The sequence below is a fragment of the Micromys minutus genome, assembly GCF_963924665.1.
Source record: "Micromys minutus genome assembly, chromosome: 5".
Classification (NCBI taxonomy): Eukaryota; Metazoa; Chordata; class Mammalia; order Rodentia; family Muridae; genus Micromys; species Micromys minutus.
The window spans coordinates 79791937-79936115 of record NC_137974.1 but is presented as its reverse complement, the minus strand read 5'-3'; the positions used below and the strand labels follow the sequence as shown (position 1 = coordinate 79936115).

The 144179-nt window shown below is 41.5% G+C and overlaps 3 protein-coding genes and 1 pseudogene across 10 annotated transcripts; 3 read left to right on the top strand and 1 right to left on the bottom strand.

Moving 5' to 3' along the window:
- The first annotated feature begins 23107 nt into the window (after positions 1-23107).
- REV1 (REV1 DNA directed polymerase) lies at positions 23108-84639 on the top strand. Of its 6 annotated transcripts, XM_080917195.1 has the most exons (24): positions 23253-23436; positions 24551-24617; positions 39079-39142; positions 39887-40013; positions 48174-48342; positions 51050-51202; positions 53863-54578; positions 56864-56971; positions 58415-58531; positions 62893-63001; positions 67574-67702; positions 70125-70279; positions 73044-73163; positions 76351-76571; positions 77530-77702; positions 79492-79594; positions 80342-80507; positions 80755-80954; positions 81495-81731; positions 82160-82280; positions 82721-82899; positions 82987-83143; positions 83337-83439; positions 83829-84639. In XM_080917195.1, exons 3-24 carry the CDS (start codon positions 39089-39091, stop codon positions 83938-83940), a joined length of 3729 nt encoding a protein of 1242 aa, XP_080773321.1. In that variant the 5' UTR covers positions 23253-23436; positions 24551-24617; positions 39079-39088; the 3' UTR covers positions 83941-84639. The 6 variants fall into 6 exon arrangements, with proteins under 6 accessions (XP_080773322.1, XP_080773321.1, XP_080773323.1 ...); XM_080917196.1 differs by lacking the exons at positions 23253-23436; positions 24551-24617 and adding an exon at positions 23108-23145; XM_080917197.1 differs by lacking the exon at positions 24551-24617 and having other exon boundaries at positions 62896-63001.
- Positions 84640-84881: 242 nt separating this feature from the next.
- EIF5B (eukaryotic translation initiation factor 5B) lies at positions 84882-129587 on the bottom strand. Its single transcript, XM_080917200.1, has 24 exons — positions 129374-129587; positions 121945-122070; positions 121768-121852; positions 120335-120998; positions 118233-118450; positions 117730-117880; positions 110709-110807; positions 109934-110023; positions 108995-109069; positions 102558-102838; positions 101510-101617; positions 101176-101286; positions 98086-98153; positions 96926-97067; positions 92579-92710; positions 91949-92131; positions 91682-91843; positions 90719-90850; positions 87873-88004; positions 87710-87786; positions 87455-87619; positions 86382-86520; positions 85592-85753; positions 84882-85307 (listed from the first exon to the last, which is right to left on the bottom strand). The coding sequence occupies exons 1-24, from the start codon at positions 129406-129408 to the stop codon at positions 85200-85202; spliced, it is 3645 nt and encodes a 1214-aa protein (XP_080773326.1). The 5' UTR covers positions 129409-129587; the 3' UTR covers positions 84882-85199.
- LOC308420860 (TBC1 domain family member 10B-like) lies at positions 105627-107582 on the top strand (annotated as a pseudogene). The gene is made up of 2 exons: positions 105627-106162; positions 106246-107582. The product of its transcript is annotated as a TBC1 domain family member 10B-like (transcript).
- A 913-nt stretch (positions 129588-130500) lies between the features above and the next one.
- Positions 130501-136890, top strand: TXNDC9 (thioredoxin domain containing 9). Of its 2 annotated transcripts, none has more exons than XM_080917348.1 (5): positions 130501-130610; positions 131583-131791; positions 133413-133531; positions 134786-135040; positions 136391-136890. In XM_080917348.1, the coding sequence occupies exons 2-5, from the start codon at positions 131603-131605 to the stop codon at positions 136506-136508; spliced, it is 681 nt and encodes a 226-aa protein (XP_080773474.1). In that variant the 5' UTR covers positions 130501-130610; positions 131583-131602; the 3' UTR covers positions 136509-136890. The 2 variants fall into 2 exon arrangements, with proteins under 2 accessions (XP_080773474.1, XP_080773475.1); XM_080917349.1 differs by lacking the exon at positions 130501-130610 and adding an exon at positions 130761-130820.
- Positions 136891-144179: the final 7289 nt, after the last annotated feature.

Genomic DNA, 144179 nt, shown 5'->3' with positions numbered 1-144179 from the left:
CTGTAGATGCTACACACTGGACTTTCCAAAACACTGCTTTGTACCTACTATGCTCCTAGCAGTCTGTGACCATGTAAGAACCTATTAGCGATGGGCCACCACCGTCAGAGCTCCCCCTCCCCCATTCCCTCTCCTGACACCAGACTTGTGCTTTGCTCTCAGACTGTCATTTCTTCACTGCCCTCCGTCTCCATCAGTTAAGTGGATGCTACTTCGACAGGGTAGACCTTTCTTTCCTATGCCTGCACAGCATCCCCATGGGGAAGGGAGCTGTTCACAATGCTCCAATGCTCCTGGGAAAACTGAACAGAACAGGAAAGAGATAACCCCCTGCCTTCCTATAGGATGTGAAGTAGTGTAAGGACACAGGGATGGGACTCAGGGGTATAGTGTTTGCCTAGTGTGCATAAGGCCCTGGGTGTGATCCTCAACATCACAAAAAATAATAGACAACGAGGGTACAGAAAATCAACAATGCATTAAATATCATCATCCTCCCATTCTGCATCCACCACTCAGCCAACCATGAATCAAAAACAATTTATATGACGCAGTGGTAAGAATATTTGGTGCACAGACATGAGGACCCAAGTTCAGGTCCCACGTGGAAGCCAAGTATGGCTTTGTATGCTTGTAACCTCAGCACTGGGGTGAGGTAGAGCAGCAGAGACCAATAAGGTTTCCTGGTTGGCCAGCCTAGCCAAACAGTAGCAAGATGCAGGTTCGGAGTCTAGGGGACAAGACAGAGAATGACAGGGCAGGGCACTCAACATTTTCCTCTGTCCTCCATTGTGCGGATGGACACTCACTAGCAAGAGTAACAGTAGGGTATTTATGGGAAACAATCACTTCTACCAGAGACTGAAAAGTATCCTAGGTTGGTTTAGGAAGAAAAAAAAAAAAGAGTGTCTATGATGGTTTGTATATACTTGACCCAGGGAGTGGCACTATTAGATGATGTGGTCCTGTTGGAGTAGGCATGGCATTATTGGAGTAAGTGAATCACTGTGGGTGTGGGCCTTAAGGCACCCATCTTAGCAGCCTGGAAGTCAGTATTCTGCTAGCAGCCTTCAGATGAAGACGTAGAACTCTCGGCTCCGCCTGCACCATGCCTGCCTGGATGCTGCCATGTTCCCACCTTGGTGATAGTGGACTGAACATCTGAAACTGTAAGCCAGCCCCAATGAAATGTTGTCCTTATAAGAGTTGCCTTGGTCATGGTGTCTGTTCACAGCAGTAAAACCCTAACTAAGACAGTGTCTTTAAGTTCTAGAGAGTGAGCCATGCAATCAGCTGCAGATCAGAGGCTCCCACCCACATGCAGCCTCAGACAAGTGTGTAGGTGCCCAGAGCAGGCAGTGGCTATTCCCTCCTCTTGAGCATCAAACCTGTAGCAGAAAGACATACGAGTATCCAGACCTAGCAATGACTCGGATATAGAAGAGGCCAGACTGAATACTGACCAAATCAGACTGAATGAAGAGGTGCTTTCAGGACCACTGAAGTGCCTGGGACTCAGTGATGGCCCCAAGATGAAATTTCTCTCATCTCGGGAACAAGGTGGCAATAAGACAAAAGCTAGCTAGGAAACTGTTTTGACTGGTGGATGGATCAGATGCAGAATTACTACTACTCCATCAAGAAGGAGGTCTGTTTCTCTCCTGTAAATGCTCAGAGGTAGCTTGACCCAGGTCCCAGATATCTTGTGATCTTCCACCCTCAACATCTCATCAGTCAGAATAACCACAAAGGAAGCGCACACTCTGCCCCTTTCTCAGAAGACAGACTCGAGCCATGCCTACCTGCAAGGAAGGCTGGGAGATGTGGTCCTCCAAGATGACCTGTAGCTCAGCGTTTCTCAACCTCTCTAATGCTGAGGTTCTTGACAGTTTCTTATACTGTGGTGACCCCCACCATAAAATTGACTTTTCTAAATCCTCACCCGTTCCTGTTCCATCCCCTTGTAAACACCGATTTCAGAAAGGGTTGCAGCCTGCTGTGGATTTCATGCCGGGGACTCGTTATTCCTGGCACCAGCCATTTCAATACTCTGGTGTTGCCCGGGGGAAAAAAGTCTTATGGGCATTGGTACTGATTCATGCAAAACCACAGACAATAAATGAAGTTGTGATTCCTTTTTCCCCAATGATCCTTAATCCAAATTCCATTTTCTCTTCAATACTGCCCAAAGCCGCCCTTTCTACTAGGATGTGTTTACATCCATTAGATCCAGGTAGTCGATATTTATTTCCCTTCTCGAAGGAAAACCAACAATGCACCTGGCCTGTTTTGCTCTGGCATTTATTAAAGTTCCTCTGACGGTGTATTTCTCTCCAGTTCTTAATTGGGAACTTAAGAAGTTGGGATTCCTCATGAGTCTATTCTAATATGTGGAGATGTTTTGGTATTTTAAAACAATGAGTAAAGGTTTAAGAGTGCTTTTTGCATATTTATTAAAGACCTAAGCTCTGGAGAGACATAAACCCTTCAAAGAGGAATTACAATCAGCTACAAAAACAAAAGTCCCCTTGCTTGTGGAATACTGTGCCACACAAAGAGGCAAATCTCATGCTGTTAAAAGGAGAAATACCCAGAATTCCCCCAGACTGACAAAATGACTTTGAGCATTCCCGGGGTGGGGCTCTATGCCACAAGAAATTGGTACTAACCTTTCTCACATCAAATCACCTTTCCGTGAATTATGTCCTAGGTTTCTGGACCTCTACCCTAGGAAAATAAACATGAAGCCTTCTGGGACCTAAATACAGCGCTAATGTGGCACCTGAACAGGGGCACCTAATTAACATAAGCCTTTCTCCCTGGTTGTTCATCAACCATCTGAATTCGGGGAGTATTGATCAATTACACAAGACTCATCTGAGGCCCGTTTGCTTTCCTCTCAGCTTGTTTTTAATTGGCACAATCATAGGCATTAATGATGTGCAGAGTAACGTTTGTACATACACACACACACACACACACACACACACACACACAATGTAAAAATGGTCAAGAACAAGTATTTAGCATTTGCGGCACCGTTATCATCTCCTCTGTAAAATTTTGACTTACTTTTAATTACATGTTGGTGTGTGGCTGCAGGTATTATAGGAAACCGGAAGAAGGTATCACTCCTCCTGGGGCAGGAGTTACAGGCAGCCATGAGCTGCCCAGTGTGGGTGCTGGGAAGCTTGCTCTTAACTGCTCGGGCATCTCTCCACCCCCCATTTATTGTTACTCAGTGACAGGGACATTGGAAATCCACCCTTCTAATTGTTTTGAAATTCAGAATTGAGAGCTGTTAATTCAGTCCAGTGTGTGACTGTAATAGAACCCCAGAACTTACTTCTCTGAGCTCCTAGTCTCCCTCCCCTGCCCCCATGTCCTTCCTAGCATCTAGAAAGCTCCATCCTACTTCTGTGAAATCAGCTTTATCTCAAAGGGCTTTCTTTTGGTTCAGCCATGTTTAGGCTTTCCTTGGGTGACTAAAACACAGTCACCTCCTGTAAGAGCTAAGCACAGTGGGTCCACATCTAAGTTCTGGAAGCCTCAGCTGGCTGGTCCCAGGTTCTCCAGTCAGTTCTTGTGTACAGAATTTTAAAAAAGATTATATATATATATATATACACACACACACATATATATATAATGTATATATATATATATATATATATATATATATATATATATATATATATATATTCATTCAGTGCAGCTCAGACTGGCCTGGAATTTAGCAGCAATCCTGCCTCAGCCTTCTGAGTACTGGAATTACAGGCATGAGTCACCACACCCAACCTTTGATGAACTTCCATAAAGTTCATGATGCTGGAATAGATTTTCCTTCTTTCTCCTTCCTTCCTCCCTCCCTTCCTTCCTCCCTCCCTCTCTTGACTTTTTGAGACAGTTTCTCTCTATAGCCCTGGCTGTCCTGGAACTCAGAGATCTGCCTGATCCTCCTGAGTGCTGGGAGTCAAGGCGTGTTCCACCTCCTGACTTCAAAGAGGTTTTTCTACATAAGTTGTATCCTTTATTTAGCAAGAGATGGCAAACTAAGATCTTGTATGTTTGGTGTGCATATGTGGGAGTGGGGGTAAGTATGTGTCCCAAAGACAATCTTGGGTGTTACTCCTGAAACCCCATCTATTCTTTTTTTTGTGAAACAGTCTCTCACTGGCCTGGAATTGGCCAAGTAGCTTAGGTTGACTGGCCAGTGGGCATCTCCCTGGTGCTGGGATTACAAAACAGGTACCAACGTGTGTGTTCTGGAGATCCACTTCAGGCAGGTCCTTGGGTTTATAAGCCAAGTGCTTACTGAGCCCTCAAGCTCAGCACACCAAGCTCACTAGTCTTACCAATCTCACCATTTCATTGCCTGGTTTTTACCAAAGGGAAAAAGTCTACCGTAAGGAGCTGGAGATGGCTCAGCAGTTAGAGCATTTGCTTAGCTTGCAGAGGACCAGAGTTCAGTTCCCAGCACCCATGCCAGGTGGCTCCCAGCTGCCTGTGACCCAGCTGCAAGGGTCCAGCACCTTCTTCTGGACTTTTTGGGCACCTGCTCTAGCAAGTGAATACCCCCACCCACCCACCCACCCACACACACATAAACACACAAACACACATATACACACATCACTAAAAAAAATTTAAAAAGATATTTTAAGTGGGTGTAGTGGCTATTCCTGGGTTTCAACTTGACTATATCTGGAATGAACCACAATCCAGAATTGGAAGGCTCACTTGTGATTCTTACCTTGATCTGGATCTTGGCATGGAGATCTTGAGGCATAGTAGCTATGAATCCCAGGACACTAAGGAAAGGAGATCTCTGAGCTCAAGGTCATCTGGGACAAAGCAAGTCCCAGATCCAGGTGTGGTGGTAGACTCCTTTAATCTGGGCCACACCTTCTGTTGGAGACCTACATAAGGACATTAGATATCTCTCTCTCTCTCTCTCTCTCTCTCTCTCTCTCTCTCTCTCTCTCTCTCTCTCTCTCTCTCTTCACCTGCTTGTCTTGTGGGACTTAGCAACTGCTAGATCCTTGGACTTCTAAATTCACAGCTGCTGCTGACCATTGTTGGGGAGTTGGACTACAGACTGTAAGTCACCAACAAATTCCCTTACTATATAGAGACTACCCATAAGTTCTGTGACTCTAGAGAACCCTGACTAATACAGTGGGGGAACCACCATAAAAGTGGGAGGTTAGACCAGTAAGATGGCTCAGCAGGTAAAGGCCACTTGCTGCCAATCCACCAACCTGAGTTCAAACCCCAGGGCACACATGGTTAGAAAAGAGAACCAGTTCCACAAGTTGTCCTCTGGCCTCTACACACCCATTCTGGCACCTGTACGTGCTCACTTCACCCTCCAACCCCCATCTCTCCACTCTGTCTCTCTCTCCTTCTCTATCTCCCTGCCTCTCTCACACACACATTCACATACACAAGTATAATTTTTAAGCATTTTAAATGGAAGGGCGTTCAAAGGCAAAACCCCTGAACCAAGACAAGGATCCTTATAATAGCCCAGAGAAAACAATAGAGACAAGCTCCTGATCCGAAATACAATAAAAGCAAGTGGGGGAAATTGGGATTCTCACTGCAGATGAACATTTGGGTCTTTTGGAGATGCCTGACTACTGATGTCAAATGTCGAATACAGGTTTAGCAAAAATGCTTCTCTTGACGTGGTCGCAGAAACCAACCGGCAATAGTACAAGATTAACAAATGCAGGCTAATCTCAGGAGGGTTTGCTGAGGATGCTTCTAAAGCCTGTCATTCCTGCCAGTGACACAATCCTGGCAGGAACCATTTAAGCCAAACGTGAATGAGCATCAAACCTCAAGGGCCCTCTGAATACCAGATGGCCTATATATGAGGGCTCCTTCACTAGGTTGTGAATGCACTCTGGTTACTGTCCACATATTGTCGGAGAAGACTGAAGCCCCTCGTTAACAGAGAACTACCAGTCTAATAATAATAATAATATAACAATAATAGTAGTAGTAGTAGTAGTAGTAATAATAATGTAAAATGAAAACATAAATCCTTTTACGTGTGTGTGTGTGTGTGTGTGTGTGTGTGTGTGTGTGTGTGCAGGCACATGCATGCTTATGTCTCTGTATGTGGGAAGGCCAGATTAGGACATTAGTATTCCGTGTATCACTTTCTGTCTTTGTCCCTTAAGACATGGCCTCGTCAGAACCCAAAGCTAGGCTGGGGCCCAGCCAGCAGGTCCCAGAGCTCATCCTGTCTTCTTCTCCCTCAGTGCTAGGACAGGCTTGTGGACAACTGAGCCCAGCTCTCTTATGTGGCTTCTAGAGATTCGGGTCCAGGTACTCCTGTATGAGTGGCAAATATTCTTACCCACTGAGACATCTCCTGAAGTCTTGCTCTTTTTAGCTTTGAAAATTTCAAACTGAAGGGGACATTCATTTTACTAGTAATTTTAACGAAGAGCTTAAAACTTTTACTCAGAAATGCCTCATTTACGGTCCTCAGGGGGCAGCAGGACAAACAACAGAACCCCAAGATGCAGTCATCAAAGCTGTCTTCTACACCCTACAGTATTCCCACCACCTCTAATGTCTGTGAGCACTCTGAATCCCCTCAGAGCACCTTTTTATTAGTAACACATTGTTACATGTTTGGAAACTTATCCCTAACCTTATATTCTACCTATTTCGTACTGAATTGTTTCTCCTAAGACGATACATTCAAGTCCCTACCTGACAATGTGACCTTATTAGAAACAGGAATTTTGCAGATGCAATCAGGTTAATATTAGGTCACACTGGGCTGTGGTTGGCCCCAAACTCAACCACATGTGTCCTTATAAATGTATACCCCAAGGCCCACAAAGGAAGTAAGGAAGCCATGTGTCAGGCAGGAGACTGAGAAATATCAATGTCTGCTAGGAACCACTGAAGTTAGGGAGAGGCGAGGGCAGAACCTTCCTTAGAACCTTTAGATCGGCACATGGCTCTGGGGCATTGTCATTTCAGACTTTGTCGTAAAAAGAAAAAAAATAAACTTTTGTGGTTTTATGCCACTCAGTCTGTGGCATTTTGTCATGGCAACCCTAAGAAGGTAATGGCTACCTTCTTGCAAGCAGATATACTGTGAGTACCTCACTTATGAAAGCATTGTGTGGTAGCTTCAGTAGAACACACAGACACTCTTAAAGGCAGAGAGAAAGGATCTGACTAGTGTAGTTAATGAACATCACAGCAGTCAAACCCTGAAGTGATGGTTCTTATATTCTTCCTTCCTCTGAGAAAGGAAGGAAGATAGAGGTCACCTCCTCCTGACTACCGAGCTTCCATTCCATCAGAAGACCTGAAACTGGGGGTGGGGGTGAGGTTCAGAAGTCTGCCCCAAATTTTGAACTTCAGAGATGGACAGCCACTTCCCAAGACAGTGGGACAACAGAGACCACTTGGAGTGGACAAGTTTTATCCATGGTGATTAAATGAGATACACTTTCCAATTCTTCAATCATTTTCTGACATCTCTTTTGTTGGCAATGTTTCTCCATCAATACTAGGCCTCTGAATACTAGTCTCTCTTATCTTCCTTCTTTTCATTCAGATACCCCTTGTCTCCTGTCCCTCATGAGGTGTTTTTCCCAGACTGGACCTGCTGCTCTGCCACCAGAGGACCTGTGGCTCTGTCATTCCTTAATTGATGCTGTTAGAAATGACAAAAGAATCAAACTGGTCAAAACCTGCTCCTTTAAATACTTCAGAAAGAAAATTCTTTTTAAAACCCTTTTCTGAGCATTCAAGTTTCCTTCACATCCTTACTCGAAACTGATTCACAGAGACAGTTTGATCAGCCCAGCCTATTGAGTCAGGACTAAGACCCCAGGCAGGGGACAGCTTTCACAGATGCCCTAAACCGGTTTCCAGGGGCCTGTGTGAGTCCACTTGTGCCATCTGGCCATCTGTAGGACTTTGGCTCTTACTTCTCCACCATATACTCATGGATCCTGTGTGTTTGGAGGACTATTAGGACCTTCGGTATCTAATCTGACATTCTTTCACACTTAGTCTGTCATCCAGAATATCCCGAAGCAACCCCCACTCCCACCCCCACCCCCAGTTAAGGTCAGTTAGAACTTGCTGATGGGAAAACTTGAGGAGGAATACAGAGCTTTCCTCTTCAGACAGATTCTGTCAGCAATGTTCCCACCACAGGAAAAGAGCAATGGGAAAAGGACATTGAGGTGAAACCTGCTGGATTTTTAACAGAAGTCACGAAGGACACACAGCTCCGCAAACCCAAAAAACTAGTCTAAATTCATGGGCCATGGCTGTCACTGGCGCCTGAGTGGTCCTTGATCTTGTTTTCTTAAGAAGTCAAGCAGGACACTTGGGCAGTAGCAGGAAGTAAAGTGGGACCCTTGGGACATAGCAGACTCTCCCATCCCCCACATGAGCACAGCCGTGAGCTAACTGTGTCTCTTAGGTGGATATGGCACATGTTTTTATTGCCTGGGTTTAGTAATCTAGACAGATGGCTTCTAGCTCTAGTCTAAAGACTAACTGCCATTTTATCCTGATCATCGCGCTGCAGTTGGCTGGTGTGTACTTAAGTCTTAAAGGCTTCTTTGCGGCCATTGTCACATCAGCGCTCCAACAACTGATGTCACAAAGGAGGGAAATGGATACTGGATCAACACAGGTTTCGGGGAGGACTCTATTCCCATCCTGTTAATCACTAGATCTTAGCTTTTTGTTTGTTTGGGAGACAGAGGCAGAAGAACCATGACATCCAGACCAGCCTGGGGCTATATAGAAAGATCTTATGTTAAAACAACAACAACAAAACCCTCAGAAGCAGAACTTTAAAAAAAAATCAATGAAGTGGGAAAATATGTATATTATGATTAATTTCCTGTGGCCTGAGAAAAATGGAGGAAACAAGAAAGAATGGGAACTGGGGAGAACCAGTTCCTGGCAGTCAGAAGGAGGGCAGACAGGGAGGTGTGCCATTCTTCTGTTAGACTAAACCATCTCTCAGAACCCAGGCACTCTAAGTCAACAATAAAATGTGTGAGAAATTAAGGACATTTCATAATGCCATCTGTCTTAGTCAGGGTTTCTATGGCTGCATAAAACGTGACTAAGAAGCAAGCTGGAAAGGAAAGGGTTTGTTCAGCTTACACTTCCATATTGCTGTTCATCAAAGGAAGTCAAGGAAGGAACTCACACAGGGTGGGACCTGAAGGCAGGAGCTGATGCAGAGGCCATGGAGGGATGCTACTTACTGGCTTGCTTCCCCTGACTTGCTCAGCTTGCTTTCTTATAGAACCCAGGTCTACCAGCCCAGGGATGGCTCCACCCACAATGGGCCCTCCCACCCTTGATCACTAGTTGAGAAAATGCCTTATAACTGGATCTCATGGAGGCATTTCCTGGAGGGAAGCTCCTCTTTCTCTGATGACTGCAACTTGTATCAAGTTGACACACAAACAGCCAGCACACTATTTGAGCACAGAAACAAAGTTGCTCTATCACTCACAAACTATCCAACACTTTCTTTAGAAGCCAAAGTGGGGGTGTGATGGTTCTTTACTGATTAGACCCGGATCTTCTCTCTGGCTTCCTCTTCCTGTGTATGAATGAATAGTCACAGAAGCTCATGGTTTGTGAGAACATCCAGTCTGGAGTGTAACTCGGTTCCTTAGGCTCTCCCCTGAAACTACCCAAAGACAAAACTATGTAACAGGTTTTCTCTCTCCTTGGCTGAGACAACACAAGATTCTCCACAGCTGTGCTGTTCCTCACTGCAGTGAGTTTTAAACCCAGATGGCTTATCTACAGACATGTTCATGGTGGTCTCTGGACAGGAGGCATCAACAAAGCCATTGACAAGTGTGTAGCAAATAGTGTGTGAGGACAAATCACCTGGAAATAAGCATGTGGAATTGAGCAGAGAAAAGGACCTGATGACTTTAAGAAACAATGTGTTTATCTATGAAGAGGAAAGTGTGCTAAGAACAACAGATTTCTCAGGGATGTTATATTCCAAAGAGAGACAATGGTGTGGCCATTATGTGTAAGTATGAGAAGAGATCCCACAGATGACAATGGGATAGAAGGCAAACAACTGTAGACATGGTGGTCAAGCCTGGTGGTTTGAGTGAGATGTCCCCAACAGTCTTGGGCATTTGAATACTTGGTCCCTACTCAGTACCTCTGTTTGGATAGTTTGTGAGGGATGTGGCCTTGCTGGAGGAAGTGTGCCACTAGGAGGGTGCTTTGAAAGTTTAAAGACTCCTGTTTGCCATCTCTGCTTCCTGCTTTCTAGTTAAGATGTGAGCATTCAGCTTACAGTTGCAGCCACCCAAGACTTGAATGAGAAGCCCAAACAGGCCAGAGCAAAAGGCAAGGTTAATTATTTTGGAAACCATTGTGGCTGGATAGGAACAGAGCCCTAAGGCCAAGTCACAAAAGGCACAAAGCTTGATTACAAGCAAGGGGCTGAAGGGGAGTGTACACAGGGGATGATGGGAAGGGAACCAGGAGGTACCACAGGACCATAGATGCCAAGAAAAAGACTTGGCTAAGGAAACACTATGACTCCTGATGTCATAGTGATTCATGTTAGAACTTTCATTACTTCTCCTTTCTCTTTTAGTAGTCTTTCTGAAGCCGCCTTCTTGGTACTGAGAGGCTTTCTGAGGTGTAGCACCTCCACCCTCCTCTTCCTCCTCCTTCTAGAATCTTGGATGGGCTCTGATATCAGATCTTTGTAGCTTCTGGCTCAGTCTTTGAAACTAATTCCCCATGTAGGAATTTGTGAGTAATCCTTGTGTGCAAAATGTCCCCTTCTGTAACTATAGCAGAGACATCTGTAAGCACATGAAGTCTGGGATAATGCAATTAACTCATATCTAAAAATGAAAACAAATGATGCTTCTAGAAGATCCCACAAACATTCCCACACTTTCTTTCTGTCCATTTTTCTACTGTCTGTCTGTCTTGTTTTACCATCTGTTGGTTCCTTTAGTATTGTTTAGTTGTTGTTTTATTCCCTCTTCATGATACGTGGGCTTCTTCTATTTTGGAATGTTTCTTTACATTGGATTGGTCTCCTTCATATATGGTTACCTTCCTATATCACAATTTCTTTTGCAAGTTTTACCTTTCTTGCTGCTTATATGCTAAAAGGTCTTGAGAGATGGGGTAGGAGAGATGGCTCAGTGGTTAAGAGCACTGACTGCTCTTCCAGAGGTCCTGAATTCAATTCCCAGTAACCACATGGTGGCTCACAACCATCTGTAATGGGATCTGATGCCCTCTTCTGGTGTTTCTAAGGACAGCGACAATGTACTCGTAAATAAAATAAATCTTTACAAAAAAAGGTCTTGAAATGTGTACTTGGCGCTTTGCTTAGCTGGAATCCCTTCTGCCTGTTAGTAATTGTTTTTACCCCCTGATCCTTTAATTTTGCCTCCTGCATGTCAGCTCTGCTTCCCAACATGAGACTCTTCATTTCACAAGTCCCTCTTCCTTTGTGAGTAATGAAAAAAAATTTTTTTTCAAAACCTTCCCTTCCTTCTGCCTTTTGTGCTCTGAACCCTTTATTTTTTTCCTGTGATGTGTTTGATGTCTTGTGCATATGGTTAAAAAGCTCTTGATTATGAATGCTGCCTGCAATATTGAGCCTCTTGATTTTTTTAATCTTCCCCTGATTAAATTCATATAATGATTAATTCTGCTTGTCTTTTATAATTCCCTTATCCTTATTCTTACTAGGTTCCCCAGGTGTTTTTTTTTAAAGGCCAGAAACAAAACTCCCTCTACTGTTCCATCTTTAATTAAATACATTACACACAAAAATATTTTTTCTGTGACCATTTTAGCTTTCTAAAATTGCATTAAATATATTATTTGAAAAAAAATTCAGCACTATATGATATAGCCATCACCTTGGTGGTTACATTTGATTCACTTTTAAAATTTGAAGGTCTCACAGAATTCTGCAGCTGGGGGGAGATGCTGTTCATGACAACACTTTCATTTTACAGACCAGGACATGAGGTCCAGAGAAGTCAATCAAACTGCTTGTTCAAAAAGCAAGCAGCTCATTAGTGGTAAGAGTCAGAACAGGAAGCTCGACTCCCAGCTTCCTGTCGGATGCTCTTTCTGGAACAGAACTTTATGTGCATTTAAAATATTATTTGTATTTGCCGGCCCTCTGTATGCCATTTTCATAGTATGCACACCCCTCCCCTCTCTCCTTTAGTAGTTGAGCTTGAAATACCCACAAAAGAAAAATCTTTCAATAAAAACCCAAAATAGATTCCATCCCTCAGTTGCTACAGGCCCCTGGAGTTATTATTGGCAGAATGAGCAGTAAGTCCCTGGGATTTATTTCTAGTTCTCCCTTCATTTGGTGTATTACTGCAGGAATACTCACCCCTTGGGCTTTTCTTCTTGTGTTGGATTAACACTATAGAAAGAGTCTATAGAAGACCTCGTGTATGTAAAAGCAGGGATTCAGCATCATTAGGCCATCCAGTGTAGGGGAATGTGCTTGTGTTCAATCCACAAATGTCTTCCTTATACCTCTCATGCTAGTGGATTTCTAAACTCATCAATAACCCCAGGACTTAGAGAGCATTGGCCTTTTCTTTCCTTTCATCCTTCCCCCCACCCCTTCTGCTGCCCTCCTTTCTTTTCTACAGTTTTGAAGAAGAAAGGAAAAGAAAATGCTGACAAACCAGACCTCTGGCCTTTTGTGGCTTTTCTCTGTGAGGCAGGACAGCCAGACTCTGAGATCAAATGAGCAGCCCAGGGCCATGAGGGTGTGCCTGCTCTCATGGAAAGCTGAGATGAGAGCTGTTGGTCTTCAACATAGGCCTACGTCCGAATAAGGGATGGCTCCAACTCTTCACATGAAGTTTGATCGGCCTTTCTGGTGAATCAGACACACATCTTTGATCTTTGTCTTGACTTAGGTTAGCTCAGGCAGGAAGAGTAGGAGATGTGTTCCCAGGACATAGGCCTGGTTCATAGGACTCAGATACAAATAAAAAAGACACAAATCTGACTTAAGATAAGGGGGCAGGACCTGAGAAACTCTTGGGAGAAAGTCAAGAGAAATTTGCTCCCCTTCTGCAGTTTTGCTACAAGAAATAACAAGAATACGTTTCTTACGGTCACCTCTTCCCCCAATCCTACTTGCAGAAGTCCCAAGGTTACATGATGCAGAGAGATGCCCCTATTGGATTTTTTAATTTCAAATTTCCTGAAAAGAGAGTTCTAAGTGAGTCAGGGACCTGGCTCTTCTATTGGTACTAGAGACTGAACTCAGGTCTCAGGCTTATGTGGAAAATACTTACTGATGAAGCTGTCTCCCCAGCTTGAGAGCTTGTAGTTTAAAAATGGTTAAACTGAGGCTTAAGGTAAACAGAGGTAGATTGCTGGTAAATGCACATAGATTCCTGTGTGTGTGTGTGTGTGTGTGTGTGTGTGTGTTCTCATCAAAGGACACTTTTACAAGGGTACTGCCTCAGATTCACACATGCTCACTGTGGTGCTTTGAATAAGAATGGTTCCATAGACTCAATTGTTTGAATGCTTGACCCATAGAGAATGGCACTGTTAGGAGGTGTGGCCTTATTGGGGTAGGCATGGCCTTGTTGTAGGAAGTGTGTCACTGTGGAGGTGGGCTTTGAAGTTTTATATGCGCAAGCTAGGCCTAGTGTGGTACACAATTTCCTTCTGCTACCTGTGGGTCCCCACCATGATGGTAATGGACTGAACTTCGGAACCATAAGCCAGCCCCAACTAGATGTCCTTTATAAGAGCTGTCATGGTCATGGTATCTCTTCAACAACAACAACAAAACCTAACAGATCCTAACCCACAGATCCTCAGACATCTATTTATATGTAGTCATATGGTATAAGTAACTGTCCTTGAAGTTTGTGTGTGTGTGTGTGTGTGTGTGTGTGTGTATGTGTGTGTGTGTATGTGTGTGTGTGTGTATGTGTGTGTGTGTAAGCCACAAGTTACTGTTGGGTGCCTTCCTCAATATCTCTCCACCTGATGTTTAGGGTAGAACCTCTAATTTAACCTAAAATTCACTGATTCAGCTAGACTGGCTGGCCAGAAAGGGACCCTTGAGGTGGCTTCTGTGGCTGGTTCTTCTATTGGTTGTGGAGACTGAACTCAGATCTCAGGCTTATGCAGAAAATGCTTTCTGATGGAGTTATCTTGACAGCCTGAGACCTTGTGGTTTAAAGTGATTATGACATACTTTGGTTTTTCCAAGGTGGTATCCAAAGGTAGTACTTCCAGGCAAATAATAAATACAATGCATTGCTTCATGCAAAGGAGGGAGAATTCGTGAGAAAAAAGGAAAGCAGGAAGAAACATCTATCACTTTTGTTTCATTTCAGCAAGAAACAGAGTCTGGCATACCCAATGTAAGCCTTAAGAAGGACTGAAAGTGATCATTTGTCAGTCAAAAAGTGAATGTAGAATTAGATGAATAGATGGTTATATGTACATATGTATGTATGTATGTGCACATGTATGTATGTATATATGTGTGCGTGGTTTGGCAGTTTTTTGTTTTTTTGCTTTTGTTTGTTTTTGATTGTGACCAAATCCCTGGCAGGAAGCAAGTAGAAAAAAGAGTTTACGTTGGTCCATCATATTGAAAACGGCATGGTGGTAGGAGCTTGAAGCAGCTGGTCATGTTGAATTCACAGGAAACAGAAAGAAACAAACATTGGGACTCATCTGGCTTTATCCTCCTTCCTTTTTAAGTTTAGGCTAAGCCCCAACCCCAAGCCAAGAAACAGGGTGCGTTTTCCCTTCTTCTCTGTGAATACCCTCAAAACAGGCCCATGGATCCCCCTGGATAATTCCAAATGCACTCAAGTTAGTCATCAATATTAATAGTTACAACTTATAAGGAAGAAACAAACAAGGAAGACACCTGTTGAACTCTGTTGAGTACACATTATTTTCTATCCTTTCCTAATACCAAAAATTACCAAGTGGATTTTTTGGTTTGTTTTGATATTTTTGTTTTTGTTTTTCAAGACAGGGTTTCTCTGTGTACCCCGGTTGTCCTGGAACTCATTCTGCAGACCAAGCTGGCTTCCAGCTCAGAGATTCACCTGCCTCTGCCTCCAAAGTGCTGGGATTGAAGGCGTGTACCACCACTGCCCCTCTAAGTTGAATCTTTTAAAAAATATACTTTTTAGTTCTAGTTGTTTACATGTGTCTCATCAGTGTGGGTATACGAGTATGCTTTCAAGTGCCTGTGGAGAACAGAGTTGTAGGATCCCCTGGAATTGGACTTACAGGTGGTTGTGAACCACCCAGTTATGGGTAATGGAAACCGAATGTCAATCGTCCCACAAACCAGTAATCATTAACCACTGAGCCATCTCTCCAGCCCTGAGTCTTCATAATTAATGAAAACTTAAATCCACAAGGGGAAACAACTGCAGACGAGAGAGGCCAGCAGAAGCCTAGAAGCTGAAACTCCGGAGGCAGTCTATGACGTGACCGCCTGGTGGGAGAGGCTGCCCGGTGAGGATCTCTGGTGAGGAAGCAGGAGGAGTGTGTCAGATTCTCTAAAGAATGGGACATGGGGAGGAAAACAAAGTCCGGGAAGACCCCAGGCTTTCTCTCCAACTCCCAAGGAAGCAAGCGGACAAGGGCAGGCCCGCCTGCCTCCTTGAGTGGCTGGCAGGAAGGTACTACTATGACAAGCAAGCATGTGGTAGAGAGATGGGAGAGAGAGAAGTGGAGAGGTTCGTACATTGTGGAGACACGATGGATCTTGCATATTGTGAAGTGAGGACCAGGCTGATGTGAACGGTCTATACTACCCCCCTGAAGCCATGTTGATGTATGAGGGCCCAGCTACAATGGGGAGCATGCTGATCTGGGGCCACAGTGATGTCTTAGCCCTGTTCCTGCCGAGGGCCAGGTCTGGTTCTTTCATAGCCAGGGGTTGTGAAGATGTCTATAGTCTGCTGCAGCCTCAGGCCATGATGTTTCTGTGGGCAGTGCTGCCGCCAGGGGCCATGCTGTCCTGCTGCGGCTAAGGTCTGAGTAGATGTCCATGGCCCCTAATGGCACCTAGGGACATGTGGATATCCAAGATCTGTATTGCTGCATGCAACTTTGTTGATGTCCATAGGCCATGCTGACTCTGGGGGCCACACTGTTGTGAGTGGTTTGCACCATCACCTGAGGTCAAGTGTCCATGGTCCAGGCTGCCACCAAGGGTCTTGTCTGGGTCCATGGTCCTACAGCAGCTGGGGTCTATGTGGAAAACATGTGGAAGCCCATGACCTGTTCTTCTGCTATCTGTAAAGAGCAAGAAGCCTTTGCAGTGATATTGATGATTGAAGATGCAAAGTTGAGAGGAAGGGACATAGAAGGTTTCTGTGACAACCCTTTTTCCACTCCAATCCTTTTCCCACAAAAGGGTAACAACTTAAACAGGAATCCATCAAAGAGAACTCTAAGAAAGCATATACAGATGCTGAAGTTGGCTTTCCACAAATTGATGGCCTCTGGTTGGGGAGCAGGAGGGGAATTCACAACATACTTTGATCATGTTTTTCTCCTCTGTCAAGAAAAGAACCAAGAAACACACACACACACACACACACACACACACACACACACAAGTTCAAATAAACAAGCAAAACACAAACAAGACAGGGATGCCCAAACAAATCAAAATGAGCTCAAACAAAAAGTCTATAAAATGCCATTGAGTTAGCTTTATGTTGTCCAACTACTCTTGAGAATGGAGCATGCCCTAAAGAGAATTTAATATAATCACCCGAGTTTACTTCTTTATTTTTAAGCATTTATTATATAAGTACATTGTAGCTGTCTTCAGTCACACTGAAGAGGACATCAGATCTCATTACAGATAACTGTGAGCCACCATGTGGTTGCTGGGATTTGAACTCAGGACCTCTGGAAGAGCAGTCAGTGCTCTTAACCACTGTTTCTCATTTTCTATTGTTTCAATCTGGAATTTGTCCTACTTCCATATTGTCAAGTGCTTTGGCCGTTTCCAGTCCTTACTTTGAGTTAACAGTAGCATGTGACTCTGTTGGTCTTTCATCCTTGAAACTTTACCTCCATTTGGAGAGCTGAGTTTCTTCTCCTGTTTTTCTACCTCTGTGCATCCTTCTAAGTCAGCTTAGCTGGTTTCCCATCATCTTGGCAGCATCTGTACAGGATGCTTCAAATTTCAGTCATCACGTATCTTTTTTTTTTCTTTGTTGTTCTTCTATTAACTTTACATCTACATGGCTGAAGTGGAAACTTAAGGGTTCTTTGGAAAGTCAGTTGTGTCGGATGGTGTTTTGCTGGGCTAACACATGAAGGAGTGTTTCACTGAAGCAGACACAGGAGAGAGGGTGTTACACCCAAGCAAGCACGCTAAAGGATACATGGTAAAGGATTCTTTGTTAATGACACACATGTATTGGTCTGCCTTACACTGTGTAGTTGAGCTGCATTTGTTGGGACTCTATAGAGAGAAAAGCACCAAAAATACTTCTGGTGGTGTGCTGTGGTTTCTTGTTGCTTCCCCGGACTCAGGCTGATTGGCAGATTGATGTCAGCTGAGACAGACGCACGTGCCGAGGCGAGACCTGTGGAGGACACGTGATGTTTGGAGGAAGTATAAAAAGGACTCGATGGACAGGGGAGGGGGCTGAGCTTGGCTTGCTTCCAGAGCTAGCTGTGCAATGCTTGTGGGTTTCTCACCTTCGCTGATCTTCACTTCCCTGAGAGAGGCACGGCTGAGAACTGTTCCTGTAGTCCTGGTCCCTCCTGGTGACTTGTTCTCTGCCTGAAGCCTGGCTGTCTCTGCTAGGTAGTGCCAGTGATGCTGACTCAAGTTTGCTATCTCCACTCTACCGAATTAGACTGCTGGTATACATCCATAAAATGTTTGTGACTGGATGGAGCTGCTGACTTACACCCGACAGCACAGATGGATTTGCTCCAGAGGACCATTACTTAACAGGTCCACTTCTCCCAAATCCTTTTTTTCCACTACCTTAGGGGGTAGTGGGATAAAAGGGAGGTTAAAGCATTTAAGAACCTTCAGAAAAAATAAAGTTGGAAAAAATAAAAGTTGCATATGACTTTAAGAACAATCTGCCTTCCTAGTGCTGGGATTGAAGGTGTGCTTCACCATGCAAATTCTTTCAAGGAGAATGGCAGCCAACAAATACAGAAGGAACATGTCATTAGAAAACCATCCTTTGCAACTCAATAAAATCGTTGAGATTGAGATTATCAATAGAGGCTGGATCATTAGATGACAAGTTATTGGTGATGATATAAGTTTCTCAAAGCATTGTCAACAATCTATACATAGGAAAATATAGTTTTATATTTAACCAAGGAAAATATCTGGCTGTTACCAATCAACCTGGTAATTCCACTTGTAGTGAGGAACTAGCCGTTTCACTATGATAGAATATTAAGAATGTTAAGTGCAGAACCTGACACATTCCTGCCACTGTAGAGTTGGAAACAATAGAGAGATTGTCCCATGGTCCCAAGTTTGAGAAGTGGTACATTGACCAGTGGCTACAGATGGTCTATTAGTAAGTAAAGAATCTTAGTTCTGGTTTTAATTTATGTATATTACTTTTTTACCCAATGAGTTACCAAGATGTTATGCTATACATACTTAAGTTTTGTGGCCTTATATATTTGTAACAGTGCTATTTATTTTTGTTGTGATAGAATCGTGGTTTGTGTCTGGACAGACCACACCAGTCCAATGCAGTTAGTTCCATATGAGAGAAGCTTATTGTGGGGCAAGGGGGAAAAAGAGCAGTGGAGACAAAGGGGGAAAAAAGAAAGAAGAAGGGGTGAAGGTCAGGAAGAGTCTGCCTTTTGTTTGGGCTGCGATGTAACTGCTTGAAGGTAAAGGTGGGAGGTAGATCAAATGGGCAGTGGGAATGTATGGCCATTGTCATGGTAACAGATGCGCAGGTCCCTCTCGACATCACTGCCGGGTTTGGAGGTGATCTGCAACCAACCATAAAGCCGGTTTCTGATACCAACAATTTTGGCTTATAGATGATATGAAAAAGTTTATTGAGCCATTATTGCTAAGAACAGAGGGAGTTTGAGAACACTGGTTAGTAGAGTAATCATCACTGTCCTAGAATTCAGTACATTGGATGATATTCAGTCTTAACACTTGATGCTACCAGTATGAATCTCTGAGTCACTGTCCCCAGTACTGGAGCTCACTTTTTTGGCAGTTCAACTATTTGGCTTCTCTGGAAATCCTTTCTCTACATCCTGAGTGCTAGGATTACAGGCAAGCACCACCCTGTATTTATGTGGGTGCTAGAGATTTGAACTCAGTTCCTCATGGTTGTGTAGCAAGCTCTGGACCCCTTAAGCCTTCTCCCCAGCCCTGATTCCTGATGGTTTCATTACGTACTGAACCTACTCTGCTCTGACCCTTCATATGTTTGAACTTCTCCTTTACAGTGACTTTCTCGGACTATAAATAATGGCATGGAGTTTTCTATGTAGTTTGTTTGCGCCGTCTCCCAGCTAGCTCACCTAACTTAACCGGACTAGCATGCCTACAAACTACCAAGTGACTAGCAGCATCTACGCCTGTTACCTCCCAGGTTGGCTTCCCAAAACTCCCCCTTTCTTCCCCTGCATCATTCTCTGTGCTGGAAGTGCTGCCCCCTACTTCCTGCCCAGCTATTGGCACCTCTTCTTTTTCAACCAATCAGCACTGTATAATTGTTATCTCCCCTAACAAGTCTAGATTGTCTCTAGGCCTGGAGGGTGGTCTGACCTTCAAGTATCAGATCAGGTGTGGAATTTATATATTTACAAATATAATGCCCTCGATGGGCCCCAGAAATGACTATAGCGATATCCTTGCCGCCAACATTTAGCTCTCCAGCCAGGCCAGAATTAACAACTGAAAATACAGAGACACATCTTCACACCAAGCAAAGAAAAGTCACCCCAACAATCTTCATATGCTAGTACCTAACGTGAAAATCCTTTGAAAGGTTTCTTACTATCCACCAGAATTATCATTTGACTAATCCCACCACCCCAGGCAAGTCTTTTTCCCCCTCAGCTTAGGTTCCATGTTGAGTCTATATAACTCTGCTGTCTCAGCCCCCAGCATCCTTGTCTTTTTCTCCTTTCATTACAGCGCCTGGCAATATCCATGCCCTGGATCACCTAGACTATGACAAGACCAGTGCCTCTCACGGCTGCAGAGTGACAGATCACATACTTCACAGGACCTTCCTTCTCCCAGCCTCTGATTGCCTCCCTAGCTTCCTTTGTCCGAATACACTGACCCCTACGGCCTATGCCACCGTCAGCTTCATGCTTCACAGTTCCTAGAGTGCTCCTTGGCTTCCGTTCTCTGCCCATGCATGTGCTGTTCTGGTGTTTCCCTCACAGAACCAATCTCTCAGTCCGTTCCCACTGTGCCCCCACGATTGCCCTCAGATGGTAACCCTGAACCCATCCTGCAGCTGTTGGCTCTCTCCCCACACTCAAAGCTTTTTGAAAACAGGAAATCCAAATGTTTGTCCACCTGCATACAGGGCGCGCACCGTGACAACTCTCCGTTCCTGTGGGCCTGAGCCACGCCCCCTTATTGTTTCATCTGTCAGCATAATGGACGGAATGCTTTGTAATAATCAGCACAACCTGGCCACATGACTCACTGGGGGCAGACCACTCCCACCCAGGGACTCCAGTAAACATTAAAAAGTTTCATGCTCTTTCATACACACACACACACACACACACACACACACACACACACACACACACATGAGAGGCGGATTTTCCAAGGAATTTACTGCCAGAGACCAATGTGTAGCAGAAGCCATGGCCTTTTATCCATGACCCTAAAAGGGTCATTGGCCTGGCTTCTTAAGGTGTCAGTAATGATTAAATTTAAAAAAAAAATCAATTTTAATGCTTAGGAAAGGAGTGAAAAGGTACAGCTCCCCCAAGGATTCCCAAGTGTGGAGTCCAGATGGGCCATTTTAGGTGCTGTTTCCAAAGCCTAGCTCACTTTCAAGGAAAATAGCCTTTATGAGAATAAATAGATGGGCGTGTGTAGACAATAAAGAAATAAGAGCATTCTGAAGTTGATAAAGATAAAGCCTGGGCAAACGTGTTCATAGCACAGACTCTAGAGTTTACCTACACTTTATTTCTGCTCACTTTCTGTTTCTTTTACAGAGAGAGACATCTTCCCTTAGGGGCTGCACACTAGCGCCATCTGTACGGTTCCTGCCAAGACCTGTGCAGGTTACTTTTTCTTCATCTTGACACAAGCTAGGCTCATCTGGGAAGAGGGACCATCACCTGAGAAAAAAACCGCCTCCATCAATCAGATCGGCCTGTGGACAAGTCTGTGGGACGTCGACTTGATTGATGATTGATGTGGGAAGGTCCAGCCCACGGTGGTGGACCGGCCCACGGTGGGCAGTGCCGCCCCTGAGCAGGTCTAGCTGGATCAGGAATAGGAACAAGCTATAAGATAAAAGCCACGGAGCAGGGTTCCAGAGTGGCCTCTGCTCCAGTTCCTGATCCAAGTCCTGTGCTGACTTCCCTTCGTGGTGGGATGTAAGTTGTAAGGTGAAATAGACCCTTTCTTCCTAAACTTGTTTTTGGTAATAGTGTTTGTCACAGCAAAAGAAAGCAAGCTAGGACGGTTTGTGTGCTTGCTTGCCTGAGAAAAATACAGAAAACGTAATATTTGGTTACGAAAGAATAGGAAAACAGAAATTGAAATATATGGCTTATTCCTTGTAGAGCTCACGCGTTAGTTTTCAGCCTCAAAAATACAGTTTTGGTGTTTTCCTTACTGGAAACAACTGCTGTGTAGAGACAATTAAAAAAAAATTCTTCACAAGCCTCATTGCCCACCCCCCACCCCCGTGGTATTTCAATAAACAATCTGCTGGGATTGCAGCTAGGAGCTAATTCTGAAATTACACTGTATTTACCTTTTCAGTTGTGAGTCCAGAGAAACATGAAGCTTTCTATGAGTCCAGACGAATACTGAAGTTGAATTCATAAAGGAGAGGGAGCAAGCGAAGCAGAGGGGAAGAGGTTAAAATGGAGACAGATATGTTTCATATGTGTATATATATAATGATTATACACATACAAATGTATATATGTATTTTGAGAATCTCCTGTCTTCCTGGGAAGGAAATCTCAGGCTTGCAAAGTCAGTCTTACAAAAGAGTACTGATTGTATTCTAAGTGCCTGCAAACTCCTTTCAAATGTCCAAGGCGGAAAAGGGACCAAAGTGTTGAGCCTAGGGCAAGGAGTTGGTTGGCTTACTGTTTGAGCATTCCAACAATAAAGATTATCACAATAACCATGCAGTCTCTCAATCACCACAGAGGCGGGAAAAATGAGCCTTATGAGACGACTGTCATTATTATTTTTTTGCTTGAAGGTGTAATTGTATTTAAGCATCCATGAATAAATGTGTAGCTGTTGCTGCTTTTAAACCCATCACAAGGGAAAAAGCATTTTTCTTCAGGTGTGTGTGTGTGTTGCACGCGGGAGAGGCAGCGGCCGCAGGTGGGATGCGGGACGGGCAGTGATAAGATTGCGTGGGGTGTCGTGCCGAGCTGGCTGCCAGCAAGCGACCCCGCATTCCCGCAGAGCTGCGTGGGCCTCTGGTCCCCCCGCTCGCTGGCGGAGCCTTGTGCTAAGCCTGTTCGTGTCCTGGCCGCCGCTAGGTGGCGCCGCGCCTCAGTCGGAGCGCGGTGCAGCTCGGCCTCGGCCAGCCCTACGCGGTTGTCCACCGCCACCCGCGCCCTCCGCGGCGGCGGGGGAGTCCGGGCGGGGCGGGGCGCGGCTGCGCGTCGCTGCTGCACCATTAGCCGGCCCGGCCCGGGCGGGAGGCAGCGTGGTGATGCGGCGGCGGGGCCCGCACCGCCCCCGCCCAGCCTGCCGCACGGTCACGTGCCGCTGAGGCGCTGCTCCCTCCCCCCTTCCCCTCCCCCGCGGGCGCCGGCGCGAGAGGAGGGCGGGGCCGGGGTCGCCTCGGGCCGGGCGCGAGTAGCGCGCGTGCGCCGCGCCCGGTGAGTGCGAACGGGGCCGGGCCAGCCGGCCGCGGCGGCGACGGGAGGGGGAGCCGGGTGCGCGCCGGAGGGGCGGCGGGGGAGGGGCGGAGCCGCGGCGAAGGCGCGAGGCGGGCGCCGCGACTGAGGGAGCGTGGGGGCCGCGGTGCGGCTCGGTGGCCTCCCGACCGGTCGCCTTCCCCGGCGTTCCCCTCCGCCGCGACGAGGGCACGGAGCGGCGGCGGCGGCGGCGCCCGCGAAGCCCGAGGAAGCGGCTGGGCCGGGGCATGGTGGCCTGGGGCGGCGCGGAAGGTGAGCGACCCCCCCCTCCCGGGCCGGCGGGTGGGGGAGGGGAGCCGAGTCGCCGCCGCCGCCCGCGCGGCCCGAGGCTCCGGGGCCGAGGCCGGGGGTTCGCGGTGCTGCCGCGAGGCCTCCTGCCCGCCGCGCCGCCCCTGCGCCTCCGGCCGCCGGGTTATGTAACGCGTGACCTCCCGTTTTCCTCTCCGCCCCGGTGCTCCGTCGCGCGCGGACCGGGGCGCCCAAGGCCCTGCCTCCGAGTTCTGCCGCTGGCGTCGCAAGTCAGTCACCCGTTCCTCCTGCGCCGGCGCCTGGCCGGGCCATTCATTCCCTCGCGCGTTCGAGAGTCGGCTCCACCAGCGTTTGCAGAACGTGGCAGGGGCACCTGGAGCCCACGCCGCGGTTCTCAGCTCGCCCCCCTCCGGTGCACAGGCATCCCGGAGGCAGTGTTTTCCACGATCCTTTTCCCTTGTTACTAAACTGTCCCCTTTAGGTGCAGGACACCTGTCACTAAGTGTCCTTACCCTCAATTCACACTTGGGTGTGCTGTTAAAATAACAGTCGGGGTAGACCGAGAGAGGGGCACTTGTCTGTCTGTAGACTCTTCTTTCCTGTCCCCGGTTTGCAAAGCCCGGACCTTCCTATAGTATTGTCCCTTAATTGTTTAAAAAACACTACAGGTGATACATGTCCAGAATTTTACTGTGTGTTTCTTGGGCTGGGCCGGTATAAGGTAGAAATGGTATGTAGATAAAAATAGAGACCTCATGAAAAGACCTTAACTATTAAGGACTATGTACCAACTCTTAAATTGTCTGTTTGGTCTCTGGCTTCTCTAGTCCCTGCTCTTCCTTTAGGTAGAAAAATAATGCCTTAATCTTGTTCCTGTGGAGTGCACGTTAGTTCAGTTATGGACTTCTGTTTTCCCACACTGACAGTGCTTTGCCCAGGCAAATGCAGCTAGAATAGCCCTCCCGTCCTTCCAGTGCTAACAGTGCCGGACACTTGGAAGCTTACTTGAAGCTCTCCATACAGGAATTCAGCTTGCAAGAGTGAACTCGTTCACTGCTTAGCCTAGTTATTTGCCATTTTTCTTGAATTTCTCTGTTTTCTTGTTTGTGTCTTGTAGGTCCTTTGAGGTCAGTCAGTATGTACCAAATCGTGTATCTTGTCATGAAATTTTACTCCTTTTTATGGTAAATAATGCATATTTGTTTTTTTTCCCCCTAAAGGGTGGGGATCACTTTTTACATTAATCTCTATGCCGTCTCAGGTAGAAAAATACAAATTTTCAAAATTAGTGTGCTTAAGTATGTAACTCCACTTTAACACTGAAAACATTCTAAATAGGAAGGGGGAAAACTGTTCTCAACAACCGGTTACTGTAAGTAAATTCCAGTGACTACACACATCTGCATTTATCAAACATATAGTCTTCAATGGCTTTTGAAATGGATAGACCAAGCATTTAGATAAGGGCTTGGATTTTGTCTCTGCCGGTTGTATGCCCCGGGACAAGCTTTCATTCATAGTTTGAAGACATCATTTTCCTGTTTGGGTAGCCGACTAATCAATTAGTTCTTAAGTGAAAGGCATTTATTAAGACAGAGACTCTACAGGCACTTGGTGTTTTCTGTGTCATACTCTTGTAGTTGTGTACTGACCAGGGCTGGTATGCTAGAGAGGATACCATGAGAAGAAAACAAGTCACAGGAGACCTGAGGCACCTGATTCTACAAGTGAACAGATCCTGAAGGCTGGTGTGATTCTGGTGTCTTATTACAGTGTAAGGGATTGGTTAATCTCAGCACTAGGGGGCAGAGGCAGGGAATCTCTGGTAGTTTCAAGCCAATCTGATCTACCTGCATTAGTGAGGTGCCTGAAAAGTTAGACTCCATCACAAATAAAAACCAAAATAAATCAGTATAAGTTAAATAGAATATTGGAAAACAACCAAAAACACCTTTTACTTCTTTTCTAGTAACAGCAGTGCCAACTGAAACATTAATGTGGGCATTAATAGATATTTTTAAAATGTAATTTTCTTTGAACAGAACTTGAGAGTATAAGAACCATAATAATTAAGAGACAAGCTGCAAGTTCTTCTAGTATCTCATCTCCTTGTAAACCATACACAGATGCAAGTGTAAAGTTCTAGTGTTGTCTTCCTTAGACTGTTGGATTAGTGTCACTTACTGAGCCTTCTCTTCTGCTCTTGTTAAATAAAACAAAAACAATGACCTTAAACATATTGTTTCATGTAATGACATCATTTCTGTTTTGTTTTAGAGACAGGGTTTCTCTTTGTAGCCCTTGCTGTCTTGGACCAGCATGTAGACCAGAGCTGGACTCAAACACAAGAGATCCACTTGCCTCTGTCTCCAGAGTTTTTGGGATTAAAATTGTGTGCCACTATTGCCTGGCTTCTGACAACATTTATTTATTTATTTATTTATTTATTTATTACTGTTGACGTGAGATAAAATTAAACTAGTTTTTATACTTGTAGAAAATTTTGTTGCTAACCAAATTTTGACTTTTTGAATACTTTCTCCATCTAGAATAAAATAAAAATAAGCTGCTAAGAATTGCCTCACTATATTCTTAGTGTGTATATAAGGTTAAAGAAGATGCTAAGTAATTTTCCCTACAACCACTACCAGAGTGGCTTTCCTAGGTTTCTCTTTGATGTTGTACTGGAAATATGATCATGGTGAGAGAACTTGCTGGGGCTTCTTGATTTCAAACAGGAACATCTTTGAGGATCTTATGGAAGTCTGTTTTTCGTAGTTTTAGGAAGAGGTGTTTGATCATCTCTGGTGTGATATTTTCTGCCATCTTGCACAAGGAGTTTTCCCTACATGTTGTATTTTGTTTCTCAAGTTGGCGCTTAAAGCAATTTAGAGATATTCTACATACCTACCTTTTTGTCTCTTTATTTTTTTAAAGTGTATTTTTTTTCTTTAGTGCTTATGAAAATGAGACCATGGCTTTGTAATAATAAACACTTTGAGTTAATGCATTAAAGTTATTCTTAAAAACCTAAGATTCTGCCCATGGTAGTTTACTATATTTGCTTAACACTAGATATTTTTACTTAGCATCTGTCCTTGGCAAAATGGATTTTTGTAATTCCTTTTATTTTTATTTTTGCGTGATTCCTTTTATGTCTCAGTCTCAACATTAAGACATAGGATTCTAAGCCTTGTGCCTGAAACTTATACTGCTTGCCTTTTAACATTTGTTCCAAAATTTAAGAATAATTGGTAAATTACTATGTATGGACTATCTTCCAGGGCCCTTTGCTAATTTAATATTCAAAAGCACTGTATAAAGTTGGCACACTTACAAAGAAACAGATTTGTAGAAGTGATATGACTTGGTTGGGTCACATGGTACAAAAGGAACTGGGATTTTTACTTCTCCCTGATTCATGAGACAGGGTCCTAAGTCCTTCCTAAGTTCCATTTTAAAAGGACAGAGTTTCCATTGTTGTCATATGTCTCTTAAGTGTATGTTCCTTATAACTAGAGTGCCTGATCCCTGGAAGTTGTAGTTGGAGGTGTTTGCTGGATCTGGGATTTGAACCCTAGCCCTCATGATTGCACAACAGGTTCTTTTAACCATGGAGCCATCTCTCCAGCACCAGAACTGTTGTTTATAAAGAGTTTAATACAGATTTAAACATGGACCTTTGAGGGAGGGGAAACAGCATTCACAGGCATGAGAGAGAAGGGGAGTTAGTGGTGTGCAAGCTTTGTAAACCTAAGACAGAAGGGAGTCTGGGCTTCTCAAAAGAGAAAGTCAACATTAAGTGTCTTAACAGTTATATGGATGATTTTGTGGCTTCAAAAGTTACATTGTCCTGAGAAGTATATCTTAGAAAATTAACACTGGGAAGGAGTTAGATTTTGTCTTAATATAGCTACATTGTGTGCTTTCTTACTAGGCTAAGAAGAGATGATTTGAAAAAAAACTTTTATGTATTTATTTTTAATTACATTCATTTATTTGTATGCATGTCTATATGCGGTTTAGTGTGTGTATATGGAGGTCAGGACGATTGTGTGAAGGTGATCTTCCTACCATGTGGGTTCTGGTGATCAAACTTGGATCTTCATGCTTGATGTTAAATGCTTTAACCCCTTTCAAAATGTATATGTATTTGTGTATGTGTGGAAGTCTGAGGACATCTGGTAGGAGTCCTACAGTTTAGATCCACTCATTGCATCAGGCTTGGCTGCAAGAACCTTTGCCCACTATGCTATCTTACTGGCTCATGAAAAACCTTGTACAGGCTAGTTTGTTCCTGTGGCTGTGTGTGTGAGCTTGTGTGCAGGCCAGAGGGTGCTGGTGTTCAGGTGCCATCCACTGTTTTTATAAAACAGGGTTTTTCACTGGCTTTGAATTTTGGCAGGTAGGTTAGGCTGACTGGCTAGGAGTCTCCATTTCACCACACAAGTGTGTACCACCAAGCCAGGTTTTGCTGTTGTTTTACTTAGGTTCTAGTGTTGGGCTGAAGTTTACCATCTGTGCATCTGCCCCCATCGCTTTCCATGTAAGTAGGGGGTAGACAAAAAAAGTCTGACTGATATTAGTATAATTGTACTTGAGTCTAGTATGTAAATGAACTAGAATGTTTCTTTCTGGCTTAGTCTTTCTTGGTCCCACTCAAGGTTTAAAAGGGATTTCTTGAAAGTGTAGTCATACAACAATGGTTGTATAATTCTCTAAACATCTTGAGATTACTAAGACTGTACTTAATTTCATTTTCCCCTTTGGGCACAGTCTGAATTATGTAGCTGAAATTTTGATTCAGGTTCTTTGGGGGCAGGAGCTTTTCGATGTTTTGGGCACTGAACTATGAAGCACATTAATAGGCGGCTGCTCTTCTGCCAAGCTTGTCCTAGTAAGTTGCTAACTGCTTGTGCAGCCTTGGGGAAAGACCCTGTGACACTTCCAAGTAAACCTGACCTTTCCAAAAGGGACTGACTGTTTCAGGTCAGAGGATATAGCTGTCTCCTGCCTCATATGTAATCTGAAGGAGGGATTGCATCTGTTGAGGATTACAGCATTTCTGTTGTGCAGTGGAATCTGAAACGTTTTCTTTCCATAGCTTCTGATGTAAGTTGGGTTTATAGATACTTTCTGGGGTTTTTTCTTTATTTTTTGTTTTCTAAACATTAGTGTTTTGCCTGCTTGTATGTCTGTATGCGAGGGTCCCAGATCTTGAAGTTCCCAATAGTTGTGACCTGCACTGTGGTTGCTGGTAGTTGAACTTGAGGCTCTGGAAGAGCAGTCAGTGCTCTTAACCACTCAGTCTTCTCTCCAGCTCCACTCTTCTGGTTTTTAAAACTCAGTTGTCTGAAAATTTTGGTATTTGGAATTCCTTTGAATCACATTGTTTGATCTATATAATTTACTGCTACTGACTGAAAAAAAGTGAGATTTTTTGTGTTTGATATGGAAGTAATGTTAATCTATTTGTTAGGACTTGTAAAATGTTTCAAAGATTGCTGTTTGGAGTTTTAGTGCTTAAGAGGGGGAGACACTGTTCAGATTTGTGATAGTGGAGGCTAATGTCCTTCTACATGTCCTTTGTGACCAATAGAAAAAGTTCTAATTGTCTTTTAAAGATCATACTGAACTCTCTTGAAATTAACTTTCTCAGAATCTATTAGGTATAGTAGTGGGTATTCTGGTAAGTACCTGTGATTCAGGAATTGGAAGGTAGAGGCAGGAGGATCGTGGTCATGACCATCATCCTCAGCTACCTAGTGAATTTAAGGCCAGGCCAGGCTTTGTGGGAGCCAGTCTCAAAACCTAACAAACTCCAAGCAAACATAGTGTACTACATGAGCTTAAATTAAATTGAATTACAGTTTGAGTATCTTGAAGAATGCAGCATCTCATCTTTAAAGGCAGCAGTGTGTAGGCTATGTAGGAGTTTGTATGGGTGTAGTGGGAAGGTCGGTGTTGCTTAGTCCCTTGTGACATAGGCAGTCTCACTGATTCTGTAGCTCATCCATTCAGCGAATGCAGGCTGGCCATTGCCCAGTGAGCTCCAGAGATTCACTTCAGACTCCAGGGATTAGAGGTGCATGCCACCATGCTGGGCTGCTTTTTTTAAAAATGTAGGCACTAAAGACCTCAAATCGGTGTCATCCCTGAAGGACATTCACTTTGCTACAGAGCCATTTCCCCAAGACCAATTTAGATCATATTTTTAGACTTTTGTTGCTCCAAGGAAATTATTTGTAGTTGTATATCACTGATGCTCATTTATGTTGTAAGTTCTAGATAGTGTATTGTACAGTGAAGTACACAGGATGTGGTTTTTTGCCATTCTTGCACTCTATGCATGGACAGTTCTTCCTTCCCCAAATTAAGTGCGATTTAAGCTTCTCAGATCGACACTCAGGGCCTTCTGTTACCTTCCTCCACTACGTCACTTCATCTACTACATCTGGCCATGGCTCCTGCTTCTCACTTAATCCAGAATGTTGCCTTAAGCTTCTCTGTATTTTTTGTAGTTTCATGATTTTTTTCTCTTTCTGACATCATTGCTGTTTCTATCCTTTCCTGCTCCTTTCTGCCTTTAACAGCACACACATTTCATTACTGTTCTCAGTGTATATCACCTTTTTAAGTGTTGCTTTGATGGTTTTTCTTCTCCAACCTGAGTTTGATTGCTTTCTCTGTGCATTGACTGCTTTCTGTCATTGCTTCTAACTGTTGGATCTAGTATTTAGTTTTATGTAAGTCTTTCGTTTCTGATTAACTTGCATTATGGTTTATACTGATCTTGAAAACTGTAAGTGACAGTGGGTTTGTGGGACAATGTTAATCTGATCTGGATTAGAGGGGAGGAAAGTGAGAGCAGATAGGAAGGACAGTCACCTGTGGTATACATCCTATGGATTCATGCAGGCAGAGCACCATGTGGCAGCATTTTCTCTTTGTACGCTTTTACTCTGAGCTCCTGCGCTACTTTCTGTCTTCACTTCCTCTCTGTGCACACTTTAAATATCAACAAAACCAGCCCATGACCAGCAGTTTATGAATTACCAGGGAAATTCTAGAAATAAAATTTTTCATCCTTGCTTAAAACCTGTTGTCTCTGAATCAGAATCATATAAATTGGGTGTTTAGTTTATAGTGGTCTGTGTTTAGTTTTATAGGCAAGCTATGTGATTCTAATGCTCAGGAATGAGAAATCCTCCTTTGCAATTAATTCTGTTCCTTGCCTGTTTTGTCCTTATCATTAGACTTGTGAGTATGACCCATAAAATCCTGTAATTTCAAAGTTTACTGTGATTTATTGCAGTGTTGATGTTTTCTACAGATAATTATTTGCTGCTTTTCCACAGAGGTGGCTAATGGCATTTTACTTCTTCGGATTCTCTTTGTCTTGCTCTATTGCCTACTCATAGTCTTAAGCTTAGATGGCTTTCTCACAGTTCAGAGCCACCTGCCTCATGATGGTTCCTCCCACAGTAGTCTGGGCCCTCTTTCATTATTAATTAATTAATTAATTAATTAAATTTAAAATTAATTAAAAATGGAGACAGTCCTACTTGACCACCAAGTAGGACCAAGGACAATAGAAACTTTTGTTGGCATTTTCCATAACAGTGCATCCAGATAGTTTTATTATAGATCTTACTGTCTTTTACAATCAATGTATAGTTCATTTAAATGTGGAATAAATTACTAATTCTAAAACTACTATTAAGTGTTTTTAAGTTTATTAGGGAACAGGCTAAGTTGCTGGAACAGACTGTTAATCCAGGGCAAACAATATCGAGACTTGTCTGTGGTAGTCCAAAGGTAGGCAGCTAGTCCAGTTCTCAGGCTGTTCAGGGCCGCAGGTTCTTCTTGCTTAGCCATTCTCTAGGGTTGTAGTTGAAACTATTTTACTTACAAATGCATTCTTGATAAAGAATTAAGCAATTTTCTTTAAGAATATAGGATATTTGATCCTCGATACTAGGGAGGATAAAAATAAAGACTATGGCAGACATTTTGCCTGTGCTCTCTGTTTATCTTACTGGCCAGAATTTAGTCGCACACATACTCTTGATTTGAGAGGCACCTAGGAGATGTAATTTACAGTTGCCAACTCTGTATCCTATTAAAGATGTTGGAAATGTGAAAGAAAAATTAAAAGTTAGAAGCCTTTTTTTTTCCTGCCTAGTTTGTTTTGGTTAGGGATGAGGGGATTGTCTTCATTTCTAATGGCATTTGTAAGTTTGGGGATCCTTAGTACCACTGTGGCTCAGTGTCTGGAGCTCAGAAAACTTGTGAAAAGTCTTAGGTGTATAATTGGATTTATTATAATGAAAGAATACAGATGAAAATTAGCCAAGAGAAGAGATGTATGCATAGGCACATAGAGTCCGTTAAGAGCACAATTAAGGGGACTTAATTCTGTCCGGGTAGAGCTTTGACAGTGATGTGCAGGACTAAAGGAAACTCATGGAAGCTTTTTTAGCCATAGTATTTACTGGAACTGGAACACTTTAGATACTGGTTTGCAGTCCTTCAGGAGCTTGTAAATAAATGCCCGAAGTTACCACCACAGGTGATATTATTAAACTATCTGAAGTGCCTGCCCCAATAAAAAGGATGTTTAATAGCAAATTCCAAGGATATGTAGAGTATTTTCTAAGAACTAATGCCAAAGGCCAGATCTTTCTTTGGTTAAAGTTAGTTTTCATGTGTAGCCACAGGTTATGAACAGGCACATCTCCATACTGTCTCATAACTACTTGAAGTATCTGGTTCGAGTGGGATGGTAGAGTATTTATCTTTTTTTTTTAACCCCTAGTTTTTTGTTTGTTTTTTTTTTTTTTTTTACTTTGCTTAAAAAAGTACCATTTTTGTTAGTTTTACATATTGCCACTTTTGCTTAGTACAATATTTTCATGACTATGTTGTAGCATATGTTAAATTTTCTAAGTCTAAATAGCATTTCATATATGTATATGGCACATTTGTTTTTGTGGTCTTATGTCAATGTACATTTGGGGTTGCTTGTACCTTTTAGTTACTATAAATGCTACTGCTGTGAATATAGGTGTATAGATAAATGCTTCCCTACATTGAGTTTGGGTATATGCTCAGAAGTGGACTTAGATAATTCTAATGTAATGCTTTGAATTTCTAAGGGATGTTGGAACATCTTTTGAGTATATGCCCAGGAATGGTATAGTTGGGTCTTGAGAGATAGAACTAGTCTCAGTTTTCTGAAATAAATTGTTAAATTGATTTCCAGAGTGGTTGTACAAGTTTGTACTCCCACTAGCCATAAAGAAGTGTCCCCCTTGCTCCACATCCTGGTGAGCCTGTGCTGACTCTTGTGTTTTTGATTTTAGCTATTCTGATGGGTGTAAGATGAAACCTCAGAATTGTTTTGATTTGCATTTCCCTGGTGACTAAAGACTTTAAACATTTTTTTAAGTGCTTCTGGGCCTGTTGAGAATTCTCTCTTTAGTTTTGTACCCTGTTTTTTAATTGGGTTATTTGTATTGTTGGTGTCTAACTTGTTGAGTTCTTTGTAAAATTTGGATATTAGCCCTCTGTCAGATGTAAGGTTGGTGAGGATCCTTTCCCAATGTATAGACTGCAGATTTGTCCTCTTGACAATGTCCTTTGCCTTACAGAAACTTTGCAGTTTTGTGAGGTTCTATTTATGAGTTGTTGATCTTAGAGCCTGAATCATTGGTGTTCTGTTCAGGAAATTGACTCCTGTACCAATCAATGCATTCAAGGGTGTTTCCTGCTTTTTCTTCTGTGAGATTTAGTGTACCTGATTTTATATTGAGGTCCTTTGATCCACTTGGACTTGAGTTTCATGCAGGGTGGTAAGTGTGGATCTATTTTCATTCTACATGTAGACATCCAGTTACTCTAGCACCATTTGTTGAAGATACTTTTATTTTCCATTGTGTGGTTTTGGCTTCTTTGTCAAAAATCAAGTGTCCATAGGTGTGTGGGTTTATTTTTGGATCTTCAGTTGTATTCCATTGAACAACATGTGTGTTTCTGTACCAATACCATGCAGTTTTTTATCACTATTGCTTTGTAGTACACCTTGAGGTCAGTGATAGTGATTTCTCCTGAAGTTCTTTTATTGTTCAGGATTGTTCTGGCAATTTTGGGTCTTTTGTTTTTCTGTATGAAGTTGAGAATTGGTCTTTCAAGGTCTGTAAAAAGTTGTGCTGGGATTTTGATGGGGATTACCCTTAATCTGTAGATTTGCTTTTGGTAGAATGGCCATTTCGTTGTGTTAATCCTACCTGTCCATGAACATGGGAGATCTTCCATCTTCTGATATCTTCTTTCTTCAGGGACTTGAAGTTCTTGTTCTTGTCATACAGATCTTTCACTTGCTTGGTTAGAGTTACACTAAGATATTTTATATTATTGTAGCTATTGTAAAGGGTGTTTCTTTCTGGGTCCATTTGTCATTTGTATAAAGGAGGGCAACTGATTTCCTTGTGTTAATTTTGTATCCAGCCACTTTGCTGAAAATGTTTGTCAGGTGTAGTTCTCTGGTAGAATTTTTGGTGACACTGAAGGATACTATCCTATCATCTGCAAAAAGCAGAACTTATCCCCTTGCTCCCCTTGTCTTATTCCTCCAACCAGAACTTTAAGTACTGTGTTGAATAGATAAGGAGAGACTGGGCAGCCTTGTTTTGTCCCTGATTTTAGTGGAAATGCTTTAAGTTTTCTCTCCACTTATTTTGATGTTAACTATTAGCTTGTTGTATATTGCTTTGACTATGTTTAGGATGTGACCTGTATCCAGGATTTCTTTAATAACCCTTAACATGAAGGGGTGCTGGATTTTTATCAGAAGTTCTTTCAGCAGCTAATGAGATAATCAAGTTTTTTTTTTCCTTTCAGTTTGTTTATATGGTGGATTACATTGATGAATTTTCATATATTGAGCCATCCCTGTATCCCTGGGATGAAGCCTATTTGATCTTGGTGGATGATATCTTTGATGTGTTCCTGGACTCAGTTTGCAATTATTTTATTGAGTAGTTTTGCATCAATGTTCATAAGAGCAATCTGTCTGAAGTTCTCTGTCTTTGTTGAGTCTTGGTGTGGTTTAGGTGTCAGGGTGACTGTGGCCTCATAGAATGAGTTTGGCAGTGTTCTTCTGTTTCTGTTTTGTTGAATAGTTTGAGTAATGTTAGAATTAGCTCTTTGAAAGTGTGGTAGAATTCTGCACTAAAACCATCTGGCCCTGGGCTTTTTTTTTTTTTTTTTTTTTTTTTTTGGTTGGGAGACTTTTAATGACTGCTTCTATTTCTTTAGGGTTTGTGGGGCAGTTTAAATAGCTTACCTGTTCTTGGTTTAACTTTGATAAGTGGTGTCTGTCTAGAAAATCGGAAGATTATCTAATTTTGTGGAAATGAGGCATTTGAAATAAGACCTAATGATTCTTTGAATTTCCTCAGTGTCAATTGTTGATTTCCTTATTTGGATACTGTCTCTCTCTCTCTTGCTTAGTTTGGCTAACAGTTTGTCTATCTTGTTTTTCTCAAAGAACCCACTCTTGGTTTTGTTTATTCTTTGTATTGTTTTCTTTGTTTCTAACTGACTGGTTTTAGTTCTGCTTTTGATTATTTCTTGCCTTCTACTCATCTTTGGTGTGCTTGCTCGTTTTATGTCAGGTTGACAAAAGGTACAGTCATCAGAGAGGAGGGACCCTCAATTGAGAAAATGCCTCCATAAGATCAGCTGTAGACAAGCCTACAGGGCATTTCCTTAACTAGTGATGGGGCAAGAGTGCCCAGCCTATTGTGGGTGTGGCCACACCTGGGCTGGTGATTCTGGATTCTGTAAGAAAGCAGGCTGAGGAAGGCAGTAAGCAGCACTGCTCATTGACTTACCTCTGCATCAGCTCCTGCCTCCAGGTTCCTGAGCTCCTGTCCCAACTTCCTTCACGGATGGACTACAAAGTGGAAGTATAAGGCAAATATACTCTTTTCCCCCTCAATTTGCCTCTAGTCAGTGTTTCATCACAGTGATAAGACACTAACCAGGACCATGGTATCAGTCTTGAGTGTTGATAGTGTACATAGTGTTTGCTTCTATCCCCTGCCTTATCTTTGGACTTGTGGTAGAGGTTGCTAAGGGGGCTTAAGGATGTCCCATTGCTCATTGTCTTAAGGTTTTACTGCTGTGAACAGACACCATGACCAAGGCATCTTATAAGGACAACATTTAATTGGGGCTGGCTTATAGGCTCAGAAGGTCAGTCCATTATCATCAAGGCAGGAACAGCAGCATCTAGGCAAGCGTGGTGCAGGAGGAGCTGAGAGTTCTATATTCTCATCTGAAGGCTGCTAGTGGAAGACTGACTTCCAGGCAGCTAGGGTGAGGGTCTTAAGTCCAAACCCACAGTGACACACCTACTCCAACAAGGCCACACCTACTAATAGTGCCACTCCTTGGGCCAAACATATATAAAACATCACATCCATCCATGCTGCTGAAAATGCTCACCTTTAGCATTTGTATAAAAGCTTTGCTCTCTTCTCCCATAGAAAAAGATTAATTTCTTACTCTGTAGCCCTTACTGACCTTGAACTTGGAACTCCTATGCAGCCCAAGCTTGCCTTGAACTTTTGGCTCTCCTCTTGTCTCAGTCTACTGAACAACAGGCATGATCCACCATGTCTGTAATTTGTTTTGAGGCTAAAGACTTATTTTACAAGTTCACTTTTATCCTTTGTTTTATCTCCTTGAACATAGCATGGTTATTTAAAAGGACAAAGTTCAGTACCCACTAGGATTTTGTTCTTTGGTTCTCATTTGTTTCATTTATTTCTTAGTGTCACAATTGTATTTGTAAATTGGCTGTGGAAATGAGTAACGAAAGTGCTGTCATAGAGGAAGATAGTGGCTCTTGCCAGGGTTACTCCAGACTTCTTCAGATTAACTAATGTGAGGTAGGGTTTAATTTCTGGAGAACTTGATTGTTTACTTCTAGTTTGTTTTTATTTCTAACACTACTCCTGACTATAGAGATCAGATTCTTAGACTCCAGTTCTCATTCCTTTAGTGTGGTGTTTGTTAGGAACATGGCCGCTCTTCAGCCACTCCTCTAGAGTTGACTGATTGGTCTCAGAGGGAAAAGATTCCATGTGGGGAGAAGTAGCAGATCTTTGTAAATTTTGCTCTCTTCTGATACTTGACTAATTTCTACTACTTGGGAGGCATCTTTGTCTTGAGACAGCTTTGTATAGAAAACATGGTTTTATTTTATTATTTTTTTTTTGTGGGGCTTGCTTGGTTTTGTACTTTTTCTTCAGTATTGACACACCAAACCCACAAGCACTTGAACAAGAGGCAAGTGCTGCACTCCTGATTCGAATCCACAATCTTCACATCTTTCTCAGTGTCATACTTGTCTACCCTCCTCATTACACCATCAGTAAGGATTTTCTCACTGGCTTTTCACAGCAGAAATATTCTTCCTTGTCTGTCTTTGTATTTCTTTCTTTTTTCACTCTTTCCTCCCCCTTCTTTTCTTCCTTTCTTTCTTTCCTCCCTCTCTCCCTCCGTCCTTTCTTCTTTGAGACTGAGTGTCTGTAGTCCAGCTTGGTCCTGAACTCATTATGTAACTGAGGCTGGCCTTGAACTCCTGATTCTTCCTTCCACCTCTCCGTCACCAAAGTTATAAGTGTGTACCACCATGCCTGACTTTAAATTTAAAGATATATTTTATTATTTAATTGACTTTCATTTAGCAGGGAAGTAGTCTTAGTTATTTTTCTGTTATGATAAAACGCTATGACCAAGGGAAGTTAAAAAACGTAAAGTTTACTTGGGCTTATTGTTCCAGAGGAATTACTCTCCATCATGACAGGAAGCATGTCTATAAGCAGCAGGCATGGCAGCTGGAGCAGAGTGCTGAGAGCTCACGTCTTCAGCTGTAAGCATGCTGCAGTGAGAGCAAACTGGAAGTGGCAAGTCTTAACTTCTGAGAACTTACCACCACACTTCCTCCAGCAAGGCCACACCGGTTAAGTCTTTCCAGACAGCACCACCAGCTGGAGACGGTGTGTTCAAATATCTGAGCCTATGGGAATGTTCTCATTCCGATGTCTGCAGATAGTTAATTAACTGACTGTGGCATACACATTAGCAGACTTCTCAAGTCATTTGCTTGTAAAAGTAGGTGCATAGATTGAGAGTTTCTTTGAGCCAGTATTGTGTATATTAGGAATTTCTTTGACTCTTAGGGATGAAGTCTTTAGGACTGACAAAGTAAGCTACTTAAGGAGAATTTAAGAAAAACATATGGCACTTCTGGGCTTGATAATGGATATACCATTGAATACTCTTGTACTTGCCTAGAGCAGATTTAGAAGCAAGATTCTTCTGTCCATAGAATTAGTAATTCATTCTCAGGGCCTTTTTACATATGCCCCTAAAACATTTAAATTGTCTTGTTTTACTACTGTTTAGTTGGCAATTTCTCTGTGTCTTTTAGCCATCTTTTATGTGTACAATATGTTATAATACAAATGTCAGAAAGAAGCCAAATCAAAGGGCATTTTAAAAAAATAAAGAGCCATGCGTGTGGATAAATTTAATTTTTAATAAAGATTTATTTGTTATGTATGTGAGTACACTGCAGCTGTCTTCAAACACACCAGAAGAGGGCATCAGATCCCGTTACAGATGGTTGTGAGCCACCATGTGGCTGGGAATTGAACTTAGGACCTCTGGAAGAGCAGTCAGTGCTTTTAGCCTCTGAGTGATCTTGCCAGCTCCAGTAAAATACATTTTAAATGTTAATGGATTCTCATAAATTTTACCAAAGCTAACTTTGATAGAGTGCATAAGTATATAAACTTATGTAATTACAGAAAAATATAAATATTGTATTAATTTATGAAAGGTAATTTTTTAGTGATAGCCCATCTTGTGGCTAGAAGAACTTGACTTTGTAAGAATTCATTTAGTGAACTCTTTTGTCCTTAGAATGACTTAACTGGCTTTCTGTTCCCTAAGCCTGAAGTTTGAGACAGCCATCATTTGGCAGTCTTGCTGTTGAGTGCACAGTTGATTAAGTGTTGCCTTAAGAACACCAGCTCTATTAATTTGTTATCGAGATAATAACCATATTATCCTATTCATACCTGTGATGCCTTCTTTTAATGATCTTCTTAGGGAGACATTTTATAGGACAGGTGTTATACTGTGTGTACATTCTTGAGTGGCTAGTGTGACACAGTTTAAGAGCCATGGTAGGTCACATGGTGAAGGGACTTAGTAGATTGTTTAAATAATTAGTAGTAACAAGTAAGTGTGATTGTGTTGGGTCTATTGATGTTTTATGCAAAGTGACTGTTAAGTGTTATTCAGGTGTGTGTGAATCCTTTCCCCACCCAGCCCTTCAGACCCAGTTGAAAAGTGTTTAAATAGGAGGCTTGACCATGTAGGGAAGGTGCTCTGGACAGATTCCACAGGAAAAACCACCTGAGGATGGTGCATTGAGGAGGTTCACTTTGCATTGGACTTTAATCTGTGTTCATTGAAAGTCTGAATTTTCAAATTCTACATTTTCTTTGATAAGTGTCAATAGAGTACATTATGGCTAAAACTGACTTTCTTCTCTCCACACAGAAGTTCCACCATGAGGCGAGGTGGATGGAGGAAGCGAGCAGAGAACGATGGCTGGGAGAAATGGGTGTGTTCCATGAATAGTTGAATGTCTAGATGGGGTTTTTGTTTTTAGTTCATATGGCTTAAGCTATAATGTGACTTGATTATATCAACTCTTTCTGTTATTCACAGTACATTGGAAACCCTAACACTTGGACTTTATTTGACTGTTAGGAGTTTTATACTGAGGAAGTAGATATTTTTGCACACAATTTAATATATTTTAATTTATCTCAGCATTGCTAATAATACTGAGAAGTAGAAAAAATATGTAAGTAGCCAGTAAATGAGGTGTTGTCAGTTAGTAATCTGTATATAGTAAAACGCTGTGTAGTTACTGCTTGGCTTTATGTGTTAACCTGGAGTGATAACCTTGAGTAAAGCAGTGGGAAGAAAGGAATATTACCTGTCATTCTGATTAGTGTTTTCAGACATAGAAAGGGTTGAAATAGCTCCCCAAAATGGTAGTGAATGGGGTTGCATCAATTTTAATCTTTTTAATGTATCTCTGTTTTCTGAAAACAATTATAGTGAGCATATAAAATTTTAATAATCAATAAAAAGAAGTTATTTGCTGTTTGGATAAAGTGTATACCAGTAGTTGTCACCTATAGCTTTACTTTGAAGACATAATAAAATAGTCAAGCCTAATTATTTTAAGGTTAAAAAAGTGAGACTGTATTCATAAATCTATCAGGGTTTCTAAGTTCAAAATGTGTGGCAGGGAGTTGTAATGGTTGTTTATTGGTGTTCCTTTTCTTCGTTGTAGGGCGGATACATGGCTGCCAAGGTCCAGAAGCTGGAGGAGCAGTTCCGCTCAGATGCTGCTAAGCAGAAGGATGGGACAGCATCTGCAATATTTAGTGGAGTTTCCATCTATGTTAATGGATATACAGGTTGAGTTCATTTTACTTCTTTTGGTGCCCTATTTTATTGTGAACTTTTTAGGGTTGAGAATATTTTTTTTCCAATCTTTTCCAGTTATTTATCTTGTATTATTTACTTTTCTATTGCTGTAATAAAATTTCATGACGAAGCCAATTCATGGAAAAAAGTGTATTTGACTTGTGCTTCCAGAGGGATGAGATCATAATGGCAGGGAGCTGAGAGATCACATGTTAAACTGCAAACATGAAGCAGAGAGAGTGAACTGGAATCGAGGCTAGTCTATATACTAGTCTACATACTAGCCTCAGAGCCGCCCCTAGCCAGGTATACCTTGTGAAGTCCCCAGCAACGGTCAGATGTTTGAGTTTAGGGGAGACATTCTCATTCAAGTCTACATTCACTCCTAGGCCCCACCTTAAAAGCCCCATAGTCTTCCACAGTCTCAGTAAAACCCTGCAAATCCTAAAAGTGAACTAATTCAACATACACCGGAATAGCCATACATACTATTCCTATAAGGAGGAATGGGGCATAGTCAGAAAATGCTGGACCAAACACAAATGAAAATGTAGGATGTAAACACCAGTTCCCAGCTGTGGGTCATGACTCATTTACAGGAGTTGCCTAAGACCATCAGAAAACAGATGTTCATGTTATGATTCATATGAAAATAATTTTATGATTGGGGTTACCATAATACATATACAGGGAATTAACTGTATTAAAGGGTCCCAGCAGTAAGAAGGTTGAGAACCACTGTTCTAGCTTAATCTAAGTTTTAGCGTTGTGCATGTGGTTTGCTATTAATTTCTCAAGTGCTTGTTTTCTGGGTCAAGCATAATTTTAATGAATAAGTAACAATTTAATTACTTTTATAATTTAAAAGACTTGTTGATTGGGAGAGTTGTACATTACATGGAGGTCGGGGCACCGTTTGTAGGAATCGGTTATTCTTCGTTTTACCCAGTGGGTCCCAGGGATTGCGTTTAGATCGTCAGGCTGCTATCTCTGCAGTTCCCTTCATGAAATGTGTTTTCAGATCTCCTGTGGTAAGAGTTCATAGTTTTGTGTTCCCGCCTCCCCCATGAACAGCCACTTGATCTAGTGCTCTGTTGAATTGTCTGTTTCCCCTTGAACTACTTTTGTACTTGAAGCAAAAATCATTTGTGGAGTGACAAGATGGGTCACTGGGTAAAAAGTACTTTCTGTGCAAGCCTATGTAAAGATGAAAGGAGAGCCAGCTCAACAGAGCTGGCCCTTGAGTGCTATGCTTGGGCTGCCGCACACATGTGCACCTTCCCCTGTCATAAACAAAAATAAGAAGGCTTTTATAAACCATTGGGGCATGTTTGAGTGGATGTGTTTCTGAGTTCACTACTTTTTTTGATTGAGACAGAGCTCTGCTGTGTAGCTCAGGCTAGCCCTGAACATGTGCTGCTAGTGCCTCAGCTTCGTTAGTGTTGGGATTATAGTTGCTTGTCACTGTTCTCCCTGACTACTCTCTTTATGTCTGTTCCATACCACAGTCTAAGTCATTGTTCCCTGGAGTCAGCCTTACTGCAGAGTTCTCTCCTTGCTTCTTCTGAATGAAGTTTGTTTGGCTATTCTGGTCCTGGGCCTATCCACATAAGCTTTAGAATGCATTCCCGAATTAATTTTATGTTTGCAAAATAACCTTGCTTAGGGCCTGGATAGTAAGTAGTGTTAAACATATAGACCAGTTGGTAGAGTTGACATCTTTTCTAACTTGTAAATCTTCTCTCCCATTTTACTTTATTTTTGATTGAACAAATATATTTTAGATTTTCCTTAAGTATTAGGAACTATTTGAAAAGATACAGTGGTTGATAGAAAATGTTCATTTTTGTAACAAATAAGGTTTTTGAGTTTGATGTCAACCAAAGGGAAAGTGTTGTAGGAAGCCTGTAGGAGTTGCATAAACAGTTGTTTTCTTAGTTTTGATCAAAGGTATGCTTGTGTTACTTGAATTTTGCTCTTAATTTTTATATTCTTTGTCAACAGGTTTACCCAGATTTATGACTCTGTGTTTATATTTAGGGAGTTTTGTTTCTATTCTTTGCCTCCAATGACTCCTATGAACTGGATTTGGGAGTTATCCACGAAGATGTAGATCAAATTAGATTTTTCTTTTTCTAAGTCAACCTATAGTATTGAACTTTGTATCTCAGCACTGCTAGAAACATTTTCTTTGAAACCTGAGTTTTAATCTCTTTTGCCCAGGACCATCTTTTGTGAATTGGTTGACCAGAGAGCACCCAGGAGCTTTGATCTAATATTTCTTTGCTTCCTCTCTTTCTGTGTCCATCTCTTCAAAATGTTCTTCCTAAAGGAGTCCTTCTGCCTCCTCCAGTCACTGAGGCCTTTCCAGCTTTCTCTCTGTTCATCACGTGTGCTGTACTCGGCCTATACTTGATTATGTGCTTCATGTAGGACACAGGCTTGCGTCCAAACAGAACACCCAATAGGAACAATTTAAGGAAACAGGGAACATGTGTTTAAGCTCACAGTTTCAGAGGACATGAAGACAGCAGAAACTTGTGATGGAAGAACTGTTCATGGCAGAGAGGAGTCATGGAATACAGCAAGAGGCTTGGGCAAGGTATCACCTCAGAGACTAGCCCACATGTCTTGCTTCCTCCACATAGCCCATCTTCTGCTTGATAATGCCATCCCACTACAAATTCCACTAATCAGATTAGAGCCTGCATCTTCTCACTATCTCTGGAATGGCCTTTATAGACACACCCAGAGATGTGCTTCATTAAGTCCAGGTGCTCTTTAATCCAGTGTAGTTGATGATCAGTAGTCATTATCATATTTGTGTTTAATATTATTTGTATGAAAAAGTGGATAAAATGATTTTGTATTTGTGTATTAGAATGTTAAATTCAATCATATACTTATATAAATGGCCATTTTTCTCATTCTCTACTCCTTCTATTGATTGTAGTTAGCACATACTGTAAATTTTACTAATTTTTCTGTAGTACAAAACTAATTCTAAGATTGCCCCTTTACAAAACTACATCATACTGTGTAAGTTATATAACAAGGGAAAAGATTCCTGGAGGGTGTCTCTTAAGAATACCCTCTCAGTTTTAATATTACTGTACTGGTGGGAATGGTTTGAACTAAAGACCTCTTCCTGTATGACATGTGTCTTGTTAGGGTTAATACTGCTGTGATAAAACACCATGAGGGAAGGGGCTTTATTTTGCTAACACTTCAGGCAACAGTCTTTTTTATTTTTTGTTTTTATTTCTATGAGTACACTGCAGCTGTCTTCAGACACACTAGGATAGGGCATCAGATCTTATTACAGATCGTTGTGAACCACCATGTGGTTGCTGAGAATTGAACTCAGGATCTGTGGAAGAGCAGTCAGTGCTCTTAACCACTGAGCCATCTCTTCAGTCCCAGTCAACAGTCTTATCACTGAGAGAAGGCAAGGCAGGGAAGTAAAGCTATGCTCACTGGTTTGCATAGCTTGCTTTCTGATACAACCCAGGACCACCTGCCTAGAGGTAGCAACATCCATAGTGGGCTAGGCCCTCTCACATCAATCATTAGTCAAGAAAATGTCTGACAGTCTTTTCCATAGGCCAGCCTTAGTAGAGCATTTTCTCAATTACGAGTTCTTTTCCCAGATAGCTCTGGCTTGTCAAGTTTACAAAAGCCCTGGCTAGGACACTATTGTTCTGAGACAGGGTTTTACTGGGTAGACCAGGCTGTCCTGGAGATACTGACATTATTTCTGCTTGGGTTTCATTGGTTACATTGTTTTGTTGTTTTTTATAGTACTTTTTCCCTGGTGACTTTATACAAAATCTACATGGTATCAGGAAAACATGACCTGTTTTATCTTTCACTTGATAAAAATGTGTCATTTTACTCTTTAAATGAATCTCTGTTGTTTTTTTTTTTTTCCCCCATTAATGACAGAGAGGTTGAGCCTCTGTGTTGTTTTTGTTAAGGACTGAAACTCTTAACTTGTTGAATTGAAAATACTGAGGTTCAACTGAGAAATTCTAGTAGTGGTGGTGAGGCAGGATTGTAATTGTAATTATTGCCTTTTTTGGGGCTCTTGGAGTTCCAACAGGCTAGGCTTAGACACCTGTTGCAGTACACTATTTAGAATTGAAAAATTGGTAGAATCAGGAAAAGGAAGTTTCATCAGTGTGTACATACACTAGGACGAACAGATAAAGGGGTCTAATGCCCCCAGCCTCACCCCAGTCAGTTGTAGGATGGATTTCAGTTTTGAGTTAGGTGGAGCAAGAATCAGGGCAAGCTGTTTGTGTAATCAAGCAGTACTGCCAGATGTGGTGGCTCACTGCTGTAACCTCGGCTCATTGGAACATGAGGCAGGATGATCATCATGCATTTCATGATGGCCTGGGCACAGTGAGTTCCAGCCAGCAGTCTGGTCAACTGTAGATGTTACTGTCATTGCTCCAGAGGAGCCGTAATCCTGTAAGATGATTATTTCTTCAAGTCGTCATCTTAGAGGAGTCTCACAGGGTTCAAGATTATGACGTTGCCTTTAGACTTGAAGGGGGCTATGTCTAAAGGCTAGATGTCCAGGCTTTTACATAAATACAACTTGACCATTATCATACCTACAGAGAGTTAAGCAGGAAGACATAGAGTACATATACATAAAGTGAGGGCAGACTATCAACATCATTTGAGTTGCCTTGTGGGCTCAGATGAAATGCCTTTTCATATAGCAGCTTCAAAGTTCTTCTTCTAAGGAATATCCATTAGAAGCTTGTTTTCTTTCCCAAGTTACTTTTACTTGGTTATGATTCCAAAATAGTTTTATTTTGCACTCCAGAGAGATGGATGTTTGTTTTAAACTTGATATATATGTTGATGCTATTAGAATGGACACAACCAATAAGTATGTATTTACAGTTTTTTGAGACAGGGTTTTCCCGTAGCCCTGGCTGGCCTCGAACTCAAAGAGATCCACCTGCCCTGGCTCCAGAATGCTTAGTTTAAAAGTGGACCACCATTGCCCAGCCCAATAAGGGCCTATTAACAGGAAAGGAAAAAGTGTTTTCAAGTTTTACCATCTTTGGAGACAGAAAATTTTACCTTTCCTTTCTTCATTTAGTAAATCCTTGCTTTATTTTGGGATCCAGTACTGGGGATCCAACTTAGGACCTTACGCATACAAGCCAAGCATTCCACATTGAACTACCACCCCTAACCCTTAGCAAACACTTGCTGAAACCGCTTTATACCAGGATGCTGCATACACTGTATATTTAAAAGTGTGTGTGTGCATGTGTGTTTGGGGTGAAATGTTTGAGCAGGTTGTGATGCTTGCAGCCAAGACTGATGGACCCAAGGTTTTATTCCTAGAATTCATATGGTCGGAGAGAAAGAACAGACTTCTGAAAGTTATTCTCTGACTGTGGTATGCATGTCATAGTACTCTTCTAGTATCTAGACACACACACACACACACAGCAATTAGTTTTTTAAAAGTTAGAAAAAAATGGCTTAATGGGCTAAGGAAATTAGCACCTAATCCTAGGTTGCCACATAGATGTTTATTGCTGTAAAAAGCCAAAATTTACACAGCTGGCAGAGCTTGTTGTGGAGGGCACACTGCATTGTGTGTGTGGACCCCGTGCTGGGTGGTTGTGGAGGGCACACTGCATTGTGTGTGTGGACCCCGTGCTGGGTGGTTGTGGAGGGCACACTGCATTGTGTGTGTGGACCCCGTGCTGGGTGGTTGTGGAGGGCACACTGCATTGTGTGTGTGGACCCTGTGCTGGAGGTTGTGGAGGGCACACTGCATTTGTGTGTGTGGACCCCGTGCTGGAGGTTGTGGAGGGCACACTGCATTGTGTGTGTGGACCCCGTGCTGGAGGTTGTGGAGGGCACACTGCATTGTGTGTGTGGACCCCGTGCTGGAGGTTGTGGAGGGCACACTGCATTGTGTGTGTGGACCCCGTGCTGGAGGTTGTGGAGGGCACACTGCATTGTGTGTGTGGACCCCGTGCTGGAGGCAGAGCTGCTGTAGAGCAGTTGCTGAACATATACAAGTTTCTAGAGTCACTGAAAAAACGTATTTTAAAATTTTTAATGGAGTGAGTTTGTTGTGACATAAGTCCCATGTTGAGCTGTGGATCTCTGGATGATTGTGTACGACTGTAGATTAGCTGAGCTTTTTGTAATCTTCGTTTTTCTGTAAAACAAGCACATTGTTCCTTCATGACAGTGCTGTGAGAATTAGAGAAAGTAAATACAGAATGTAATCAGAAAACAGGTTTTCAATTTTTTATAGTTCTTTACTGTACATTTGTAGTATTATATTTACTGTATGTGGACTGTAACAATGTACATTGAAGGTCTAGAGGGATAGCTGAGCAGTTAAGAACACGGGGCTGCTTTTCCAGAGTACTCAGGTTCAATTCGTGATATCCATGTGGCAGCTCACAGCCGTTTGTAACTCAGTCTCAGGCGATCCAGTGCCCTTCTCTGGGCACCAGGCATGTGTGTTGTGCGCCAACATACATACTCAAATGCACAAACAAAACACACACACAAACAAAATTAAAATTTAAAAAGTGCTCATTTGTTGGGTGATGGCAGTGTACGTTCTTAAGAGTCAGAGGCAAGTGGATCTCTTGTGAGTTGGAGGCTAGCCTGGTCTACAGAACAGTAAAGTTAATGTGCTTAGAATTGATACTATTTATTAAAAAATGTTTTTGCATAAATCCAATGAATAATATGCTTGTTTAGGAACTAATTTTGGCACACTGCCTTATAAAAATTTCTGTTAGAATGAGTGCATATTCTTCCTCTCCACATTAATTTTTATCTTCAAAGTTCACGTACTTAAGGTGTTTTCTATAGTTAAGAATATGAAGCAAAACAAAATTGAAAACGTGATATTGCTTGGAACCAGTGCGATGGCTCACTGGGTAAAGATGCTCACCTCCCAAATGTGGTGACCTCAGTTCAAACCATTACCTACAAAAAGTGGAGAGAGAACTAGCCTCACAAAATTGTCCTATTAACTTCTAAAAACAAATGCTATGTTTGCTATTGGAAGAATTTTCTCCCAGTGGGTGGGAGACATAGTAGGCATATTCTGTTTCCTCCTTAGAAGGTCCTATGATAAACCCATTAAGACAGTGGTTCTAACCCCCTTAATGCCACAGCCCTTTAATATAGTTCCTCATGATGTGGTGACCCCCAACCATAAAATTACTTTTGTTGCTATTTCATAACTGTCATTTTGTTGCTGTTATGATTAATTATGTAAATATTTGTGTTTTCTGATTGCCAAAGGTGACCTCTGTGAAAAGATTGTTTAAACCCTCCCTACCCACCCACTGGATTCGTAGCCCACAGGTTGAGAATCACTGCCTTAAAGAATGAATGAATTGGTTTTCAGGCAGAAATGTGGATGAGCCACAGTGGAAGCTCTGCATGCAGTGTGGATGATAACTTCTATGGCTGTGTAGAGGGAGCCTTTTCCAGGGCCCAGTAATACTTAGGGCAGAATTTGTATATAACTGGTTAGGAAGCGTGGCTGGATGCTCAGAGGACCATCCAATGACTCTCCTGGACTCCTGTGAACTAACATCAAAAGGCTCAGCTGGGGTGACCTACAGATACAGATTAACTCAGGGTGATGGTAGTCGTTTGGCAGCAGACCATGCAGCAGCTGAGAAGGTGCCTCTGATTAAGAAACAGGTGGAGACAACTTGGAGCAGGCATGCATTTTCAGGTGGGAGAGCTGCTCTCAGGATAGAGAAGTCAGACAGGAGCAGGGAAATTTTTTAAAACATGAAGTTTTGGTATTAGATATGGATGCTAAAAAATTGTAAGCATTTGCCTTATTAGGACTTGGCTCTTGTGAGGTCCTTGCTTTCTCTGCTAGATGTCATTTCGCAGGAGATGTTTTTGCCTTGATCTCTTGCAGGCAAGAGAAAATAATGTGTCAAGGCAGCATAGCTTTATCACTGTTACTGTCTCTCCTGGCTTTGTTTTATGGCAGCATAGCCAAGGAGAATGTGGACTAGTATTTTCTATAGGTCGTCCTAGTGAAGGGATTGTTACAGCCTAACATCCTGCAGCCTTGTACATTAAACTGTTAATATATTTTAATACTGATTTTTCAGATCCTTCTGCTGAGGAATTGAGAAATCTAATGATGTTGCATGGAGGTCAATACCATGTGTATTATTCTAGATCCAAAACAACACACATTATTGCTACAAATCTTCCTAATGCCAAAATTAAAGAATTAAAGGGGGAAAAAGTAATTCGACCAGAATGGATTGTGGAAAGGTAAGTTTAACCAGTAAGTTCTTTAAAACTGCATTACTTTTATTTCTGTTGCACAACTGGTCCTACTTTCAAATAGCACATATCTGCTGACTAAGTCCATTTCAAAGTGCAGAAATGTGGCCATCAGTGTTGCCACCTCAGCTGCCAGAAAGCAGAGGAGATCAGACAGACAGGCAGCGAGAAACAGTCGCAAGTGGGACATAACAAGAGATGTGTTACCTGTTCAAGTATTTATGTGCTCAGTGCTCAGTGGGGTAGTTTGTACTTGGGAAGTATCAGTTAACAAAGCCTTGTACTGCCTCATGGAGTGTTCCTTCTATTGGGAGACACAAAAACAAAAATAAGTTACCTCTTCTGATATTAATATGTAGGCTCTCCTCTCCCTTTTCTTTTTGTAAGAATAGTTTATAATGTAGAATTTCTTGTGTTTAGGTTAAGTAGAATTTTAGTAAATACTAGAAATTAATCTCAGAAAAAATGTGAAAGGTCTTGTGTTTGATACATGGTATATGTACATGTTTGTGTGTTCATGCATGCGTGTCTTAGGGCAGAGACCCATTATTTTATATTTTTAAAGACAGGGTCTCGTTGAACCTGAGTTCACTATTTTAGCTAGATTGGCTGCAGTAAGTTTCAGGAATCCTCCTGTTTCTCTTGCCTAAGTTAGAGGAATCATAGGTGTGCATCCGCACAACTGACTGTGTGTGAGTGCTAGTGATCCAAACTCAGCCCCTCACACTCTCGTGGCCAGCGCTTCAGACCGAATCATCTTCCTGGCTGGAAGTATAAATATTTTAAAAATACCCTTTCATGAAATGTTTTTGCCCATATATGGGAAGATTTAACTGATGGATAAGCAGAGATAATTAAGTGTACTAGTGACATATAATTGCTTGGGTTTCAATTATAAGGCTTTCGACTAACATTACAATTTACTTTGGTGTTCTGCGTTCTAACTCATTTTACTAATCTCTGAGAATCTGTGACTTGAGCCCTGCTGTAGTTGCTTTGGCTGTCTTGTGTTCTAACATTCTCTGTGGGCTTACAAGACCAGTTCTGCCAGCTGCATGGTACTGAGGAGGTGAACTCGGTCTTACACCCTTGGGTGCTCAGTGTTGATCTGAGTCACCCTGCCTGCTGTCATTAAGGTCATTAAGGTAGACAAGTAAGCACAAGACTTTGGATTTTGTTCTTTGCCTCTTGGTTTTACTTAAAATGTGCAATGTTTACATGAGTGTGGTTTTGTGCTATCCTTTTTTATTCTCAATGTTGAAAAGGATGGAGAGTTAGAGATGCAGGGAGTAGGTGAGTTGTCATAATGGAACTGTAAGAGGGCACATCCATGTTTTAGGCAGTTGAGAGGGGAAATAGATGTGAGAAGAATGTAAAGTAACAAATGGCTAACTTGAGGATTTTGGTTCTAGTATTGTAACTTACAATTTTGTTATGCCTTAAAAATCCATTCAGGTAAATAAAAATCAAACCTTTCTAGCTTATGTTCTTTATTGTTGTGATTGAGTAGTTTCAGCATTTGGATGTATTGTTAAGTACATTCAGTAGGATTATTAAATATCCACTAGTATAATTATACAAAGGACAGTGGCTGTACGATTACTTTGTTTCAGAGTATCTCACAGGGATGTTATGATTTAAAAAGTGGTTGTCTCTAAGAATGTTCACTTTTTGATTCATGAGACAAAAGATTATTTAGGTCTTTATTATTTTCCTGGATAATTTTAAAGAGAAAGTTTTAATATTTATTTTTGGTTTATAACCAGAGACTTAGTGGGGGAAAAACATAATCTAAGCTGTAGCATTTCTCATGTAATAAGACTCTGGCCACCAAGTCTGCCCACCCTAGTTTGATTCCCCAGGACAACATGGTGAAAGTCAGAACATGACTCCTATAAACTGTTCTGACTTCCACTGAGTCCATCAGTCTGTCTTTCTTTGTTTCCTTCTCTCCCTCTCTTTTTCTCTCCTGTCCTTCCCACCCTCCCCTTCAAATGTGAAAGAAGGAAGGAAGGAAAAAGACTGACAGACATTTCCTTATACTTAAAGACATTTCCTTATACAACTGTTTTAAAATTTGGTTGTTGGCCTAAATATTATTAGCCAATTATTTGAAAATTTAAAGTGAAAAGATGTTTTTTAAAGATGTAGCTAATATAACTCATAACTTATTAGCAAGCAAAGATCAATTTAAGACATCTTAAAGAAGACAGATATCGTGGCATATGCCTGTATTCCCAACACGTGGAAGGTAGAGAGGCAGGAGAGAGGTCAGGGCCAGTCTTCAGCTACCTGGGACTCTGGCTGCTTCAAAAAACAAACTGAATTTGATTTAGCTCTGAAGTATAAAAGGAGTGTGCTGGTGTCCCTCAGCATTGGAGTGCTAGAGTTAACTTTGACTTTGTCGTAGTGTTTGAGCTGTAGTGAACATTGGAGTTAAGTATGTCTCAGACCACTAGAAATCATAGCAAGATACAGCTCTAATACACACAATGGTCTTCTGATTATTTTAATATAGATTCTTTATTTTGTTTTATATTCTTGGATTTTAGTTTTTACTTGTAATGTATTTAATAGTATATATTAAGACTACTAAATCAGATGAGAAGAAATACACGGTCTGTTAACTTTGAATCTGCTTGAAGCTCATTTTCACCTAGTCTGAAACTGATTTGGTGTTGTCTTTTTGTTTCAGTATCAAAGCTGGGAGACTCTTGTCCTCTGCTCCATATCAACTCTACACCAAGCCATCCACTGCACAGAAGAGTCTCAACTTCAATCCTGTGTGCAAACCTGAGGATCCTGTGCCAGGTCCAAGCAATAGAGCCAAACAGCTCAACAACAGGGTGTAAGTTTGTGTACATTGGAAAGCCAACAAAAATAGTTTAGTAGTGAGTATGGTCCCTATTCTACTGAAGATAGAAGCAAATATTTTAAAAGCTGGGCATTCAACTTTCATAAACATATTAAAATAACTATAGGGCTATGTCTTCTATAAATGAACCAGTGTTGTAATGAAGTTAGAGAAGTATAGTGTAAAGTTTTTCTAGTCACATTAAATTCTCTTATTAGCTGATATTTTTATTTATTTTTTTTTGTGGATTTTCATGAAAAGTATTTTCTGATGAGCAACTCTGTGAAGCATGTTACTTTCTCAGAAACCCAGGAACTATACCAACTATACTTTTCTTATACTCCATGTGTAGAAAAAATCATCAAGTGCTTACATTTGCAGGTTACTTTTGAAAAATTAAACATTTGTAATTTTAAGTCTGTAAATATATTAGTTGTTGATTCTTAGTTATAGATGTGGAGTGAGTCTGGACTTTATTCTGTGTGTCTTTTAAAAGTATGTTGATTTAACTTTTTATTGAAGTAATTCTGAGTGCATGGCTTCTCATTTACAGTGGCCTGTTGCCTTAGCTTGTGCATCAAGTGGGCCATTGTCACTGTTCTTGTCCTTTGTTACTGAGTTGCTTGCTGTGGGAATTGGCTTTTCCTCAGGAGATGAGGACTCTCACCTGGAGGACTCAGCATCACTGCCTCTGTAGTTTTTCTCTTTGTCATCGGGGATTTGTTACACTCACCTAAATTTTTTTTTTTAATATACTTGAGACTACTAATTCTCAACCTACTGTCAAAAGATACGCCAGTGACCTGTGGAAAACCACAGAGTACGCCTTCCCCGACCAATGCAAGTAGAAAATAGATTTTTCTCAATTTTATTTCTGCTGCTAGTTTTAGGAAGAATTTACCTTTAATGTGACTTCTTAATACAAATGAAAATATTGTTAGTTGCTTAAATGTGTGTTTTACTGTATATCTTACATGGCTGTTTTCCAAATGTGCATTTGTCTAATCTGAAGTACCAGCACAGAAAGAATATGTATTATTAACTATATATTTTCTTGCCAGTAATATATGGATTTTTGTTAGTTATGCTACTGTTGATCATGTAAGAAAGAGTCGTAATATTTTGACACCTGAAAGCTAATTGGCTAATTGTCAGAATTTTATTTTGTTTTTGAGACAGGGTTTCTCTGTCTATTGACTATTCTGAAACTTGCTTTGTAGACCAGGCTGGCTTCAAACTCACAGAGATCTGCCTGACCTCTGACTCTGAGTGCTAGGGTTTAAGTCCTGTGCTCAGCTTGATTTTTTTCTTTTTAAACATTGACATCATTTTGTTAACGTTGAGAGTTTGGTGAGGGCTAGTATAATTTGCATTTTAAATATATTTAAGTGGATCTTCACTTCTGCTCAATCTTTTATCTTAATAGGCAGGCTTTCTCTGATTTGGGACTGAATAGGCTTTCTTTTAATTGTTTCCAGTTTGTGTTCTTTTGCTGACCTTTTATGAGAGTTGGACGTACTCAGAATTGGCTGTCATAGTGCATGAAAGTTTCAGCCAGAGCCTGAGACAAGTAGAAATGGTTGGGGATTTGTTGCGGTAAATATTAAAAGGATGGCTTATGCACCTATTCTCTGATTTTCCTATGTAGTTCAGAACATCAAGTGAAATTGGCAGTAGGGTGAGGCCTATGATAGCATCTGGAAGTCTGTAGCCTAACCCTCAGTCTGGGTTTGGGAGTGTGATTAGAGCAAGAAGTTTAATTTGAGTCATGCTGTGGACAGACATTTGTAAGAATGAGTCACCCATGTAATCCAGTTTGGGATTTTATTACTTATATATCTTTGTGAAGACAAATCCATCATGTCCTTATTAATGTTACTTGAAAACAAAACGTAGAGTAGCCAGGATGTGAATTTGAATCTGTCATAGATCCTGCCTGCATTTGTGAGCCTGTTGACCATATGATCTAGATTGCTGCAGGGTGTCTGTGATATCTAAATACCTATTTTTGGGTTACTTATTCAAGTGTTATCATTTTTTTTTTGTAAAACATTGTACTGAGTAAATACTGCGTACTTGATTCTTACATCATATAGCCTTACCAGCTCTCATGTTGAGTGGAGCTAGAGACTTCAATCCCATATGATCTGTCATTGGGTGTAATGTGTTAGAGAACAGCTTACGTAAAAAGCAAATGCAAAACTAGGAGCAGGGACTCCTGGAAAACTTACTGTTCATTTTATGAAAAGTAGATGTTTTTCACATGGTAAATAAATGACAACTCCTATGCTTTGGAAGTTAGAGGTAGTTGGTTGGTTGTTTTTTTCTTTTGTTTGTTTGTTTTTGTTTTTAGAGAACATTTTAGTACAGCAGTGGACATGCCTGTGTGTGCCTGTAATTTCAGTACTTCAGTTGATAAACGTCAGTTGAAGGGCATTTAAGGAGTAGGTAACTTAGACCTTTTTTTTTTTTAATTGAAAAGAAAAGAAAAAAATGTTTCTTTAGTTTGGACAAGGATATCCTTTGTTCAAACAAAAATACAATGTTTATGGTTTAGCTTTTTCGTATTAAGAGGGTAACAGTAAGTCATGAAGAGAATTTGTATATTAAGCTTTCAAATATATACATTAACTTACATCCTTCTTATACTTTAGAAATCACATTATTAAGAAGATTGAGACGGAAAATGAAGTAAAAGCAAATGGACTAAGCAGCTGGGATGAAGACAGTGCAAACGATGACTTTAGTTCTGAGGATCTGGAACACACATGTCCAGGAAGGAGACAGAATGGAGTAATGCATCCCAGAGAGACCGCTGTCATTTTTAATGGACACACTCATAGTTCAAATGGTGCCTTAAAGACACAGGATTGCTTGGTGCCTGTGGGCAACAGTGTTGCCAGCAGGCTTTCTTTAGATCCTGCCCAGGAGGAGAGGAGGGCGGAGAGGAGGGCGGAGAGGAGCAGCACTGACTTCAGAGCCTGCACCGGGCAGCACTTGCAGCACAGCACCACAAATGCAGATGCTTTGCGGAGTCCACACAGAACTCACTCTCTCTCACCATCTTTGCACAGTAACTCTAAAATCAATGGTGCTCACCACTCCACTGTTCAGGGGCCTTCAAGCACAAAAAGCACTTCTGTTCTGACTCTTAGTAAAGTAGCGCCTTCAGTGCCGTCCAAACCATCGGACTGCGGCTTCATTTCAGACTTCTATTCTCGCTCAAGACTGCATCACATCTCAACATGGAAGTGTGAATTGACTGAGTTTGTCAATACCCTACAAAGACAAAGTAGTGGTGTCTTTCCGGGAAGGGAAAAGTTAAAAAAAATGAAAACAGGCAGGTCTTCCCTTGTTGTAACTGACACAGGTAGATACTAAAATTGTTTTCTTCAAAACAGTTCTATTGCATTTTGTTCTGATGTTTTCATTTGTATTCTAATCATTTCAAACTTCTTAATATAGAAAGCCTCCAGGAATATGTAAGGTACAGTAAGTATGACTGAAAGCTTTATTATATTTCTATATTAGATTTAACTGTGGTAACTGAAAATGTTGGGTCATTTCAATGCTGTCAGGACGGGGATTCCAAGCATTCCTTCTTCCTGTAGGCTATAAATTGTTGGTTTTAAACTGTATAAATATAACATTTTATATTCCATGCCTAATCTCCTGTGAGAATGAAGTTAATTGGTAAGGGTAATTGTAAATTTCTAGAAAGCCGCTTCATTAAAAATTAAACACTGACATATAACTTGCATTTACGGTGGTAATCTACCGAGATTGTTTTATATGTGCAATTGTTTAATTGATGTGTGTGCCTCACATTTGTCATCTAAATCCAACAGAAAGCCGTTGTGTGACACTTGGTACTTAAACTAGATTTTAGTTTAGATCCAGTTTGAAGTTTTGGTTGTTTTTGACAGAGTTTGGCTTTCTTTTGTGGGTGTGTGGCAAAAAGAAAGGTTCAAGATTATGTGATAGTAATCTTTATAACTGCAAAGGGAGGCATAGAGAGAAAGACATGGTGGGGTTTTAGAAAGTTGCAAGCTCTTTCTGTGTGAATCTTTGTTGCTGATATATTTGTTTGGTATATTCCAACATGCTTTTAGTCAAAATGCTTTTTGAACACCATTGGTATTAGATTATGTTATGTCTTGGTCTTTTTAAGTTGAAGGCCACTTAATTTTGAAAGCTTTAAAATACTATTATGAATTAGGCCCATGAATGGGAATAAATTCATAAATTTTTATGTTGTAAGAAAGCATTTAGTAGGTATTTTATTTATACATTCTGTATCCCTTAAATATTAAATACCATTTTAGGTTGTTTACGTTCTGTTTTATAACACTTTGAACAGTAGAAATGTGATTAGTGTTTGCCTCACATGTTCAAGGCTCTGAGTTTGATGCCTTGCCCTGCAAAAGAAAGAAAGATTGTGATGGTTGAAATTTACATAGAGAATATCAAGGGTTTGATTTAGTGTAGCCTGAATGCGAATCCTTACACTGCTACTTTCTGCAACAGTAACTAGCATGGGTATTTGCATTTCTTGCCTACTTCCTCTCTCAAGAGGATCGCATCCAGCTTATGCCTGCTTAAAGAGAACATGGAGAAAGGTTCAGCACCTTGCATCTAGTGAAACTAGACAATTGCCTGACAGTTAATACATGAAGTAGCTCAATTGTTCGGTAATAAGTATTTTTGGGTTTTTTTTTTTTTGTTTTGTTTTGTTTTGTTTTTTAACTTATAGGCAAGAATATTCTCTGAGATCAGAACTTCTTACAAAAAAACCGCTTCTACATTTTAAGTTCTTAGATTTAGGCTTGTACTGTTAAGTTTGGAGCACTGGAAGAAGTAATAATAATAATGTTATTGTAAGATAATATTGTCCTAATAGTTGATTATAATAACCCTTATACATCTGTGGTGATTCTAAGTCATGAGTTGTGCTAATGGATAATACTTTCATCTCCATAAATGTAATAATCGTGCCTCAGAACTAGTAACATCTAATGGTATAAGACAAGTTCCCTTAGTATATGGATTTTCATCTTTTGGACTACCTTTTGAAGTATGTCTGAGTAGAACAGTAGCACGCATGTTTAAGAGCTTAGAAATCTGACTGCAGTTAAATCCCAGCTTGGGCACTCACTAGTCTGTACAGGGGAGGAGCAGTAATAGTTTCCCCATAGTGCTGTGAGAATTAATCTAAATCAACTCTCTAAACCTCTTACGTGTTGTACCTAACAGGTGTATTGGGTGGTAGTAGCCATTGTTGTTTTGTTAAATAGTGTTTGTAGTGTGTGGGGAATGGAGCTCATCAATGGTGACTTAGCTCCATGGAACTAGACATGTGAAACTGAAGATATCAAAATTATTATAATAATATATCTTTAAATTATCTAATAAAAGTGTAATTTTAAGGTAAAACTGAGAAAGTAGAATAGGAGATGTTATCATAGTATTCTTAGAATTGATTTAAGAGTCTATCAGAAAACTGAATATTTGTTTAGTGAGGTGGTACACAGTCCATAATATATTCTATATTAAGAATATATACCATTCTTTTTAAATATGATTTTGAAAATGAACTAGACCTGTTTTTGGTGAGAGGAATTAGTTTGGGGTTGAATGTTCTCTTTTTCCTTCTAGGCGATATGTCAGTATTGAGCGCACCCAGACATCAGAGCTGTATAATGCATGTTGATATGGACTGCTTCTTTGTCTCAGTGGGTATACGGAATAGACCAGATCTCAAAGGTCTGTATCCTAATTGATAGCCATGTGTTCTTTGAAAAGTAGTTTTTGATTTTCCTTACTCAAACCTGTTCCTTTGTTCAAGACGGCTGGACTCCATTACACAGGTGTAGGGAAACTAGAAAACCGCTGCTTGCTGTAAATTGAAATACACAGAGAAGAGTGTCTTGAATGGAGGGCTCTATCATCTCATAGATGAGGGCTTCTGGATATTTTCCATATCTTTTTGTTGTTTGTTAAGGGGAATTTTTTGGTACCCTATGTCTTCAGACTTTTCTTTTTCAGTTCAAATAATTCTCTTTCCTTAATGTAGGGAAACATCCTAACTTTTGGTTGTGATAATTTTGTATCATTCACTTGAGTCATCTGAGCAGTCTGTCTGATAATGAAATTTCAGGTTTATTTATGTACTGCTTACTACCATTAGAAGTATTTATTCAGGATTTTTCTTCACTTCTTTCTGGACAAGATAGATAGATACATTAGAATTTTCTCTTGAATATCCGTTTCTCTCTTAAGTAAAGAAAAAGTAGTTAGGGCACTGAAACTCTTAGAAAATTCTCGATTCTCAAAGGGCCCTAATTTTGTCCTGAGTAGTGGCAACTCAGCTCTGAAAGAAGTTTTTAGAATGTGAAAGAATTGATCTTAGCCTATGGTCACGTAGCATACAGTACATTGGGATTTTTGTGTAGCTTCTATGGAGGGCAGGCAGGTTCTCTGTGTATGTTTCTTTGTTCTGAGCTGCTGCAGATCAGTTTCACACCATTATAGCTATCTTGTAACTTACCACACACACAAAGGAAATGAAACATTAAAGTAACTGTTCTTAACCAGAGCAAAAACTGGAGGTCTGAGAATTCACATTTGGTTATATTAAGTCAGATTTTGATTGCTATGCATGAATTTCTAACTTACTTGTTTTTAAATAAAAATTAAAAGGATAAGTGTACATCTTGAACCTATTTATACCAGAAGTATGAGAAGTCAGTTTATAGTCTTTCTTTCTTTGTCCACTCCTACAGTCTGAACCTGGGATCTGAGCTGCCTGTTTTTCATTGTAAGAAATCAAAGCCATGGAAAACTTTCTCTGCTGCTTTTAGATTGAGTCAGTTTATCAGAAATGTCACTGGAGTCATACTTGGTGGCACGTGCTTTTTATCCAGTACTCCAGAGGCCAGTGCATCTCAGTGAGTTCCTGAATAGCCTGGTCTATGTAGAGAATTCAGGAACTTGTTAGAGAGACCCTGTCTTCTTTTTTTTTTTTTTTTTAAAGAAAAAGTCACTGAAACTGTCACTCTTAATGAAAATGAAAACAAACGTTAGGTGGGTTGTGTGGGGTGGGGGTGTCAGCTTATCTAAGATTAGAGGAAAACTTATATGATTAAAGTCATGAAGAATCTACATGTTCTTAACATCCTTTTTTACAATTTCATCTTTTTCTCACAGGAAAACCAGTGGCTGTTACAAGCAACAGAGGCTCGGGAAAGGCACCTTTACGTCCTGGCGCTAACCCGCAGCTAGAGTGGCAGTATTACCAGAATAAACTCCTAAAAGGAAAAGCAGGTACACATGAGTTCTTTGGAGCCACAGTGCTCCTATGGCTGGCCCTGGATGTTGCTTGTGTTGGTGCTATAGGAGTAAAAGTGAGTTAGAGTAATTAGCTCTACAGTTGGAGGCTTTATGCTAGTGACACCTTAAAACAAAATCTGAATCCACACAGATGACTGCTGTGTAGTTAATGACTTCTGGAATTGGATGATGGTGTTTTTCTGGAACTGAGTGAGGTATGATTTTTAAAACAGTGATTGATCTGCTTTTTACAAATTTAGATTGGGAATGAAAAACAGGATTGTTTTGTAGAAACATTGATCGAGATAAGTCATTAGCTATTCGGCTTATGTCACAGTGAAGATACTGGAGTTTGTATTCTTCAGTATTCTTAAGAATTTAAAGTGGACACAGTGGTACCTCATCCCAGCCTTTGGGAGATGGCAGCAGGAGAATGGTGCTTTCAAGGGAAAGCTAGAAAATAGGAAACCCTGATTCAAGAAAGGACACAACCTCTATTGGGACCAGAATCTAAATGCCAGTACTATGAAATGCCTCATTTGAGTGAACTTGTTTCTTACAAGAAACATCTGCATAGCTGTCTTGGAAATACTAGTCTCTTTACAGTCATAAGATCTTCATGTTTTTTTATTGCCCTGCCTTAAAGTTATTAAGAAGTATTTACCTAGAAAGTCTTTCACATTGGTTTTCTTGTTAGAATATCCTATGAAAACTACAATTAAAAAAAAATTCTTTTAGTAAAACATTAACCAGACAAAAGACATATAGCACAATAGAGAGGTTTTGGTTTGGTTTAACTCCAGTTACTTCTGTTCCCTGTTTTGTCAGATATAAAACACTGGGATTATTTTAAAAAAGACCCTCCTGATGAGGCAAAACAGTCTGGACATCTGGATTTCTTTTCTATAGTCAGTCTTTGCTGGTTGCAGTCATCTGCATACAGAGTGTACATAGAGAAGGGTAATTGTAGACTCATACTTATACTTTATCAGTTCCTCACATTTTCTAAGGCTTTTAATTGTTGATAAATGTTTGCGGAGACTTTGAGATTCTAGTGCTTTGTGTCAGTAGATTGTGGGGTAATTTCCTGACCTTGATGAGGCTTTGGTTCATGGTCTATGGTTAGTTTCTTAAGTGTGCCTTTGTATAAGGTTGCTTTTTTTCTCTGTGTTTTCTACAGGGTATTATTAAAAAAATAAAAACTTTTGTTCTAGAAAGCAAGAAATATACATATATGTATGTAAATGTACATACATATCTGGAGGAAGCACACAGTGCCTGTCACATGTTGGACACTAAGTGAATACTTAGTGAACAACTGTCAATAAGGAAGAGAAAACAGATGTGTGTTTGGTGGCTTCTCTACGTCTCTTGTTGCTTAGTCTGGTGGTAGAGTCTAAGTCGGCTGCTTGTTTGAGCAGCCTGCATCTAGATTTTGACCTTGGCGGGCCCTTGTTCTTTGAAAGTAGCAAGGAGCTGATCTTATTTTGGCTTGCTTTCCATCACTGACTGGCCATACGTGGTTTTGCAGTAAATATTTCCTTTGGTAACTTGATTATCTTCATCTCTGTAGCCAATGGATTTTTATAATATTTTAACAGCCTTTTATAATTCTTACCTCCTTCACTTCTGTTGGGTAGTACACCAGAAGCCAAACATTACAGGAAATGTTTAAGTTTCACTTGCCATTAAAAATGAATAAAACTAGATTTTCTTCTCCTTAGGAAAAAATGACTACAATACCTTGATATTCCTGTTTTAACTTGAGGACATTCAGTTTTGTATCTTAAGTCCTTTGACCCATTTGGAGCTCATACACATAAAAGAACTAGTTTGTCTTTCACGTTCACAGCCAAGCCTGTGCCCAGAACTTGTTTTCCTGTTCTTTTGTTCCACTTTTCTGATCTCTCTTTCTCTGGGTCATTATTAGAGATAGCACCAAAAGCCAAAAGTACTAATGAAGAGTTTAGAAGTTAGGATCTTTGACTTCTACACACCAGCTTTAGAAAATCATTCTAATATTTTGGCTTGTGTAGGTTAGATGAGGCAGACTATTAGAACAAAAAAAAAAAAGCATCTTTAGTCTTTTTAAGAAACGGATTTCTTGTTCCTTATATTCAGAACTCAGGTCAGTGTAAGCAGGGCATCTCATCCGTCTGTGACTTCCTCTGTGAGCTGTTTCCTGAATTCATCTCATTGATGATGTCATTCAGAGCCATTTGACCTCTGCACTTTGTGGTTGGGGCCTTTTACCCCTTCCTGGATTCCCAGGATGCAGATGTTTTCTATCCCTTCGACAAACTTCAGTTTTCATTCTAAAGAGCAACAGTTTAAAAAATCGTATTAGTCATAGATTTATTCTCAGCGATTTCTTTTTCACAGACTTGTGTCCTGGCCTCTGATTTCTCCAACCGTTCCTCCACATTCTCCATGTGCCCGTCTAGTTTGTCAAGTTTTGATCAGCAGTTCTCTACTTTGCCCTCCAGTGAGGACAGTGTATCCCTGCATTTCCCCGAATCTCACATGAAGCAACTCACTCCGCTGGTGGAGAGACCCACGCATTCTGCTGCACTGTGGAACAGGTCAGCCAGCCCAGTGAAGAGGAACACCATGGTGCTGCCTCTCAGGCCAGGGCATTGGGGGCGCATGGACCACACTCTGATTTCACTTCAAATGAGATTCTTATTTAAATAGTCCCTCAAATACAAAGGTCATGTAACTCCCTTTTAGAGCATAATTCATGGTTATAACTTGGGAAGATAGAGATTGTGGTCTTTGTTTAGTGGTACCTGCTGTTGGTCTGTTACTGACAACCCTTAAATTCATACAGATTGGATAGTGGACTGATACAGAAACACTGGATAATCTGCTCACTTTCTGTCTTGAGTTCGTAAGAGTGTGGCATGTACTTATAGTTTACCAGAAGTCATAGCACACATTGTGTACTCTTGTTTTTATTTTTGATGCAAGTTGCAGTTAACTTCCACCAAGATACCAGTTCTGAGTTTACCTTGTATTTGTTGTGTTCATGTATGGGTGCTAGGATCTGGAAATACTTGTATGAGATGTTGATGGTTATTGGTCAGGTAAGGAAGAGTTATTGCCAATGAAGCCAGAGATTGTGCTGTGTTTTTCTGGTGGTGCAATAACTCGGTTGTTTTTCATTGAGCTCTTAAGTACAAAAGAGGCACTGAGTAGTTTGTTAGCTGTGTGCTGTTACACTGTGCTTTAGAATAGGGCTGCTTGGAATTAGCTAAAATGATACTAATGATGTTGTTTAGAGTAGAAACATGCTTGAGATTGTCTTTTAAGAATGTAGTATGTTTTTAATAAGTTGTATAAAAGCATACTTCATCTTTAACCTAATAGTATTATCCTGAGGCTATGACCAAAACTTTTAAGATACTTCTCAATTATTAGTGAATCTCTGTGTCATGTAGCCAGTAGGCTTTCTAGGCCCAGGTACTTTTCTATGCTTTGGGGAGATTGCAAATTTGGTTTGGATATTAGAAATGTTGTTGAGCTGCTGTTCTGTTGAGACTAGAGTTATGTTCTGTAGAGCAGTTACTACTGATTGTAATTGAGCTCAAGTTTTTAAAAAGAAGGTGCAGTTGTTAAAATTAGAAGTAGAAAATAATGCTATTAGTCTATTTTTACCTGATATGTATAGAAGAAAAACCTTGAAGTCTAAGATGAAGCATCTTTATAGTATATGAAAATAAATTTACATAATATACATATATGTATATTATATGTGTGTGCATATATGTGTATATGTAGATGAGATCATCCAGTAACACTGGCTTAATTTCTGAATAAGAGGAACAAGAAACCATAGTTTCTAAGAAGTATTATTAAGTTATTTTATCAAATGGCTGGCAGAAATTTGATTTTTCTTTAACATTGGTTTTAAAGTTTTATAGAAACTTCTATTAGGAAATAACAAAAGATCATTCTAAGAAACTTGTATTTTCTTTTAACTTTTTCTCATTACAGTGAGCTGCATAGTTCTCCTAAGGCAAGGGCAGGGAGCTTATCTCCCTGGTCACTTCACCCTTGTCTTCCCTGAGGGAGCAAGCAAGCAACTTTGTTACAGGAGAACAGGCTGATTTACATCCATGAAAACAGAACAGTTTGCGTTTATTGTGACATGTTTTTAATCTGACTGTTGCTGAAGAATATAATGAAAGAAAACAATTTTATTAGTCTTGTTTTACTAAATATAGAAATAATTCCAATTCAAATAGGTATTTCGAATTTAAACTTTTGCATCTGAAAATAGAGAAAATAGATTTTTTTAAATAAAAGTTGAGGAAAACAAATTTTTAACATAATAATTAATTTTTATCTTAAAGCAGATATACCAGATTCATCAGTATGGGAGAATCAAGATTCTACACAAACAAATGGCATCGATTCTGTTCTCTCAAAAGCTGAAATTGCTTCTTGTAGTTATGAAGCCAGGTATGTAGAAGCTATGTGAGTTCTAATTCTTAATGAACAGCTTTTATGTGCTTTTAGAAAGATAAAAATCTCACAAGTCAAGCCTATGGTTTCAACATATATTAATACATGTAAAAAGAAATATATTTAGCCTGAGTCTTTTTACACTACATGGTCATAGTTTTAAATAATATAATAGTTCCTCATGATATCCTCCAGTTTAAAAAAAAATTAGGTCTTGTATTTATCATCTTTCAGGTAAAATTGAAAGTTACTTTTTTTTAATGTGGTAAGTGGGGCCTTATTTATTTAGTCTTCTTACAAATAAAATTTTTTTTAAAAGGTTCATTTATTTTATGAATATATATACTGTCAATCTCTTCAGACAGACCAGAATAGGTCATCGGATCCCATTGGATATGGTTGTGAACCACCATGTGTCTGCTGGAAATGGAACTTAGGACTTCTAGGAAAACAGTCAGTGTTCTTAACCATTGAGCCATCTCTCCAGCCCCCGAAAAACTCTTTTTTTTTTTTTTTAAGTTAAAACTTGGGCTGGAAAGATACTCAGCAGTGAGGAGCAGCTATTCTTGCAGATGAAAGTTCAGTTTTTCACACCCACATAGTCCCTCACAACTCTGTCTTTCAGGTCCTGCTGTTTAATTCTTATGGCCTTTGTGAACACAAGGCACACATAGTGCACAGATACATTCAAGAAAAAACACACAGAAAATTAAGCTGAAGCTTGATTGCCTTTTAAATTATAAGTAAAGTATTTAATACCATTAGACCTATTCTCATTTTAAATTAGTAAGAATATATGAGCTTGTTACCACTAGGTTTTGTGTGGGTGATTATTTTACAATTATTTGAAAGCCATAATTATGATTTGTCTTATATCCCAGAAAATTATGTAAGGTCCAGTAAAGAGGATCAGCAGTTAAAGAGAGCACACAAGCATGAAGACCCAAATTCAATCCCAGAACTGAAGATTTTAAACATTGTAACAGTTAAAAGGAGTAATAATTAGAGAAATCCTTTTTTCTTTTTCAATAATTAAATTTAGACATTATTGCCTTATATAGTGAGTACATCATTGATACATGTTAAAGAATTCAATAAGTATGGAAAAAGTTAAATTTTTGTAGTTTTCAATATTTTTGAATTTATTTAAGGAAGTCTGATCTGAACATAATATATTTGAGTTCAGCATAGTATTATCAGAGTAGTTTGATTAAAATACTCTTAATTTTATTATTTTATTTTACTAAAATATATTTAAGTATGCATTAATATAAAACATGTTATGTTCTTAGCCGTTTTATGATATGACGAATATATGTTCACTAAGTTTACTTTTATCATGAACAAAACTGTTTTACTATTGCCAGTTGATAATGGCCAGAATTTTGAAACTTACTTTACTAAGGATAATTTAGTAAAAAGAACTGTGTTGGGATTGTTGGTAATTGTTAGCATAGTGTATAGAGTGTATTGAATGGTAACCTGGCTACTAATAGACAGTTGTGACCAGTGATGAGGATAAAGAGATGCCTAGAAGTACATTGCTAGTTGATTGAGTGAGAACTCACGTCTTGTCACACTCCTCTTTAGGGTCTTGGTCAACACCAGCCAGCTCAAAGTCTGGTGGAAGTCCCAAGGTTTTATCAGGGGTGGGTGTGTTGTTAGTTTGGTAGCACTGAATTTACTGGCCTCTGTGCCTGGGTGGCATGTTTGTATTGACCACAGGTGGTGGCCACCAAGCAGAAGGCCACTGTAATTGGAGTGAGTAGATGAACACCAGGTAGTATGCGGCAAGTCACTTCAGTGCTAGGTAAAAAGCATGTGTTTATTTCAGATTTGATGAAAAAGATAACAAGACCAAGTAGACTTACATCTGTGGAATTTCTATTACTTTTATTGTAATTTCCCATTTTCTAGAATGCTTTTCCCAATAAGGTATTCAGAACAATTTCTTGTCTCCCCTTTTTCTACACAAACCTCATAATTTTATCAGAGAAATGTTTGAGGTTGGACAACCTGGTCCTGTGCATTCATGAGCTTGACATAGAGAAACAGTGACGTTATTAAGAGTAGGTGATGGGCAACCCTAGATGGTGCAGTGTGTGTGTAGAGTTCTGTGTCCTCTAAGGAATACGTGCTGGAGGTGCTGAGAAAGGGCTAGACATGGTGGTGCAGGATGGTAATTCTAACACTGCTAACACTTGAGCGGCAAAGACAGGGCTAGGAGGAGCTCAGTGTCTATTTGTGCTGCACAGCAAACTCAAGGCTGTCCCTTAAAGAAATGTACCCTTCAGAACTAAGAAAATAGACATTTGAAACCTCTCTGTCCTAAGAACATTTTACAGGTATTTAATGATAGGGAATCTGTGATATGTAGTACATTGAATGACCATCAGTACTGATTTGATGCTTTCTCTTTTTATATTGCTGAATCTAACCCCAAAGAACTTTGTCTGAGCCAAGCCTATGGCACCAGGAATATGTGCTGTGCTTTAAAACAGGACACAACTTGTGTTTTGTACCACATACTTAAAAATAGAGCTGTAGTAACTACTCTGCATGGTTTTAGTGGAGGGACTCATGAATCGCTCCATTTTCTATTAGAGCCACCTCAGCCTTTGTTGTTTGTTTTATGACAGGGTATTATTGTGTCAACTGGGTTGAAACTTTTTGTGTATCCCAGCATGCATCAGGCCTTCAGACTTCCTTTGTGATTTGCCTTTATTGGTTTGTATTCTGTGGAACAAATCTTAATTTCCTGAACATCTTCCCAAGGAAAGTGTGTTTCCCTCAGTTATGGGGAAGTCTCCTGGATTTGTTTTCTTAGTTTAGAACTTGTCTATAGTGTATGTGGCCTCACAGTTCCCTTGTGATGGGAGATGTGGCTCAGTTGGAAGAATGCTTGCCCAGCACGCATAAGGCCCTGGGTCAGGTCCACGCCCAGCAAACACTGGTGTTTGGAGCACTTGTGCCTTACTTGCCCTTGGGATGTGGAAGCATCGGGTTTAGAAGCTCCAGCGCAGCTGCCATGGAGACCTCTCTGGAAGGTTGCATGAGTACATAAGCACAAGGAGCACTTTTTCTAAGCAGTGTTTTTGAAAGTTTTCCTATATATAGGATTTTTTTTTAAGGAAAGAAAATAGAATGTATGTAGGATCAGTGTAATGTGCCTTTAATCTGAATGTTGAACTTAATTAAGATAATTTTAGAATTTTATTACCAGAAGTTTACTTTTTCAAAGCTATGCGTTATAAAAACCTGTCTAAACTTCCATGTATTGACAAGCATATTGGTTTATTAAGGCTGCTAACTGTAACTCAAATCAGGCTGGGTAGATTCAGGAACATGCTAACAAACATCTTGGGGTCTGTTTGTGGGGCACGCCCAGCACCTTACAGATTGCCTGATCTGTCCCTGCACACAGCTGCTTCAGCTGCCTCTACTGCCAATCACTACCTCCTCCACTGTGTTCGCTTCTTACTCCATCCTCTGTGATGAAGCAATTTATTATTTTTATTTATGTGAAAAATGTATATAGTTTTGGGTTTGCTTCTCAATAACTTGAGAGGTTTCCTAATTCTTCATAGCTCTCTGCTGAGTGAATGTTAGGAAAGTCCCAGGAGCCTCTACATAATAATAGAAGACTGGTTAATCACCTGATCTTAGCAAGAGGCCAAGAAACGATTGTAACTGTTTCTTAAGCATGCACACCACCAACTAAGTCCATACTTGGTGAATATTACTGAATGGATATAAGGAAAAACCATGATCATCCTATGCAACATTGTGTTATCTGGTGAAACATTGCTTTATTTTGCTTGTGTTTTTTACTGTGATTTTTTTCTTGGTTCTTTACAGAGTAATAGATGGAATTTTACTAATTATATAAAATTCCATAATTGTAGTTTTATGCTGAATGCTCCAAATATCAAAGATAATGTGGGACATTGAGACACACAATAGATTTAAAATTTACCGTTTTCAATTAGGTCCCTCAAAGTTGTGGAACCCTGGCTCCTGCCCAGAGTGATGTCCTACCATACAATGCTGTTGGCATCTCAACCACTGCGGAGCCATTGAGGAGCATTGGAATTGGTCAATTGGGAATTGGGTGGTAATAGGATGAGTACACTTTGTCTGTCTGTCACATAGCACTGTTCTGTGTAGTTCTTTTGTTATCTGCTTTGTCTTTGGGGGATGAGCCTGGCTATATTGTGCCACGTATTAGGAGAAGAAAACTGTTTGACAGCACATTCCTGCTCTGTGGTGGTTGTGATATCACCAGCATATGGCATGCTGGCATTTCTGCAAAGGGGCCAGAGGTCAAGTTTTACAAGTGTTTAGCCATAGACAAAAGATGTCGTGTACTCTAGTGAGACAGTTGTATTATTATCTGTTGGGGGGACAACAGACTTGTAAGTTTCCTAATGCCTATTGTTAACCCCTGATGAGAAGGGCCGTTAGGTGGAACTTGTATATTAGTGGCATGGGGAGAAATGACACACCTGCGACTTGGTAGTCAGCTGCAGATCCTGATGTAATCTCCACTGTGTTTTCTTTCCTTTCTAGACAAGTTGGCATTAAGAACGGAATGTTTTTTGGACATGCTAAACAGCTGTGTCCTAATCTGCAAGCTGTTCCATATGATTTTCATGCATGCAGGGAAGTTGCCCAAGCAATGTATGAGACACTGGCAAGGTACTGTGTGCAATGTACTCAGGTCCATTTCTTCTCTCCACTGCTTTGATTAATTTGATTACTCATTATGAGAGTCTCTAGATTTTTCTCTCTTCTGTGATCCTTTTTCTCCGCCTGCCAGTTTGATAGCTACCTTTCTTTTCTTTAAATGTAGCTGCAGTTTTAAGTCTCAGGATAAGTTCACACCATATCGTTGTTCGAGTGCTACTGTGTGTTGTCTGTATAGACCTGACTTCTTTCCCATGAAGCAGATTGACCAAGAATTCTAGTGGTTTGTTGTTGCTGCTGCTGCTGCTTTTGTTGCATTTGGTTCTTCTCCTTTATTACACTTGCATTATGATTAAGATTAGCATTCACAGTGAGGTGCAGCAGTGTATACTGTATCCTAGAATTTCAGCACCAGCTAAGGTATTGGGGGGAGTCCCCTGTACTGCAACTGAGTAAAGTTCAAACCGATGAGCCAGAAATACAGACATTTAAAAATTTTTTCATCTTAAAATCTTTAAGCATGCCAAAAATTACTTTTTATAAAGAGTGAGTCTGGTAATTGTTTTTAAAGTGGTTAATTAGAGTTATAGCTTGAGGAAAGGAGATAATTTCTTTTTCAGTGTAGGCTTTTTTAATACTAAAGCAGTATTAAAGAATTAAAATTATTTTGCAACTTACACATGCTCTAAAGCCAGAATCATGTAGTTTCTGCCTAAAGGGCTACAAGAAGTCTCACAACCCCTTAATTTTTTGCAAACTGAAAAGGTTTAAGTGATGTGAGTGACTGACACTGGTCTGCTCCAGTAAAAATGTGTACGTTACTGGTCCACAGTTTGTAGATCCCAGAGCTGTGTGTTGGCTTTCCAGGGTGACGGATCTCACCTCTGTCTCTGCCCGCCCACTGTTTAGGGAGAATAGACTCTTATCTCTAGATCACATCTTGATGACACTTCCCTCTCTATAGGCCAGTTCCTCTGCACCTCCCCTTCCACCCAGATCCACTCCCATTTCGTCTCCATAAGAACAGACTTCTATGTATGTAGAAGATATAACAAGTGTAACAAAATAAAATATAATAACATAAATCCATCACAGTGATGTTGGATAAGGCAAACCAACAGAAGACAGAGTTCAAGAACAGACACAAGAACCAGAGACCCACTATTCACACACCCAAGAGCCCCATGAAAACACTAAAGCTGTAATGTGCACAGAAAACCTAGTGCAGACCATGGAAGCTGCCTTTTCTTCTAAAGCTTTATTCTGAACACTATTAACCAGGAACAACAAGTAGCTGCTTGATTCTGCTAGTCTCACCAAGAGAAACAATGTCCAGTCCCTGCCCTTCTGGAAGTTACCTTAATAGCAAGGAATAATAGACTTGGACAGTTTCAGTCGCATGTAAAGGCCATTGTAAGTGAAGTATAGCAGTTTGGATGTTACTGTTTCACAAATGTGTTTAATGCAGTTCAAAACCTGAAGGCATTGATCATCAAAAGGAGGGCTAAGAGCGGTTTGTTAGAGATGCTGCTGTCTTCTTGATTCCACATCCAGGAGGAGATGACTAGCTTGCACCTATAGCTTAAAAATGGAGGGAGAGCTTGGGCCTGTTACACTTTCTATCTATGAGTACTTTTAGTGGCACATTTCTGTTCTGTGACAAAATCCCTTTATTGTTAACATTTTTAGCCTAAGTAGCATTTATTTATTGAACGAGTAGATTTTGGTTTGTAACCTACTCAAAACTGTGTACTAACAAGTGAACTGAGACAGGCCTTGGTTGTGAGGCCCCTTTCTTTTGGTGTCTGTCATTTCTGGTCTGGTCTGAGCCTGTCGCATGGTCTTGAGATTATACCTCTTGTCTAGCTTGTGAAAACAAGTAGTCTTTTATCTAGGGAGACTGCACAGTTTAGAAAAAGGAACAGCATTTCCACTTGAAGATATGGGTGTGTTTCTCCTAGCCAGCATTTAGGGTGACTGGTCCCTTTGTCCTATAGAATCACAGGGATTTAATAGGTATTCGATAGTTAATAGTGGTATTTTGCTTTTAGATGAACAGCTGTCATTGAATTGATGCGTGTAAACTTCTGTTCATAAAATTTTCTGATAAGCCATTTTTGAAATTTTGATAATTGTGATCCATTGGCCCCTTTGTAGCTTTTCATGTGCACAGGGTATTCTGGGTCCAGTCATTTCTGCTGTAGTAATTCTGGTAAAGGATTAGAACACTAACTTTGTAGTCAGAGTCAGATAACTAAACAGTGGCATTGTAGAGGGGTTATATAAGATTAGAAGTTTGTGTTGTTGTGCTGGTGTTGTGGTGTGGTGTTGTGCTAGTGTTGTAGTGGTGTGCTGGTGTGCTGGTGTCGCAGTATCTAACATCTCCCAGAGCAGCCCATAGGTGTGACTCACTGCCTTTGCTTTGTCCTGATAGCTACACACACAGCATTGAAGCTGTCAGTTGTGACGAAGCACTGATTGACGTCACTGACATCCTTGCCGAGACTAAACTTTCTCCTGAGGAGTTTGCAGCTGCCCTGCGTATGGAAATCAAAGACAAGACTAAATGTGCTGCCTCCGTTGGAATTGGTTAGTGCATGGCTTTTCATGTGCTTGTTTTACCCAACGTTTGGAATCCTTGACTGTCCCTGTGTAGAGGCAGTTTACTGCTTTACTATACATTGCAGAAGTGTCCTTGCCCTTGCTTTATCATTACTAACAGCTGTGCAGTAAATAAAGCAAATAAATGGCGATAGGATACTTTTGTAGCAAGAGACTGAGAAGTTCTCTCTTGTTCAAGAAGAAAAAGAGAGAGGTAAATTAAATTAAAAATTTTGTTTTCCTCACATTTGAACAGAATCTACTTTAAAAGCAGATTAATAGCATAGAACTTGAAGCTTAAGTCTCCTTTTCTGCCCTGTGCTTTTCAGGATCACAGTGTTCTCTGTAGGACCAGGCTCTTGTGTCTCTTCCCTCCATTCTCTTTGGTCTATTCAGCTGTTGCCACCACCTGTTCTCCTTGTGTTAACCTTGAACTCTGACCTTCAGAACTGAAAAGCACAAGCTGTCTGTGCCACCCCTCATTGAGGGTCAGTGGGAAAACCCTAGACCTCAAGTCCGTAGGTCTTGCACTGAAGAGTTCTTGTTTGCCTGTTTCTGAGATGATTTCAGAGGGAAGATAGACTGATGTGGTCCATTTTTAAAATCACTGTGACAGAGTAAGGCAACTTACAGAAAAGTTTGTGTTGAGTTCTCAGGTGTAGATGGGTGGGATCCACAGTGGCACCACACAGCAGAGATGAGGCCTTGAATCTCAGACCACAAACAGGAAGCAGAGAGAATGCTCTGGACATGGGACCTGGTTTTGGAAAGTTCAGGGCCTGTTCCCAGTGACAGACTTCCTCCAACAGGCCACACTGCCTGTGCCACCTCGAACAGGGCTACTAACTGGGGGCCACACATTCAAATGCCTGAGCCAGCAGTGGGCATTTCACTTAAACCACCATACCTATGTCTTTAAAATTAGCCCAGGAGGTGCTTCTGTCTAACCCACTATCCCAAGCACATGCTCTTGTCTTTTTAATTAGAAACATCTGCCTACTGTTGGCAGTCTCATCATGGATGCAGTGTATTACTTGGTTCCTTCCCATCTTCATGTCCTGATTCTGTTTTGTTTCTGTTGATCCACTGGTTCTTCATACATGCACTGCCAAGCTCATGGTTGTGGGACCATCTCTTATAGTAGACAGACGACCTGTCAGCATCCCAAACTTGTGGGATAACTTACTTCCCCTAACTGCCAGTACTCTCTCTAGGGTGAGACTATCCATTCTGGAATTGTCACTCTCAGGTCTTAGGAGACTTGAGTGCATTGTGCCCTGTCACATTCAGGAGACAGCTGTTCTCAGCGCTCCTCTCCACTTCCAGGTCTTAAATCCCTCCCACCCCCACCCCCCAGTTTCTAAGATGTTTCTGTTCCCGGAGCCCTGGGTGGTGGAGATGGTGCTCTGGGTGTCCCACTTATTCTTGGCGTCGTTGACACTTAAGATTCTTTTTGACCTTCTACCCACTAGAAAGAAACATGTTTGACCAAGGTTGAGAGTAGCACAAATAATTTAGGGGCATAATATAAATATTTGTGGCAGATAATTTGATAACACGTCCATTTAGCAAAACAACACTATTAGAAATGCAGTCTCATACTACACCCAGCGGGGGATTTCAGTGAGATGCAGTCTTCTGCCTGGTTATGCAGCCTTCACATGAATCAGAGACCAGTTTTGACCCCTGTAAGTCATTCCCAATGTTGCACCAGCTGAGTTCATCTTTCAGCAAGGTTTTTAACATGTGAAACAGTATACTGAAAATATCAAACATGGCGAATGTGTTAGCACTGCTTACATAGTTACTGTCTAGCCTGCCTTTTCATCCGTACTGCTGGCCTGAAGGTCAGCCTTCTTTTCCTACCAAACTTTGTATGCCAGTGTCAAGCACAGCTTTAATTTTTTTAATCATTCTTATTTTCATTTACAAGTGATGGTGTAAATACATTTTCAGTTTTAAAATGGGGTTAAAACTAAAATTCCACTTGGTGATCTCCCCCACCCACCTTTTCTCTCCAACTCCCTAAACTTACTACTTTCATCATTTTGATACGACTTTTCTGAACTTCAACTCCTTATAAGAATTTACGGTTAGTGTGTATTGGGTTGTTAGTGCAACCCTTTCCTGATGTCTGGCTGTTGGTCTCTTTCATAGAAAAGCTTATCTTTTCTATGGGTCTCTGCGCTGTCTCCATTCACTGCTGATCTTCCTCTGGAATCCCTCACATGGCACATGCTCTGATTTGGGGTGTTGTTTCCAAAGCCAGTGTGGCCTGTTGTCCCCTCATAACCTGGATCCCAAGGTTGGGGAACTCAACTGGTTTTTATTTTTGCTTTAGTTTTCTATAAATCTACTACACTTTGAGTGGAAGGGAGACAGGATTTCTTACTGTAGCTCAGGCTAGCTTCAGATTTATAGCTAATGAGCAATTTAAGCCTCCTGTTATATTTACCTGAGCTACTATACCCAAGCTAACCCCTCCCCATTTTCTCTGCCTATGTCCGTCACAAAGAGACATTGAAATAGTACTTATTTTAAAATAAAGAAAAACCTCCATCTAGCAACCATACCGACCATATTCTGAAAAATTAAATAAAATTAACAAGTGTGTGAACCTTGTTTAAATTTATCAAAACTGAGTTAGTTTTTATCATTTTAAGATACTTGAATGATTCAATCTACATTTTGTATGAAATTTTAAAAAATGATTATGGATTATTTGAGTGTTTTTTTCTTTTCAATGTCACAGGTTCTAATATTCTTCTTGCTAGAATGGCAACTAAAAAGGCCAAGCCAGATGGGCAGTACCACCTGCAGCCAGACGAAGTTGATGACTTCATCAGAGGGCAGCTCGTTACCAACCTACCAGGCAAGTACACGGCTTCTCGGAGTGTTTGCGTGCGGTAGACCATCAGTGCTCGCAGGGCCTTTCTTTCTGTTCTCGGGAGGCTGTTTTTCAAGTAGGATCTTGCTAGTGCCTTGAGGGTGCCTCACACTGTCTGGATCTTCTTGCTTCAGCATCCAAGTGCTGGAATGACATACATGTGCTACCATTCTCAACTTTCTTCTGTCTCTTTTTAAATACAATGTTAACAGTCATAAAAAAGAAAATGAAATACTACATTGAACATCCTGTTGATTTATTATAAATTTTAGTTTTCACCTAGTGGATTCTACTTTTCATTATTTCTCACTGATGTTATTTGGTAGATGGCTAGGTAGGTGTCATGCCAGAAGACCTGGGCTCCATTCCCAGCACCACATTTATAAGCCCAGCTGTTGGCACAGAAACCTATCTATAATGCAGACATTTCAATGGTATAAGCTGGGACCAAAGTGGAATGTCTCCAGGCTCTGCCAGCACTTGACCGCCCTGGGCAAAGCAAGCAGCAGTTACAAGTATCTAAGGAACAGGACCAAGGACTTAGAGAAATAATTTTAAGGGAAACATGAAATTAACTTAGTCTTTTAAGAGCTTTTTAAAAAACTTTATAAAGAGTCTGTGTTTGTGCATATTATATGTCGTTGTGTATGGAGGTCCAAGGACAACTTTGAGGACTCGATTTTTCCTTCACCTATGGGTTCTAGGGATTGAGCTCAGGGTATCGGGCTTGTCAGGCAAGTGCTTTTTTCCCAGGGAACCATCGTCTCTGCAGCCCAGCTCCCAACTTTTCAGACTTGTAGTCAAATGGTTTCTATCTAATCTGAAACAAAGGCTCTGTTCTGTGATACGATGCTCCTGAAATGCAGATGGTGTTCAGTGTGGACACTCAGCCAGCACGTGATGCCTTGGGTTTGAGTCCTAGCACTGGTTTTAAAGGTTAGTTTGTAGCTGTGTAGTTTTTAAGTGTATGTATGAACGTGTGTCTGTGTGGGATGTGGATGTGTTAGTGCAGGTGCCCATGGAGACCAGTGCACTCACTAATTATGCACTTAGCATATGATGTCTCTTTAACTAGTAAGCAATTGTAGAGTAGATGTAAGTGGTAAAATCACAAGACTGGTTATTAGGGACTCTACCAGCTGATGATTGGGTGTTATTCGGACAAATGTATACTTAATTCAACGTAGATACCCAGTGAGAGAAAAGATTATCTCTACCAGCTGTTTCAATATTAAGGATTCTTTGCAAAGCTCTAGACCCTGTGGGTGTTGTCTTCCATTATGAACCCCATGCCTAAGGTCAGGGCTGGGGTTTGTGCATGCAGTGTGTGATTTCCCACTCCACAGATATGTTGCCATCCAAAGGCTCTTCAAGCTCAGCATTTACAGTTAGCAGGTTCCTCATTTGTCTTGGCCACATTTCCTGTACTCACAAGCCTTGCGCAAGTGCCTACTAAATTACACAAATATTTCCATCACAATTGACATTTCATTGTGGATGACAAAGACTTATCAAGTGGACTGCCCATGTCTGGCTGTGTGAGTGGTGATCATTGTCCATTTTTAATATGATTCCTCTCTAGGACAGGTGCACATCATATCCCAACTGATGGTTCAGCAGCTTCCATGGCATTTTCCTTAAGGTAGCACACCTCCTCCCCTTCTTAAAATCTTTTCTTCCTTGGTTGGCTGTGATAATTAGACCTTGAGCCCTGTTTCGTTTTTTTGTTTTGTTTTGTTTTTCTCATGCAGATAGCTTTTCCTTATGAACTCTGGTACACTGCGCTGAATTAGTAACCATTCTGGTCTTGGCTTGGAGTTTTATCCTTTCCCCCACAGTCACTGCAGGGCCATTTGGTTCCAGCAAAGTAGCTGTCTGCAGATGATGATTCCATTGCATTAGGTTGATTGTGCTTCCCTTGCATGTGTCAGTGGATGATGCTATTCCAAGGTCCTCTCTCAAGCATTGCATTTCCCACACCATCATACTCACATACACAGTGCAGGTCAGTGCCATTCCTTGTTCACCCTTTGTTCTGACTTGTGCTGTAAACCTCACAAGTAGGAGCCAGCATCCTTTCTACCCCACCAAGATGTACTTCTGTGGTTCTCAGCCTGTAGGCCACCAACCTTTATCCTGAAAAGTTACATCACAAATCATAACAGTAGCAAAGTCACAGTTATGAAGTAGTAATGAAAATAATGTTATGGCTGAGGTCACCACAGCATGAGGAGCTGTATTAAAGGGTCCTAGCATTAGGAAGGGTGAACACCACGGAGAGAGATTCTTTATGGTTTAAACTTGTGGCCTACTTCCAAGGCAAAGATATTTTTAAAGTTTATCAAGTCCTCATCTGTTACTGTCTCCAGGAGGTGTCTTAGCAGAGAAAGGACTAGGGTCCTTCCTGTCACAGGAGACCACTCAGGATAGAAGCAAAAGTTACATGACCACACTGAGAAAAAGATATCAGTAGACTCTGCTCTTTTTTGATAACATACAAACACATGATTTTCACTGCTTGTAACTATTTTATGATGTAAAGTTATTTAAATAAGATTTAGAGTTTACCTGAGTTACTGTCAACTGTTTTCTCAAATGTTTATCTCTTTTTAATATCTATTTATTTTTAGATATGGCGTGGGGCAGGAGAGCTAACCAGTGTCCTGGGTAGCATTGATACTTTGTGTCCATTGTGTGGGAAGCCATGGCAGCTACTGTATTCTGCCCCAGCTGCAGGACAGACCTTCTAGATGCTCATTTAGCTTTTGATTTAAGGAAACAGGGCTCCCTCCCTTGTACACCACCATGTTTACTGAGCAGCTTTGGTTTCATGTCTCTGGTCCCACTGATGTTCTTGTGAGATCAGGCCCATGTCATCGGTGCCTGTTTTGTTTCAAAGTAAATGTAGTGAAGCCATCATGGATGTGTGTAGACATCAGTATCTGAGCACAGTTCCACACTGAACTCTGTATTGTTTGTGCGTGCTCTGCAGGTTCAGATCATAGGAATTCTTCAATAATCTGTTAATTACTGATTTGTGGATAAGATCTTAATCTTGGTATTAGGACATTATATTTTGCATAAAATTTAAGTTACTGTTTTGTGCATATGTAAATGAATGATCAAAATTTTAATAGTTTGTAAGTAACTATGTATGTATTCCTTTTCCTAGGAGTTGGACGTTCAATGGAATCTAAGCTAGCATCTTTGGGAATTAAGACTTGTGGAGATTTGCAATGTTTGACCATGGCAAAACTCCAGAAAGAGTTTGGCCCCAAGACAGGGCAGATGTTGTATAGGTTCTGCCGAGGTTTGGACGATAGACCTGTTAGAACAGAGAAGGAACGAAAATCTGTTTCGGCGGAGATTAACTACGGAATAAGGTTCACCCAGGTAATGTGCCTTTACATGATCCTGTTTCTACCCTCGAAAGCTCTTGGTGACTAAAGTAAACATAGAGACTCTTGGTTTTCTCAGAGCCTTGGCAACTTGTAAGGTTGTAAGGTAGATCCTTAATTAAAAATCCATGTCTTAAGGAAAGATACAAATACTCTTCTTTTGTGGTCAAAAGTGATTTGAATTACAATTATTCCCATTACCAATGAAGAGAAAAAGGCCAGACAAGTATTTTAAACTTATTTTAAACTATAGTTAAAAATGGGTCTCCTTTATTCCATTTTTATACCTCAGTGGTTCTCACCCTTCCTAATGCAATGCTGCGATCCTTTAATATTTTTTATGTTGTTACTTCCAACCACAAAATTATTTTAATTGCTACTTCATAACTGTAATTTTGCTATTGTTAAGAATAGTAATATGAATATCTGTGGTTTTTAGATGGTCTTACGCGACCCTGTGAAAGGGCCATTTGATTCCTAAAGGGGTCATGACCCACAGGTTGAGAAACACTGCCTCTGCTGTAGTGGTAGTAAAAATGGACTAGTGTTTGTTCTCAAGAATGCATATTTGGATTTGGGTACCTTTCTGGAACTTAGTTCTATAAACACTGCACATCCTGAGGATTTGAGATCTGACAAGAGTGCTTGCTCTTTGTCACCTCATGTAGGGATCTAATAGAGTGTTGGAATTCACATTTTATCAGGGACTCTAAGATTTGCAACAGGTCGGTGACAGCATAAAAAAGTCAGAAAGGAAAATGCCTTACAGAGTCCTCAGTAACTGAGAACATGACTACTTAACACACAGCTCAAGGTGTATGCAGTGTTTCTTTTAAATAAGTGCTTATGATAGGGAGTAAGATGTGCTCAATATTCAGAGCTAAGGCACTTGACAAGAGCGGTTAGGTTAAGAAGGAAAACAGAGCGCTTTCATCTTTGTCTTCTTTGTGTAGCCCAAAGAAGCAGAAGCTTTCCTTCTGAGTCTGTCGGAAGAAATTCAGAGACGACTTGAAGCTGCTGGCATGAAGGGCAAACGCCTGACTCTGAAAATCATGGTACGGAAGCCAGGGGCCCCTGTAGAAACGGCAAAATTTGGAGGCCATGGAATTTGTGATAACATTGCCAGGTAAACCTTTTCTTTAAAGAAAGAATGTTGGTAGTTATTGTGGTAAAAATGAAAAATGGATCTGCAGCTACTGGTTCTTGGTTCCTTCCCGGAGCTATGGGCCACATAGCCAGCACCACTTCTCTGCCAGCCAGGAACTTTGCTCACATGTCCCACAGCCTGGTAAAATGATAACTCAATAATTTATCAATCAGATTTACATGTTAAATTCTCAATCCACTATCCATCTATACAATCAGCTTGCACCCAGTTGACAAAGATATAAACTGCCCACCTAGATAAGACAAATTGACCTATAGAAACCCTTGAAAATATTCTAATCTACCTATCGCCAATTAAGATCACCTGGCTCTAAATCCTCTTGACTTTCCTCAATTCCTTTCCTCCTCTCTGCTTCCCTTTCTTCTCATCCAGTGATAGGCTGGACCCGCCTTGTTACATAATGACATACTTTCTGTGCAGTTTATTATAAGTCACAGAATAAAATCAGTAGTAGTAGTTTCAGTTAAAACTTAACCAATTCTGGTGGTAAATACTCTGTAGAGGCAGGCCACTGCCCATGGTTCCTTGACTTAGATTTAATACCTACTACAAAATACTGAAGGTCAATGGATATTTTTTAAAGAACAGATCTATTTAGTTCACAGTTCTGGTGATACAAGAGGCTGGTACCCTCCTACTGTCTGCCAGCCAGTGGCATCCCAGTGTTAGGAACAGATAACAGACACAAGGTGTGAGACACAAGAAGCTAAACAGCTCTTACCAGCCAGGCTTGCTCCTCCCTTCTCTAACCAGGTGCCCATGACAGCAGTATCGATTACTTCCTAGAGCAGTGCCCTAGTCACTTCCTCTCCCTGTCTCTTTAGGTCCAGACCACTGACATACCATGACACTAAGTAGACCATATCTAAGTCACTGACAGGTGGCATCTGGAGGCTTCCTCGGTGTCTCTAAGCTGTTAACTTGAGAATGTAGACAGGAAAGGGGTGGCACATTAGCAAGATGAGGAGACTGTGTGGTTTGTGAAAGACAGGTTTCCAGACTTTCCTGTTGCAGGCTTTCCTAAGGAAATCATTAGAACAATCAGAATCATATCTGAAAGGTGTGGGAAACTTTTGTTTAAAAGCATGATGTTTGATGGGCACAACACTTGATGTTTGTGACCAACCTGAACCCACTTTTGAAAGTGCATCTTCTGTTCAGCAACGTAAAGTCTGACAAGCTAGTGTTAAGATTTTTACTATGTCTGTAAGGGTTATAATGTGTGTTTTCAGTAAAGATTAGCTCATGTCAAACATGTATTTTGTTCTTTTGTGACCTTATAAAGTCTCTAATACAAAAACTTAGTGTTTCATTGAAAGCTTTATTTTATGTGGAAATTAAATGCAACAATAATGGACATTTCTGTATGAAGCTGGTTCTTCAGCTTAGTTTTGTGGGGTAAATGGGAGGGAGGCAAGAACCAGGTCCAGTTTTGAGTGTGTTTCTGGGAAGACCTGGCTTTCTATCCTGCAGTCTGTTTTAATTGCAACAGTGTAGTTTTTTTCCCCATGCATTAACTAAAAGTTTTCTCGCCTAAGCTTGTCAACTTTTGGTTTGGTTTGGGTCTTCATGGCTTGTTTAAAGTATCAGTGTTGTGTATAATGGTTTCTAAGCTTGTGAATGTTGTTCTGGCTTACTGTATGGTCGGTTATGAATAATAACTCCATGCAATGTTTGCATGATCTTTTAATGAATATATATGGAATGCACATTTGTTTGCTTAAGACTGTAATTTTAATACTTACAGGACTGTAACTCTGGACCAGGCAACAGACAGTGCAAACATAATTGGAAAAGCTACTCTAAGCATGTTCCATATGATGAAACTAAATATATCGGACATGAGAGGGGTGAGTGCCACAGTGTTCCTCTCTATAGCCTGACGACTGGGCTTCCTCTGATCTCAGTCCTGATGTGGTCCGGGCATATTGTGTGCAATATTTTAGCTTCTTCTATGCAGTCCAAGGAAGAAAATAGGACTTCCCGTCAAACATTATCATCTTCTTTAGTTTTGACAGATTAGCTTTGTTATTGTGAAGAACTTGTAATATTTTTCTGTCCTTCCTATTCCCAGTACTAGACAAGCACCCTTATCCCTGAGCTATTGCCCTAGCTCTGTAACAGTGCTACTGTAGGGAGAGGTTGAAGCCCATACCTTGATCATGCTAAGTAAATACATGGACCACTGCTCTGCCCAGCCTGCCAGCTTTAGAGACAAGTCCTACTTAAGCCTCAGTGGGGCTGGTGAGATACTTCAGTAGCTACAGGCATTTTGCCACCACACCCAGGTTGTTGTGGGCCCTCCATGCTTGCACTGTACCAGCCTCTCCCTTTAAATGTCATAAACCCTATAAAGCCAACCAGAAGGCCTATGGAATACTGAAATCCACTTGTTTGGTTAGAATATGACTTACTCACCCTGTTTGGGTAGTATCAAATACTCTGTATCACTGAGCCACAGGTTTTTGGTGTTTCAGTCACTCCTTTAATCTAGAATTGGGATCTCAATGGTAGTACCAACAGATTAACTGAGATTTGTCTAGATGAATCTTATTCTTCACTTTTGTTTAGACGTATTCTCTTTATTTTGACTCTAGGTTGGCATTCAAGTCAATCAGTTGGTTCCTGCTAATTCACATCCTTCTACATGTTCAAGTCGTCCGTCAGCTCAGTCAGGCCTCTTCTCTGGCTGGCCACATTCTGTCCGTGATCTCTTCCAACTTCAGAAAGCTAAGAAACCCACGGAAGAGGAACACAAGGAAGGTGAGTGGCCATCAGTGTGTGGCTGCTTTCTGCTCCACTAAGTTCTCCGGGAGTCTGAAGTTTCACTGTAAATCTGCATGGGTCTGTGCTCTTTTGATTTTGTTTTAAAAGTAAATTTACATTCTAAATTATAAATCTAAAATTATTTGCAAGGAAGAAAATTTAGTGATTAAGGGGGCGGGGGACTTTGTTTTACCCCTTTCTGATGAGCTAAAGAGGCTTTGATTTCTGTTTTCTACAACTGTAGTACTGGCTGCTGTAGATCTGGAAATGTCCTCCACCTCTCGAGCTTGTGGTTTATTGCCACCTGTCTCTGCACATCTGGCAGCTAGTGTCAGTTCTGACGCTAACAGAGGGGAGTGTTCCAGGAAATGGAACGGGCTGCATTCTCCTGTGAGTGGACAGTCAAGGCTGAACCTCAGCATAGAGGTCCCATCACCATCCCAGGTATGGCTGTTGGTCATTCAGTCAGTTTTGCACTAAGAATGTAAATAGTATTCTTCCTTTGTAGGTAAGCATTCAAAGTCATCTCCTGTTCTCCATTAAGCTCCTCCCATTTCTGCAGGTTCCCTAGTTTGCTAGTCTGCTTTGTGCTTTGTCAGGTGTATCCCATCTTTTTTTTTTTTACCTGCGCTTGCATGAGGGTGGGGCTGGAGGAAATGAAAATGCTGACTCCAGCTCTAGGGAAAGGGACAGATCTCTAATGCTTCATAAATACCCTTTTATCTTAATGCTTAAGTATAGGATGATTATATTTAGGGGAAAAGTCTCCCATCTGAAAAGTTAATTTTTATGTTCCCTTTCCACGGGCAGGTTTTTACTGCAAGGCAAAGCATGTGGACTCCTTGTCTGCACTCCTCTTCCGACTGTCCCCTTAAAGATAGCTGGGGTATGGGCTAGCGTTTTGAAGGCTGGTGGTCTGAACCTTTTCTGTTCCTCACTCAAACCTGCATTTCTAAGCATCCGTTCACATTTGCTAATTTACAGATTGACCAGTCTGTTTTAGAAGCACTCCCACCTGATCTTCGGGAACAAGTAGAACAAGTTTATGCTGCTCAGCAAGGAGAGCCACGTGTCACCAAGAAGAAAGAACCAGTAAATGGCTGCAGTTCAGGAGTATTGCCACATCCTGTTGGCACAGTTTTGTTACAAATACCAGAGCCTCAAGAACCTAATAATAGTGACACCAGAATCAACGTGATTGCCCTCCCGGCGTTCTCACAAGTATGTTAATGTCAGGGACGTCAGTCATCCTCTCCTCACCTGTCCTCTTCTCTGCACCTAACTCCCGAGGCTTGCTCATCTGCAGACAGTGGCTGGCCACTTGACCTTGTTTATAAATAGGAAGAGATGTGGGAGGCAGGGTGTGGTGTGACAGTAAAGCGCCCAGAACCACTCTTTGTTGACTTTATTGGCCCACACAGATCATGAGACCTCCTTAATAGGGGGGAGACACATAGAAGTGTGTATGTGGTTTTGGGTTCTCATTTTGTAACTTGAGTTTTCATCAGTTAGCATAGGAATTGGCTTGCTCATTTCCAGTCTCTTGGGGGGTTTTGTCCTTAGCTTTGTCCTAAGGACCCATTAAAGTGATTTGTAAACAGTCTAGCAATCACCCAGAATCATCTTAGGTATGACTTTTCTTCTATTAGGTGGACCCTGATGTCTTTGCTGCCCTTCCTGCTGAACTTCAAAAGGAGCTGAAAGCAGCCTATGATCAAAGACAAAGGCAAGGAGAGGACACTACTCATCAGCAGCCAGCCAGTACATGTGGTAAGACAGGAGAGCTGACATGTCCCAAAGGGGACTAGAGCGATGACATCGCTGTGTGTGTTCTGACTCTTCATTCTACCTAGAGTGATCAACGCAAACCAGTAACAAGTGTTGTAAAGCCACTGCTGGTCTCTCACAGTATTTTGGATATGAATTAAGCTATTTGTCCTTTGAGATTGCTATCTGAAAGAATGTGGGCTCAAAACATGAAATCTCAAAACTTCTAGACATGAGTACCTGATCACACATGTGTAATTGGTAATCTTTAGGACCATTCCATCACACGTAAGCAACATGAGCAAGGTCAGAGTACTAAGTCATACAGCTGAGCTGGGAGGACTTTATACCTAAAATACTACTGTATTCCTGGCCTCCTTCCTGCTCTTGTAGGACAACAAATCCACGGTTTAATTTTGAGAATCTCACACCTCTTCTTTTAGTGCCAAAGAATCCTTTACTTCAGCTAAAGCCACCAGCAATGAAAGAGAAGAAAAACAAGAGGAAGAATCCCGTTGTTTCCCCCAAGAAGATTCAGACTCTGCCAGGGGCCTATGGGAGCCCCCAGAAGTTAATGGATGGTTTTCTACAACATGAAGGAATGACTTTGGAGAGACCCCTGGTAACTGGAACAAAATGAAGACCGACTGTTATTTGATTTTAATGTACTTGACACTGTCTGAATACAGCATTCTTGTTCACTTAACAGGAAGAAATCTCCGCTTCCACCTCTGGTGCACAGAACCTATCTAGTTTGCAGCCTGACCAGAGCAGCTGTTTTAGATCAGCAGCACCCAATCTAGCTGGAGCTGTGGAATTCAGTGATGTGAAGACTTTGCTCAAAGAATGGATAACTACTATCTCAGGTTTGTGTGGTAGTCCTGCGATTCAAGACGCGAACTGAGCATATCGGATTTAACAGTGTTAGGACACGTGGGCTATCTTCTCACCAGCCATCTAAGTCCTAACACAAGTGCTTTAATAGCTATCAGTCAGGGGATCTTTCTCCAGAAAGACACTGGGACTGGGGTCCTCACTTGAGGTTTTCTTCCTTCCTAGATCCAATGGAAGAAGACATTCTGCAAGTTGTGAAATACTGCACTGACCTTATAGAGGAAAAAGATTTGGAAAAATTGGATCTTGTTATAAAATACATGAAAAGGTAATTTATTAAACATTTTTCTGAAGGGGGGGCATGTCCCAACACTCAATTGAGGGCATATAGTAGAACAGTTTTTTTAAGGTTCCTGGTTTCAAATGTCATATAATGTTGACAGGGTAGTAAGTTAAGAATAACCACTCCCACAGTTATGCCTAATACACAAGTGAACATGAAATGCCTGAGCACCCTAGATAGGTCTTTTATTGTTGAATCTAAAACCAGATTTATTCTCTGTCTGAGCTGGCCTAAACTCAGTGGCTGAAATTATGGGAGCAAGCCACTGTGTCCAGTTCAAAATTTAAATTTAAAAACAAGAATGAAGCTAGGTCTGAAGGACAGCCATAAGTGCGGGAGCTTTCTCTTCAATGGTGCCTCTTCCTCCACTTCAGGTTGATGCAGCAGTCAGTGGAGTCAGTATGGAACATGGCGTTTGACTTTATTCTTGACAATGTTCAGGTGGTTTTACAGCAGACTTATGGAAGCACACTGAAAGTGACCTGACTGTTGGAGAGCCTGGCGCTCTCTGACAGCTTGTGCCCGCAGTGCTTGTGAGGTATTTGCAAAGTGCATGACAGTGACGCTCTGAGTTTTCATAATTCTACATTTCTTTTTAAGCAAGTGTTTTGTACATTTCTTTTCAAAAAAGTGCCAAATTTGTCAGTATTGCATGTAAATAATTGTGTTAATTCTTTTACTTGTAGCATAGATTCTATTTACAAAATGTTTGTTTATAAAGTTTTATGGATTTTTACAGTGAAGTGTTTACAGTTGTTTAATAAAGAACTGTATGTATATTTTGTACAGGGTTTTTTTTTTTTTTTTCCTTGTGAATCCTTAAAAAAACTCAGCTATGGGAACTAGCAACAGTTTATTCTACTTAAAGGCTAGACCTCTGAGCCAGCCTGCTACAGATTTATGTGCAAACAAAGCTGTGAAACTCTTCTCTAGTGGGTGCTGTGTCATAACACTTTTCATTCATTTGTAGTGGATACTTTGATGATCTGAACTTCAAGTTTTCCTATAGCAGGTTTCTTCAAAAGATGTTGGTGGATCCTCAGGGATAAGTATAGTCATGAGGGGGTGTGAATAAATCTTAGGTCTAATCATGCAGAGGCAGTGCCAATAATTACTACATTTTCTTGAATAGAAAACAATGGAATGTATGAAAAATGCCCCTCTTAGGGCAAATGTTAGCTACACTCACTAGCTAGCATGGAGGCCTAGCAAAGCCTACTGGACTGCAGTGTCCCCTCTTTATTGGCAGTTTGTTACAATGAGCTCTCGTGACTAGTACAAGCAGCAGTTGCAGCCAGCTATCCTTACACCATGGTTGCACACAAAGCAGACAAGTCCCTAAGGGCATGTGGGAGGAGGGGAAGTCACTGTGGAAAGAATACCCATAAACTTCTTACATCAAAAAGTCCCAAGAATCACAAAATCTGTAGAAGCTTGGTTAATCAAATACTGCATGACTGATTTAATCAGTATAAAATTGAAAGATTTAGATTTGTAATAAAAATCCAAATTTGAGGAAGGGCAAACTTTAAAACAGCAGCCAAGTCGTAAAGGAAGGTGGGTGAGTGCAGGCACGCTGGACTGTGGGGCGGGGAACTGACCACTGTCAAACCAGTGTAAGTTGCTTGGTTTCTCATGGAAAACATTTTATACACCTAAGTCCATCAGCGTCCAAATGTCTGTTCCGTTGGTAATATCACAACATAATATTACATTTACTCCAAATTCTGTCCCATGTGGGAAAATTAGATGATTTCAAATACTTTCTTCAGCTCCACAATAAGCTGCCAGTCACTCTTCTGCATTTCGTCTCTGAACCAGTCTTTGAGTGCATCGATGGACTGCCGGCTGATCTGCAATAGTCCAGGCACAAACAGGGTGAGCCAAAGGTACACGGTGCCAATGAAAGAAAGCCAGTGGTCCCAAACGTCACTTAAACAAGAGAAAGGCAGTGCTGTTGCAGCCTGCTTCGGGACGTGGGGTGGGGAGGCACATCTGTAGTGAGCCGTGGTGCTGGAGTCCCTGACACTCTATCAGATGTGCAAACTGTGTTCCCCAATCCATACTTCAGTTCTCATGAGCTACTGCAACATGCAACCAGATTTTTGAAAATACAGTACTTTTGCTAAATACTTACCTTGCTGACAAGAATGTCTGTAGCTTCGAAATGTCTCCCAAACATTTTGGGAGATTCCCCAGGGATAGGTTCTATTTTGACACAGACCTCTTGTCCTTTTTTTGCAACATCCACCTGCTTGTGGTTTATTTCAATGCTTGTTACTATCCCAATGTCAACAAACTGTAAGAGAAAAGATCAAGGTCAGAGACTCATGTTTCCCATAGGCCTTGAAGTTCTCCACACCACCCATCTACCTTGTGCCTCTGAGACCTAGTGTGTTGTTCTGTGGTCCTGCTGTACACTCATGCTGCGATAGGACACACACGCCATACAAATAAGCCAGAAAGATCTGATTTACAGAGCCAACTGCTCACAGTGACACCATAAAATACTTAGCAGGTTCTTCATGCCACCTAGATGAGCCTAGAAAAATGAAGTAGGTAGCAATAGTAGCCATTGGCCTGTGAGAACTGGAGTGGAAGAACACAAGTTCGTTGCCATTTCCAAAGTAAATCTAGTGGAGTCAGTGTCACTGAGAAATGTTTTGGCGACCTGCATAGTGTTGGAGGCCCCTTAAAGGTTCAGTAAGTCTGTCTCTAGAGGAGGGAACAGACAAATCCAAATGAGTAATGTCCCTAACACATTTGAGCTGGACCCTTCACATCTCCACCGAGATATGATCTAATTTGCCCAGGAGACATGAGGACTACAGACAGACATTACTGAAGTGATGCCATCTAGGGGAGAGACAGCATCAAGAAAGAGTCAGTCACAGTAAGGTTGAACACTGCTTTCCATAAGAACTTACATTTTTGCTTGGTACACACATAGGTGTTCCTTGTTTCACTTGACCAGCCTCCACAGTGACCCCTATTACGATTGGATCTCGAGAATTGAAAATGTACTGAGGGAGGATTTTCATCTTGCAGGGAAATACTGCTATGTTCCTGAAAGTAAAAAGAAAGCAAACCCTCAAGCTCACACATTCAAACAGAGAGCAAATGTAGGTGGGTGGCAAGTTTGTTGGATGGATGCACCCAGTTTAAAACTTTGTCAAGGAACATTTTTTGCTCAAAATGTGATGATGCCTTGCACCCAAAGGTAGCATATTTTGCTAACCATGTCCTGGCATGCATGTATCTATCATTCTTCAATCCTAATGTTTTCCAAAAAAGCTACCACAAGGTTCCTGTCCTTGTCATTCACGTGCTGGAAGCACATTAGGACAGTTTGGGTCCTGTCCTGAGCTACTACTGTCCCCCAGAAAAGGTAACATCAAGACAGCTGCCACTGACTTACTAACCACCCAGGTTAAGAGCTCTGTTACTTCTCCAACTTTATAACTGCCATGTTCTCTGAAGTATACTCTACCAGTCTGGCTTGGCTACCATGAGTACCATGTTGCATGCACATCACACAGTCTACTTCAGACCTCTTCCCAATCTTGGGCCCAGAGGAGATAGAAGAGATAGTTTCTCCAGTCACAGCCCATCCTCTACATCTGCTTTAGAGAACTCTACTCACACACTTACTGGTGCCTCAAAGGCCCAGGAGAAAGCAGAGTTAAGTCTTGCTGACTCCTCAGCGTGGACACAACCACCTTGTAAGGTCTACAGGACAGCGGTTTTGTCTCCCTCAGACTCTTCTGGCATGTTTTCTAGTTTACACAAAGGTAACCCAAACCCGCCAAATTCAAAATTGGTGTCTCTTCCTCCCACTGCCCCCTCTTACTGAGCGCATACATACACATAAACATGTACACAGGAATGTTTGTCTCTGACAACATTGCTCCTGGGTCATAACATACCACTTCAGAATACAGCAACTGGGGGCTATACTTCTGTCTGCATTCTTATCAAAGAAATAAAAACACCAACTTACTTAAATTCTTCTTGTTTTTGTTTCTTGTAGTCTTGTCTGTATTTTGTAAAGGCATCAAATAAATGATAAATAATTTCTGCACTAAAGATTCTAACTCCCAAACTATCAGCCATCTCTTGTGCATCCCGTTCGATTCTTACATCAAAGGCCAAGATTACTGCATACCTGAAACATGGGAACAGCAAAGATCACTCAAAGAGAAGTAGTGAGTCACACTGAACAGTCTGAATACAGTCACATGCGAAGAGTACTTACTGGGGATCATGTTCCAACATCACTGAAGCCTTCATAACGTCCTTTTTATGGACTGGGCCAATGTTAATTCCCGCATACTGTAAAAGAGTGTCCAGATTTACCAGCATGCATCAGATAATTGTAACAGCCCATCATGACCACCATATGCTGGGTAGCTACTTACTGGCACCTCTGATGTTTTCAGAAATTCAAGAAGAGCTTCCAAAGAGCCCAGTGTAGACGCCTGGACATAAACTCCTTTTTCTTCTAATTTGATAGCATTTAGTGTCTGCTTTAACTCATGGATCAATTCATCCTTGAAAAGATATCAAATGTGACAAAGTACACCTTTATCTTCACCCTAATAACTTTCACCCACCTGAAAGCTTGGAGTTAGGGCATGGCAGTCTGTTCTAGAAGAGAGACTGGCATAGCCTACCCTATCCTAACCCATTTCATCTCCCTGCCTTAAGCTAATAGAAAATATGTTAAACCTCTACAGCACTTAGTAAAAAAAGTAGATGACTAGGAAGAATGTCATCCTCAAATGTGAAATCACCTCACTAAAGACAAATCTACTCCAAACTGCAGCTTGGTCCATTCTACCTTAGCCCCGAGGCAGTGTATTCTCTAATAACACAACCCGATTCTGCCTAAATGCTGAAGGTGGCTTACAGGCCTGTAGGCCTGGCAGCAAGCAACAGTTCTATTTTCTCTTTGGCAAGCAAATAAGCTATGACTAGAGCCTCCTTTTCATAGGTTATGAGCCGCCTGATCTTCCCCATTAGGCAAACAGGCTTTAATATGACTAATGGTACCAAATTAACATTCCCTTTAAGTGCTTTGTATTAAGGGACCGGAGATGAAAACAGCCATTGGCATAGCCCTAGCACATAGAGGTTAGAGCAAGAAAATCAAGTTCAAGACCAGCTTGGATAATGCTATGAGTCTAAGGCCAGGCTGAGCTACACAGAAGACTTACATTGCAAAACTGAAACAAACACCAAACACAAGTGTATGCCTGTGTGTGGATGAGTGTGCACAAGTGCTGATGCCCTTAGAGGTCAGAGGCAGTAGGATCCCCCACAGCTACGAGATGCCCGTGGGTACTTGAGTCCAGTGTGCTCCTGACTGCTGAGCCATCGCTCGAGACCCTTCTCTAACTTCTCTCCGTTTTTGAAATGTGGTTTTACGAAGCCCCGGACTACCTTGAACTACCAGTGCAGCCAACGACAAGCACAAGCTTCTGCTCTCTCTCCACCTGCCAGGTACTGGATCATTCATGCACTGTTCTACTTGGTTTAATGCAGTGCTGAGATCCAACCCAAGGCTTCATGTGTGCAAGGATACCAACATGTGCTCCCCAGTCACTGACCTGGTTTGGTTTTTTGTTGTTTGTTTTTAAACTAGAAAAATGAACATTTAAAATCAGGCACATGAATTTGCACAACTTCATGATAATACAAACAAACAATTTGAAAGAAGCTACTTTCCTGTAAAGGGCAGTAGATGGCCTTTACAAGGCACCTACTTCAGTGAGCATCCTAACACTCAACAGGCATTGGTAAGAACAGCAGGACACAGGTGAGAAGACATTGGGAAATGGGAATGGATTTAATTAGGAACGGAAGGAGGGCAGAACAGCATTAGGCCTGCATGTATTTATTTATGTGCATCACATGTATGTCTGGCGCTCATGGAGGTAAAAAGAGAGGAGTGAGATCCCTGGAACTAGAGTTGGAGATGGTTGTGAGTCACCATATAGGTACTGGAAATCAAACCTGGATCTGTCAGAGTATCCCTCCTACACTGTAGGCCATCTTTAGTGGCACAATCAGGTCATGCCCATGATACCAACAGTATGACTAATAAAGGACCCCCCCACACACATACACACAATTATGCCACATGAGCTGACAACACTCACAGAGTCAGAAAAAGTCCCAGGCATGAGAAACCTCTGTTTAAGATGGTTATAAGAGACTCCCTAAGCACTTGAGGATATTGCTTTTGTTTCTGACTGTCTGCCATAGGTTGAGGGTGAGTCCTTATTGCTGAAGGCATCACAGTTAATACAGGGGACTTGGGAAAGCTGAGCTGGATCAACCCCAAAACCTTCCTGAGGTCTAACTGCCGGAGTACAAGAAGGTGGTATGAATGCTGCCAAGGGCTGAAAGCAGCCAACAGTGCTGTCTATGATGTCATAGACAGCCATGATGTATGAACTACAACAATGACCAGCATAAGATACCCCTAAAAGTTTGTAGTCATGACTGACATCCATTTGGTGGTGGTAAACTTAAGTGGACTTAAGGCCCACTCAACAGTAGAGAGATCATGCCTGGTACTAGAAACCTAGCCAAGTACTGAGAGGATCTCACAGTAGACAAGTATAATCCCTAACTGCATTCTTATGTTCGCAGTGTACTTCACATCAAAAAAGTTTCTCTTTATAGCCAATGGGCCATTAGAAAAGCACAGTTAGTTATATCCAAGATCAATGGATCATGGGAGCCCAGCCTCAATGGATACATCTACAGCATAGCCACTGCCTGCACCCAAGCTCAGGGAACATCATGGAACAGGGTGGAGAGATGGTAACAGCCAGAACAGGAAGTCTGCTGTGAGACTGTGCCTCCTACAAATGACAGAAGTTACACCCATGATACCTCAACAGTACAGCTACCTAAATAGGACCTGAACGATCCCAATATAATACTTGATTTTGAGGAAGGGGCAATCTCAAGGGTCCTACCCATAGACAATCAACTGCAGACAACTACCAACTGCTAAGAAAGGGAATCAAGACTCTTCGTGGACAAATTGGGCAGCCCTGAGATTATATATACAAGCAACCTAAATGCATTCGGGAGGTCCTATTTATATAGTTATGCATGCATATGCATGTGTGTGCATGTGCATGTTTGTTAAAAAAAAAAAAAAAGGCTAAAGCAAGAAGATGAAGCTAGTCTGGGCTACTGGGAGGGAAACTGGCTTGTCCAATGTTGGAAGAAAAATTAATGAACTTACTTTGAGAACAGGGATTTCATCATCCTTGTAGGCCACTAAGAGAGGTAAACCAGCCAGCGTTTTTTCAAGGTCTTTCCCAAGAATCTTCACTCCCTGAGCTGCTTCCACTTCCTTATGTTTTTCATATTGGTTCTAGAGAAAAAATATTTTCCATTGAATTTATCTCAACAGTGGCATCACTGATGTATCTTGTGACGATATAAAGAGTTCTCAAACTGCAAAAAACAATACCTACAACACACTGCTTCCCAAAAGAACACTAGAAAGGTAAGTCAAAACAGAAGATACTGCAACACATAAAATGTAAAAACAAACTATTCAGAACTACAAAATTTGTGGGAAAAAAAAAAGGGACAACAAAAGGAGGAAATAAATGGGTAATAAACACAAAGCTATGCTGACAGGTGAATGAGCCAACTGCAGTCAACTACGCTGCCAGGACGGGAGGTCCTGAAAGGGATGGTGGCACAGAACAGGTATAAATGTGAGACTAAAAGATGCAATACAGACTAAGGTGTTTAACTCCTGTTGGAGCAAGAGTGAGATGTGTCCTGCACATACTGGGAAAACAGGTCCAAGTTAGCAGAAGGTGCAGAAAGAACACCACAGCAGCGTTCACTCTCCATGCCCTCAAAATGGACAGCACAACAAAGTCACACAGTGGACTACAAATCTCAAGTTTTGCAGGAGGGCCAGGTTCAAGGGCAGCACAAGGTCCGCTCTGCCTTCACAGAAGACTCAGTTAGTCATCACTACCTGAGCAGCACCCAGGCTGCCTGTCTATCCTTAGAAGACCTAGTAACCCGAAAGGCAGACACTGCTACCCATGTCTTTGTGCAGTAACAGGCACAGGGTCGGATGTGTGCTGTGTGTTAAGCCAAGCAGGCCTCAGAAAGACAGACTGGCATCTGCAGACAAAAGCGTTGTAAAGCCCCCATGTCCACGCCCACTATCTTGGCTTACCTTTACTCGTAATTCCTTCATAGGAGGAGGTAAAAGGAGGCCTCGAATCTGAGTGACAATGGGCCCTTCAACCCCAGGGACAATGATTGTGTCCCCTTCCTTCAAACGTCCATTGATTAATATGACATCAATTGTGGTGCCCATTCCTGGGAGAGCTTTAACCTGTTTTCAAGCAGAAACAAGACGTTATGATGGCTTATCATTAAACACAGAAGCAGCGCATGCCCACTACTAAGGTGCACAATAGGAAGAAAGCCTAATGATTACCTCCATGACTTGTGCTCTCAGCTCTTCACAGTGTGCAAGCCTCTTGCTCAACATAGTTTGAGTTAACTCTACAAGAAGGTAGATGAGACTTCCCATTCCATCACCAGTATGTGCAGAGGTAGGTACCAAGGACACAAAAGTGCGGGGATCTTTATTTTCATAAAACAAAGCAGCATTCAAACCCTAGAAGCAAGAGCAGCACAGAGCAGTGTTAACAGAAGCCAGATGCCTAGCCATTTTTAAACTCCACAAATGAATCCAGAGAACAGACGACCCTCTGGTCAGTAGGTAAGTGCTTATCCAAACACACCAGTCCTTATCTTTCATGCCCAGCTCTCAAACAAAAACCCCTGAATGAATGCACTCCAGAAATAAATGTATAGAAGTTTGGAGAAAAAGGAAAAAACAGTTTCTAAGTCAGTGCAGTTTGAGAATGAGAGAGAGCAGTCAAACACCAGTGTCTGGTATTAAGTCTGTGTACCCCCTAGCCAACACACACCAAAAAACAGAAGAATGAGAAAAGTGCCCAGCTGGAGAGGGGACAGATCCATATTAATGACAATGGTGAATTGACTAAATAGATAACAAATAAACATTCCGCTAAGTCCTTCAGAAAGAAATACTCCCTACCTGTTGTGCAAATTCTACAATAATGGCCTTTGCACGTTCCTCAAATTCATCCTTTGTGTTCTTCTTCTGCTTTTTTAAAGTGACAGCCACATCTGAATCAGGACTCTTCTTCCAATCATATAACCTGTCAATCTGGAAAACATTTATCAGAAACATTTAAAAAAATCTACAACATTGAAGGGTATAAGCTCCAGAAATGCCCTAATTTGCTTCTCTGTTTCCCCCCACACACACAGTGTACACATGGTGTAAATAAAGTATTCAACACTGTGCTGTACAAAGGGCCCCTTTTAGAGGCAGTGCAAATGAAGCTCTCAGAGGAAAAACTGCTGAGGTGGCATGCTGCCCATTTTAGCCTCCAGTGAGTTCACGTAAGACCTGTTCTCTGCAAAACAGACGGTCCTAGAATTATCCTGTGAGCACTGACGTGTACGGTTTCCAAAATTCCAAAATGAGTTATTAAATCAGGAGATAGGCAAAGACTATTTACAGCAAGTGCCACAGCCAGAATTATGTAATAACTGTTTCCTTGCTCAATCTAGGAATAATAAGTCCAAGTAGTTATTAATAAGAGATAATTTATCCTCAGTTACCCTTAACCTGTGGGATATTTCAGGTAAAGGAAACACTAACTGCAAACAAATATCAATATACTGAATGCTGTAAATCTATTCGATTATGCATCAATTTATAATATACTAATTTTTTGTTTCTCCACATCTCATCTGTGAGTGTGAAATTAAGGGAGGAAATTCATCACCAAAACGATGACAGTGTGTCACCTGAGTTCAGCCCACACTGACAAGGTAAAGAAGTGTATTTGTCTGTTACTAAGAGAAAGCCCAATGAGAAGGAACAGACCCAAGATGATTGTCAGGTTCTAATTACTGCTTGAAGTCTTTAAAATAATTTCTGAAAATAAAAGCAACATAAGTTCTAATGTTGACAGAAAGGCAAAAAGAAAAAGGCCTAATGCTTGTAGAATTGAAGGAAAATCATGAGCTTAAAACCCAATTTTACTGAAAAAAAGTTTAGTGACCTTCAAGGCAGAGCAATGGGCAGCAGCAAAGCAGCATAGGAAAATATGATTGGGGGAGGGGAGAAATTAACTGGTTTATCATGTGACATTAAGTAATAAGTTTAGTAGAGAATATCTGAATAATTACCAATAAAGATAAAGATTGGATGAAGACTGTAAATAAATTCAATAAAATACAAATATAAAAACTAAACTATTACATAATCACACTGATAAAGTTCTAAAAAGAAAGCTCTTAATGCAATCAACATAAAAAAAAAAACCAAATGCAGAGGTACAAGGAAAAGAAGAAAGCAGAAAGCAACTAAAGAAAAAAAAGGAAAACATTTAAGGGAAAAAAGGTAGAATTCTATACCAAGTGAGAATAATCTTGAATATTTTTGAAGTAACATTTTTTTTCATTAAAAAAGAAAGGTAACAGGATTTGTTACTGTTAGATTATCCTTTTTAAAGCATAAAAGATACTTTTAAGGGTGACCTGAACCAAAATGATACTGGAAATATGAGAAGGTTCCAGTGGTAAATGTGGGTATAAAAGTCCAAGATAGAGTCTGCTGTTTTATAGCCTTAGTATTTATTCTTACTGTTCTGTGTGAGAGTGCACGTGAACCCAGTGGGCTGAGGAGTGCAGAGGCTTCTGCAGATCCACTAGAGTTGGAATTACAGGATGTTACGAGCAACAGAGGTGCTAGGAACTCAACTTGGGTCCTATGCAAAAGAACATCCATCTACTGAGCCATCTCTCCAGCTCATATTTTGCTATCTTAAAAATTGCTTTAAACTGAGCATTTAATGTAAAAATAAATTGTGGGTTTATAATAAATAAGGGAAAAAAGGAGCAAAAGCAAAAAGGAAAGGAGGCAGGAACTACTCTAACTCAAAAGTGATGTAGGACACGGTCAAGGTGAACATGCAGACTGTACACCTAATGCAGCCTTGGAGCAAAATACACAGGAAGACCCACTCTAGTGCTGATAGTGAGATGTAAGACAGAAACCACCAAGGGCTATAAAGCAGCGGGAAGTGCAAGAGAAAGGCAAACAAGCTTGTGAAATAACATAATATCAAACATGGCACTGTGCTGTCAGGTAACAGATGCGGACCAGTGAGAGGCTTTAGCTCAAAGTCAAAGTTAAGACAAATACGGTTTGCCAAGAAATCATCTTGAATGTTACAAGGCAGAAGGCAATAAAGGTGCTTCATACACTCCTAAGGAAAGGGAAGTAGCCACACACTGCCACAGAAGATTTGAGGGTAAAGACATAAAAGCAATGTGTCAGGAAGACTCAAATCTTAACTGTCATATACACTTAATTAGACACCTTCAAAATACACCAAGTAAAACTGCTCAAGGAGACTAATGAAGAACCACAGTCCTCTGCACTAGTTTATTACAGTCACAGGCACTGGAAGGAACACAGAAGAGATAGGTGACAGTACAGAACACCAAGCTGAACAAAGTCAGCACAGACTGCCACATGAAAAATCACACAAGGCTGGCCCAGGAGACCACCGAAACAGCTACATATACCGTCCTCTGATTACAAGGCAATTCAAAAGTATCCGGAAAATCCTACCCATCCTCACTTCAAGTAATGAAGAGATAAAGGACAAGATCATTAAAATATTTTTCCCAAAATAAAAATAAAAATGTCTAAGTATTGCTTAAAATGGAAACTGGGCATTGTGGCACTTGTAAGCAGAGTCAGGAGGATCAAAGTCAGCTCAAAGTCGGCCGGGAGCTCCAGAGAGAAGCTATCCTAGCACTGAGCAGTTAACCACACTCCTCTTGGTTGCTGTTGTTTTTAAAGACACCTGCACTTGTATACACAAATACCTGAAGGTGTAAGGAGGGTTTTTTTTTTTTTTTTTTTTAAAAGAAAAGGGATCCCAATGCAACACAAGGTAATCCATTCATAGATACAAATTTACAAATTGATGGCCAGGTATACATAAGAGGCTAAGACAAGAGAATTACAAAGTCAAGTCTAATCTGGACTCCACAGTGAGCTCATATCTCAAAACAAGCAATCCCTAAAATAGAGCCAAAACAATGCTGACCACGTTGTACAGAAAAACATAGACACAATTCTGTTAAAAATGCAAAATGATACACAGTGGAAAACACTTGCTTCTCATAGAACTGAACATCCATCCATCTATCCATCCATCCATCCATCCATCCATCCATCCATCCATCCATCCATATAATGCAACAATTCTTCTATTAACTATTCACTTAATGCAAAGATAAATGCCTATATACAAATACCCATAGCTATGCTGCTATTTAGTAACTGTGAACTACATTCCATACACGCTAGAGAACTTACCCAAGTGTGGTGTCACTGATAACGGGACTTTAGCCTATCACCTCCTATGTTAAAGTGCTACAGCTTTATCTAACACCATGCAGAGGGAGAAAGCTGTAAGAGCAGGACACCTGACAACTGGAAAGAGCACACACTACAGTCCACCAAGCCTAGTACAGAGACAAAGTAAACATACTTTACAGTCAGCATTTGCCAGGATCAGAGGGTCGTCTGGGTCCCAAGGCCTGAGAATGGAAGATGGAGTGCATTCTAGAGCATTGACGGTTTACACAGCTGTGTGGAGCTGACTAAGCTCATCAAGTACAACTATCCTCAAGTATTTTCTTTCATGTTACACTAGATTTCTAGTTTGTTTTTAAAATCAGCATATACTAATTGTATAAAAATGATCACCTTATTTTTATACATGTATGTAATTAACAACTTCACCTTCCCTATTTCCTATGTCTCTCCTCTCCCTGATTCTATTCTTCTTTCTAAATAGTTCCTCCTCCTATTTTTGCCTTTTAAAAATTAAATCAGGAATATATCTATGAGGGGAAAAAAAGTAGCACTTTCATGAATCTGGCTTCCTCACATATGTGGTCTGTTCTGTCCATTTCCCGAGAGTGACACCTTCACTCCTCAGATGACTGGTGGACTGGCTGTCCTCAACACTCACTAACTCAGTCTCGTGTGTGTCGCACAAGCATCCTACCATCCAGTCACACCCCAGTTCACGCTCCATCCTCAGGAATGAATGTTCCATTTTGCACACTTGGCATATTTTCTTTACCACTTCCTAGTCAAACACAGGATAAAGACATGGTGGTCAAAAGCTCACACTGCCTTGCAGGAGGAGCCAAGTTCTGTTCCCAGCAGCTATGTGGGCCACTCACAAACACTATGGGAATCACTGTCTTCCCGACCCCTTGGAGACCAGCATTCACATGTGTACAAATTCACAAGGACACACATTTTCAGATGAGTGCTTACCTTATTAAGTGCAACAATGAAGGGACATTTTTTAGATTTGAGAATGTTGATTGATTCAATGGTCTGGGGCTCTAAACCGTGCATAATATCAACAACTAAAATGGCAATGTCACAAAGAGAGCTTCCTCTGTTTCTCAGGTTACTGTCAGAGAAAATAAAAAAACAGTTTAAGTGGAAATCTTTTCAGTATTTTTCCTAAATTTAAATGTTTAATTTCTTTGTAAAGCCTAAAGAGACAGAAGAAAACAAGTGTAGTCTCTCTGGTTCTGCAGGGATTGACTGGTCATGAGCAACAGATACCAAAACCACAGTGACAGTGTCACATAAAACAGCACAGCATTTGTAATACAGACCTGCAGTCCTCTCTCACACGCACAATACAGGCCTGCAGTACACACACACACACACACACACACACACACACACACACACACAGCCTCACCTCTAAGACAGACACACAGGACCGCCAGCTCTGACCCAAAAATACTAATCCAAACCCTTCTAAGAACAGATGTGATGCTTGAGTCTCAGACTTTAGGATGTTTAACTGGAAAAGCACATGGAAAGGTAAAACATGTCTACTGTCAGGCACAGCAGGAAAAGGGACTCAGCTCAATCACCTGGGCAGTTTGAGTGTTGTGTGAACACGTGTCACACACGCTGTTGAGGGTGTAGCTGGCATGAACTGACCTTCCTCAGCGACCCAGGACCTCATGTGTACTCTGGACATGCGGGGCATGCAGAAGAGCAAGCAGCTCTGTACTAAGGATTCCCATTATCCCTTAACATGTCCAACACTCACCTAAAGATTCGAAAACTTAGCCTTCAGGGCTAAGATAATGCCATAAGTTCCTCTAATAGGGGTGTGTGTAAGAAGGTAGTGAAGTGAAAAGAATATTCCCTTTATAACAGTTTGCAGAAATTAGAACAGGAATTCATGAAGAAGTTCTTTATTACAGAGAAATGATGTTCTTTCCGATTATAAAGCATGTCTTCTATAGAAACCAAGAAAGTACATAAAACATTCTAAAACCAATGATGATCAAAAGACAAATATGATATTGCAGATACCAAGAAACTATTCAAAGTTAATGACTAAACCACAATGTTTTGGCTCACTGAGTTAAGTAGTGTCTTTTATGACAAATGTTCAGTCTTACCTGAAAGACTCATGCCCAGGAGTATCAATAATCAGCATCCCTGGAATCCGGACATTCTCTCTGTCAAACTAGAGATAGTGGAGAAAGACTGGAATTTAAGGACAGTCAGAACAATGAAATCTTCTTTACAAAAAAAATTTATCCAAAACTTGGAAACACCATTACTTCCTTTTTCCAAAGGAATAATCTTAAAACAAAGTCAAACAGCACAATGTTTAATATTCTCTTTAATATCCAGGTTTTGTAGAGACTAAAATAGTTCAGTACTTAAGAGTATGTGAATCCAAATTTGATTCCAGTAACCATATCAAGCAACTCAAAACCACCTGTTAACACCAGTGCCAGAGGATCCAGTTACCCTATTTCAGCCTCCCCTAGGCATCCACACACATGCAGATATACACACATAAAAATAAGTTTTATGGGAAAAAAGGAAATCATTTTTGTTACAGTTTTAACAGTCTGTAAGTAGTTTAATAAATCTGACTCAAATGGCAGAGTAAAACAGTCATCTGCATTATCTACAAGCTGACTTGGTGGGAGTGTAGGCAGAGCTACAGAGCAAGTTCCAGGACAGCAAGGGCTACACAGATTAGCCATGTCTTGAAATACAAAAACAATAACAAAAGGAATTTGTCTAAATATCTACAGAATTTATCTGGGGGCTGGATGGTTCAGTGGTCAGAGGCATTTGCAACACAAGCCTGTTGCCTACATCACCAGATCCCATGGTGCAAGGAAAGTGACTCCTGAAAGCTGTCCCGGCCATGTGCACACCTACACATAGACACACCATAAATAAAAACATAAATTTTAAATAAATCTGAAGTGCCAAAACTATCTCAAACTTGTATTTTACTAACACTGACCAAATGGATCAAACTGTTAATAAATGCACATCCCGCTTTTAATACAAGCTTTCAATGACCCCAACAATGTACTTGAATACAAATGTTCTCTAATTCCTCCATTTACCCACTCAATCATTCTAGTGTTGGGTGGTGAGCTCAGGCTCTGGACAGGCACACGGAACATTCTAGCAATGATGCATAACCATAGCCCTTGGAGTTTGTTTGAGTCTTGATATAAATTTGAGGCTGGCCTCCAACATGCAATCCCCCTGCCTCAACCTCTCAAGTGCTAAGTTAAGAGCATTTACCAGCACATATCACATGCCTTTTGATCCTAATACCACAATAATCCAGAGTCATAACCTTTTTTATGACTTTGTACAGTTTCCCACTCTTCATCTATGTCAAAGTGACTGAAATGCATAAAGGTTCAACTCTGTTTCTGTCTTAAATGAACGTGTACTGAGAACTGAAGTTTTTCCACTTCAGTTCCTCAGATATGAAGAGTAAATCACAGATGTCACACTAGCTGCACAGAGAGCTACAGTACAGGCCTAATGGGAAGTTTGATCTTTATGTACCAAAACCAGAAGAGTTAGTTCACTGTTAGGAACTGTCCAATGAATAACACACTAGTATTACTTAAGGATACTGGGAAGATGGCCCATGGTCAGGAACACTGGCTGCTCTTCTAGAGCATCCAGGTTTGGGCCCCAGCACCTGAATTGGATGGCTCATGACCACCTTTAACTACAGCTCCAAGTGAGTGATTCAACCGCTTCTTCTGGCCTCTGCAGGTACATGCACAGACATGGTTCATCTTTTAAACAAAGGTTTCCTACACAGCTCACGATGGTCTGGAACTAGGAACCTCAAACTGGACCTGAATATGCAATAATCAAGTAAACCAAAACATAACTAAAAAACAATGTTTTTTAACTTTAAAAGGAAATAAATTTCAGATGCAGTGACCAGGGCTGGGGATGTCTAATTGGTGCAATCATGAGAGCCTGAGTCTAACGTCCCTAGCCTGCTGTGCTGGTTCATGGATGTGATCCCAGAGCTCGGGAGATAAGCAGCTCACACACATACACAGTCATGTGAGGCTTGGTGCTTTGTGTCTACACAGCAACTGGAAGGCAGGCTCAGGACTGCCTGGACTATAGGGAAATCCATAAAATAAAGATTCAAAACAATATACTGCAAAACAACACAATATTAAGTAACTGGAATACTAGTCAGAGAAACCAACACCAAGATATAAAATGGCCAGATGTCCCATGATTGAGCTTATAATTATGCAAGAAGAAAGGCAAACCAAGTCATACTCAAGTAAAAACCAAAATAAAAATCAAAAAGGAACAAAAGAAGTGAACTAAGGCTCAGGTAACTAGCAAGGCTCACTCACTGAGTTTGTACTGAGTTCCATTAAGCCTTATCCTTCATTATATTTAACATCAAAAATCTGGATACATCAAATAAGTAGACAAAATATTCAGCTACTTAGCATCTTTATTTAATTTGTTTCATCTTTTAAAGAAAGTTTTCCTACACATACAGCTCATGATGGTCTGGACTTGAATATTCAGTAATCAATCTTCCTGCCCCAGACATCAAAACCAGATCCTTGTGCAGGGTAGGAAAGCACTCCCTCACCGAGCAACCCTGCTTTCCCTGTCAGGGTCCCTCATGTAGCCACGGCTCTTCTAATAGTCTCCTATGTAAAAAGATCTGCCTCAGGAGCCCCTTAAGCCCCAAACCTGAGACCCTGCACATGTGTAGAGACCAGCTTTTAAACAAGAAGGGCTAACAGTAGTACAACACAGAAGAAAACAACAGAGCAACTTGAGAAACACAGGGACTTGAGAAGCAGGGACAGCCGAGGGTCTAGAGCTGAACAGTACAAGTTAGTTCAGAGTGCTAAACAGAGGGTCTCTAACATCCTTCTAACTATTAAGTAAATCCTTTGGAAATATTCAAAGCTATGAATGTCATCACAAAGCCTGGGGATTATAGGAACAGTTTTTCATACCTGGTATTTCTACCAACATATTAAGAGTATACTGATTTATGACTTTCTTCTAGTACTATAAAAACTTCAAAAAATTGCTACCATGTTGGAACCTGAAGTTCAGGATAACCTGAATCTGTGTTCCTGGGCCGTGTTCACTAATAATTTTACCTTGAGGTAAGAGGTGTTTCTTAAGTCAACAAACAAGTAACATACAAGGTAACTTACATTTTTAATCATCTTAGTTTGTTCATTAATAGCTTCAAGAGGAACATTTGTGGCACCAATCTGCTGTGTAATACCACCGGCTTCACCGTCTTGCACATGTGTGTGACGGAGCTACGAGAAGACAGCAAAACAAGATTGGTAATTTGGCATGGTAGAACTAATTCTCTGTACCCAGAGTGGCTGCATTAGTGACCCAGACTAACGCTCAGAGCAGAGCCACCGTGCCTCCTCCCCAGTCCCCTGTATTTATTTACAGCACCCCTGCCGGCCCTGACGGCACAGCTGTGGAGAAGCAGCATCTTACTCAAGGAACACTAATGCACACGTTTCTTACCTTATCTAGAATCTTTGTCTTCCCCGTGTCTACATGTCCAAGCACACAGATGATAGGGGCTCTTAGCTTTTCTGTATTTACATTTTTACCATGTTCAAGTCGTCGTTTCTAGAAGGTGGATCACAAATTAAATATGGCTTCAAACCCTCCCTGTGTCCTTTCCCTTCTTAGCTTATATCCCAAGCCATGATGAGCTGACCACACAAAACTGCTTTTATTGTACTTGTCTTTTTTTGAAACAGGATCTCACTTAACCCAGACTAAAGATAAAGTCACTGTGTACTGAAGATGACCTTGAATTTCTGATCCTCCTGCCTCCACTTCACTGGTGCTTGGCTGCCTGACCAATGAGCTCTACCACATGAGCACTGAGATACAGGTACAGCCAACTGTGCCCAGATTTTACCCAAGGGATGGGAACAGAATTCAATCCTACATTTGAAGCAAGCACTTTATACTCACACCTCCAGTCCTTAAGCTACATTTTAAAGTATTATTTTAAAATTAACTGACAGAATTTAAAAACTCTTTCGAACCTGATGGTATTAAACCGGCAAAGTGCAGTGTACTTTATGAAACAGGGGCTTCCCCTGTATGTGATGGCGTGCGCTTGCAATCCTAGCACTCAGGAGATAGATGTAGAAGAGTAAAGAGTCAAAGCTGGCCTAAGCTACTAGCAAGACCATCATCAAAGGAAAAACTGGACAAAAAGAAAAACTAAGCAAAGAAGCTTCATCAGCACTCCAGATTCAAAAACTGAGATCAGGTGCTTACACCAACCCGCTGACACTCCACACATCTATAAGCCACCACCCAACAGAATGTTGATATCTGACATAAACGAAATACTCTGATGAAGCAGGCCCCATCCTGTCTAAGAAAAAAGGGAAGCTCCTGTGTCAAAAACATCGCTTTGTCCAACGTTACGAAAACTGAAGATACTAGTCATGTTAATGTTTGCTTAATGCACCGACTCAAAACCTTTAGCCACACAACCTAATGGGCACAAAGGGCTGAGGAAGAGAGCAAAGACAGCGCAAACGATTACCTCAATTCTCCGCTTTGCTTTGTCGTACGCCCGCTCTTCTTTAGTTCGATCATCGTCAGAGTCGTACTCGGAGTCTGAGCTAGCGTCTTTGCTGGGCTTCATGTCTCCAGCTTTCCCCAAGTCCTTCTCGTCCGACAGCTTATAGTCCTCCTCATCCCCATCACTGCCCTCACTGTCCCCTTCCTCTTCCTCATCTTCACTATCTTCTTCCTCTTCCTCGTCTTCCTCCTCCTCCTCTTCCTCAGGGTTTTCTTCTACTTCTATGTGAATCATATTTTCTTCTTTGAAGAAAAACAATTTAATTTTAAAATAAAAGTTAACATCATAGATTCATATCAAAAGAACTGAAACTATAAAGAAAAATCAAAGTGAAATCACACTAATTACAGCAGTCGCCCTACACTTCATTCATCATAAGTACCAAGTGAACACTACCACCAACCGTGAGAACTGAGGCAACGTGCTAGGACCCCCGGCAGGCCGACAGCACGGAGGCTGCTTTCCCTCACTGTGCTGTGACGGTTCTGGAAGCAGCCAGACCTGGACCAGACCTGCCAAGACTGAGTTGTGGAGGGAGAAGAATGGGCAGACGCTGGTCACTGTTACTGGGGATAAACTCCTGGAGTTCTACACCCTAAGAAAAACAGTAAAGGACAAACACGTGCACTGCCTGCTGGCTCATCATCTACAATGACGTAAGCCACGCATTTGTTATTCAGATGCTAGTGTACAGACGGAATACCCTTAACTTAAAAATCCCCGAATCTGAAATTCTCCCCAAAACAGTAATACTGACTTTTCTTTTCTCTTTTGACACAAGGCCTCAGTTTTTTATGATTCAAAACAAACCAAAGATACTGGAGACCTTCTACAAATAAATAAGTAAAATTAAAGCTTAAAGCAGTTGCAAGAAAAATGAAGCAAAAGATGTTAAAAATTTCTTCTATCCAGAGGATACTTAATATAAAAAGGAGGAAGGACAAAACAATGAAAGTTAAAAAGCAGAATTTGAAAAGAAAAAAAGGAATGGTATATAAGTCGGGAGTTGGGTGGACGCTCATGCGCTCTAAAAATGGGGAGGGTGGGCCACTGGACACTTAGCTGAAGGGTGCAAGTTAAAAATCTCTAGGAAGAGTGTCTTGAATCAAGTCAGGCCAGTCAGGCCCCCACTCCTACACCCCAGTGTTCAGAGGCCAAGGCAGGAGCACACAGTTGAAGACAGACTAGGTAAATGTCCTGTCTTAAGAAATAAAAAGACAATTCTATGCCTTGAGAAGTAGAGGCAGAAAAACCTTGGCTCATAGTAGGTCTAAGACAGCCCAAGATTAATGAAGAGACCAGAGGGTTAGAGACACAAGGGGCCAGGAAAGGAACTAGGAAAAATAACAAATCCAACAAATCCAAAAGGGTTACAAAGGAGAAAAACAGAAACACAAATATATTCTTAGAAACAAGAGTTGGGGAGGCTGGAGAAATGGCTTAGCAGTTTAGAGCAGTTTTTCCAGAGGTTCTGAGTTCAATTCCCATCACCTACTGGTAGCTCACAACTGTCTGTAACTCCAGTGCAAACATACATGCAGGCCAAACACCCATACACATAAATAAGTAAATCTTTAAAGAAGCAGGAACGAAGGTGAAAGGCTCAAAGGCAGATGTACTTCATTAATTCCAGTGTGCTATCTGCTGAAGTACTGCAGATAAACTGCACGGACAGGCTGCGCTCACTGTGGTTGGAGAGCAATGTTCCTTATACCATGCAACTGACAGGAGGGTCTCAGGGACGCTAAGTCATTGATTAGTGCTGTGTACTGCTAAGGTGGTGAGGGCTCTAAGGAATTTTTGCAAAGAGTTTATTCAACTCTCTTCCAATCCCATGCCCAGTCCTTCCTACTAAAGATCAGTGCTCCTTTCCCCTGAGGGACAGCAATACAGCAGTTCCCACCTGCCACCCACCAGTGGCAGTACTGTGATCCTGACGTCTCTATTTTTGATACGTCATACAACCAATGCTTTGTTATGGCAGTAAAAGGTTCTCAGGCCAAGCCATGTAAAGACATAAGGAGTAATAAAGACAGAGCACTCATGGGAGTCATGGGTGGTATAGCTGAATATAAGACACTTTAAAGGGACAACAGCTAGTACTAGGAAACAGAACTATAATAGAAGGCCCAATTCATCAGAAACACCTTACACTATATTCACCTAATAACACAGAAACAAACTATACAAACAAAAAGTAACAGAATTCTGAAAACAGACATCTGCATTCACAGTAGAAGACCTTTTCAAATACACAAGCTAGCAAGAGAGCGGCTATGCATGTGTTCACATGTGAACAAACTCTCAGAATAAAATCTTGAACAAAATAATCAATAGTTAATGATCTCAATAGAAAAACCAAGACAATAAATTTCTAAGACAGACTTCTATCACATTTGAAAATAAAATATCTGAGCATGCACTGACTTATAAGGCAAGGGCCATCATATTTCTATGGAGAGAACCAAAGAACCTCTGAGAAAGAAATAACTCAGTGCCAGTAAAAATCCTGCCTAGTTAATGCAAAGTTCTGGGTTCGATGCCCAGCACACACAGATACACATAAATACAATTGGGAGTGGGAGGGAGGGAGAAGGAGGGAGAGACAACGAATCATGGGTATTTCCTGGTCATCAGATTCTGTAGGTTAAAAACTAAGTAAAATATATAGTTAAAAAAAAAAGACAAAAAAAAAAAAAAAGAAAAAAAACCCATAGTATAGAGAGTAAAACTTACTAGATCAAGTATATAAAATGAAAAACTAGATCATATTAACATCAAAACTTACAGAATTCGGTGAAACTCATGGTTAACTAAAAAAGAAGGATCTCAAAACTCAAAAAAGCAAACATTCACAAAAGCGTATGAAAGAAAATAGTAAGAAATTACATTCAAAGACAAAATTACATCTTAATCACTGAGAACCCAGAGACCACAGCCACCACTACCCCGTTGACCTGGTGACCCCCCCCCCAGGCTCGGTCCTCCCAGACCCCAGTATCCTCACAGACCTCGACACCCTCAACCACTATGGGCAGCAGAATGGTAGTGCTAACTCTGGAGGCCTCACCTGAAGCCTTGAAGAGGCTAGAGTTCCCCAAAGCCAAGACGTCAGTGGCCCTGGCTTTGGAGACAGACACTCCAAAGACAGAAGAGGCTCGAGCCTCATCTGTCCCAGGGCCAGGGACTCTCCACTTGGACCCCTTCCAGAACAGCACCTGGAGCCCTGACTGCCAAACCCCCACTTGCCCCCAAGCTGGGAACCACAGTGGCTTCAGGAGTGACTTAACAGGGTGGAACAGGACAGGTGGCAGGTGGACATGGAGCTGTTGGATCAGCATCAGCAGGGCCAGTGCCTGAGGATGCTTCAGGGTCTGTCACAGGCCCTCCTGAGATGTGCGAGGCTCAGGCTCCGGTTGCTGTGGTGACAGTGACCCCAGCTCCAGAGCCTGTTAAAAACTTTCAAGACCTGGGCTCCATGTCCAGTCTAGGACCTGGCATCTCTGGGCCTTGAGGGCAGGCCCCAAACACCCTGAAGTCCTTGCCAAATGATGTGAGTTCTGTGGGTTCAGACTCAAAGATGACAGACTGAGCAGATGGACAGACCCTGTGCAAGATGGACAAGTATGGTTTTCTTGGGGGCATCCAGTACTCAGGCACCTGGAGATGTTCAGTAACTGGGATAAGTGGCTATCATAGCATTTCCAGAAGGTAAAGTTGAGCTGCCAAAAGGGAATCCCCTTCTCTCTCAGAGCCAAGGCCTGGCAGTACCTGTCTAATAGCAAGGAACTCCTGGAGCAGAACCCAGGCAAGTTTGAGAAGCTGGAACAGGCTACTGGGGACCCCAAGTGACTGGATGTGATTGAGAAGGACCTACACCACCAGTTCCCTTTGCATGAGATGTTTGCTGCTTGAGGAGGGCATGGGCAACAGGACCGTACCGAATCCTGAAGGCCTACACCATCTACAGGCCTGACAAGGGCTACTGTCAGGCTCAGGCCCGAGTGGCTGCCGTGTTGCTCAGGCACATGCCTGCTGAGCAAGCATTTTGGTGCCTGGTACAGATCTGCAGTAAGTACCTCCCAGGTTACTATGGTGCAGGGCTGGAGGCCATTCAGTTGGATGAAGAAATCTTTTGCACTCCTACACCGGCCTTCTGCACTGTCACATAGTCACCTTTGGCAGCAGCACACTGACCCTGTGTTCTACATGACAGAGTGGTTCATGTGCATCTTTGCCAGCACCGTCCCCTGGGCTTCAGTGCTATGTGTCTGGGACATGTTTTTCTGTGAAGATATTAAGATCATCTTCCGAGTGGCTCTGGTCTTACTGTGACACACACTGGGTGTGGAAAAGCTGTGCTCAGGTAAAGGCATGTATGAAACCATGGAGTAGCTTGGAAACCTGCCACAACAGTGTATGCAGGACTTCCTGGTGCATGAGGTAACCAACCTCCCAGTGACAGAAGCATTGACTGAGAAGGAGAATGCAGCCCAACTGAAGAAGTGGAGAGAAACCAGGGGAGAGCTGCAGTATCGGCCCTCATGGTGACTACATGGGTCCCAAGCTATCCATGAGGAACGCAGGTGGCAGCAGCCACCCCTGAGCCCTTCCTCTAGCCTCCTCAGCCTCCCTAGTTTCAAGAGCAAAGGCTCCTAGGCAGTTGGAGGGGCTCCTATCCCACCACCTGTCAACAGGGGTAGTGCTAGGCCTGTCTCTGGGGCTGTCATCATTGCTGAGGAACTGAATCCATCCCTTCCTTCACCTACTGGCAACAGCACCCCACAAGGCACCAGTAAGGAGACCAAGTGGCAGGAGAAAGGAAGAGAGGAGTGGCAGAGACAGGAGAAGCGAGAAAAGCAAAAGAAGGAACAGCAAAAGAAAAAGGGCAGAAGCTGGGGAAGAAGGTCCAAGGCTGGAAAGTTTCCTTGCATCAAAAGACAGATGTGCCCCCACCACTCCATGATGGTAGGGACAGGTCAGTAGCTGAGATCCAGCAGGATGCTTATTACTTCTGACTTCTTGTTGGGTCTGGATGCCATGGCCCTCTTCCTTCCCCTCAGCCAAGAGCAGCACTGGCACTCCCAGCTCCCTTGGCAGGCTCTTCCTTTTTCTAAGGACAGTAGCTTGATTCCCCCGACTCCTTGCCAGCTGCTGATCCCTACATGGCCAGGACGGCCACAGTGCACGGGACAGCTATATTTCCTAAGGTAACAGTGACCAAGTCTAGAGGCTCTTTTGTCCAGTTAGGCTCAGCTTGAATCTCTGTCACACCTATAAAGTCCTTCTGGGTGTTGTCTTAATTTGCCTTTTGTCACCAGTGACAGCTATATTTCCTAAGGTAACAGTGACCAAGTCTAGAGGCTCTTTTGTCCAGTTAGGCTCAGCTTGAATCTCTGTCACACCTATAAAGTCCTTCTGGGTGTTGTCTTAATTTGCCTTTTGTCACCAGTGACTCTGGGCAATGGCAGTTAGCAGTTGCAGATTCTTACACTCCGCTGGCTTCCCTTAGATGGCAGAGCTAGGTCCTTTTTCTGTCTTTGGGCCCTGTGTGTCACTTCAGTCTTTCTGGGGGCCAAGGCTGTTTTCTCTCCTGGATATCCTTGTGTTATAATTATGTACAGAATGTCAGGTTGGCCCGGAGTGGGTGCTCTGTCCTTCTTCTTTGCACAGCGCTTCTACACTCCAGTTCATTTAGAGGATATGCTAGGAAGTGTTCTCCATTTCCTTCCTGCCCACATCCTGCTCTTTCCTAACTCACTTGCTTTGATGCTCAGGACCCTCTGCTGTACAGTTAGAAAGCCTATTGTTCATTTTCTTCCTTTCCGGCCGTCAAGCCCTCTCTGAATAAGGGTCTCCCTTGAGCCCAGGGGGTGGAACCCAATGTTCACATTCTCTTCTGTCTTGATCTCACCCCAGTGGTGGTTTGGTGGTACTTTGAGGAACAGGAAAAAGAACCTGCTGTTCTTGTATCTGGATCTGTCTCCTGCCTTGTTATTTGAAGATGGCTGTAGAGTAAAGGGGAAGGAAGGAGCCAAGAAGAAAGTCTGACTCTCCATAGGTTCAGTCTGTTGATCTGGACAGGAACATCTAGACCACTGGTTCTCAACCTTCTTAATGCTGTGACCCTTTAATACAGTTCTTTATGTTGTGGTGACTCCAACCATAAAATTATTTTCATTATTACTTTAAAAAAAAAAACACCGTAAATAGGGAGTATACAATCTTTGCCTGGTGCTAGGCTTTGTGCAGGTGAACTTTAGAGACAAGCTACACATACTATACTGTCTGGATACGTGTACTCTAGGTAGCTGTCACCTTAAAGACCTTCTAAAAAACCTTCAGGATTCAGGAACACGTGTGTGGGCAGTGGGTGCACTGGTGTATTCACAAGTTACCTTTTTCTCTCTCCTCATCACTGGCCATAGCTTCCCAGTCATCTAGCCCAGCATCTTCAGTTTCTTCTTCTTCCTCTGTAAGTACAAGGTACTATGTAAGACATGGAGGGCTTTCACACTTGCTTTCAGAAGTGTGAAATTATGCTTGAACATACAAAAAGGCATGATCCAGTTATGAAAAAGCTATTTAACTGTTTTCTTTGGAACTGTCTCTCCAATGTACCTCCCATGCTGTAAGTTACAATGACTTGACATTTCACTGTTTTAATCGAACTTCAATATGCCGTATTAATTTAAAACCAGATCTTATACTTGAATAAACTAAATTAAAAACCTCAACAACAAAATATTTAGATTTTTAAAAGGATGATAAATAAATGGACTCAGGTTCTTTCAAGCTTCAGCTTACACATGATTTGCAGGGTTTTATGTTACACTTATCAGACTTACCTTTTAGGACAATGTTGAGATAAAAAAAGAAAAGCCAAAAATCTTTGCCAGCCCTTGCAGGTGTGTGCACATATACGGGCACATCACATACAAATGCTGAACACAAGAGATTGTTAAGTGGGAGGAAACCTCTCAAGTTTCAAAAATGTATGTTTTATGGTTCTTGAAAATGTTCTAACTAGAAATGTTTCCAATTTGCTTTCAACCCATATGGTTAAAAACTTTAGGCTCAGAGACTTTTGACCCATAAATAAGAACAAAGAAACTCTGAAACTCTTCAGTGTCTCTTACAGATGCTTTACTACTGACACTACTGAACAGGAAAAGCGGATTCAAGTACCACTTGGATGCTTTCACGGTGGAGATGAAGAGAGATGGGCTAAAGGAAGAATGGAAGAAACATTCAAGCCTGTGACTCATCCGGCCCCAAACTACTTCTGAGTCAGGGACACTGTCTAACAAAAATTAGTGAAAACCTGAGGTACTGGCCTGGTTCAACAGAGGGCGGTGTCTCTTCCTTTTCTGGTCCTCCCTGGTCCACAACTTCCACTGGAGCGCTTATTTCCATGGTCTCAGACACTAAAGGGGAGCAGAAAGGATATTAGCCATATTTGCAGCAAATATCCTACTCAGCACAGCAAGAATCCCTGATACACTTGACACCACTTATATAGAAAATCACTTTCTGTTCAAGCAGAATACAAAAAAAAAAAAAAAAAAAAAAAAAGCCACAGGGTAAGAAGAAAAACAATTTATATTTTGTTCTTTAAGAAGTACCTATTCATGGATAAAATGCAGATATTTAAATCTGAAGTATTTTTTGAAGATTTATCTTATTGTGTGATTATACATGTACACCTTTGTGTAGGCTAGAAAAGGCACCGGATCTCTGGGAGATGTATCACAGGCATTTGTAGGGTGCCCAGCTAGTTAGCTGGGTGCTAGGATACTAATTCTGGTCCTCATGACTGAACAACAAACACTTAGCTACTGAGCCCTCTTCTCTAACACCTAAAGTACTTTCTCAGTTGCCTCTCATTTGAATCACATGAGAATGACTAAAGAGGTAAGAAACAGCAGACAGGAAAATGCATTTCTAGGGGCTGGGTAGGAAACCAAGAACTAGAGCCCCTTTGGCTCCACAGGGCCCTGGGCTGTCCCCAACATCCTACATACATGCATGCTCGCTCGCACAAAGATGCTTTGTGTTGAAAGCTGTGAGGAAAGGCACATTTCTAAGGCTAAGGCTACTTTATACACAAACCTTCTTTACTCTCTAGCTGCTGTGGTGGTTTCTTCTTCTTTTTATCTTCATACACTGGCCTTTTCTTTGGCAAGGAGTCTTTTGATGGCACTTCAACACCTAAGCAGTGGGGGAAAAAGGAAAAATTTAAGGTTTATACTGTTTACTTGATAATGGAGAGAGAGAATTTTAAATGAGGCATAGAAGCACATACTTATAATCCAGCACTTTGGGAGGATAAGACAGGAGGACCACCTTATCAAGATTCTAGATCAACGTGGGCTACATGGTGAGACGCTGTTCCATCTCACCACTTCTAAAATAGTAAAGTAGTTTAAAAGACAACATTTTATTCAAAGAAACACACCTTAAAATACAAAAGGACATTCAGAGAGAAACCTATGGCTTTTTCCCAGGCTGCCCGTATATTTGAGTATAAACACACAGAGAGCTGAGCTAAGGGGTGTACAGACCTTGCAAACACCATGGCAACGAAGCAGCAGAGCAGCTCTGGCACTGTGTCAAACAGCCAAACCTCCTTAGTCCAAGTTCTCTAACCACACAGCTCAGCTTTTCTAAAAATGCCAAACAACTTCTGTTGCCAGTCTGGCTTTGGCCATCAGAACAGATATGGGAGCCATCAGCACTTCATCTGTAGTTGTTGTATTCTAGGGTCATGTTGTGTAGCATAGGCTAGCCTTGAACTCACAAAGATCAACTAACCACCTGTGCTCGAGTGCTGCTGGGGACAGCCACCAAACCTGGCACAGCATTTCGTCTGTAATTACTGACTCCCTGTATTATACAAGTCCACCAACCCATTTAATAGTTGAAGAGCTTCTGACCAATTTTAGTCTGGAGTAATTATGAAGAAAGCAGATGTGAATATTTTCACACAGGTTTGTGAGTTATCTCTTGAATGACACAGAAGTTAAATGTGTGTTTTATTTTATTCAAAACTGTCAGTTGTTCTTTCAAGTGGGCCTTAGCATTCTTCTCAAGTTTACAGTTGACTGTTCAAGGGGCCATTCAAATCTTTTATATGCTTTTATATGGAGTTTCTAGGTTCCCAACTATAAGAGGTTCTAATAGACTTCTGATAGTCTTCATAAAATAAGAAATAGGAAGATGTTTGTGAATTCTCCTTCCTTTATGGTTTCCATTTATATTACTTATGTGTATGTAGGTATCCTCAATGTCAGAGGACACATGTGAAGGTCAAAGGACAACTTGTCAAAGTCAGTTCTCTCCTACCATGTAAGTTTCAGGAGCTGAACTCCGGTTATCAGGTTTGGAGGCAAGTTCCTTTACTCCAAGTCATCTTGCCAAGGCCCTGAACTATACTTTTAGAGACATATCCAAAAACTCTTTGCCGAACACATTTTCTATTTTTCTCTAAAAGTTTTTGACATATAATATTTAGAACTAAGATTCATTTTTGAATTGATATTTAGCTAGAAAGTGGAGATAAAGGCAAGCTTCTGCACAGGGACATTCAATTGTTTAAGCAACATTTGTTAATATTTCATCCACTGAATTTCCCTCTATAAAGGAAAACAAAGTCACTTTATCATGTACAGGTGATGCTCTGCTAACCTACTTGTCTGCCCACTTGCTAATATAGAGCTACACTGATCCTCTGGGCTTTAGAGTACATTTTAAATTTTTATTTAGAGTAAATCTTGTTATCAGGTACTTTGAGACTTCCAAAGTACTCTTTCTTTCAAAAGCATTTTTGGCAGAGCTGGAGAGAGGTCCACTGGCTATGAGCACTTGCTATTCTTGCAGAGGACAGGGCAGACATTCCCAGGACCACATGGCAGTGCATAACCATCCATAACTCTAGTTCCAAAGAACCTGATTTACTTTGATTTATTCTTTGCTGTTTTATAATTCTCAGATTTAGGTACTATAAGTAATAGATTTATAATTCTTCCACTTTCTTTTTTTGATTGGTTTAATAAATGTTACTGCTCAAATTTCCAGAGCAGGTAATAGCACGAAAACATAACTCATGTTTACATACTGATCTGCTATCTGCTATTTACAGCCTTGGTAACTTCATCCTTTCTGTTACGGCTGTCTTGGTAGAAGATGCCACAGCATTTTTCTATGTTCATGATCATAATCTGCAGAGACAGCTTCACAGCCTCTTTGCAGTCTGCCTGCCATGCATTATTTAGCCCAGCTCCACACATCAGGACATCACAGCACAACACTGAATGAGTACAGTGAGCAAAGACTGCCCTGCCCTTTCCGTAATGTAAGGGTTTCTTTTTATTCAATTTAAAAAATGACATTAGTTGTGTGTGCATGCACATAGTCATATTTGGAAGTGAGTCAAAGGACAATTTACAAGAGTCTGTTTTTTTCCTTCCATCATGTGGTCTCAGAGATCAAACTCAGGGTAAATTGGTTTGGCAGCAAGTGTCTTAATCCACTGAACCATTTTTCCACCCACTGTTAAGGTTTCTTTTTCAGCTTTTCACCACTAATTTAACACCTGTGCCTTTTTTTTTGGGGGGGGGGGGGTAGTAAGAAAACTTTTATCTTAATATGTCAGACCAGAAAGTTCAATGATACTGCTTGAAAAAGTCATATTGAATGAAAACTCACACAAATGTTTTTTCCGAATTCACTAATATGATCATATAATTCTTATTCTTTAGATTGCTAAAATGAGAAGATAATTTATTTTCAAACATTCAGTCAGCCTTACATTCCCAGGATTATACCCAATTTATGAGATATTCTTATGTATAATACATGTAAATCTATAGATATTAATATATACATATTCATAAATTCCACCTATCTATCTATCTATCTATCTATCTATATATCTATCTATATGGGGAGTATGTGTATGAATATGTATGTGTGTTACTTTGCTAAATTTCTGCTGAAATTTTTCTCTTTTATATTTGTAAATGGCCAGGTATTATAGGTCACACCTGTAATCCCAATACTTAAGACACTAAGGCAGGACTTTGGAACTTTGAGCTAGAAGAGATATTATGAACTCTGTAGGAGCTTGGAAGATAATCTTGAAAACAGTGCAGAAGATGGAGGCCTCGCTTGTGAAATTTCAGAGGGAAGATTAAAGACTCTTATCGGGGCTGTTGCTATTTTGATTGTGAAAATTCTGTAGTTGTGGTGAGCTGGAGCTGATTAATCAGCTGTGATTAACAATATGCCAGAACTACTAAAGCAAAACCTTTGCATTACTGGGACTACTGATGCTGGTCAGCTGGAGCTAAGAAATTAGTGCTGATTAAGACGAGACCAGCATCACTGAGGTGAAATCTTCTAGGAAGTGTTTTCTGTGAGCACAAGGCAACTGTGTTCCAGAGATAGCTAAGGTTGTACCTCATGCTGTAGCTGGACCTGGTAATGTGTATACCGGCTTTGAAGGAATGAAGGGGCCATGGAGAGCAGTGTTTTGGAGATGCCAGTGCCATGAGATGACCACCAAGACAGCAGCAGCTGTGGAGAACAGACAACTAAGCCCTAGAGGACAGCATATGCACTACAAAAGGAGAAGTGACCCAAACCCTCAGAGGAGCCCAGACATTGGATGGTTAGAGTTTGATTTTGCTTTTGATTGTGACTATGCCCTGATATTTTTCCCTCTTAAAGGAAGAAGTGGAGCCCACAGTTAACAGACTTTAAATTGTAAAACAATTTTGATTTTAAAGAGACTCGGTATTTTAAAGGAATTGCAATTTTAATATGTAAGAATTTGTAAAGACTGTGGGACTCTTAAGGTTATTAGATCTTGGGGATGAATAAGAAAGTAAGGGTTGAGGCTTAATAATGTTGTTTGTCAAGTTGAAAAGAGGTCAATTGTACTGGCTGGTTTTCTGTCAATTTGACACAAGCTGGAATTATCACAGAGAAAGGAGCCTCAGTTGAGGAAATGCCTCCAAGAGATTCAGCTGTAAGGCATTTTCTCAACTAGTGATCAAGGGAGGAGGGCCCAGCCCATTGTGGGTGGTGCTGTCCCTGGGCTGGTAGACCTGGGTTCTCTAAGAAAGCAGGCTGAGCAAGCCAGGGGAAGCAAGCCAGTACTTAACACCCCTTCATGGCCTCTGCTTCAGCTCCTGCTTCCTGACCTGCTTGAGTTCCAAGTCCTGACTTCCTCTGGTGATGAACAGCAGTGTGGAAGTGTAAGCTGAATAAACCCTTTCCTCCCACAACTTGCTTCTTGTTCATGATGCTTGTGCAGGAATAGAAACCCCGACTAAGACATCTAGCTACTCCATACAATAGCATTTCTGAGCCTGGAAAATAATGGAACTCTTCCTGTTCCATTCAAATATGTTCTAAGAGCCTTTAATCAGCAGTAGCTTCTGAGGTCTGCTTGGGCACTAACCATGCAACTGTACTCTCTAACACGACTAGTTTTTAAGGTATAGCCCCAATTAATTTTCTGAAATCTACATACAAACATAATAAAGAGTTCATCACAAAAAACAAAATAGGATTCTGTCTGTTGAGTAAACTGCTTCAGTTCAGTGCATCACTGTTTTCTCTGATGATGAGACTCAAAGGCCACCACAGCATCAGTGACAAGTATACAATGTCAGAGTCACTGATAGAATTCCAACCAAGTTCTTATGTGACTACACAAAAGTTTAAGGAGTATAAGGAGGAAATTAAGGGAGAACCCAGACAGAAAGTCTTCTCAAAGGAGCAATGTCACTATTTTAGGTCTTATCAGTTAAAACACAATTATATGACCAATTTGTCATCTTTAAACACCATCAACTAGGACATGAACCTGACTGTGTGGATAAATAGCTGATACCAGGTTGACAACAAAAACATGGATGAACCTAGAAGGAAGAAATCAATTAACATTGTGGTCATGAGAAACAGACAGTGCCAAGGACTTCCGTTAGGAAAGATGATACAGTGAGTGTCAAATCATCATACCTTCAAGAGGTAAAACTCAGTAATTTCCACTAAATATATTCACAAAAACAAAAACCAGAATTAAACTCATGAGACACCTTTAAAGGTTACTAGACACCAACTGATTATTTTGAAACCTTACAAGGGGAAAAGAGGTAAACACTTATCTTAACTTTTCTATAAGAAACTGTAGATCGTCCAGAAGCTGTTTGTATTTTAATGTTAATTCCACTTCCCCAAGAAGGGCAGCCTAGACAGTATTCCAACTGAACCTTCCCACTTTAATTAGTAAAATAAAGGAAAGCCAGTGACTGGGAGGGAGAGAGGGCTGAGAGGTTGGAAGAGGTCAGAGGATGGAAGGGGAAGGTTGCGGCAACATGGAGCTTCCCAAGGACCAGCTAGACCCAGGTGATATTGATTGGTGTTAAAAAGTAGGTAAAATATCTCATATAGAAGGACAGCTTGTATCTTTGTCTATCTGATGCAATCTTGTTGTGTAGAGGGTTTGTGGATTGAGAGTTGAATATATAAACCTGTATGAAAAGCTATCAGGCTGTAGAGTTTTGTTTGTGGGATTCTGTGGTACAGAAACACCCTGGGACAGAGGCGGAGAACAGGCGGTAGTAAACCATGAGAAGGGAGTTGCAAGGACAAGTTGGGCCGTGGCGCCAGAGGTGCGTGCGGCTCCATGTTAGGGTCAGGCCTGAGGACCTCAGGGCTGGTAAAGAGATAAACCAATTTTAATACTTTTTAATATTTACTGCAACAAGAAACCTGTTGGGGGGAAAGTTCTTATTTAGATAGCTTGGCTAATTCAATGTAGAATAAAAAGCAAAATTAACTATTACCAATGTTGTAAACTCTAAAGAATACTGACTAAAAGGTGACCACTGACTGGACATCAGAATGATAACTACAGGGTTTGAGTGTTGTTAGGTTTTGTGTTACAGTAAACAGGGCTGCTCTGCAAACCTGACACTGCTACACATCAGAAAGCCCAACTCTGTTCCAGCTGATGTGAGGAATTACATAGTACCACTAAGAAACAGCCAAGCTATGGGATCTAAGAAATAACAATACAAAAGCACCTTGTTTACCAACACCAGGAGAGTGTAATTCTACAAACTCAGAGTTGGAGAAATTCTACTGAACTCTCCAGAACAGTCAGTAACTACATGGCACATCAAAGTAGAGGTGGGTGGTATTAAATACAATCTGTCGCTCACATCAGGATCCAGATTTAAACCAACCCATTTATAAGATCTCTGAAAGACTGAGGAAAATAATGAAAACAGAAAGAAATCAGAAGTAAAAAAGTAATCATGGGCTGAGTAGACGGCTCAGTGGGTAAACACCTGCTGGGTGTTCATGAGGACGTGCTAAGACATCCAGCACTTACACTAAAAAGCAAGCAAACAAAATTGCCTGGAGCAGCAGTGAACACTTGTGACCCCAGCTCTGGGAGGCTTCAGGCAGGCAGGCCCTGAAGCTCAAAGGCCACCCATTCTAGACAAGTGCTATGACCCAGGTTTAGCCAGTTTAGACAAAGATCCTGTCTCAAAAATATAAGGCGAAGAAGCAATTAAGACACTCAGGGTCAACTCTGACCCCATGTGCACATACTTGCACGCACCTACAAAAAAAACCTTGAAAAACCTCAATACTGTTAGTGATACTATATATTCTACTAACACTAAGCAAAATACTCTTGTTTTCTACATCTATAAATAATCTGGGCAAATAAGTAATTTAAAAAGTAAAAATAATTAAGTGTCTATAACTTATTTCAAAGAACCCCAGGAGAAAAAATAGTGGTCAGAAGAATAAGGGGTATAAAAACAAAAATGGAAAAATGTTAGTAACTGGTGAAATTGGTTAAAGGTCTCACTTTAATTTACTTTGTCAGAGGGAGGGCAAACTGTATAGAAATTTATTATTTGTACACAAATTTCCATCATAGCATAGAAAGCATTCCCCTCAACCATGGCACGTCACCTGTTCCTTACATTTTACACAGCTTTTCCACAGATCCAATCCCACACCACTGAGCTAATGCTCCTGTGTCCGAGATCTGTGACAAGAGAAGCTTCACACTCACAGTTCAGCTCTCAAGGCCTCGACTTACCCTGTGCCTGGAGGTGTCGAAGGGTCACTTCAGCTCTGGCTCTGGCTTCTCTCTGGGACTTAGTTAACAGTTTTCCTTCTTTTTTTAACCGTTCTTTTCTTTCTTTTTCTTTTTGCTTTTTCCTTTCTCTTTTTTCTTGTTCTAATCGTTCCTAAACAAGAGTACATGGCATATAAAAATTATACTATCTAAATGAACCATAGTTTAAAATAGTTTATTTTAAACAATACAAACTTCAAAGGTCTTAAAAATGTAAGATTACCACTTAAGGTATTGAAATATTATACATTATTCTTAAAAATAACACTAGGGTATATTACCAGCAGTAACACACATGCTTAGTCTCTCCATGGGGAGATGAAGACTTTTCTGTAGTGCTTCCATCTTACGTGTATATCAGAACACTTAGTATAACTAGAATGCCCACACAAATATGTATATTTCAGAAGAGAGATCTCAGGAAAAACTCGCTATCAGTATTTACAACTTCATGAAAAACATACCTCTTCTTTTCGTTTGGCTTCTAGCTCTTCGAGCCGCTTAATTCTTTCTTCCTCTTCTCTCTTCTGTCTCTCCTCCTCCTCTTTGAGCTTAGCCAAAGCTTCCTGGATAGCTTTAACAGTGGATTTGCTAGGGCCTTTCTTCTTCTCTTTTTCTTTTTCATCTTTTTCTGTTTTCTTTTTCTTCTTATCTTTTTTCTTTTTGTCTCCTTCGTTGTCATCTACCACCAAAAAAATTAAAGGCAAAGCATTCAAGTTGATTTCTATGGCAGTGAATACATGTAGCCAGAATTCAAGGACCACTGCAGGGCAAGGCTTCTGCCACCAGTTAGTTCTCATAGTGTCCCTTGTGCCTAGAACAGCTCATCAGGCTTCACAGTTGACCCACAGGGCAGCTGCCAATGCTCTTATTGGCCCAAGTCATCCTGATGAACACAGACTCTGTCAGCAGTAAAAAGGTAGCAGATGTTTCAGGGATCTTTGTCTGGTAATCACAGCACAGGTCTGAAATTCTAAACAATCACACCACTGTCAGATGGGGGTGATGGAAGTGATGGCTAGAATATGAGGAATAGGAACAAAATACAAAGGTATAATTGTATTCAAAAATAAAATTTGTGATACTCCTGTGATGGTGTTTCTCCTCAAAACTCAGAGAATAAAAATTTCAGTGGTCAAAAACTTGGGCCATTTTCTTTTCTTTACTAAAATCTTTCCAGTCTAAGGAAAAATTATTTTTAGAAATCTAAATCACCTGGCATTTAGATATATTTTTTCTAAGAGAAAGCAACCAGCACACACCTTTAATCCCAGAGCTCAGAAGACAGAGGCAGGTGGATCTCTGAGTTTGAGGTCAGCCTGGTCTACAGACTGAGTTCCAGTACAGCCAAAGACTACACACAGAAACCCTATCTCAAAAACCAAACAGACAAAAACAAAAAAAGGAAGCAATCAACTAAAATATTTAGATTTCAATTAGCGATCAATTTATTTCAATTACCAAAAAGAGACAAAAGAGGGGCCAGTAACAAGACTCAGCAGGTAAAGGTGACAGCTACCAAGTGGGTAGCCCATGTTTGATCCCTGAACTGCCATGGTAGACCGAGAGCTGATTCCTAAAGCTGACCTCTCCCCATATGATGTGGAACATGTATATCCACACATACAAACAAGTAAATAAAACAAAATTTTTAAAAAGAGAAACAAAACCAAGCTCCCTGTTATTTAAGTGATGTAACTAAGTCAGGTCTCTTAACTCACTTTTTACTTTTATATTTCAAAGGTTAAACTAGGCTTTTATAGAAAGGGAAGAATTTAGTTAACATCTGACATAAATTTTGAGACGAAAGTTTCTTTGGCCACTTAAGTCTTTATTAACAGCAAAACAAGTATTCATAATAAAACTTTATTGAATTTCTAATGTATAAATAAATAGTGTGGAGAAATGCTTCAATGGGTAAAGTGCTTGCTATGCAAGCATGAGGAATTCAGATCATACCTTCAGCAAGCACATAAAAAGGCAGACATGGCAGCACTGCTTGCTGACCAGCCAGCATACCTGAAACACTAACTCTATGTTCAGTGAGACCTTTTCTCAAAAACTCGGATGGAAGGCTGTTTCTCATGCCGTCTGTGGTTCTCTGTGCAGAGCTGAGGCACTGGCTTTAGTGTACCTAATGTGTAGCTGTCCTTATTCAACTCCTGTTCAGACAGTCATTTGGGTGAGACTTTATGCTGATTTCTGACATTCCTGGAGGACTCAACCTCACAGCAACTCATGGGAAAAAAATGAGGCCATGAATTTGAAAGAGAGCAAAGAGGGGTGCATGGAAAGGCAATGGAGAAATGATACAATATTATAAGCTCAAAAAGAAAGAAAGAAAGAAAGAAAGAAAAAAGATAAGAAAATTTTAAAACATGTAAGATGGAAAGCAACAGTAGAATTGGCCCCAGCTTCTAAGTTTTCATTTGCGAGTGCACGCGCGCGCGCGCGCGCGCGCGCACACACACACACACACACGAGGACAAGTCACAAGAGAGTATCACAGCCAATGACCACAACTTAGAGTAAACATGAACCAGAGACTTGTGTGGCTATGACCGACCTTCCAGAGCTGCAGCGGTGTCCCCTTTGTCTTCTGAGGCAGCGCCTGTGTCAGCAGTCCCTCTGGGCGCCAATGCGTCCTCATCGGGTCTCTTCTGAGGCTCTCTCTGCTTACTCTGCTCCTTCTTACCCTTCTCTAGCTCTTCTTTCTCTTTTATCTTCCGCAACTTCGCCTTCTCTTCATCTCTCTTTTTCTTCTCACGCTCTTTCTTTTCTGCCTTCTTCTGGGCCACTGTCTTAATTTTGAAGGCAGAGTCATCGTCCTCATCCCCACTGCCTACTGTAGGAACTGACTTGTTCTTCTGATTTTTTTTCTGTCCTTTTCTGGACTGCAAAAATTCATCAGACTCACCACCACTTTCACCAGAGGAGTTTACTCTCGAACGTTCTTTACTTCTTTTGCTACTGTCCTCATCCTCTTCTGACCCATCCCGTTTTTTAGCTGATTTTTGGGCTTTTTTACCTTTTTTAGAAATTTTATTAGAATCCTCAGCATCCTCACTCCCAGAGAGGAGTGCCTCCGAGTTAGGTCTGGCAGTCTTTTTTGACTTTGAATCTTTATCTTCTTCACTATCATTCTCATCAAAACTTGTTTTCTTGCCTTTCTGTCCTTTCTTCTTTTTATCTTGTTTTGAGACAGATTCTTCTTCATTGTTTTCTGTAGGCTAAAAAGTATCACTTGTTAGAAATGTCAACAGACTGTCATCCCTTGAAGGTAGTAACAGGACTCTGTCATCTCTTAAAGGTAACAGGCCTCCTCAGTGCCGAGCGCTTCACTCAGCGCACACTACGACGACGCCTTTTATGGAAGCATGACTGTCTGGTTTCACAAGAATATTAAAGTATGAGTCTGGAGAGACAGCTAAGTAGTTAGGAGCAATTGTTGCTCCTACAAAGGACCCAGGCTTAATTCCTGCACTCGTATGCAGCCCACCACCATCTGTAACTCCAGCTCTACAGGATCTAAGACTCTCTTGTCTGACCTCTGTGAGCACCAGGCAAACACATGGTGCATGTACATATATGCAGGCAAAATACGCATACACATAAATCAAAAATCTAAAAAGAAAAAACATCCAACCACATAAAAGACACTAGTTCTGTGCCTTACAATCCCTATGCACCTCAAAATTCTGGTGCCCTGAAACAATAGTAAAAACTTCATAGAAAACTGAAGGTCATCACTGCCCCCAAATGTACCAATTTTATCAATAGGCAATACATTAATTACCTTTAGATTCCTAAATAAAGTGTATTTCTATCAATCAGCGGTTTAAAAAAAAAATACTGCTTTTTTTCTGAAAACTTGGATCCTCCCTTTGAACTGTTTTATAGAAACTATTAACTATCTACAACCAGTTTCCAAACCAAGCAACTCCCAAAACATCACCAGGAAGAAAAGACAGTGGAGACTGGAAGGGCTCTCTCCCTCACCTTGACTGCAGCGGCATCTCTGTCAGCTCTGATGCCCTGGGCTTCCAGAGACAGCTCCTCCAGCTCCCTCAGAATGTCGTTCTCACTAGAAAGGAAGTGCACAGGTTTTGAGGCACTGGAAGCATTAGATGGCTACAAAACTCAAGCTATGAAAATCTAAATGCTTTGAAAACATACTCAAAGTCCTGCTTCTTTTTCTCCTTTTTCTTCTTTCCCTTTGACTTCTGAGGCTCCTGCTCCTTGGCAGCACCAGCTCCTTCTATTTCTGCAGCCAAGGCACCCAAATCGGTGTCATCCTTGGTACTTAAATGAAAGCAAAGAACAAATGTTACTCAACAGCAGCAATCTACTAGTTCACTTATACAGATATTCCCTTTCTATTTTACACCTGTTCACATATTAGCAACACAGAGAAACACTCAAGATGGGAAAAGGTCCAGTAAACACATGACAAGATGGTCAGTATTACTGAATAAAGTATATGCTAAAACTATGTTGTGGCATGGCCACTGCCATCTTCTAGAATAACTAAGAAAAAAAAGTAAGGACCAGGAAGGCAAGCACTAAGAGGACCAGAGCAGGTGACACTCACCTGCCCCCGTAGGCAAAGCAGAAGTGGCATAGTCAAATTGGGAAGAGACAGTTTGAAGGCCTCTTAAAGCTATGGGCAAGCAGGCATCCTTTCCCACCTACCCTCCCCCATCCTACGCCCCTTCCACCCTCCCACACCCTTCCTTACCTCTTACCATATGACCCAGCAAGCTTATTCCTAGGTATTCAACAGAGAAATAATGTGTCCACACAAAGATTTGTATTCACATGTTTAGAGCAATTTTATTCATAATCATGAAAAGCTACAAACAGCCCAAACACCAGACAGTTTAAAAACAGGCAAGAACCCCCTAACAGAGCATTCTGAGATTAAAGGGGCAGGAACGAAGGTGCTAGCACAGAGGACTCTCAGTCACAACACTAAAAAACCCAGTCAAGAGACACAGCCTACAAGCATCACTCAATTCATCCACATCTCCAGAAAGGGAAAGTGAGACAAAACTAGGCATGGGCTGTGGCTCAGTGATAAGCTCACTCGCCAGCAAGTGTGAGGCGCCAGGTTTGATTCCTAGAACTTGGCAGGAGGGAAGAGCACAACTACAGTGACTCTAGATGATGCCTTCTGTAGGGAGGAACACTAAGCAAATGGTCTACTTACTCACAAGGACATAACCTTCACCCACTGAATCAGAGAATCCCAGTCTCAAGAAAACATGAACAAACAAGCAAACAAATAAATAAAAACCTGAAGAGAACGAAACAAACTAAAAAAGTAAAATTTGATGCAATTATTCTCATGAGAGGTTGTTTCCAAACAACGAACTTATCAAACACTACCATAATTATGCAGGCCCGGCTGTAGTTGTGTACAGAATTATTGGTAATTTTATAGCAACTTAAAACATTATTATCATCCCTTAGCACTCAAGAGAGGTGGAAACCCGCATGCTCCTGTTTTTCCAATCTAGTACACTCTCATAATGGCAAAATTCAATTACTAGTTGTGTTTAGGATATATAATGACTTCAAAATGCAAATTTGAAAGCAGGGATGAGAGTCTCATGCTTAGCAGAAGCCCCAGTGTCTGCACATATATACCTCTCAGCCATAATAAAATATGCTGCCCTACTTCCACCCCCCTTTTTTTCCAGTTTTAGGGCAAAGTATGGAGAAGAGGCAACAGGCACCAAGTCTAGCCTTTCCATGAGAGAAGTGAGGGAAGAAAAGGGAGAAAAGGAGAGGGAGGGGGAGAGAAAGGGAGGGGGAGAGAAAGAGAGGGAATGAAAGAGGAGTTCTGGGCCAGGTGGTAGCAGTGTGTATCTTTAATTTCAGTATTTGGAAGATAGAGGCAGGCAAATCTCTGTTAAGTCCAGCCTGGTCTAAAAGTCAGCGCCAGTACAGCCAGGGCTACAAACAGAAACCCTGTCTTGAGAAACCAGAAGGGGAAAAAAAGAAAAGAAATTCAGGGAGCTGAATAAAGGTGAAAGCTTCGAGAAAAGGGTACCATGCTGGTGCTGCAGTAACCTGGAAAGCCCAAGCTGTTCCCATGGTCAAGATTCAGGGCCCATCTATCCCTCTCCAACCACACAACAGCCGCCACATACAGATAAATGAAATTTTGTACCAAAGACTAACTTCTGTAAAGAGAAAAGAAAGGGAGAGGAACACAAGAGAAGGAGTTAGAAGTGAGGGAAGGGGAATAAAAAGTTCTCAGGAACAAAGGCTTCTATTTGTATGCCCTGGGCACATCCCAGCCTTCTACAGCAACAAGCACCAGGGTATTTTGTACATTCCTAAGAGGCACCACCAGCCAAGAAAAAACCCTGAGAATGGCAATCACAACTTTAAGACACTAGGCAAGTTGCTCACCAGTGTCAACCCAGAGCAGTTTAACAAAAATCTAAGGCTGGGAATAGTGCAATATGACTTTAATTCCAGCACTTGGGAGGCAGAGGCAGGTGGATCTCTTAGTTCAAGGCCAGCCTGGTCTGCAGAGCAAATTTCACAAGTCAGGGTGATACAAACAAATCCTGTCTTGAAAAACAAAAAAAACAAGCAAACATGCCTGCTACTGTAATTTACCTCTGGATATGGCAAAACTTCCAAACTGCATTCTGAAGCAGTTAAGTTGAAAGGCTAGTTAAAAAATACAGTGAAACTTCATTTATGTACCAGCACAAAGACTCTAGCATATGTGTATTCTCCACATCATCGGAAACGCTTCATACTACAATTTACAATTAAATGCTATAAAAGATGTTAGCTTAGTGGTTGAACCTTGTCTGGCATGCAAAGGACCTCAGGTTTAATCCCAAACACATTAAAAAATGAAATTCACAGTTAAGATATAAATGTTTCTTATAATTGACTGTGTAACTTCTTGGAAATATTATAATATTTAAAGTTTAAGACTGTCAAATAATGAGAGGAAGAAAGTAGCAGAATTTTAGACAAAGCAAAGTCATGCATGAATGAACATTAGATTCAAGGCATGTTTGTTCTTGAGTCTTCCATGCTTGTATGTGTTTGACACTTTTTAGTTAAGAGCAGTTGTTCTTGCAGAGGACCCAGGTTTGATTCCCAGGGCAAACATGGAGATTCATCACTTCCGTAGGCACCACGTATGCATGTGCTGAACACACACATCATAGGCAAAGCACTTAAAAGTACAAAACAAAATAAAACCTTAAAAAGAAAGTCAAATACTACATCAAGAGACACCAAAGGAATAAAGTGAGAAGCCTAGAAATAAAATCCAGATATATAGCATCTACTGATCCTGATGTGACAATGGCATTCAACAGAGTACAGTCTCCTCAATGGGCAAGCACCAGGACAGCGAGGCACACAAGAATATAACAAACACCTACAGAACACCAGCCACAAAAATTAATTAATAAATTAATGGAAGAACTAGACCAGTAAAACTCAAATGAACAAAAACCATGGGTGTAACTCTCAATGACCTTCATCTACAAAATACATTCTTAGTTATAACCTCAAATGTACAACAAAGAAAAAGCAAACAGAACTTGATCAAACTTTAATCTGTGAAGAAGAACCTATTTATTGTCTGTGTTAAAGTGAGCCTACAGAACAGGAGAGAATAACTACAGATCACATATAACTATATTATCCCAATTATATTAATATTTACAACTTGACAATAAAAAGATAGCCTAGTGAGAACTGAGCAAAACACTCCCAGAGATTTGTGTCCAAAGATCTAAAATGGTGGAAAGAACATGAAGTAACTATGGAATGACAATCGAATCCACAGTGGACCCTGAGCATGCAATCTCAGCATTTGGGAAACTGAGGCAAGACTGCCTGCAGGTCCAAGGCATCCTGGGCTATAGACACCCTGTCTCAAATAAAACACAATTACCCAACCAACCACCACCGCAGCCACTACCCACAGCCACTAAGCCGGCTATCTAAGAGAGAAAGAGAAGGAAGAAGGGAGGAAACAAGGTTGCTGGCAAGGATATTAAGAAACTGGAGCTCTTATAGGTACTGATGATGTGCAGGCGCACATTAAATGAGATCAAGAGCAGAATTTTCTCAGTTTCTTTGAGGGGAGGCTTTGGACTAATAGCATCCCAGAATCACAGATCTTCTGGGAACAAAACCCCTCAACAACTACATTTCCTACTTTATTCTTAATTTTATGTAGGTAGGTGTGCGTGTGCAAAAGCACTGGCATGTGGTATATGCACATGAGTAAAGTGAGTGCCCCAAGAGGTCAGAAAAGCATCTGATCCTCTGGAGCTGGAGTTAAAAGGCAGTGGTAAGCAGCCTGTCATGGGTGCTGAGAACGACTCAGGCTGTCTGTCAGAACACTATGCTTCTTAACCCTGAGCCATCTCTTCAGCACCACAGATCACACTTTCTATCACGGACATGTTAACCTGATTGTACCTGACTGGATGAAGACCTGGCACTAAAGCAGCATCTAAGGTTAGACACTTTGTATGACAGGCAGAACCCCGACAGGGAAGTCTGTCCATAATTACAGAGCAGCATCGTAGTTAAAAGCAATGAATGGCTTTTGACTCCCAAACACCTGTTTGCTGAGTAACACCCTGACTTCCAGGATAGACCATTTCCAGACAAATGGGAGAAAAAAATTTTTTTGCTGTGTTTGGGATGGGATTGTATCTAGGAGGCTTGAGAAGAGGTTGTTTCCATTAATTAAGAATTAAATTAACAAAAAAAAAAACTCCTCTAAACTGAAAAATCTACAATACTTAGTTATTAGTACCTGTAAATAGATTTGAGGAGAAAAGAAAATGAAAAATAGTAATAATAACAATAGTAATAATAATAATAATCTGGATCCTTGTCCCCTGCATATTCCCAGTAAGTGACATCCACTATGACTAACTGTCCAACTCGCCCTGTCTACAGAATCCTACCTTCTATCTCATATTGCCTCAGTCAATAAAAAAGAACCAGAGAAACTTGTTACACACCCTTCTCACAACTACACAAGCCCCAAATTTCCAGAATTCTAAAATACAGATAAAAGTCTAATTATCTCAGCTACTGTTAACAAAACATATGCCATTCATGTTTTTTAAAAAAAAATCAAATAAATAAAATTAATTGGAACCCGATACTGAATGGCTAAAAAGTTAAAATAAGGATTAAGCATAAGACCATGGACAACAACAATCAAATAATCTACGTTCTTTGCAAGAGTTAAAGTGTCTCTGCCTCCTTATCTACTAAACAGGTGCTCACTTCTATCTGAGCAGAAGGAAACATGCTGTCCTGACAGAGCCTGAACGCCTGAGTGTGACGTCTCAGCTGCTGTCCCTCGAAGGAATGCTCCCCAAATGAGACATTTTCTTTTTACACTTTCTTCCTCATCTTCATTTCTGCCAATTTTTTTTTCAAAATATCCTTTAAGATATCATTTAAAAACAAAGGGGGAAAAAGAAAAGCAAACTCACAAAGCTGTGACCTTGCTTCCCCAACCATAACACCTCATATGAGATATCAAAGTTTTTTTTTTTTTTTTAAAGCCAGACAATTTTAATCATAAGGGCAAAGCCCCAGATTGCTTGGTATAAACTGGAGAAAAGCAAAGCGCTGGTAAAGCAGTAGATTGTGCAACATAAACCTCACACTGGTTCACTGCTGTCAAAAGGAGGCCAGGTGCAGCACAGATCTCCTAGACAGAAGAGATCCAGCTCCACTCTTGGTACACTAACACACACTAACCACTTGAGAACAGGCTCTTTACACCACCTGGGGAAATCTTCTATCCCAATCTTTATAAAACTACAAATTAAATAAAAATAAAATACAATAAAACTACAAATAGAACTAGAATTAGTATCTCTCCTCCCAATGGCTGGAAGGTAAGTAAAAACTGGAAGCTGAGTAACAAAAATACGAATTTTTAAATTCAAACTTGGTATAATCATGAACCAAACAAATACACTGGAAAAGAAAATCTTTAAAAACCCAAGGAAGCCTTCTAGTCACCCATTCCTGTACATCCTGAGCCTAAGAGGTGAAGGAGGAAAAACAAGGAGGTTCAGGTAGCCCCCTTGGCCACACTAAGTTGCAGGCCAGACTAAGCTATGTGAGACACTGTTTTAACAACTCTAAAAAGGCTGTCAGAGAAAACAGAAAAACTAGTTGGATAGGTAAGAAACTAGTTCCTACTCCTTAGCTCTAATCCAACAGGCTGTACTGTTACATTTCTTCAGTGCACCAGCCCCATGTTTATCTTTCTGATTCACCTGTGGGTTTTACAGATGTAAGGCTTACATTTGGTTTAGAGTATGCAAAAAGTGTCATTTTGAACTGGCCATGTGACGCTTTAACACAGAGACAATGCAGAGATGACAGATAACTGATAAAACTTTTCTCAGAAAAACAAAATGTAACTCACGTATGCCAATGTCCTTTCAAGGATTCAGAACTATCTGCTTACCTCTTTCTCCAGATTTGGTTAGCAGTAACTTTCAGGCCACTCTTTGAGAAGCCCTACCCCCATTATAGAGGAAGCTCAGTTTCCCTGCTCTACAGATCCTGCTCAGTTAATGCTCACACTTAAATCTGTAAAAAATCCTGCTCCTCATAAACGCTAACTTTGCCACAAGGAATCCAGAATCTATGATCCAGTTTACATTCTCCAACAGACCTAAAACCAAAATACAAGACTAGCTTTAATTCTACTCGTCAGGTAGCTAACTTCGAGGCCCACAAACTTAGCATTCCGAAATACAGTTAAGAGCTTCAACTTCAAAACCACGTCTGTGTGAACCACGGTGATGAAGTGCCAACGGGCTTGGTTTTGTGTTCAGTTACCTGTAGTGTCTTAAAGTAAGTTGAATGGCTACTGCTTAAAGATGAGAAGGAACAGATGGTTGCAGACTCCCAGGAAGTCAACTCAACTGAAAAGGGTAAAAGAACTTAATCGAACGTGACGCAGGCATGCTCCCCAAAACTCCGCCAAAGTAGCTCATAAAACACACACTCCCTGCCCTGACAAGGCTTTTTGAAAGGTTAGAAGGCAGTGACCCCGACTGGTTTCTTCCCCCTCCTCCTTTCTTAAGGGAAGTGATAGGAAGCCAAGACACACGCGAAAAAAAGACAGGCCGGAAGATGGAAAGCCAGCAAGCAGAGACTGGGCAACCGGCACTTTAAATAACCCCAGAAGTGTTTCCAACTTGGCATACAAGAGGAGGGAACCGCTGGGCTACCTCTCCGCAACCCCGAGCAACTCCGAAGTTCTTGAGCCGCCCCGGGAGGCGTTCCCGGGGCCAGGGGCGGCGAGGGAGCGGCTCCCGGGTCTCCCCACACGAGCTCACAGGGCCCGGCTCGCACTCACCTGGGCCGTAGGCCCGGCTTAGCATTGCCCGAGCCCGGCCCCACACCGCCCGGACCCCCCCCCCCAAACGACCTCCGAGCCCCCCAGCCCCAAGCCGCGGACCACAGCCCGAGCCCCGGCCGCGGGACGCGCCCCGTCGAGGTTCGCCCACCCAGGGCCCCGCGCGACTCCCGGAGGACCCCCGGCCCGAGCCCCGCCGCCTACCTGTCTTCGCTCTTGTTTTTCTGTTTCTTCCCCATCGCTTGTCAGCGGCGTTCGTGGCCCGGGCCCCTCGGTTCCGTGTCTCACAGACCCACTGCCTCCCAGCTGACTCCAATGCCCGCTCGGCTCGGTCTCCCTCGCGCCGCCGCCTCTCGCACCCGGCTGTCCACAGACCCGCGCACTGGGACAGGGCACATATGGTGTGAGCCTTCAGTACGCAAGCGCATCGCCCCGCCGCCTCGGCGTGGGGACGCAGGGCGCGGCTCATCGAGAGCGGCGCTTCGGCTAGAGCGTCTCCAGTTGACCCGCCGGCCAGGTGGGAACCCGAGCGCCCCCTAGCCGCAAGTGAACGCCGCGCACCGACTCCCCGCAGCTCCCGGGTTCTAGAACCTAGAGGACCACAATGAGGCCATTCATTTCTCACGTCAGCACCCCTTCCCCGGGGCTGGTATTCGACGCAGAAGTGGGACTGATATTTCCCTCGTGCCTACGCGGCCTCAGCTGCGGGAAGTCCATTGAGGGAACACAAGGGGACAATGATGAGCTTTCCTGGGGGGTGGCAAAACAAAACCATGAAATCCCCCTCAGAAACATTCATCAACTGTCAACTGTGTATTTATAAAGGGAAAAAGAAATTCGGGCACAACGACCGATCCCCTAATATGAATCTTCACATGAGCAAGTTCTAAAAAATGCATGTGTTTAAGAAAATCAGGAGGGGTGATCCTGGAGTGGTGAAATTTTACTCCATATGTTTCGGGGCGGTGTTGTTAGTGTGAACTATGTACAAATTTATAATGCACTGTAAGCTACACTTTAGAAACAATTAAACACAAAGAAAATGAAGCCCTTCTGTCACTCGGGCGCAAGATCGGGCTCGTTTCTACGTAGCTTTGCGAGTCTGGGCGCAGCAATTTTTGCAGCCAGTACACAAAACTACAATTCCCAGCATCCTTAGCTCCCATCCCTCGGGCCATTAGCCCACGTGAAGCGTAGGCTCAGAAGCCAGTAGTTCCGGGTGGCGGAGGATAGGCGCGTCTCCGAGGCTTTCGTCACTCGCCACCGCCCCTCCCGCGGGTGTCCCACGTTATGTCGCGAGAGGACTATAGCCAATGAAAAGGCGGAGCTGACAGTTTGTTCGCCGCCCTTAACAATTGCTGTGAGGTTGAAACCTGCGTGAACCTGGTCGGTATTCTTGATCTGCGCCTCCTTTTCTTCGTAGGCTTCACCAATAGTCCAGGTACGCCAGAGGGTGCTGTAGCTGATCTTGCCACTGCGTCCCAGTGTAGATGAAGGAAACATCCGGCTGGGGTGGGGGCGGCTGGGAGGGCCTGGTCTGGGCGGCTGCGGAGGCTACGGCGCATGCGCTCCAGGTAGTGCGAAATCGCGTCCCCCGGAACTCCTCCATCGGTCCCTGGAGCTCAGGGAGTGGCGAAGAGTCCACTGACAGGTACACGGGGTTGGGGTTTCGGGTAGCAGTTTGTAGGGGAGTAAATAGGTGTCACCCCACCCCCCGTTCATCGGTAAGAAACTCGACTTGGTTCAATAAATAGAAAGTTATGGAGACCACTAAGCTACACCCTTACACCCAGTCTAAAGGCAGGGACCACCAGCGCACTCGTTTGTAGCCAGTGTTTGCGTGAAGCTCCGAATTTAAACATAAAAGTCTCCTGTGAAAACCTCGGGATAAGCGAATACTATGCCCTGTTGATGGTAGATTCCGAGTAAGCTGGTCTTGGACCCCTTCATCTAGTCCTTTTTGAAGAGTCACAGTCTTATTACGTATCTCTCTTCCCCGGGTTAGGGATCCTGGGAATACAGCTTCTTTTCAGTTGTATAGTAATTATGAGGAGCTGACAGTTGGGGTTTAGAGGGTAGTTTAGGATTTTTTTTAAAATGGTCTTATGTAGCTCAGGCCTAATGCTCCAAATATATCCAAGGATTGCCTCAAACGCCTGATCTTAATGCTTCTGCCATGGAGAACTGAGGTTACAGTCAAAATAATCCACACCGATGCTTATTTTGTGTGTGAGTTAATTAGCTTTAGCTGGGAAAAAAGGCTCATTGAGAGATTGGGTAGATCAGGTTGGCCAGTTGGTATCTCCATTCTGGTTTTGGTGGGTGTTAGGGCCTGCATGCTGAGTTTTAAGAAAGAAAAAACCCCAAAGTGTAAACTTAATTCTTGTTTTTAATGACACCTCCACCTCCCCAGCACCAAGACCATTTAGAGAAATGGAAGGTAATGGATCCATCGACATGTTCTCAGAAGTCCTAGAGAACCAGTTCCTCCAGGCTGCGAAGCTCGTGGAAAATCACTTGGACTCTGAAATTCAGAAACTGGATCAGATCGGGGAAGATGAACTGGAGCTGCTCAAAGAAAAGAGACTGGCAGCGCTGAGGAAGGCCCAGCAGCAGAAACAAGTAACCTCCCACCCGCTCTCCTGAAATTGCTGTCACAGCACTGTGCTCCTGATGGCACCATGCAGTCACGTGACTTTCCCTCCTCACTTGCAGGATGTCCTAAATTCACATCTCCGCCTCTGTTCAATATTTTCCCAGGAATAAAACATTAGGGAAGATTTAGGCAAGATGTAGCGTTTGACCGGGGCGATGATATGTAAGAGAGAGATTCAAACTCTTCATAGACCAAGCTTAGGGTCCACATGCCAAAAAGAAATGCGGTGGTTCCGTGTGAGAAGAGATTTCTAAGTGTTAGACCTGTGTACGTTCTTACTTGATTGTCTTGTCTTTTGTGGGAGGGAAGGACAGGGGCAGGATCTCACTGTGTGGCCATGACTGGCCTAGAACTCACAGACATCACTGCATTTGGGTTAAAGGTATGCGCTGGCACCCCCACTTGTTCTGTTTGTTGTCTTCATGGCCACTCAGTGACGTGGTTGGATTGTCGCACCCACTTACAGGAGAGAAGGTGAAGCTGAAAACCATGGTCAGTAAGTGCTGGCATGGGCGTGGCCGCTCCCCCACTAACCGTCTGAAAGGGAGAGTGAGCATCTATTTGAGGAGACCAGCTTTCTGCCACAGGGAAGGTGGAAGGGTCTGGAAGAGTTCCCAGGCTTGGTTGACAAGGGCCCTGCCTCCGCTTGGGAAGATGAATTAGATAGGAGGTTTTTCCCTGGCTTCGGACACCACGTGGGTACTTTTCCTTCTGAGGACTTTGCTCACTGTTGGTTGGTCTAGAAGTCTGACTGTTTAGGGATTGCTGTCAGAAGCAGATAGGTTCCTAAGCTCCTGAGCTGCGGTAACTACACTGTCCCCCAGGGTGCATGGGCTTGATTTCATGAGATGGTTTGGTTTGGTTGTCTGTTTAGTTTTTGCTGTGGATAGGACATTATTTCTTAATTTTGAGACTGTCGTATGATTATATCATTTCCCCCGTCCCTTTGCTTCTTCTAAGCCAACCCATGTTATCCCTTTCAAGTTCATGGCCTCTGTTCTCACTAATTGTTGTATCCCCATATGTATCTGTGTAGATATACATATTTCTCAATGCACCCGGTCAGTCTGTATGTTACTGGTGTGTACATTTTCAAGGCTGACCGTATGGCAGTGGCTAGCCAGTTGCTGTGCTCTTCCCTGGAGAAGACTCTCCATTCTCAGCATTCCTTAGTTGCCTATAAGAACATTATTTTCTAAAGTGTAGAACTGAGTTTGTGTCTCATTGGAAGAGACTTCCCTAGCCTGCTCTTGATCCTGGTTCAGTCCCTCGCATCACAGAAATGAACAGAAAAACCCTTTTGTAATCCTTTGGATCAAACAACTCTGATTTTAGTAGTTTAAAGAGCACACAAGTGAGAGTTAAATTGATTTTCATGTTAGGTCTCTCAGCCCTAAATTCTGACAGTGAAACTTATAATGAAGCAGGTAAATGCGAAACTGTCTTAATTGAACCCCTGTCATGGAGAAAGCCAGCTGCCAAAAGGCACACACGCTACAGAATTACACAGTGATTAAGACATGTAAAACACTCGGTATCCCTGAAACACATTTCACCTGGCTCTCTTTTTGCTTCTCTTGGGATTAGGAATGGCTTTCCAAAGGGCACGGGGAGTACAGGGAAATCGCCAGCGAGAGAGACTTCTTTCAAGAGGTCAAGGAGAGTGAGAAAGTGGTTTGCCATTTCTACAGAGACACCACATTCAGGTAACCTGACTTCCCTTCTTGATTTCCTCTCTACTGGGATGAGACATTTTTGTAGACACACTGCTGACTCAGAACACCTGAGGAAACTAAAAGGCTGAAGGCCTATGTTGCTGCTGGCAGTGAAGGCATACACCACCATGCTAGATTTTTTTAAATGGGTGACCCGTTAATTGCTTGTGAGATGAAGGGAGGCAAGGAGGATCTCAGTGATGAGACTCTACCATCTTATCTCAGAACAACTACATGTATTAATTAACAAATGGCACGGTCATAGACTTACAGGTTCCTTCTACCATTGGAACGTGGAGTTCATTTATGTACGTTTCTTACAGATTCGTTGTTTCAGCATCATTTAAAACCTGTTATCTGTTCTCTTTCCATTTATCTCCAAAATCTTGTCTTGTTTTGTTATTTTGGTTTTTTGGGACTGTGTCTCCGCCTAGTCCTGGCTGCCCTGGAGCTAACAGAGACCTTGAACTACCTTGCAGAAAAGACCCAGCCCACAGAACAAGATTAGACATCAAGGTTATAGGAAACTTACTGAGCCCCGCCCTAGTTCTAGAGTAACCCCTGTGCTCAGGAATCACCTGTGTACATCCCTGTTCCATCCCAGAAAGTTTTGATTCATCTGTGGTTTTAAAGTTAACTATTAGTGGGCAGTACTGATGCACACCTTTGATTCCAGCACTCAGTGTAGGCAGAGCCTATACTGAGAAATTCAGTCTCCAGATAAATAAGTGAAAAAGAATCGCCTCTAAGGAACCCCTGCACTTACGGCCCACTGATCATGAAAGATTGCAGTCCATTTCAAAACACTCGGGGCTTGGCTTGTGTAAAACCGATTTTAATTTAAAGACAATGCCACTTCCTCTTCAGTGGATGGCTTAGTGAGAAAGTACAGAGCCGAACACTCAGTTTACTGGGTTCAGTGTCTGCCCCTGAGGGAGGAGGAGGAAGAGAAGGAGGTAAAGTCCACACTGATACTGCCCATTTCTTTAGGACACACTAGCCATATTGAAATAGTTGGTAACCTTTAGCTAAAGAATTTCCTAACAGTTCCATGGCTCAGAGAGGTCTTGGTGACTCCAGGTTTTAGTCCTGAATCCCAAGGGGATAGCAGCTGTATTTTCTGCCTCTTGTGAGTTCTGTCAGCTTCAGGTCTGTCTTCTTCACACATGGGGGAACCAAGAAAAACTGAAACGGGCTGTGCAGGGCTGCTCCCTTTAACTGGTACTTTTCTGCCTTAACTTCCAGGTGTAAAATACTCGACAGACACTTGGCAATTCTGGCCAAAAAACATCTTGAAACCAAGTTTTTGAAGCTGAACGTGGAAAAAGCACCATTCCTCTGTGAGAGACTGCGGATCAAAGTCATTCCCACACTAGCTCTCTTGAGAGACGGCAAGACACAAGATTATGTTGTTGGCTTCACTGACCTAGGAAATACAGATGACTTCACTACAGAAACTTTAGAATGGAGACTTGGTTGTTCTAATGTTATCAATTACAGGTAATCTTCAGCAAAAACTAACAAAAAAATAGACTAATTTGAAATTATTTGTAGTCTATAGTTTTAGAGATTCTTTTTCATTGTACTTTTATTTTTGTTTTTGTTTTTTAAGATAGGATTTCTCTATAGTTCTTTGTGTCCTGGAACTCTCTGTAGACCAAGCTGGCTTTGAACTCAGAGATCTACCTGCCTCTGCCTCATGTTGGGATTAAAGGGATACTAGTTAACATTTATTTTATGAAATTAAGACCTGCGGATCTCTGAGTTGGAGGTCAGCCTTATCTGCAGAGAGAGTTTTAGGACTGCAGGGGTATGCGGGGGTGGGTGTGAGGGGGTGGTTTGTAACAGTATAAGCAAGCTAACTTCTCAGATGCTCCCAGTTTGAGTTTGCTTACTTACCAATGTGAACTCGGATCCTGTGACGTGGCTAGCTTCTACAGGAGGATGTAAGCCTCCGTCCTTGGGCGGCAGTGTCGTTTCCTCGCTTTAGCGGTATAGCATGAGATCAAACCCTGGTCTGTCGTGCTAGGTGGGAAATAGTAAGGAACTTCTGTATTCCTTGACCATTTAATGGTTAGTCTGGGCTGCAAACGACTTTACTCTGGGCTAGAGTCTGTGAGGTTCGTTATACTTTGGATCCTTCCTTCTTGACCCAAACAAAATAGAAGCTCTAGGAAAGCGTATAGCTCTCTAGAGTTGCCTGGTTCTAAGAAGTATGCTTCCTTTCGGTGAAAAATATAATACATTTTCTTTCTTTTTTTATTTATTGATTAATTGGTTTACTATTTGTTTAGGATAGACTTTATATCTCCCTGTATAAGACTCAAGTTCTCAGCCCTTCTTTAGTCTCCTAGAAACTGGAATTACAGTCCCCCTCCCCCCAACACCTCTCCCCCCACACACACACACAAAACAGACTCTTGCCGTTTATTTCTCTAGCATAATTGTTTAATGCCAATTCCAGGCTGATAATAACACATTCCATGAGTCTGTCAATATGTGCAGAAGTGTAAACATTGAGGTGCTACCCAGGAAGAGTCACAAGTTCAGCAGGAGCTCAAACACAGCAGTGTTGCCTATCATTGGCATGGGTTCAGCACAGGGTCAGTGTGTCTGACGCGTGCTTTCTCTCTGTCCTAGCATGCAGAGGACCAGGGTGTCATCCATCACCCCAAAGATGTTTGTAATAATCATCATGTTAACTGAGAAACTCAAGCATCGATCTAACACAGTTAAATAGTATATGAAACTATTAACTTAATGCTTTTCCTAGTCTACGCTAGAAATAGAAATCCTGAGTATATTAAGTCATAAAGAATAAAATGCTCATAACCTTTGTTTCACTTTCAGTGGGAATTTAATGGAGCCACCATTTCAGAGCCAAAAGAAATTTGGGACAAACTTCACAAAGCTGGAAAAGAAAACTATCCGAGGAAAGAAATATGATTCAGATTCTGATGATGATTAGACCATGCTGTACTTTTAAAGCCTTCTGTCTGTCTGTCTGTCTACTTCAGAGTTAAGTGTGTTTTCTAAATTCCACTGATTTCGGCCCATTGACCATCTAATACTCTTATCCCAGTGTGTTTCTTGTTTGACCATTTTGTCTACGGTTATCATGTATAACTTGAGAGAAACAGATATTTTAAATTACCTGGGAAGGGTCTGAATTCTCTATTTTTGTGATTGATTTTATCATAATGTGATTCTTCTCTCTTTAAACCGCTCACACTTGTGTTTTTAATCTCCTTTGTTAGAAATGGAAATTCAGCCACCTGTCATAGGATGTGTGAGTGCTGACTACACACCAGGTTGGGTACCATCCCTTGGGCACCACATGCACTTGTCAGTGATGTACTTCATGCAGTGGGTTTCAGGAACTATTAAAGACTTACCCATGTGTTCTGGATACAGCATGTTGAATCTGCTGATAGCAGCAGGAAGCTCAGGTTGTGAGCAGGATCCTCGCTTACGTACATGCTGAGACATGTGAAAACGTAATTGAACAGTTTTTGAGTGGCAGCATAAGGAACTCCATTGGCTTCTCAGTAAAACAACTTTAGCAAAGGTGAAAATTACTTTATAAGAGTGTGAATCTGGAAACTGAGAGCATATAGCAAACAAAACATTTTAAAAAGCCTTGTGTTTAGTGTGAACAAAAATAATTTAATGCCCAGAAATAACTAAGTCTTAGTAAGAAGAGAGTGTAGACCATCTACTGAGATGACTCAGTGTAGAAAGGCGCTTGCCACAAAACTTGGGGACTGGACCCATTGGTGGAAGGGAAGAAACAATTCCTGCAGGTTGTTGTTTATGTGCACACAGGACATGCACATGAGTTGCACTAAGGGTGTCTTGGGATTTGAAATCTAAATCAAGAAGGGACAGGGGGACCGGGGAGGATGCTCACCATTCGGAGCTTGAGTTGGATCCCCAGCACCTACGTGGTGTCTCACAGCCAGCCACTACCTCCAGTTCTGGGAACTCTGATGCCGCCTCTGACCTCCAACGTTACCAAGCACGCATGTTCATGAATGCAGGCAAAACTTGCATACATAAAATAATTCTCAAAAGACTAAAATCTAAGACAAAAACATAACAAACCTGAGAAGTTGAAAGGATAGAGCAGAAAAGATCTGAGTAAAACTGAAACCGCTAACTAAAGAATCTATGCCAATAAATCCTGAAAAATGACAAATTCCTAGAAAGAACTAAAGTAGCTGAGAAATAAATTTAAGCAGGAATCGAGAGGTGGCCCAGTAAGGAAGAGCACATCTATGCTGCCGAGGACCCCACAGCACTTCCTAACATGCATATCATGGTAGCTCACAACCACTTGTAACTCAAGCTCTAGGGAGTCAGACTCTGGCCTCAGCAGGCGCCTGCTGCAGACACACACATCTGGGTTAAATGATAGATCTGAAGCTGCCTCTGTGTCTCCAACGAAGAATTATCAGTCTGGGTTTGTTCCTGCACAAACATGACCAAGAAACAAGTTGGGGGGAAAAAGGGTTTGTTTATTCAGCTTACATTTCCACATTGCTGTTCATCAGCAAAGGAAGTCAGGACTGGAACTCAAGCAGGTCAGGAAGCAGGAGCTGATGCAGGGGCCATGGAGGGATGTTACTGGTTTGCTTCCCCTGGCTTGCTCAACCTGCTTTCTTATAGATCCCAGGTCTACCAGCCCAGGGATGGCACCACCCACAAGGGGCTGGGCCCTCCCCCCTTGATCACTAGTTGAGAAAATACCTTACAGCTGGATCTCATAGAGGCATTTCCTCAAGGGAGGCTCCTTTTTCTGTGATAACTCCAGCTTGTATCAAGTTGACACAAAACCAACCAGTACAGGTTAGAAAGTAGTGTGTATTCTAGAGAGAGAAATGGAAAGCGATTCAGAAATCCACAAAGGCAATACAAAAGCCTAGAGGGAAAGTCTGGTGATAACCAAGAGAAGCCAAGCTGAACACACGTGCTCAGTGGTGAGGAATTCCTTGACATCCCTACCTGCCTGGAAGCCCACAACACTCAGACCCAGATGTGGACTTTAAGGAGGCTGTGATTCCTCCAACCGATGAGTCTGCAGTAGAGAGGAATCCCGCTTGTGTAACTGAGAAGGCAGGATCCAGGCACCACCTTGAAAGGGATCTGGGAGTCTGAGAATGGAGAACAGCCACCCAGCGGTGAGCCTAAGTGTAGTCCGCCAGGGTTCCCAATGACAGACAACCTGGGAGATGGTTACGGAATGGAAAAGCTATGTGCTGACAACAGTTCGGGAGGCAAGTTGGGGCAGTACGGTGCACAGGGAGAAGCCCTGGCCCGGATGCTGGGAGCAGATTACATCAAGAATAAATGTAGACTTGTGTGGCCTGAGGTCAGCGGTTGGACTGGCCAGCGATGTTACCTAGGTAGCAGTACTGCCTTAGATAGGCTGCAGCTCCAGCAGGCAAGATCCCATGGTCACATCCTTCCAGCAAAAATGTACAGAAACAAAGAACGCGGTGTCTCGGTTGCTCCCACACTCCCAGTGCACTTGGGAGGTGTCACCACAGCAAGCAGACCACTACTGAGGATAAAGCCCACAGGCTGCAGGGCTAAGTGTGGCCAGTAGATGGCGCAACTACATAAAGAAGGGAGACTTCAAGTGGAGCCAGGTCCTGTGGGACACTTGCCCAACAGGGCTTAACCGTGGGAAAAGCCCTGGGGTACAGCAGCCTTCACCCACATCACATCAGGCCCTGAAGCTCTTCTTTCTTTGACCTTCTGGCCTTCCCTTTTATTTAATTTTTGTTTAACTCAGCAATTCGTTTATTCTAGTGTTATTCAGCTCCTCATGGAATATTCATTTGATTATGCTTTTTTTTTTTTCACTACCTGGCAATCTTTTTTTCCGTTTCTTCTTTTGTTCCCCTCAACTAGACTTTCAGCAGTATTTGGTTTTTCCTTACTGGGGATAGTCTTTACTTTTTTATTGTTTTGAAAACTCATGTCTTTATTTTGTCCTTTTTGAGGGGAAGGTTGGCACAGGGTGTCTCTACATAGTCCTCTGTAGACCAGGCTGGCCTTGAACTAGAGATCTGCCTCCAGAACTTGGGAGTTAAAAAGTACCAACATGCTCAGCTGGATTCCCCTTCATAACATCTGGTTTTGAATTTAATTATTATTGAAAAATCTGGAACTTTTCATTAACAATCATTTTCTATTCTAATTTCCCTTTTCCCTTCCACGACATTCTTCTCTATTCCTCCTCTTTAGATTCTGATTCATTTACTAGCACTTCTCTGTTTCCCTTCTTTGTTTAATTCCATTTATTCGCTACATTAACCCCGCAGAATTCTTAACTTGTAACATTCTATGTTACTTGTTACCATTCTGTGTTTACTGGTCACTTGTGACATATTAATGGACTTTATTTTAGGTGCATTCCTCTATTTGGCTCTGTTACTGTTATGGTCGTTTTCTTTCTCCATACGGGGTGGTTAGTAGGAGCCCTGAGAACAGGTTGCTTACCAAGATTTTTGATAAAACCAGAAGAGAGAACCAAACCAAAGATGTGCCAATCTTATCAGAGAAACACCAGAATTATGGGATGGAGCTTTGTGGGGGGAGCAAAATAACATGATTGCTAAGACTGTGACTTTGTATTCGTTCTCTTTAAAAGGTGCAAGATTTCTACCATCAGAAAAGGAAGCAGAGCATTTTAACAGGTTTTTCATTTGTGTGTATGTGTGTGCACATGTGTAGAGGTCAGAACAGAAGACAACTCTTCCCACTCAGAGTTCCTTTTTTTTTTTTAATGTATGTGAGCACACTGTCACTCTCTTCACACACACCAGAAGAGGGTACCTATTACGGATGGTTGTGAGCCACCATGTGGTTGCTGGGAATTGAACTCAGGACCTCTGGAAGAGCAGTCAGTGTTCTTAACCACACAGCCATCTCCCCAGTCCCCCATCCCTGGTCAGGTAAGTTTGAAGGGTTGAACTCAGTGGGTAAAAGTGCATGCTGCCATGTCTGACAACCTTAGTGTGATCCTCTGAGTGTCTGTAAATGCCAGGCACAGTAGCACTGGATCCGTAATTGCAGTGTAACCTTAGAGTCAGAGCAAACAGCGGACTCTTCCAAATCTGGGTCTAGCTAGCCTGTACACACTAGTGATGAAATCCTTCCACAAACAAGGTAGAAAGGGGAAGGCCAAAACCCAATGGTTGTCCTCTGAACACATGAGCAGCACATGCTTACCATATCCACCCACAAGAACATGCACGCACACACACACACACACACACACACACACACATACACACACACATACACGCACACAGAGAGAGTTAACTTAAAACCCCCAAGTCAGGGGGAAAAAAGAAAAAGAAGGCCAGCATCTGAAACCAAAACTAGTTAAACACAAAAACAAAACACAACAGGTCAATTAATGAACATTTAAAAAGTCCTCCATAAAATATGTACAAAATCATGTTGAAGAGATATTAAGATCAGATGCCTTAACCACATTGGTTTCTGCCTGAAGGACAAGAGGCTCTTTAAGCAAAAATGAAGAAACCGATGGGTAGGGGCTGGAGAGATGGCTCAGTGGTTAAGACCACTGACTGCTCTTCCAGAGGTCCTGAGTTCAAATGTGATGCCCTCTTCTGGTGTGTCTGAAGACAGCTACAGTGTACTTATATGTAATAAATAAATAAATCTTTAGAAAGATAGATAGATAGATAGATAGATAGATAGATAGATAGATAGATAGATAAATAGATCGCTCCATGGGCCTGAGGAAATGGCTCAGTGCTTGAGAGTCCTCACAGTTCTTGCAGAGAACTCTTCTCTGGTTCCCAGTGCCCACATCATGAGGCTCACAACAACCACCTATAACTAGTTTTAGGGCATGTGACACCCTATGGCACTCTGAGGACACTTGCTTGCTTGTGGTGCACATAAATTCACACAGCCTCACCCACATACACATAAGAGATATTGAGAAGATTACTATCCTACACAAAAAGAAGTCTTAAAGACAAAAATCACATGATCATCTCCACAAACGCTGGAAAGGCCTCTGACAAAGTTTAATCCCAAAGATGCTAGGAATTAAAGGAGTATGACATCATAAAAGTGGGGTACGACAAGCTTATAGTCAACACTATACTAAACATGAAAATCATTTTCTCTAAAATCAGGAATGAGAAGCATTTTTTGTTCTCAATATAGCCCTTGAATTTAAGCTAAAACAATAGGAGAAAAATAAAACGGAGACAAATGGGAAAGGAAGACGTTGAATCAACCTTATTTGAAAACATGATCTGATACTGAAAAGACTGGGGAACTCTTACATCTAAGTAAAACTAGCATGCAAAACCCAGCAGCCTCTCTGACTACCAGAGAAGAGTTTGCCAGATAAGAGAGTGAAATCAGTATAAAAACCATAATCATAAAACCTTTCCCACACAGAGAGAGACAGAAGGTAAAGACCTGTGCAAGAAAACACTGAGACACTGGAAAGCACGTCCATGGAGATACACACCGGTGGATGGGTCTCTGCTGCTCACGGATCGGCACAATTAATATTGCAAGACGTGCTATTATTGAAGCAATGTATAGATTCAACAACATGCCAGAATTATAACGTATTCTTCACAAAGAATGAAAAAATAGTAGCTCTCATGTGAAAGCACAAAAGACCCCAAAGAGCCAAAGCAGATCTGCAGGACAGACATTACAATTAAACTCTGCTACAAAAGCCACTGTGGTCAAAACAGCTTGGGACTGGCACAGAACAGACATGTAGACCAATAGAATAGAAGACCCAGAAGGAAAAAAACACAGCTGTGGCCACCTAGTCTTAAGTAAAAGTGATTAAAAAAAAAAAAAAAAAAAAAAAAAACATTGGGGGAAAGTTTGCTCAACAAAGAGTAAGACTAGATCTATACATTCATATCTTCCACGATGCACAAAATTAAAGACATTAGGATAAAACCTGAAACTGAAAGTACCATAAGAAAACTTCAGGGAAACACTTCAAACTACAGGTATTGTCAAGAATTTATTGGAAAAGATGTGTGGAAAAGAATCCCAGACACTGACAAGTGAGATTACAAGAAATTAGTTCCCTCACAACGAAGAAAATGAACCTAGAGATTTCACCTCACTCCAGGCAAAATGACCATCATTAAGACCTGTTTTTATTTTTAAAATTAAGATTGCACATGATGCAACAAAAGAGGGGTAGTAGATACGATAGGAAGAAACTAATGGGTTCAATTTTAAACATTTAAATACAGAAGCCAAGGAAAGAGATCGTCATAAATATTACATGAATCCCCAAAGATGAAAACCAAGAAAGAGCAATTGCCACAATGGTAATTCAATGAAATTGTCTGAGATAAAACACTTTAGCAGAAAGGCACTCCTGTGTATTTGGTGAAATCGAGCCACTAGAAAGGGCAATGTGAGAAGTAGTCTTCCAAACAAACAAGGGAGGCTGTGGTGGTTTGAATAGGAATGGCCTCCATAAACTCATATGTAAATGGTTGGCCCATAGGGAGTGGCAGTATTAGGAGGTGTGGCCTGGCTGGAGGAAGTGTGTCACCATGAAAGAGGCCCTGCTTTGAGGACTCATATGCTCAAACTACTGTGTGTGTGTGTGTGTGTGTGTGTGTGTGTGTGTGTGTGTCTGTCTGTCTGTCTGTCTGTCTGTCTCTCTCTGTATGTCTGTCTCTCTCCCTCCCCACCCCCCTCTCGTGTGTGTGTGTGTGTGTGTGTGTGTGTGTGTGTGTGTGTGTGTGTGTGTGTGACATACAGTCTCTTTCTCTGCCTGTGAATCAAGATTTAGAACTGACAGCTCTTGCAGCATCATGCCTGCCTGGATGCTACCATGTTTCCCACCAAGATGATAATGAACTGGACCTCTGAAACTGAAAGCCAGCCCCAATTCAATGTTGTCCTTTATAAGTATTGTCTTGGTCATGATGTCTCTTCATGGCAATAAAACTCAAACTAAGACAGAGGCTTTGAAGTGTCAGATGATTTTTAAGGTGAAGAAATTGAGTTTGTATTGAAATTTTATATACCACACATTATTCCAAAAGACAGTAGCACACTATACATATAAAAAAAGTCATCATGAATCCATGATTTTCTACATATTCATGAACTTTGCATATTCAGTCATACTGGGGACAGCATACCATGACAGGGACTGCCAGCAGCAGACCAGGATGAAGACATCTTAGAAGCCCATGGCAGCACCCTTGTAAAAAAGGATGGCATCTGGGACCCTGAGAAGCAAGAGGCACATCCCTCCAGGGGATTCTCCATATTAAGTAAGAGACACCTGCAGTGGGCTGGGATGGAGGCATCTCAGTAGCCAGCAGCAGCTCTTTGTAAAAAATAATTGTTCCCATTTATCCTAACCTTAGCCTTGGACAATAGCTGTGTAGATGTCATTTGTGTGTGATTGCTTTTCAGTTAGCCTTTGTGTGCATAATTATTCTATTATATCTGACTTTCCTATTTCTTTCTTCTGCTCTGGGGAATTCTGTGAAACTAGATGTTCTTGGTGTAATGATTCTTTATTTTTAAAGATTTATTTATTTATTTATTTAATGTATGTGAGTACTTCAGACACACCAGAAAA

Excerpts from the sequence above, each read along its gene's own strand:
- EIF5B (XM_080917200.1), bottom strand. The coding sequence starts at position 129,408 with ATGGGGAAGAAACAGAAAAACAAGAGCGAAGACAG. Across the intron at positions 117,881-118,232 it reads AAGCCAAACGAAAAGAAGAG|GAACGATTAGAACAAGAAAA; the intron begins GTATGTTTTTCA and ends ACTCTTGTTTAG. Across the intron at positions 109,070-109,933 it reads ACCGCCCTCTGTTGAACCAG|AGGAAGAAGAAGAAACTGAA; the intron begins GCCAGTACCTCA and ends TTGTACTTACAG.
- REV1 (XM_080917196.1), top strand. The coding sequence starts at position 39,089 with ATGAGGCGAGGTGGATGGAGGAAGCGAGCAGAGAACGATGGCTGGGAG. Across the intron at positions 80,955-81,494 it reads AGGTCCCATCACCATCCCAG|ATTGACCAGTCTGTTTTAGA; the intron begins GTATGGCTGTTG and ends GCTAATTTACAG. Across the intron at positions 83,144-83,336 it reads ATGGATAACTACTATCTCAG|ATCCAATGGAAGAAGACATT; the intron begins GTTTGTGTGGTA and ends CTTCCTTCCTAG.
- TXNDC9 (XM_080917348.1), top strand. The coding sequence starts at position 131,603 with ATGGAAGGTAATGGATCCATCGACATGTTCTCAGAAGTCCTAGAGAAC. Across the intron at positions 133,532-134,785 it reads TACAGAGACACCACATTCAG|GTGTAAAATACTCGACAGAC; the intron begins GTAACCTGACTT and ends CTTAACTTCCAG. Across the intron at positions 135,041-136,390 it reads TCTAATGTTATCAATTACAG|TGGGAATTTAATGGAGCCAC; the intron begins GTAATCTTCAGC and ends TTTCACTTTCAG.